The sequence below is a fragment of the Panthera pardus genome, unplaced genomic scaffold (genome assembly GCF_024362965.1).
Source record: "Panthera pardus isolate Hobbes unplaced genomic scaffold, ASM2436296v1 HiC_scaffold_22, whole genome shotgun sequence".
In the NCBI taxonomy this organism is placed as follows: domain Eukaryota; kingdom Metazoa; phylum Chordata; class Mammalia; order Carnivora; family Felidae; genus Panthera; species Panthera pardus.
The window spans coordinates 73,078,334-73,222,512 of record NW_026526788.1 but is presented as its reverse complement, the minus strand read 5'-3'; the positions used below and the strand labels follow the sequence as shown (position 1 = coordinate 73,222,512).

The following is a 144,179-nucleotide window of genomic DNA, read 5'->3' as shown; positions in this document are numbered from 1 at the left end:
TTCTACTTTTATGTATGTTTGACTACTTTTATAAAAAAAAAATAATCAAAATTAAAAAAAAAAATTAAACGTTAAAAACAACCCAAATATCTTGTCAAGTTCCTGGCCCTGCACCCAGTCCTAGGCAGCTTCCCCCTCTGACAATGACCCCACCAGAGCCACCCTACACCCTCCCTCTTGGGTGATCTGAGAATTACAAGTGTGTCATGTGCTGAGGCTGGCATCATCTGTGACCGTGCTTGACAAAATACACACCCCAAACTGGTTTTCTCTGCCCTTCAACCAAAACGAGGTAAAACGAATAGCCAGACAATACTGGGGATGCATATCTTTTCCAAGCCTCCGCTCAGGTGAACCCCTCTTCCCCGGTGTCTTCCTCCCGCAGAAGTTGAGCTCAAAGTAGCCCCAGTCACGGCAAGGCCAGCAGGGAAAGTCACCAAGGTCAAAGCCGGAGATGTGTAAATACCTTGTAAGACAAGCAGGAACCACTCTGGATCTAATTTCACTTTTGCAAGGTAAACATTTGCTGTGGCCAAGACAGAGGGAAAGAGTGAGGACAGGTGACCTTTGAAGTGCATCAGACACATCTCTTAAGAAAGCTTCCATCATTATGAGGGTGGTGGCTGCTTGTTCCCAAGGGCTGAACAGGAGGATAGACTGACCCTGACCCAAGGTCCACTGACCCAGGAGGATAGACGCTTGGGGGGTACTGTTCCCAGCTGCGTCGCTAGTAATGCATGTGACCTTCTGTGAGTCACCTCCTCCTTCATAGGCTTCCGTCCTCCCCACACAAATGAGGGTTTGAACCTAAGAAGCCCTTGGATACGTTCCAGCTTTGTGATGCTTTAAAACAAACATCGAACCTTCGGTGGAGAAGGACTCCGGGTCAGGGAACAAGCCTTGTAGGCTTCCAGGGCCCAGACTGGAGACAAGTAAGGTTGCAGCTGGGACAGAGACTTCAGGAAAGATACTGGGCATGGCCAGATCTCCCAAAGTTCTCAGAGAAGCTGAAAATGGAGATTTTTATGTCCTATCTCCCAATTTCAAGTGATAGTAATTAATTCAAATTTTTTTATAAATGCTCTGTAAGTCTTACAAAAATATTTATGAACAGAATGAAGTCCCTGGGCTGGCAGAATGCGCCTGTGGTGTAACATCATAATCTCCTGGCTGGGGGCTGGATCTCGGTCTCCCATCATTTCAACATTCCCTACTTTGGCTCCCCAAGTCTCAGAGATCACCTCCTTGAGGCTGATTCAGGTAAATGTTAAAGACAAATACTTCAAACACTTTTTCCCGTAACCTACAGTAAAATATCCATTTTACAGCCACCAGTGGTCATACATATGCATGTACACATGTACAATTGAAAGAAGAGATTCAGAAAATAAAGCTTGCCTCTGCTACAAGCAATGCTCTCTGATATTTTCCATTCCATCCTATTCTACCTCATTTTTTAAAATTTTGGCGGCCACCCGTTAAACTGATGTCCCAGGTCTTGCTGGGAAATCATCGCTTTAGGCTCTGCATTCATTAATTCTTATTTCATTCTCCTTCTCACCTTATAAGGTAGGAATCATTATTATGCCCATTTCACAGAACAGAAGAATGAACCTCGACCTTCGCACACCAGGTCGGATTATCTTTGTTCTATTCTTTTAATCAACAAAGGCAAGAATGAGACGAATTAGAAGTCTCCAAAGGGCAAGGTCAGAAAAGAAAAGTCTAGATGCGGCAAAGCAATCCAGGAGGACCATGGGGAGAAATGAAAACTAAAGCAGGTGGATTAAGGCTCTATGTGGTAGGGCATGCAATTTAAAGGCTCCCCTTGGTCTACCCTATGGAATCTGCAGGAAAATAGGCATGGCTCCTTGCGTCATGATGGGTGAGTGGCTTCTACAAGGGGAAGCCAGGTTTGTCAACCAGGTGGCTCCTGCGGTCCCAAAAGGGGTTGACAAGGTTGCTAATAGGTCACAATTATTAACTTGGAGTTCCAGCTCCAGACTTGTAGGGGTGGGTGATTGGTGGTTGCAGTGGGAGAGAGAATGGGTAGGGTTCAAATCAAGATCCATTTGACCATCAAGGCTGGCCTGAGAAAGCTCACCACTCAACTCTACTATGAATTACCGACAAAAGTTCTATGTTTCTTCCATAGGTGATGGTCAGAGAGGACAAGAAACAGAAGTGTAGCCTAGGGATGTCAGTGGAGATTTAGTTTTTTAAGATGGATGTACTTGACTGTTCATTGGACCAGTCAGCTGGCCTAATACTACTTTTTCTATTCAAGCTTGGCAGCAACCTGGGCTGGGAAAGGGAGCCTAGCATCACCCTGCACACCCCAGCCCGGCCCAGCATGGCTCTGCAGAGCCTGGCCTTCGTTGGAGGCACGTCTGGGCCGTTGAGCCTAGTGGCTGAGTCTACCCCCCATCTCTTTGTCTCTCTCCTCCGTGTTCTCTACCTCCAGATTCCTCAAGAGAACCAGTGGAGGTGAGTGGCTTGTTTATAAAGTCCAGAGGCAATAATTTCAGACATTTGCCCTGGGTGGCTTTCTGCTTTGTCCAAGTGTGTGAGGCCAGCACGATTGCTGGGTAGTGTTTAAAGCCGACGAGTCTCAGATTAGCATCTCAGAAGTCAATTAAGAAGGCAATTTCTTCCCTTGGTTTGTATTTGTATATTATTAATGAACTGCAAGGCCTCCTTGTGTGGTAAATTAACCTAGGTAACTGGGGAGCAGAGTACAAATATTTTTTCCCCTTAATGGCCCCGAACATTTATCTCATACGGAGAAAACGATATACAAGCACAGGGAGGGCTCCCTGCTCTGGCAGCTGAGGAAGCACACTGGCACGGCTCTGATAAATATTGATGTTTGTTTATCCAAATGTCACAGACCATCCTGGCAAGCTGCCACCCTCTCCCACCCTACGCAGCCTTAACTGACAGCGCTTATTATGCAAGGAGGAGATCTAGGAGCCCCAACTGCCTCTGTTGAATGACCTGTGGACTTGGTTTCCCGAACACGCACACGCACACGCACTCACGAGCGCTCACGCATGTAGAGGAACCAGTTGTCCTGACCTACGAGTGTTAGGAACGGGACCAAAAAAACCTACGTCCCACCTTTAATCGAAGGACAGAAGTATATACCCCTGTGTACGAGAGAATGGCCATCGGACGATCTCTGCCCTCACTGAAATAACTAGCTTGGGGACGTGTGAGTGCTACCCTCACGTGCTGCTGTGGTACGAAATCAACGCCATGAAGAAAGTAACTATGCTACGTGTTAAGTACCGGAGCCGTAACGTGGAGATTTTTACAACCACCTGTCCGGGGAGTCACCACTGAGCTCCTGAGCACCTACCAAGTCCAAGGCAGTGTGAACAACACCCCTCACTGAACTGCCTTCTCAGCAACATGGTTCAGCCTCAAAATGTTTGGGGACTAGAGCGGAGGGCACACGAACACAGTCCGTGTATTCGTGACTTGACTATTTACTGAGTGCTCAGCGTGCAAATGCCAGGTGCTAGACACAGAATAAAAACTGAAGAAGACGCAGTCCCTCGAGGAGGCCAGCAGCCAGTGGGGGGACACACAGGTAGGCAAAGCACCAGAAAGCCGGCCGGGAGAGAAGAGCACCCCAGGCAACTGGCACCCACAGGAAGGAGTGGTCCGTGAGGAGTGGCCAAGAAAGTGTCCTGGGGCGAAGCCAAGGGCACCCGGCTCATGGCCTCTGCTTTCCCCCCCCCCCCGCATGATTCCTGCTCCTGGAGTGATAAACTTCCTCCTCCAGGTGGCCTTCTCGGGCAGACTGGCAGGCGTCAGGTGGGTAAATCCCAGGGAGGCATGTCCCGGGATTTCCATCTTCTCTCTCTAGAGACAATATCAAAGAAAGCAAAATAGCTCCCTTTTCATAACTTCCTTTCTTACAAAATCTCCTGTGCTCCGCCTGTCTAGGCTCCTTTAGACTGAGAGCTCCTTGACACCCTCTAGATGATGCCCTGAGGGAACTCAAGGTCGCCAGGGAGGCCGGAGTCTCTGATGACCCTCTAGGGAGATCTGCGCGGGCTCAGAGACCTGGTGGGAAACCTCACGCAGCCTCTCACACCTGCCAATGCACGACTAGAGCATAACCGCCTGATGGTCTCCTTCCTCACAAGGCTGCGGGTCTGCGGGTGTACACGGACCTCTAATTTACATTTTATGGGTTTCTCCCTGGATGGCATAATGAATATCTGCGCGCTTGCCTGGAATATCCCCCGCCTCCCCAGCCCCGTCACCTTCATCTCGTTCACCACCTACTCGCCCTTCAGATCTCAGGAAATGTGCCTCCCCCGCAGAAGCCTTCCCCAACCCCTCAGGCTAATAGCCAGAGTTATTCACTCTCATGTGGCAGGTGACCTTTGACAGTTTGCAATTATGCATTGATTGCACCATTTTCTTTTATCTCTGTCTGTCTCTCCCATGGCCGTAGGCTCCACGTGAGAAGCAAAATGTCCAGTTTATTCCCCTCTGTGATCCTGGCTCTGGCTCAATGCCCGGCACTTAGTAGGCACTCAACCAATTCCCTTTGATCAGTGAATGAAGTTTCAGGAACGGGACTCTGCCCAGAACCCGTCTCTCCTGTTGGGCCGCCCTCCTGCCTGGCTTGGATTTCCATTTGGTTTGAAGCTTTGCTTTGGTGATCAAAAAAAGCATTATAGGCAAAGTCCTTCAACCTCCAGATAACTCCTGTGCCACTCGGCCTAAAGGAGCCCTTTGAAGGCAGCATGAGAAAAACAATAATAAACAGGAATTTTAAAAAATTGAGATCTGAGTCGAAACCAAGCCAAATATTTTATCGATATTAGCACCCATTTGTTGTTTCAGGAGAAGGCTATAATAGATGAAAATCAATAATGTCTTTGTTCCAATAGATTAACTTCATGGGTAGATCAGGAAGAGAATCTAATGGACAGCTTTTCTCCTGCTGTTCCCCTCTCGGTAAAATGATGCCGTTAGGCCAGAGAGAGGGGTTGGAGGAGAGAGAAGGTTAGAAGGCTAAGAACATTGTCTACTGCAGGAACAAAGATCTGGAAATAAGGTCAGATTCGCCCTGACTTATCAAGTTGGTGGATAGATGGAGGTTGTCTGCCCTTCAAACTATCTTTGGCATTCAAATAAAAACCTTCAAAGATATCTGCCAGCAGCCCCCTTACCCTCAGACGAAGGCCCCCAGACATAGGATCTCACCCCTGGACAAGAGTTGATTGGAACCAGGCTGAGAGATTCTGTCCCCTGGAATTTAGTTAGGATCAAGCCACCTGTTGGTCTGTTAGGCACTTCGAACATGATGTGAAGGCAGGTTGGGTTAACGGTGCCTGTTTTGGCCACAGGCACAAAGAACCAGAGAGAGCCAGCCTTCAGGCAGAGAAAAGAAGAATGACAGGAGAGGAGAGGCCAAGTATCACAAACAAGAGAACCACCTTACTCCCAACTTTCTAGGTTCTGGTCCTTGTTCTTTATGAAGCCAGCCCGAACTTCCTGTCCTTGGAACCCACGATAGCCCCGGTGTAGTCCTGGAAAATGCCCTCTCTCCACGTTTCCTGTTGCCAAAGTTAGTCCGAATGCATTTCTGCATTTCTGCATTTCTGTTCCCTGTGCGTTAGTTTTCTGTGGCTGCTGCAACAAATTACCACAAAGTGGGTGGCTTAGCACAACAGAAATCTATTCTCACGGGCCTGGGAGCCGCCAGAAGGCCGAAATCAAGGTATCAGCAGGGCCGCGTTCTCACCAAGCGTCTAGAGAGGAATCTTTGCTTCTCCCAGCTTCCGGTGCCTCCTCGGCTTGTGGCTGCAGGCCTCCAACCTCTTCCTCCACCTTCCCATGGCCTTCTCCCCTTCTCCCTGTGTCTTCTCCTCTTCTGTTTCTCTTAAGGACAGTTGTCATTGGATTTAGGGCACACCTGTTTATTCCAGGATGAACTCATCCCAAGATCCTTAATTATATCTGCAAAGACCCTTTTTCCCAAATGTGGCCATATTTGTAGGCCCCTGGGGTTAGGGCTTGGACCTATCTTTCAGGAGGGCCACCATTCACCTCACTATACCTTGTAGCCCCCTGAGCCCTAAGGTGAGTTTACCAGACATTCCTGATGAGACTTGCAGAGTGTTAGTGACCAGCTGACACGTGGCCCACAACACAAACTATTTGTAGGGGGTTATCGAGTGTTTATTAACTATTACAGAGGACAGATGCATGAAGGAAAAGCCATTTACTTTTTGCATGTGTAAAAAGTGTTTCATGGCATTTTGGTTTCTAATATTCTGGGATGGAGTTAAGCCTTCGTCCGTCACATCTGAAGTCACTGTCTTCTCTAGCCTCTTTTGGACTTTTCTCAACGATGATAGAATTAAATGGTTACTATAATGTATTGAGCACTCGTTAGGCACCAGGCCCGGTCCTTGGCTCTTTATGGGGGAATCACATTGAATCTTAACAACAGTGTTCTGAGGGTAGAATTATTATCCCCAGGACTCATACCCAAGTTGGTCTGGCCCCGGGTCGATGTCTTTTCACCATTAGGATGACATTTTTGATGATCTGGCACATTGGAGGGCTGCAGACACCAGAAAGAGAGGATGAGCATCTACTCTGTGCCAAGCAGCATGTCTGGTGCTTCGCATTTGTTATCTTATTCGATCTTTCTAGCTCCTCTGTGAGAGACGTGGTGCAGAAATTAGCAGAAGGTCGCTCGCACTGGCCAGGGTTTCCCATGGACGTAACCTGCCGAGTCAGTGGGACAAGATGTTCCCTGATGTTCCTACTTGTCGGGGCCAAGGGGGATCAGGCCCACTCATAATAACTTCAGGACATATGACACAGGTAGACACCAGGAGGGCAGGTGTAAACATAAGGTCAAAAAGTACCTCCTGAATTAGAATCTCTTCTTGCTCGCAAAGCAGCTTAACATCACTTCCCAGGCCCTGGGCCTGGATGGGAACTTGCCCTCCAAGGGCAAGACCCAAAGACGAGGCTTCTCTTGGCCCACGTTTTGTCTTTGTAATTTCCCACCCCAACCCCAGGAAAGGATTTCCCTTCCAAAGCCTCACCCTAGTCTCCTAATTTCCCTCTTCCTCCTTACTGTCCATGGCTTCTTTCCTTTCTCTACCCCTCAGAGTTGAGGACACGCAGCTCAGATAAAGATCACAACCAACCTTCCCCCAATTACTACTCTTCAATCCGTTCCACCCACATAGTCACCCAAGGCGGCCACCATGATGTCATCTGCAGCTACTTGAAGAGAGCCACCAGAGCCACCAGCCACTGAGTCCTGTCTGCCTTTCTACACCCTCCATGACTTCCTGTCTCCCCTAACCATCACTGCCCTGGATCAGGTCCCCAGCATCTCCTTCCTGGGCTCAGGCAGGTCCCCCTGCCTCCCATCAGCTCTTGATTTGATCTTGCCACTCTTTTGCTTCCGACTCTGCGACAGTCCCCCATTAACACACAGTAATGGTTTTCCAAATGTGTTTGGAGGAACCCCAGGTTGATGGGTCTTGGTGGAGTTTTAGTGAGCCCGGTAAATGAAATTCTGCCAGGGTTTTGAACAGATTTACAGGTACAGGATTCCAACAGATGGAAATGAAACGATCACCTTTATTACCAGTAAAGCTACGTTGAAGGATATGGCTTAGCTCTGGGCCAAATAGCATGGCAACACTTCCCTGAATTAAACCTCAGATGCCCTGAGCAGCACAAACATCTCTCCTTCTTGAGAAGTGATTTTTCTTTGAGAAGAGCGTTCTCTCGCACAGGGACAAGGGAGTATGAATTAATGTGCCGACCCCGAATTACACTCTTGTAAAAATTGTCAGGGAGCATTTCCCTAAGTGTGCCCATGGAACACTAATCTTGAAAAGAGATGATCTGGAAAGAAAGCATTCCATGGTCAAATGCCTTTAGAGAAATCTTCTTGTTCTCCATTGAGAATCAAGTCCACATGAGCATATTAGAGGTTTCCAGATCTGCAGTGAGGAAATCAGACTGATTTGGCTCATCAGAGGTTAGCCTACTGTTCCCGAAATTATCTGATGAAAAACCCCTTTAAGAGTGGTGACTCTTTTTATATTTCCATGTGAAAGAAACTCCAACAGAGTAAGACTGCTGGCCTCTCCCCCTTGGGAGGAGAAAGAGGTGACTTTCTGATTAAAGAATGGAGGGGGAGGGAGTGTAACTCAGGCCTTTCTCCCCTCTCTCCAAGTAGGGTTTTCCTAAGTGAACCTTTTTGTTCATTTTTGTGGCTTCTATCAGATTGTGGCTCTAAAGTCTCTTCTGAAACTTTGTGGTTTTGATAGTAGAATGAGCAGGTAGGAATGTTTCATTAAAAAGTTTATGGCAGAAGTAGAGGGCATGAGAATTCTCAACTTCACAAACTGAGTGCAGTTTGTTCAAGCTTTATGTATGACCTCCGAACTTGGAAACAAAGAGGGCAATGTAAGGCCATTTGGAATGGCTTTGCGGCTAAAAGAAATATGAAATCCTTGGAAGGGTCCTTTGCAAAGTAGAGATGTGTGGCACAGTTTCAAAGTAGAAGATTCCTAACCTCCATGTTACTTTGGAAATAAGTGCTGGTTTTGTTCATTAGAATACATGAATGGAGAATGAAATGTTGTGGCAGGAAACTGTTCTTGGTCAAAGACAAATTGGCTTCTCTTCTTTAAGAAGGGGATCTACCCTGGGCCCCCACCCCCATAAACCTTTGAGATAACCAAAGAACATGGGAGAAGAAAGATCTGCCTAGCTAAGCGATTTTGTGGGAAGAGCCAGGCACTCATCAGTCTAGAGTCTTAATTACTCTCACTCTGATGGGAATAACTATAAAAAAAGCACGTGATCTATACTGGGCAGGATTGATGTTCTCAGCCAGCTCATGAATTGTCTTCAGTCCAAAGATATTTTGGTCTGAGACAGGAAATGAGACAGTAAGGGTAAAAACATCTGAAACACATGAAGATCTTCAACCTATTGATCCGAAGGTATTAGAGGGTGTAATGAACCCAAGTGTGGTTTGAAGAAAGTAGCTTTAGCACAAATAAGAACAGAATTTCCTGGGGTTTGAATGAGCGTCTAGATCAATTCCTACAGAGTTCCAGGAAAAGAGGAGTTTTGACAACCATTGGTTTATTTGATCAATACATTCAGGCTCTCAAATGGATTTCTTTTAAATTTGCGTGTATAAACTTGACAAGGCTGTTAATAAACCAATACTTGTCAATGAAACCAATAATTGTCAAAGCTCCTCTTTAGTTTGTATAAGAAAAACATGCCCACATATGTACCTTTCAGGATTAATGGTTGTAAAATTGGAGGCCACCCTTTTACCCATAAGAGTTCACATATGCTAAATGTATGCAAATCATTCATTCAACACACTTTGAATTCCTGTGTCTGGAGTCATAAAGACAGATAAGATAGAGTCCCTGCCCTCAAGAAGTACAGACTAGTTGGAATGACCAGTGTATCAGCAAATTAAAGGACTCTGTGGAATGACAGAGCCAAGAACAGAAGTATGTACTAAAAACAGTGAGGCCCAAAGGAAGGGGTGTCAGAATGCCTGGGGAGGAGATAGAGAGTCTTTAAGAATAAGGGGGGAGTCTGGCAGGAAGGCAAGGGCATTCCATTATGAGAGAATGGCTTATGCAAAGGCCCTGAGGTATAAAGTCTTAGTATTCAGGGAACTGCCTGCCAATGGTTAGACATGATGAGTATAGGAACAGACAGGGAAGATAAAGAACATGAAGGTGAAGAAATACAGGGAGTGCTCAGATCATTCACTCATTGATTCAGATAATATTACTGAGTACCTATTGTTTATCTGGTAGATGCTGTTTGTTACAACAATGAACGAGACAGAGATAGTTCTTGCATTCTAGTGGAAAACACAGAGAATAGATAAGTTAATAAACCACCTCAGAAAGTGATGAGTGTTTATGAAGGAAACAATCAGGGAGATTAGACAGAGTGATGGGGTCAGGGTCTTTGCAGCTTGGAAAGCATGGTCTTTCTTGGAAGACCATTTAGAGACAATGGCTTTTAAAGATTTAAAGGATGTAAAGTACTCACAGAGGTGAGTACTGAGGACCAAATCTGGAGGTCCCTATAATTTAGAGGACAGAGAGAGGAAGAGGGGGCTGCAAAGAAAACCAAGAATAAAGATTTAAGACATAAGTTGGGAGGCAAGTGAAATGAAATCCAAGGAGAAAAAGGAGTATTAAGAGACGATAATGTCCCACTACATTTATTCACTTTTCACTTGGTATTTTTAAAGCTTATTTATTTATTTTGAAAGAGAGGGAGATAGGGAGGGGGAGGAGAGAGAGAGAGAGAGGGAGGAAGAGAGAGAGAGAGAGAGAGAGAGAGAGAGAGACTGGAGGTATCGTCCTTGGAAAGAGTGGAAAACAACAGAGGGTAGGAGTGCTGGAGTAAAAACATGAAACATCAACAAATGTATACAAACCGGTTTATGAGATTCCTCCTGATTTCTACCCTCATTCAGCTCCCAGAACCCTGACATTCTGGTCTTACCTTCAAGGCAAGAGAATCAAAGGGCATTCTCTGAGGAATTTGACGTGTCCAAGAGGAAATGTCTAAAGAAACAACATAAGCAATTGCCCTAAGAATGGTTGACTCAGATCACCCTACAGCAAAGTTCAAATTCTAGGAGCCCACCAACATACTCAAAGGTCCCATCAGCTTTTTTGCCCGCTTCTCTTAAACATGTGCAGACAACCAAGGATTACCTGACTGCTGAGAAAAAGCTTCAACATAAAGCTAGAGCCTAAAACCAACTGTAAAAACACAACCTAGAGGAAACTATGAAGACAGAAGACAACTTCAAAAATGACCCTAACTCAGAGAGTGAGAAGATATTGCATCCGTGATACAAAAGCTGGATTCTGTTAAAATGGAGGAGGGGAAGCATTCAGAGGACACTGGAAAAAAATCTCTGAGAAATTAAAAGCATCGAGTCAGAAATTTAAAACTCAGCAAAAGGATGGAAGATAAAGTTGAGAGACATTCCTAGGGAGAAGAAGTGAAAAGAATTGAAAAGTTACAGAGAAAGGGGGAGAAAATTAGTCGACCAAACAAGGAGCTCCCATCTCTGAATAACTCGGGTTCCAGGAAGAGACAACCAAGAAACTTAAAGGAAGGAAGCCATCATCTGAAGGATATGCTTTTGGTTGAAAGCATATGAGTACTGAGCACAAAGGTGAAATACACTCTTACTGAGACACATCAGTGTAACATTTGAGAACTCCAGGAACAAAGAGAAGATCCTATGGGCTCTCAGGGGGCAAAAACAGGTCCCATGCAAAGAAACAGAATAAAGATAGCCTCAGACTTCACAACACCATAAGGCAGGGGAACAGTCTTCCAAATTCTGAAGAAAAAAATTATTTATCTACCCAGTCAAAATAGTAATCAAGTATAAGGACAAAATAGAGACATTTTCATATGTGGAAGTTCTCAAAATTTTATCTCCCACACAGTTACCATGGAAGGGCCTAGAGAATGCATTTCATCAAAATGAGGGAGGAAAGAGAAAGACATGAAAGATGAGAAAAAGAAGATCCAAAGTAGGAGAGAGGTGGAGGGAGTCCAAGAAGGGGATCAAGGGAAGATCCTGGGTGACATGACTGCATGTAGAGGATGCGTTCAGATCAGAGCCCATCAGAAGGCTCTGGGGGGGATACTTTCAAGATGATGTGAATGAAAGTACTGAGAGGCAGTGGAGAGAACTGGCAGAGAGATAACGGTTGAATTAGTATCACACTTAGAAGACTAAGGATATGGTAAAAACAGTTGCCTCCAATGCATATAAAAAGTTACACAAGGGGTGCCTGGGTGGCACAGTCGGTTGAGCGTCCGACTTCAGCTCAGGTCACGATCTCGCAGTTGACGAGTTCGAGCCCCGCGTCGGGCTTTGCGCTGACAGCTCAGAATGTGGAGCCTGCTTCTGATTCCGTGTCTCCCTCTCTCTCTCTGCCCCTCGCCCACTCATGCTCTGTCTTTCTCTGTCTCAAAAATAAAGATAAACATTAAAAAAAATTTTTTTAAGTTACACGAGAAAAGGAAAAATACTTATATTACTACATGAGTCAACTACAAACAATTGTAGATGATCATAATAATATTAAAGCTGACTATTGACCTAACCAAAGTGGATTGTAATTTTAATGTGTGAATAGGACTGTGGGAGACAAGAAGAGTGAAATCTTCTTCTTCTACATGAAGACCCTAACAGATAGTGCCTAAAACTGAAAAAAAAAAAAAAAAAAAAAAACACATAAAGTAGCAGTGCAACCACATTCTTAGAGAGATGGGAGTAAATATTAAAAGTATCAACACGCTAAGAATAGAAAAGAACTTCATTAGTCTGATAAAGGATGTCTACCAAAGACCCACAACTAATATCATACTTAATGAGGAAAGACTAAATGCTTTCCCCCTACAGTCAGGAAGAAGAAAAAGGTGTCTGCTCTTGCCAGGCCTATTCAACACTGTCCTAGATATTTCAGCCTAGCCAATTAGGTAACAAAAAGAAATAAAAGAAATTGAGATTAGAAAGTAAAAAGTAAAACTGTGTCTACAGATGACATGATTGTGTACATAGAAAATAAGGAATCCACTAAAAAAAAAAAAACATTTGAATTAATGAACAAGTTCAGCAACTTGGATATAAGATCAATATACAGAACTTAGTTGTATCTCTATACGCTAGCAATGAATGACTTAAAAACGAGGTAGAGAAAACAATCTCGTTTATAACAACACCAAAAGAATAAGATACTTAGGGGATAAACTGAACAAAAAAGTACAAGACAGCAACACTGAAAAGTACAAAGCTTTATTGAAAGAAATCAAAGAAAATCCAAATAAATGGGAAGACAAGCCATAAGAGACTCTTAAAAACAGACTAAACTGAGGGTTGATGGCGGATGGGAGGGAGGGGAGGGTGGGTGATGGGCACTGAAGAGGGCACCTGTTGGGATGAGCACTGGGTGTTGTATGGAAACCAATCTGACAATAAATTTCATATTAAAAATAAATAAATAAATAAATAAATAAATAAATGGGAAGACAGCCCATCTCCATGGAACAATAGTTTCAACATTTTTAAGGTGGCAATTCTCCCAAAATTGATCTACAAACTCAATGCAATCCCTACCAAAATCCCAGTTGCTTTTGGGCAGAAAATTGACAAGTTGATCCTAGCATTCATATGAAAATGCAAGGGACGTGGAATGGCCAAAATGATCTTGAAAGAGATCAGTTGGAGAACTCGTATCTTCTGATTTCAAAATCAGGAAAACTACAATCAAGACAGTGTGGTACTTGCATAAGGATAGACATATAGATCAATGGAATAGAACTGAGTGTCCAGAAATAAACTCCCACGTTTATGGTCAACTGACTTTTTTAAAAAGAATATGAGACAATTCAGTGGGCAAAGAACAGTCTTTTCAAAAAATAGTCTGGGACAACTGGATATCTGCATGCAAAAGAATGAAGTTGCACCTTATGCAACTCACATCTTATGCAAAAATCAATTCAAGATGGATTATAGACCTAAATATAAGAGCTAAAACTATAAAATTCCTAGAAGAAAACATAGAAGTAAATCTTCATAACCGTGGGTGAGGCAGTGATTTTTTCGATATGACACCAAAAGCACAAGCAGCAAAGAAAACATGGATAAATACGACTTCATCAGAATTTAAAACTTCTGTGCTTCAAAGGACACCATCAAGAAAGTAAAAAGACGGGTGCCTAGGTGGCTCAGTCGGTTGAGTGTCTAACTTCGACTCAGGTCATGATCTCACAGTTCGTGAGTTCAAGCCCTATGTTGGGCTCTGTGGTGACAGCTCAGAGCCTGGAACCTGCTTCAGATTCAGAGTTTCCCTCTCTCTCTCTGCCCCTCTCCCGCCTGTGCTCCCTCTCAAAAGTAAATAAACATTAAAGAAAAAAAATTTTAAGTGAAAAGAATACTCATGGAATGAGAGAAAATATTTGCAAATTTCCCAGATACATGTATCTGGGAAAAGACTGGTATCCAGAATATATATATATATATATATATATATATATATATATATAGAACTCCTATAACTTAATAAAAAAAAAAAGACAAGTAGCCCAATTTAAAAATAGGCAAAAAAAATTGTATTGACATTTCTCCAAAGAAGATCATCATTATACATTAAGGAAATGCACATAAAAACCATAATGAGATACTACGTTACACCCATTAAAAGGGCTGAAATCAAGACGAGTAATAGTGAACAGGTAGAGAAATTGGAACCCTCATACACTGCTGTTGGGAATGTACAAATGGAACAACTTCCTTCAAAGAGTCTAGCACTTCCTCAAAAGGTTAAACATAGAGCTACTATATGACCCAGCTATTGGACTCATAGGCATGTATCTAAGAGAAATGAAAACATATGTTCACACAAATGTTCGTAGCAGCATTATTCATCATACCCAAAAGTGGAAATGATCTAAATGTCTAACAGCTGAACAATGCATTAAACAGACTGTATATCCATACAATGGAATGTTATTTGGCCATAAAAAAGAATGAAATACTGATACATGCTATAACTTAGATGAACCTTGAAGACATTATGCCAAATGCAGGAAGCCAGTAACAAAAAAAAAAAAAAAAAAAAAAAACACACACACACACATTTTACATGAAATGCTCAGGTTAAGCAAACAGAGACCGGAAGGGCTGAGTGGTTGCCTGGGGCAAAGGTGGGAGGAAATGGAGAGTGATTGCTAGTGGGTATGGGGTTTCTTTTCAGGATATTGAAATGTCCCAAAATTATATTATTGCTATGGTAACACAACTCTGAATACATTAAAAACTCATCAGCCGTACACTTTCAACAGGTGAATCTTAGAGTATGTGAAAAACATCGCAATAAAGCCATTAAAAACCCATTAAAGATATTGACAAAACATAAACATACTGTAAATATCTTCACAGCACTACAACATGTTTCCCCATCTCACTACTCAAGGCTCTGTTAGTACATTTTCAACTTGCAGTGACCTTGTACATTTCACTGGTCTTCAACAGTGAGATAAAATAAGTCAACATTCTGTAATCTGAGGGAAGACGTACTCCAGAGTTCAGTGGTCAGGTTTTACCTAATAGGAGAGGGTAGGTCAGCAAGGTTCACATCTTAACAACCTAACACTTTAACACGTGCTTAACTGCATCGTCACAACAAGACTTGTCTTTGTGGGGAAACTGAAGAGTAAGCAGATGTTTAGCCAGGGGTCCTACTGAAGTTTCTTCTGCTAAGGTTGATTATTTGATTCTTCTGGATGTGAGGTGAAAGGGAGCAGAGAGCCAATATGCCATGGTGGTCACCAGATCAGAATCTGGACATAGATGAACCTGGCTTGGAATACCGTCCCTGCCACTTAGTAGCTGTGCGACCTTATGCAAGACGCTTAGCCTCTCTGTGCCTCCGTTTCCTCCCTTATAAAATGGGAGTTCTGTATTTACCTCTGTTTTTATTTGAAGGCTTATCCTATTGTAAGGTACCCAGTAACAGTACCATTATTTTATTGTATTGTATTCATTTTATTTATTTATTTTTAAGTTTATTTTCTTAATGTTTATTTATTTTCAAGAGACAGAGTATGAGTGGGGCAGGGGCAGAGAGTGAGAGAGATAGAGACAGACAGAATCGGAAGCAGGCTCCAGGCTCTGAGCTGTCAGCACAGAGCCCAACGCAGGGTTCAAACTCACAAGCTGTGAGATCATGACCTAAGCCACAGTCAGACACTCAACCGTCAGAGGCATCCAGGCACCCCTTTAAGTTTAATTTCTGAGTGAGAGAAAGAGAGAGAGAGAGAGAGAGAGAGAGAGAGAGAGAGAGAGAGAACGTGTGCAAGCATAGAATGCGCAGACAGGGGGAGAGAGAGAATGTCAACCAGGTTCTACGCTATCAGCACAGAGCCTGATGTGGGGTTTGATCCCCCGGAACCATGAGATCATGACCTGAGCTGAAACCAAGAGTTGAATGCTTAACAAACTGAGCCACCCAGGCATCCCTTAGTACCTTTATTTTAAAAAGCTCTTAGGAGGCACTTATGAGCAATACTTCTTGGCAATTTTTTCCTGAATAATAAAAAAAAAAGTGTCACTTTTTTTGTAGATCAGCATCTTATCCATTCATTAGTTCTGTTTTATTCTGATGTGTTTATTATTATTTAGGCAAGAAAAAATTCTTCCTCTACCCTTCAAGGTCTTCTTGCTGAACTGAGAATTAAATTTACATGAAACATTAACAGGAGAAAAAAAAACAGTTTTATTACAAGGGCACAGAAGTCCAATAATGAAATTGAAACATAAAGAAATGACTAAGACAGGCAGTTTTTCTGTTTTTTAGACAAAGAGATAATATATCTGTGAGAAATTGACAGGGCAAAAAAAAAAACACAACTTTGGGAGCTTCAGTTAGTAAGGAACTTTAAGCAGAATTTGGGCTGAGGTAGTAAATTAGTAAAAAGTAACAAGGTTTGTTTCTACACCCTTCTCAGCTATTCCCTATCACTATTCCCTATTCCCTATCCCTGTTCCCTAGTCCCTATTCCCTATTCCCTATCCCTGTTCCCTAGTCCCTATTCCCTATTCCCTATCCCGTATCACCTTGTATGGGGAGGGTAACTTTCACATGAGAGATTTATTTCCCACTTTCAGAGGGACAGATGTGGGTCCGAGAGTCTTTCTTGCACAGACTGCCTCTTAATTTTTATTTAAAACAGTCAGCATGCCAAAGTGGCACATTTTGCGTCAGTCTGCCCTTGACTCCTCTAGTTACTTGTAAAAGCATTTGCCTGAAACTCAACTATCAATCAGGAAATAAAGAACTAAACCATTTGATTTCTAAGTATTTTGTTACTCAACTGTTAAGGCTGCACTACTACTTAGCAAGAGCATATAGAGTGCAGAGTCAGACTCATGCCTGACTAAGAACCCCATTCTTCTCACGTGTGGCAGGTAGTAAAGGGTCAGTGTAGGCAAGAGGTACTATACCTGTCCTTGGCTCAAAATTGCCTTCTAAGGCACCATTCATCCCAGGGATTCTTTGGTGGTTAAGCAAAGTCTTTGTTACAATGCAAATACCCCCCAAATGACCTATCAGTCAACCATCCAGGGAATTCCTTTCCATACTGCTCTTAGATCTGGACAGGAGAAGAAAGGTCCCCGACCTAGAAGACCCCACATTATCACACACACACACACACACACACACACACACACACACACACACACACACTTAAAGAGCATACTTGTGCCTCTATCACTTGGAATCTGGTGCTCAACACAAGCCTATCACTACCTCTAATTCTAAATATCTACTCTTGGGACAAACACTGCTCAGGTCCCAGGGAAAAATTTTTTACATTTTTTGCCTTTGTCCTCAAAACAAAAGCTACTGGGTCTGAATGCCACAAAGGTCTGTAAGTGGCTGCTGCCGGCTTTAGAAATGGACACCGCTTCAGCATGTGGACAGGATTAAAATGGTATGAGCCTTCAGTAATAGAAAAGGCAAATTAATGAATTTGTCAATTTCTTCCTCTCAGCATGAATTAAGTAGATTTTTATATAGCACAGTGTCATTCCTCTTGATGGTGGGCATCTCTTTTTCTTTTGTTTGTGTCTTGTTTGCTGTCCCTAAACTACTCATGAATTAGCATAATCACAACAAAAGCACACATGGGCAGCTGAGAAACATACTATAATATTAATTTATATGACTCCTAATTTTTTTTTAATGTTTATTTTTGAGAGAGACCGAGAGACAGAGCACGACCAGGGAAGAGGCAAGAGAGGGAGACACAGAATCCAAAGCAGGCTCCAGGCTCTGAGCTGTCAGCACAGAAGCTGATGCAGGGCCTGAACCCACAAACCGTGAGATCATGACCTGAGCCAAAATCGGACGCTTAACTGACTGAGCCACCCAGGCGCCCCTAATTTATATTAGTCTTAAATATATTTCTAAGTCTAGGCATAACATGAAAGAAGTGTGATAATGATTACTTACATCAGCAACTAAATTAGGAGAATAAATATTAGAATTGTGAATAGTTTTATTTTTGTAAAAATATTTATTAAGATTTTATTCCATTTTTGAAATTTCAAATAAAAACTGCAACTTTATTTAAACAATTTTATTTATAATTCTTTGTTATTATAATTTCTACCTTGCCTTTTAATGTTATTATTTTTGTGTTTTAAGAAATAAATTTTCTTGGGGCACCTGGGTGGCTCAGTCAGTGAAGTGTCCAACTCTCGGTTTCAGCACAGGTCATGATCTCACGGTTGGTGAGTTTGAGCCCCACGTCAAGCTCTCAGCTGACAGCGTGGAGCCTGCTTGGGATTCTCTCTTGCCCTCTCTCTCTCTGCCCCTCCCTCACGTACTCTGTCTCCCTCTCAAAATAAATAAACAAACAAACTTCAAAAAAAAAAAAAAAAGAAAGAAATTTTCTTTTACAATATGCAATTCTGGGGTGCCTGGGAGGCTCGGTCAGTTAAGCGTCTGACTTTGGCCCGGGTCATGATCACGTGCAGTTTGTGAGTTTGAGCCCCACGTCGTGCTCTGTACTGACGACTCCGTGTGGAGCCTGCTTTTGATTCTGTGTCTCCCTCTCTCTCTGCCCCTCCCCCACTTGTGCTGTGCATTTCTCTCTCTCTCTCTCTCTCTCTCTCTCTCTCTCAAAAATAAATAAACGGTAAAAAATTTTTTAAATAAAAAATGATTCAATTCTTATTTTTACATTTATTTTCATTTACATTTTTAATGGAAATATATCCAAGTTTGATACTCTTGGAAAATAATGACGTGTTCTTTTTAATCCTTTAGATTATTATTGTCAATGGCATATGAACTATGTGTATATTTTGATACAATTATTTATGTAACTAGTGATTTCTTTCTGTCATGAAAACACAAAAATAGGTTTTACGGAATGTACGATAATCCATAAAATAGGGCTTTATTTTATCACACATCCAGATGTTTCTGGGCCTTCAAATAGCACCTGAACAATATAATAAAATTCAGTTATCTTGATATTTTGCCAACTTTTAGTCATACAAAAGTTTTCCATTTTTTCCTATAGTTTTCCAATTTAAAAACAAATTGCCATTATGAGGCTCTATTTCTCCAGCAAGAGAAAGAAGAGAAATTCTATTTGACAGCACGATTTATAATCTTTAAACATGTAGACCATTTGTACTCTAGCCCCGACCCCCAATATTTTAAGCTCCGGCAGCACTCGAATTCAGGACTCATCATCCCAAGCACCGCCTCTCCGTTTCCTTCTCTCCTGTGCTCGGTTATACGAACAACTCTTCTCTACCGGCCAACCCCACATTCACCTTCCTCCAAGGTTAGCCACCCCAACAGGAAAAAAGAATCTACTTTCTACAGTCTGTATATTCTTTGGAATTGGGCTCTATGGGCCCTGCTTAAATTCATGTCCACCCTTTCTAGAACAATCACTGTTGTCAAAGGGATTGGATGCTACTAATTGGCCAGGCGTGGGTCATGGGCCTGTTCTCGAGGCCAGAGGTTAGGAAGTGAGAACTCCAGGAAAAGAAACTAAAAGTGGGAGTTCCCCAAAGACAGGAGTGCTGGGCAGACAAAAACAAAACCCCAAACAACATAATTGGCCTGTTATATCTGCCTGGGTGGTGCCCACAAGCTTTGTAGGGGAAGCTGCATCGCTCTCGCAGTCAGAGCTGCCTAGACCAGACATCAGTCCCACAGCAGCCTGCACACAGGGAGCCTTATCAGCTCTGAGGTGACTCAGCACAGCTGGCCAGCGGGGGCCCTTCACTCGGTGGCTGCAATGCGAAACAGTCAAACTTTCTCGCTTAGAAATACACATGCAAAAAAAGAAGGCCGTTTTGCACTCAGACTGAGATTGCCAATAACACTTAACAATTCGTCCAGGTTTCCATCTAGCTCATCCTACATCCCTGGGTATAAACAGGACTCCACACAGTGAACCGAGTTGGCTGGAGGAAAGCCAGGCCTGTCTTTCTGTCCTAAGAAATTTGCCCGCATTGATCTGTACGATCTGATGGCCCGGACCTTTCTTCCTCCGCCTTTTAAAGGGAAATTTTTCTGTCACTGAATTTCACACAGCGAAAAATGAGCCACTCTTCTGGCAAGGAACAATATGGCCAACATAAAGCTTCCCTCGTTGGAAGGGAATTTTAAACACTTTGGTAGGTGGCCAGGGGAGATTTAACCACAAGACTTTCTTGGGGGGAGAGGAAGCCAAAGTGAAAGCTCACACGCCTGCTGGTAGTCGGGCAGGCGTCTGGGTTCAAGTCCCTGCTGGGGTGCCGTGGCCAAGCTCCTCTCCACTTCCTTCTGGAAAGTGAAAAATTTCAAAATCATTCATTCATTCTACAAAGCTGTGTGACTGGAGCCAGAGGGAAGTGTGGCTGAAGAGTGAGTCAGGTAGAAAGTAGAAGATGAGGGCTGGCAGGTAACAGGTCATTTGGAACCTTGGACTTTGGCTTTTACCTCGCACAAGGGAGGGAACTGTATTAGTTTCTTATGGCTGCTATAACAAATTTCCATGGATTTATGTATCAAAACAGCACACATTTCTGAGTTCTGGAGGTCAAAACCTGACTTCCAGATGATCTCATTGGCCTGAAATTAAGCTATTGGCAGGGCTGTGCTTCTTTCTGGAAACTCTAGGGGAGAACCTTTTTTTTTTTTTTTTTTTGGCTTTTCCAGCTTCTAGAGGCTGTCCACATTCCTTGCTCCTATTCCCCCTCCGCCTTCCAAGCCAGTAATGGTGGTGGGGTCTTTCTCATATCACATGCCTTCAATTTCCCTTCTGCTTCCCTCTTCCCCTTTGAAAAACTCTCGAGATTACGCTGGGCACAACTGGATAATCCAGAATAATCTCCCTATTTGAAGGTCAGCTGCTCAGCGATCTTAATTTCAGCTGCAACATGACTGCCTCTTTGCTACGTAATGCAACATACTCACAGGTTCTGGGGATTAGGACATGGACGTCTCGGGCGGGGGGCGTTATTCTGCCACCCCTGGAACCACCCGTGGTTTTGAGCAGATGAGTTGCATGATCAGGCTTGGGCTTTACCACAGTCACTTTGGCGTCGTTGTTTGCAGAGACAGTGGGTTGGCAAGGGCAGAAGCAGACAGGCCAGTTAAGAGATCACTCCAGGGGCACCTGGGTGGCTCCGTCGGTTAAGCGTCCGACTTCGGCTCAGGTCCTGATCTCACAGTTCGTGGGTTCGAGCCTCGCGTCGGACTCTGTGCTGACAGCTCAGAGCCTGGAGCCTGTTTCAGATTCTGTGTCTCCCTCTCTCTCTCTCTCTCTACCCCTCCCCTATTCATGCTCTGTCTCTGTCTCAAAAATAAAAAATGAACAGTAAAATAAATAAATAAATAAATAAAACAGAGATCACTCCAATAATCCAGGCCCCAGATGGTGCTTGAACCAGGATGGCAAATGTGGTAAGAAGTGGCTAAATTCCAGGTATATTTTGAAAGCAGAACGAACGGATTTTGTTAGCACATGTATATGCAAGAGAAGGAAAGGTGTTGAGGATGACATAGGGCTTTTGGCCTGACCCACTGGAGGAACGGAGGTGCCATCAGGGAAGACGGGGAGGACCGTCCAAGGAACCAGTGTGGAGTGGACATCGGCTCAGTTTTATAGACAGTGAGTCGTGCCACACCCGAGTGGAGATCTCTGCTAAGCTGTCGGATATGTGGGTTTCCTGAAGGAGTTTGATGAGGAGGTCCGGATTGAATCAATACATCTGGAGGCATGACCATATGGATAATATTTAAAGCTGTGGGGCTCGTGAAATCACCTAAGGGATGAATGTAAACAGAAGGGAAGAGGGGAGGGTGCCCTGGGGCCCCAGCAGTCACAATGGTCTCCAAACACTGAATCTGGATCTACTGGCAGATCTCAAGGTCTTACCATCTTTGAACCTCTTGCGGCTGCAACCTGTGTATTTTCTCCCATGGTTACCTTTTCCTGTTTTGGCAGAGAAGCAAGGCCAGCAGCTCTCATTTGCAAGGCTGGTTGGGCAATGTCATGTTTTTAAGCTGAACAACTTGCTGCTCTCAGACTCTTCATTTTGCTTCTTGGTATTTATTTAAGTAATCTCTACACCCAGCATGGGGTTCAAACTCATGACCCTGAGATCAAGAGTTGCATGCTTGGGGTGCATGGGAGGCCCAGTCGGTTGAGCATCCAACTCTTGATTTCGGCTCAGGTCATGATCTCAGGATTGTGAGATCAAGCCCCATGCCAGGCTGTATGCTGGGTGTGGAGCCTGCTTGAGATTCCCTCTCTTGTTCTCCCTCAGCCCCCCTCTCTCTCTCTCTCTCTAAAAAAAAAAGAAGAAGAAGAAATGCTCTGACTTAGCCAGCCAGGTGCCCCTCAAATTCTTCTTTGAAATGAAAGGAGGAATGAATGGATATTAGAGGGGCAGCTAGCAGTGTCTGTTCCAAGGATCAGCATAAGGCAAGAACGGGGTGTTGTGTGAGCAGACAGCAGGGGGCCAAATCTAGGCTAGAAAGAGGCAGAGAAACTCTCCTCGGAGGCATGTTTAAGTCTAGACTTGAGAGGCAGTGGTGGTCTGCAAAGAGAAGAGGGAGAGAGCTTCAGGTGGAAGAAATGGCATGTGCAAAGGCCGGGAGACAAGAGTCGTAGTAAGGCTCAAGGAGGAATCACAAGAAGTGCAGAAAGCCTGGCACACAGCCATGAGCAGGGAGACTGTTAGGGATGGAGTGGAATCTCAAAGCAAGGACTAAATCGAGACAGTCTTGAGGGACTGCACTCGGGAATTTAGCACTTTATCCAGAAGCCTATGGAGAGCTGTTGGAAAAATTTTAAGCAGGGAGGAGCTTAACTTGGCTTGGCTGCAGAGGGGTGAATGAAATGAGAGGAAAGTTGAAGGTGGGTAGACCAATTAGGAGGCAGTGGCAGGAATTTAGGTGAGAGATGACAGGGGTCCAGAGTGGAGAAGCATCAGGTGATAGAGAGAAGTGGAATGGCTTAGAGAACAATTCATGGGGGATATAAATGCTGATTAAGGCCTCATTTATCTCCTAAGAATCTGATTATAAGTGATCTCTCCATTCTCTGGGTCAATGAGCTTGAGTAGCCTATAGTTTGCTTCTCCTGTATTTCCTGTCTATTCATGGAACCCCCCCATATTCCACTCACTCAACTGTATAACCTCAGTTGTTTTCGAGTACTTCCCCATTTACATAATTTCCAACCAAATTCCATTTACTCTTCCTCTAAAATGTCTCTTAAAACAAACCTACTATGATTGCCTTAGTCTAGTCCCTGATCAACTCTTGCTTGGATTCAGACCAAAGGTCCTCATAAGTCTTGCTCTCCTTCAATACAAACCCTCTTGCAGTCTCTTAGCAGTTATGTCTTAAAAAGGACCATATTCACTCATCCATTATTCTATCCCTCCATCCCTCCATCCATCCTTCCATCCACCCCTCCCTCCCTCCATCCATCCATCCTATGAACATACTCCCTCATAGGTGCTTTGGGGGCCGCGGATACAGAAACAAAAAAGCTATGGTCTTTGCCCTTGAGAAGCTCACAAGTCGACTTCAATTCGGAGCAAATAACAGGGAATCTCAGAACATGGTGAGAAATGCTGTTTCCATGGTGACATCCAAGTGCACTGAGGGCAATGGAGGAGCTCCTAACCAGATTTAGACAAGGTCAGGAGGGAAGGGGTATGAACAGCCAGGGAAAGGTTCCTGGTAGAGGTGACACTCCAGTCTAAAAACAGTCCACGTAAGAGTTATTCAGGCAATGGGCAGGTGGACCAAAGGGTGTCAAGGTCAGAAGGAAAAGCACTCACTTACATATCCACAAATATTTACTGAGTAACTACTATGTGCGAGGCAAGAATGACAAAAATAAAGGAGCCCACAAATGGGATTTCATGTGGTTAATGAGCAGGGCCACAATTAGGGTGAGATGAGCAAGGCACTCCCCTGGGGCACAAAATATAAGGAGGTGCCAAAAAACCCAATCATGGAGATAAATAACATTTAATACAACATCTAAAAGGTAAAAATTAACACAAAATCTACAATAAGCAAAATATCAAGATTTTAAATAAAGACAGGTTCTGACCGCGCCACCCCAAGAAATATTGGAGCCTAAGACAAAAGGAAAAATGTGAATCCCTATATGTACATCTGTATGTATGTCGAATGGCTAATTTATCCTAGAACACTTAGTAGTTGAAGATAGGTTGAAAGTTTGGAAAGTAGGTACGTTAAAGTTCACATGACGTCCAAATATTTCGTACCCCAAACAGAGTTTATCAAAATGTTACTTCCTGGGATTTAATGGCACCAAATTTATCAATAATATCTTTGAAATCTACTTCTGGAGTAGTGAGGAAAAAGCTGAAGTGTAAGCAAAGGCCAGATCACAACGACCGTGGTTTGCCTTCGTAATGAGTTTGGAGGGTCTCCTAAAGGAACGCGGCCCTAAAACGCAAGGTGGTGGGTTAGACAGCTTGTCCAAATCTCTGCTCCTCCACTTACGAAGTTAGCGACCTTTGGCACGTTGTTTATCTGCAATTCAGTGTCTGTTTTCTCACCCTTAAACTGGAGATGCCAGTACCTACCCCAAAGGACAATTGAGAGAATGTAAATGCTTCTAAAGTGTTTAGCACAAGGCTTCCCATTTACAATGCTCTTGATGTATGAGAGACATTAGTATAAATATGGCTGTGGGGAGCCATTGAAGAAATTTTAGCAATGAAGTGACAGGATCAGATGTGCACTGGAAAAGATCACGCTAGCAACAGCGTGAAGAATGGATATAGGAGGCAAGACAGGCAAAGTGACTAGGGAGGAGGTAACTGAAGAAGTCAAGTCATTGCAAGTGGAAGAGGGTCTGAAATAGACTCTGGTGATAGGGAGAGAGAAGTGGGGACACATTCGAGATACAGTAAGGAGTACAAAGAATGTGGGGGAGTGAGGGGGGCGAGCAAAGTTTGGATAGGTGGGTGGGGAACACAAAGGAAGAGCTGGCTTGAGAAGACTGGTTGTAAGGTGAAACAATTAGGATCAGACTCAACTAAATACAACAGAAAATCCAGGCTGCTATGGTAGCTCCAAGAAGCCATCAAGGATCCAGGCATCAAGCTGCTTGTCATCTTTAGCATATGGCTTCCATCATCAAGGTTACCTCAAGGTCCAAAATAACTGCTGGAGCTCCAAAAAATCTTGACAGCTGGAAGAAGGAACAAGAGGGGAGAGCAAAATGGTGTAGCTTACAGCTGAATCAATTCCCTTTGAGAGACTTTGGGAAGGTCCTACACAATCGTTCATACAGATCAGAAACCAGTCATGTGGACACACTAATTCAAGGGAGATAAGAGTCTTTTATAGGTGTATTGCCATTTGTGATAAAATGGGAGTTCTTTTGTTGAGGAAGAAGGGGAGAATGGACAGCGGGCAGGCCACCAGCAGTGTCTACCAGAAGGGGGACGTTCAGTTTGGGTCAAGTTTAGTTGAAGATGTCTTGAGAATAGGCAGGAGAGAAGTGTAGCTAGAGAGGTGTGGGTTGAAGGCTTTGGATCCAGGTCATCATCCAAGTAAAGGATGTGGAATAAAAAAAGAAGAGGGCCAACTAGAGAATTGTGGAATCACTCAGAATTGCATGGGCGAGAGGAGGAGCCATAAAAACCAAAGCCGAACAAACAGAAACAGAGAAAGGGACGCACAAGAAGTCATTTTAGTACTGTTGAGTTACTTGGGGTCCAACATGATGTAGCGATTTTTAGAGGTCAACCAGTAACACCCCTCTTCCCTACCTGAGTTCTGAATCGACTAAGAATGAGCATTGGTAACAAGTAGATACCCGCGAGGGTGATGGAGAAAAATGCCCAGTTGCTTTGAGGGCCCAAACGAGAACAAAGACCATGAATTTATAGACGCGGAGGGGAGGAAGTAGATGGCTGAACTGGCTTGGGTTTTGCAGGTAGAGATAATGGAAGGAAAGGGGAAGTGGTCTTGGCTTAAAAACCTTTGGAGACTTTACACACTGCAAAACAGAATCTAAACTTGCCTTGACATTCAAACCCTCCCTAATTCAGCTCAAGCCCACTTTACCACCTTATCTCCATTTCTCCTCCGGCCTCCTCGAGCCGAAGCTGGTCTCGACTTCCCTAAATGGTTGGATTTCCGACTTCTGAGCTTTGGCCTCCTTCTAATTGAATGCCCTTCTAATCATTAAAATCCAACAAAAATTCCATTTTCCCCAAGAAGTCCCTCACCTTCCTCAGCCAACATTAAGTTTTCGTCCCCTATTGGATTAGAATCATCCATCTATGCTCATTCTCAACCCTTTCCCCCATCCTTGGCCAAGTTGCTCCATACATCAGCAACCAGAAGAAGCAAGCTCCTTGGGCATAAATGATTAGGTTAGTCGAGCCCATCCTGGGTTTCTCTCCCGGCAATTGAAATTGAAACCGTGGGTCACATTAGGCATCAGGAACATAGGACCCTCTGGACTTGTGTGCAGAGTTGGTGCCTTCCAAAGCTGCCCATGGCCTCAGCTGAACGTCTTGCAGCTGAGTCCCTGGAGATGACCCAGTATCTTTAACATGAATCTAATTTCGGTTCAGTTAGCTTGAAGCAGTTTCTGTTCCTTGCGATCTACTGTCCCTATCCCTGAACCAGTAAAGCTCTCTTCCCATAGTACGTCGGGTACTATCTCGTAACATCAGTTATGTAGGTGTGTGTCTGCCTCGCCCGGGCCTGGCAGCCCTGAGGGCAGGAACTCTGTCCTATTCCTGCCTGCAACGCACTGGATGCTGAACAAGTCATTGAACTTGAATTCTGACAGGGCACAAAATCCTGTGATGTATTATCTGCTGGACGATCATTCTAAATTCCTTCATGCTTTCCCCCCTTTTGTGATCCTTGTGTTATTTTAGACCATTTTTATCAAACTGGTTTTCATGCCACTCACAACTCTCCATATTCGCATGCTTTGCTTTTCTCATCCTATTTAGTGGTCAGCAGAAAGGATTCAGACTTTAACAGCAAAAGTGGCTATGCCTCTCTCTAGTTGGGGAGAACGCTGGTCTTATCAGCACCCCACCTTGCCGCAATCCACTGCCTTTACCCATGAAATGGATACTTCCCTTAAAGGCTGTTGGGGCAGTTTAATTTCAATGATGTCATTTGAAACTCATTAAAAGGTCAGCAGGCAGGCTAAATGCAACTTCTTCCTTTGCAAATCATAGGTTTTCAGAGCTGGGGCCAAAGGTTCTTAGACTTTTTGAGTTTCTATGAACTAGGATTGATTTTTTTTTTTTTTAAGGTTGCTGCATTTACATTCTTCTAAGGAAGGCCATTACAAATAATAAGCTTCTATTAACGCAACATCACCTCCTGCAAAGCAGGTACCTTAACAAAGAACCTTCTAGCTTCAAATGGCAATAGTGCAGAGGTTAAGAAACCTTGTGTTGGCTGAATGACTTAGTGAAAGGCAAAAGAAACAAAGGTCCCAAGTTGGTGAACATTTGCAGGTTGCAACATGGAGTGGGGTGGCCAGGTGGGTTGTAATGGGGTCCGCCAGTCAGGGGTTGGACACATTACCCCACAGGCCTGGATGGGATGGAGGGACAGAGCCTACACTTACAGACAGTTTGATTTTTTTTAATTAACACACTGTTTTAGAGAGAAAGAGAGTGCGGGTGTGGGAGAGGGGCAAAGGGAGGGAGAGAGAATCTCAAGCAGGTTCCATGCTCAGTGTGGAGCTCTACCCGGGGCTTGATCCCACCACCCTGGGATCATGACCTGAGTCAAAATCAAAAGTCAGATGCTCAACCGACTGAGTCACCCAGGTGCCCCGGACATTTTTATTATTTTTTTATATTAAATATAATTTATTGTCAAATTGGTTTCCATACAACACCCAGTGCTCATCCCAACAGGTGTCCTCCTCAATGCCCAGACATTTTGATTTTTAAATGGAATAAGGCACATAAGATGTTTAACACTGTGCCTGGCACAGTCAGTTGTCTAAAAATATTATTATTTATGATAATATAATGATGAAAAATTATTATAAGTGTTCAATAAATGTTAGCCATATTTATTTGTTTATTTTTGAGAGAGAGAGAGAACACAAGGGCCAGAGAAAGGGAGAGAGAGAAAATCCCACAGGAGGCAGGGAGAGTGTGGAGCCTGAAGCGGTTCAAGCTCACCCTACGTGGGGCTCCAACTCATAAACCATGAGATCATGACCTGAGCCGAAGTCAGATGCTTCACCCACCGAGCCACCCAGGCGCCCCAAATGTTAGCCATTTTTAAAGGGGAGAAGCTCATCTCCCCAAAAGGTGTGCTGAGCTCACTCCTTCGTGGGTTTGGAGCGTACCCCTCAGGGGACAAGTTTTGCTGGGGAACCCAGTGACTCTGTGATGGTTTGAGAAGGTTCAGGATTCCCAGAGGTAATCTAAGGAGCGAGGAGGAGGTAGGAGGAGGGGAGAAGAGGGAGGAGCCGGTGCGATGGAGTGCGACACTGTAGACTCACTCACTCCTAGAAGGATCACCGACTCCTCTTGGTGGAGGCGGCCAAGGAATACTTTAAGATGCAGAATGGGTCACGACACAGTTGGAGAATTCTGGATCTCAGTTAACGTATATGAGCTACTCCTTTGCTCCAACCCCACCGCCAGCTTCTGTGACGTTCTTACAACAGGGCATGGGTTCTGAATAGGGTTTTTAGTTGAAACTGAGGAAGGGCCCACACTTGCCATTTGAGTTGAAACCATGCAGAACTGAGACGGCAGTGCAGAAGCAGAGGCCAGGAGTCAAAGGTGACCACGAGAAAAAAGTCGCCCGAGTTCCCAGAAATCCTGGCAGGGCTTCGGACTTCCATAGGATGTGGAATATGGGGTTTAAGCCTGGCTTCAACCAGCAGCACCTGTCTTCCATTCTCCCAGTAAAAGAGCCCTGCTGGTCTCACACCTGGGCATGACTAAGTAAGCTAGGCCTGGAGTTCGGTAGCTGCTCTGGCTGGGTCAAGATGGGGTGCAACTCTGGTTTTGTTCTAGAATCACCCAGATCCAAGACAGTCACTAGGCTGGAGATCTTCCAGGGCTAGAGAGAGGCTGTGCTCTGGCCCTTAGGGCCACCCAGAGTCTTCCTGACTTTCAGGTATGGCATATCTGACCCCTGTAGGACTAGGGGGTAGAACTGTTGTGGTATCCACGTGGCTGGAGCCACAGAAGCATTTACAATGTAAGGACCAAGCAGCCAGAGGACATAGGGAGTGATACTGTTCCGGGTCACCTGGCTTCATTAACTCTACGGCTTTGGTCAAGGTGCTACCTTGTGCAAAATTCCAAGTCTTTCCTGCCCCTCCTCCCCACCTCCCCCTTTCTGTGCACCAGGGAACCAGCAAACCCCCTTAACAACTCTAGTAGCAATTTGGTGGTCACGGTGACCGGGGGGTTAGGAATTAATTTTAGGCAAACAGCCTCTACTGCGTGACCCTAGGCAACTTTCTTTGCCTCTCTGTGCCAGTGTTTGCGTCTGTAAAATGGATGGGGGCTAACAATAACTTCCTCTTGGAAGGGCTAAATGCGGTAAAACGCACTAGGGCTTAACACACTGCAAGAGTTTGACAGTGAGCCACTATTCGTCTTCCGATCATCCGGCAAACTCCTCTCATTCATCATCCCTGCTCGTCCCGGCTCTTTTACTTCGTTCTCATTTGAATCTCGAACATCCACCTTGCCGGCAAAGTTAGTTTGCATCTTACGCCGTTTTTTCTCCGTCCCTCCTTCCCAGGCCCACCCTTCGCAGACGCAGAGCGTCCGCTGGTCGCATTGACGGTCAGCGACGGCGGGCTCTGAAGCAGTTCAGTCTTCTGCTCGGCTCGGGAGGTCTCCGAACGGCCAGCTCAGATCCTCTGCGGCGCTGCCCTGCAGGGAAAGCCGCCGCCAGCCCATCTCTCAGGGGCGCGAGTGGAAGAACCACACTGCAGCAGAGGTAACAGGCAGGGACCGCGGCCAAAGAGCGGGGGAGGGGCTCATCGGGAGGACGGAGATCAAGAACACGCCACGCCACCTACGCCCGGCCTCCTCATCCTTCAACGGGTGGCCCCAGGCATCCCCCCCGGATCCCGTCCGCGGCTCCAGAAGTGACAGCCACGTGGCTCGAGGAGGAATGGAATGTTGGCGTGGGGGGCGGGGCTGGAAGGGCGCCCGGGAGGTGAAGAGGGACCCGAGCACGCGCGCCCGGGCGCCGGCTGCCAGGCGACACCGCCGGGAGCGAGCACGCTCCTGACGACACGCGCCGTTCGGCCAATGAGCGCGGGCCGGAGGGAGTGCCGCGCCGCCCCCTCCGTCCCGCCGCCGCCGCGGCCGCCGCCGCCGCCACAGCAGCCGCCTCCGGGAGCGTTTGAGGAGTCGCGGGCCGCCGCAGGCTCGGGCGCCGCACCGCGCCGACCGGAGCCGCCGGACGAGGCCCGGGGAGCCGCTCGCGCCGACCCCGCCGCCCGATGTCCTCAAGATGGAGGCAGCGGGGGCGGCGACGTGAAGAGAGCGGCGCTGTGGGCGCGGGAGCGGGGGCCCGGGCGGCCCGGGCGGAGGCGGTGCCGGGATGGGGCTGCTGCTCATGATTCTGGCGTCGGCCGTGCTGGGCTCCTTCCTCACGCTCCTCACCCAGTTCTTGCTGCTGTACCGCAAGCAGCCCGAGCCGCCGCCGGACGAGGCGGCCCGCGCGGGCGACGGCTTCCGCTACATCAAGCCGGTGCCGGGCCTGTCCCTGAGGGAGTACCTTTATGGCGGCGGCGGCGGGGCCGAGGAGCCCTCCGGCGGGCCCCCCGAGGGCGGCGCGACCCCGGCCCCCGAGACCCCCGCCCCGCCGACGCGGGAGACCTGCTACTTCCTCAACGCCACCATCCTGTTCCTGTTCCGGGAGCTGCGGGACACCGCGCTGGCCCGCCGCTGGGTCACCAAGAAGATCAAGGTGGAGTTCGAGGAGCTGCTGCAGACCAAGACGGCCGGGCGCCTGCTGGAGGGGCTGAGCCTGCGGGACGTGTTCCTGGGCGAGACCGTGCCCTTCATCAAGACCATCCGGCTCCTCCGGCCGGTGGTGCCCTCGGCCGGCGGAGAGCCGGACGGCCCCGAGGGGGAGGCGCTGCCCGCCACCTCCCCGGAGGAGCTGGCCTTCGAGGCGGAGGTGGAGTACAACGGCGGCTTCCACCTGGCCATCGACGTGGACTTGGTCTTCGGCAAGTCGGCCTACCTGTTCGTCAAGCTGTCCCGGGTGGTGGGGAGGCTGCGCTTCGTCTTCACTCGCGTGCCCTTCACCCACTGGTTCTTCTCCTTCGTGGAGGACCCGCTGATCGACTTCGAGGTGCGCTCCCAGTTTGAAGGGCGGCCCATGCCCCAGCTCACCTCCATCATCGTCAACCAGCTCAAGAAGATCATCAAGCGCAAGCACACTCTGCCGAGTTACAAGATCAGGTGGGAGGGAGGGGGTGGGGGAAGGACGCCCCGCAGGCACGTGGGGGGGGGGGGGGTAGGGGGGGATGCCTGGCTGCCGGGAATCCGGGCCTGGGCGGGAGGCTGCCGCCTGCGTGGGAAGGGCAAGGGCAAGGGCTCATCCCCAGCTCCTGCTTTTCCGGGGAGCTCCCCGAGCCTGGCAGGACGGGACCCTAGAGGAAGGCGAGTAGGGTGCGCCTCGCTTGCTCCCAGAGTGCAGGAATGTGAGCCAGAACCCTTTCCGCGTGTCCGTGGGAGCTCGGGGTGCTGACGGCGTGGGCAGAAGCAGCGTATTGAAAGTGGAAGGGCAGCCCCCCTGATCCCCAGGAGGCGGCTTTGGGACTGTGGAGAAGCTGTTCCTTTTGTGGCTGCTGCATCGAGGCAGTTTTGCAGCATCACCTTGGCCACGTTGAGAAACTGTTCCTGGACACAAAGTACAGGCAAGAGAAGCGTGCCGATAGCCGGAGGCTGTCACATTTGGCAACTGCAGGCCACTTTTGCAATGGCGCTTTGGCAACTTTCAGGGCAGAGGTGTGGTATCTGCTGTAAAGGATTACTTTTCCCGCAGCGACTCGAAAGCCAGTTGGGACCCAGTACGTAGCGTGATTCGCCGCAGATGTGGTGTTAATGCCTTCTGCCCCTTTGCGGTGGGTTCCCTAACGCAGACCTAGACCCTGCGCCTCTTACGGCAATTCCGGGTGCAAGTTTCTCAAACAGTACCCAGATCACCCTGCAAAAGGAATTTTAGTGATAGTGATTTTAACTTTTTGAAACTCTCCTGCATCTGGTGGCTTAATTGTACGTAGTATCCTGTTCTGATTAAATGGGCAAGGCGTTTTGTAGGGACAGGGGATTCATCTACTTGGGTCTAGTTTGTTGGAGCGGAAAGGGTCATACATGGCAATTCTGAATCAGCTGAATTTTTTTTATCTCACTTTCTGTCCTCTGCTTTTCTGTTCATTAAAATGTTTGACTCTTGGATTTTGTCCTTTCTTATAAAACTATGTCCATCTGGTACTTGCCTTACCTAGGGCCTTTTAGTGGAAGTTGCATATTTCTGGTTCACTGATTTTCTTCCACGATGTCAAGTAACAGCGACCCAGGGAATCCAGAGATATTTTATGTTTCAGTTTGATACGGATTACTGACTTGTGTATGTGGCAGATACACCTCACTAATTATGTTTTGTTTAGGCTTGTGGCACAGAGTGACAGCTTAAAACTGTTGACTGGCAGGAGAAATTTACTTTGTAATGGAAGTATTTCCATAGATTTGCAGAGGGTGGCGAACTGGATGTTCACTGTGTTTGATTTCCTATTCTGTGAAGTAGAACATACTTTATGAAACCGACTCTTTAACTCTGGAATGTAAGTGACTAAATTATAAATGAGTTCTAGTGTTTAGCCAGTGAGATGTTTATTTATAGCAGTGTGTTGCTAAGAAAGTCTTAAGAAAAAGTCACAGATTTTGGTATTCTGTCTCAACTTCAACTCTGATGGTTTTGGGGTAACTTTCCGATAATAAAATTTGGCTCAGTTATAATTTGGGGTTGTGTGCAGATTAGCCAGTGGCAATAAGGTTGGATATCATTTTGAGGTTTTGATTTTTGTTTTTTTTTTAATGTAGACTTGGAATGCAGTTAAATCTCAGGGAAATTATGAATAGCATTATGGAGACATTAGTAGGGTTATTGCTTTAGAAGACACTTTATCATCTGTATCATTGAATAGAATCACCATCTAAGGTACAGCGAAATTGCTTTCATTTACTGTATCTTACGGGATTTTTTAAAAACATAGCATGTGTTTGGTTATATATGACAGTTCCAGTTTTAAACCTTACACATTAAATGATCACCTCTAGAAATGTACACGTTTGTGCTCTTTATATCAGAAGGCATTTCAGTGGTCAATCAGTAACTACTGCACAGAACAAATCTCGCACTGCAAATATTCGTCGTACACCTACTATGTGCTTATTATTGTTTAGTGTCAGGGCTTCAATACTGAGCAGCCTCAACCCTGGTGGAGCTTAAAGTTTAATGAGAACTGAATTAGCCGTACGTACTATGACTTAACTAGAATGTGATCGGTGGGGGCTGGGGTTTGAAGTAACAAGGCAGCTGATTTTAGTTTAGTAAAAGAAAATAATAGAAGTGTGAGGATGAAAAGGGCTGCTTCAGAAAGTGTTAAGTTCTCTTGTCTGTGTAGCTCTTCTGCCAGAAGTATTTTAAACTACTGAGGTTGTGGAACGGATTCAAATTTCAGTTAAGAGAATGAATTAAAACACATTTAAGATGTATCACAATTCTCATAACGAGAATTAAAGTAGCTAGTGTTTACCCTTTTATATGGATGAGGGAGTGGTGCTCAAAGTAGTTAAACTTGCTTAAGGTCACACCGCTGTCCTGTAGGGAAATCCAGCCCTGATAAAGCCAGAGCTGCCTTTTTTCCTTCAACTCTGTCATCTTGTTCTCAAGGTTTTGTGTTTTGTGTTTTTTTAAGTGTGCTATCAATATGACATGTGGAAGTACATTTACAAATTAACTGAGAACTCTGAGAAGAGTGTAACTACAGAGTTTTTTTCTTAAATTGGAATTTTTTTTGTAAGTTTACTTTTGAGAGAGAGAGAGAGAGAGAGAGAGAGAGAGAGAGAGACAATGCGTGCACATGCTGGTGGGGCAAACAAAGAGGGACAGTGAGAATCCCAAGCAGGCTCCTGGTGATCATGACCTGGGCCGAAATCAAGAGTCAGACGCTGACTGAGCCACCCAGGCACCCCTCTTAAATTGGACATTTGAGAGCAGATCCTTGAAAGTTTAAATCTTTGGGTGCTACCATACATAGTATTTCTATTTTAATCCATTTAAATGTTTAATCTATTTTGTTTCCAAATAGAAGGTCTATTTTATCCTTTAGAGCCGTCTAATCTACTTAGAGCTAAAGCGGTAAAGAAAATTGTATGGGTCTTAGGATCCTTTGGCAGTTATATAATATTCATCCTTGACGATTAACATTATAGTCACTTCTCCCCTCCTTTATTTGTTTTTCCATTTCATGTTGCTGAAGTGAAGGTGGCCCATCAGGGATGCCAGTTCCTGACGTCTCAATCTAGAGATTCAAAGTTCAAATGGTTGCTTTCTAAGGATTGCTATGATTAACACTTCATTTTACCCAACTAACACAGTTTGTTAAACATTATAACACTTTTTAAGAAATGAGTTGTAACGTGTATACAGTTTCTACATATTATAATTCTAGTTTTACTGATACAATTCTAAATTCATTTCCCTCAAATGTTCATTTTTTCCTAAAATGTACACTTTAAAATAGTAAATTAAAGTAGTACTTTTTAAAAAATTAGTCCAAAAATTAGTCTTCAGGAGAGAAAGATTACCACTAATATTTTTGACTACATGGAGAATCCACCTTCAGTGTGCAATCTGAGTAATAGTCTGGGGGAGTTTAGAATTTGGGAGTCACATGCTTGAAATTCTTCACGATGTTTTTGTTCCTAGAGTGTTATTGCTGTGTCTTAGCACTGGTTGCATGTAGAAAGGCCAGATTCAGGTTGCAGGTACTTTTTATTCGACCTCACTGTATTTTTTTGTTTCTTAATTGCCAGTATCTAAAAACGGGAGATCTTGGGGGCACCTGGGTGGCTCCGTTGGTTAAGCTTCCAACTTTGGCCCAAGTCATGAGTTCGAGCCCCATGTTGGGCTCTCTGCTGCCAGCACAGCCAGCTTCGGATCCTCTGACTCCCTCTCTCTCCCTCTCTCTGTCCCTCCCCGCTCTCAAAAATAAATAAACATTGAATCAAAATCAAAATAAAAATGGAATTCTGGCTTCTCTTAGGAAACGTTGGAAGGAATGGCCTGCATTCCTTCTAGCAATAACAGGATGGAGAGGGAGGTCTAGTAGCAGCTGCAGGAAGTTCTTAGGCTTAGGTTTTAGTCCCCGCCTACTTGCTAATGGTACTTGTCTGGCCCGGCATTGTATGCATTTGAGACCGTCCCTAAAGGGAGCAGTGCTGTTCATAATCAGTGAAAATGGGCAGAGTTAATAGCTCGATAGTAAAAGTTGATGATTTTTACCCTTCTTTAAGCATTATTATCTTTCAAGGGCCTTGCATTAAGCAATTTTATTTTACAAAAAGTATTGATATGTTGAATTAAAAAAATCATTCTACCAGAAATTTTTTAAAAATCCCATGAAACATTTTCCGTTTCTGCAGTACAGTGATAGTAAGTACATAGTGGCTGCTTTTCACTTAAGTTTGGTGGCTTTTTGCTTTATTGTGAAATAAGTCGTTAACTATGTCAGCATATACTTCTCTGATTGACAAATAAGGGGATATCTACTTAATGAGATTTGAATTCAACGAATGCATATGGAACAGTTATTTGGGAGAAAACTTCACTCTTCAAGTTCATAGAATATCTTCTGAACCTGACTGTTTTTGTCCTAACTGTTCTGTTCTTTTACTCCTGAAAAGCATTCTGCTCTGTATTTGTGGAAATTTTTCAAATATTCCTATAGACTAGAGACCAAAAGACCGGGTGTGTTTAGTTAGGTAGAGCTTTTTAGCATGTTGATATTTACCTATATCTTCTCTAAATATACCATTAATTTCAGAGGACTAAATTAGGCTTGGTCTGAAAAGCCTCATACTCTGTAATGTGGTTTGTAATTGAATTCCTTTCTCTTTTGTCTTCTGAGATGATGAAGAAAAACATTTACTCTGATTGTTAATTATAGCATTTTCATTTTACTGATTATTTGAAGTAAACATGGCTTTCAGTTATGTCTTAAAATTTTTCAAAGTAAATTCACTGAAAGCTGTCAAAATCATTTGTAAGGTGTAATGTCCTATATTTATTCGCTTTCTCTTTCATACTCTTTCTATATATGGACAACTTTTAAAAGGTGTCTTAGGCTAGAAAATACTTGAAAATAGCCTCTAAAATCCTTAGTGATTATAGGAATCATAGTTTTACTTAATAACAATTAGCAGGAATACAGCCTTTGATTCTTGGGGAAAGTACAGACAAGGACATTATTGTATCACTCTAGCTGTTCTGGAATAATGATGTAGTAGCTAATTTTTTAATTGTTGTGCTTTTTCTTTTATTGCTGCTCAGATGAATATTTTTATATAAATAGAATTGAAGGACTATTGTCTTAGATAAATAAAATCATTTCTAAAATACTTATTTTCAGGGATGCCTGCTCAGTAGGTTGCTCAGTAGGTTAAGTGTGTGACTTCAGCTCAGGTCATGATCTCGTGGTCCATGAGTTCGAGCCCTGCGTGGTGCTCTGTGCTGACAGCTCAGAGCCTGGAGTCAGCTTTGGATTCTGTGTCTCCCTCCCTCTCTGCCCCTCCCTCCCTCCCTCCCCCTCCCCCCCAAAAAAAATAAATAAATAAACACTGGGGCGCCCGGGTGGCTCAGTTGGTTAAGCATCCGACTTTGGCTCAGGTCATGATCTCATGGTTCGTGGGTTCAAGCCCCGCGTCAGGCTCTGTGCTGACAGCTTGGAGCCTGCTCTGGATTCTGTCTCCCTCTCTCTCTGCCCCACCCCCACTTGTGCTCTCTCAAAAATGAATAAACATTAAAAAACTTTTTTTTAACTATATAAACATTAAAAAAATTAAAATACTTATTTTCAATAACTGTTTCCTGAAGACTGTCATACCTAGCTAGTGTTGTGATAGGTATGGTGAAGGATAAAAATGGTTATAACATAGTTAGCTGGTTAGTCTTTCTGGAGAAAACAAAGAGCAATGGAAGCTCAACATAATGGCATTTTGGATGTATTTGAAACCTTCAGTTTTGTGAGGAAGAGGAAGAGGAGATCAGTATCTCTGCTGATGACTTGGGGCTGTGCAGTATTTTGTAACCTTAGGGTCCCTGGTACACCTAAATACACTTCAGCTAATGCTGGTTTTACTTCTTGCAAGTTGGGTTTTCTTAAGCTTCTTTGAATTATTATTATCTGGGCATTTATAACTATTTAGATGGAAAATAATGTATCGATAAATCTTTGCTCTAGAAATTTGATTCACACATTGAAGGGAGAAGAGTAATGATGAGGAGACTGTTAGATTCTCATCAGTAACGTGCAGGTTTGCTGGTTGTCCAGGAAAACTCCAGTTTGTTCCTGGAAATAGCCAAAACAGATCATTATAAAGTAGATTGTATGGGAGGAGCATGCCTGCTGATCAGCACTTCATGTTGACTTACAAGTACTACTAATGATTATCATATGAGGCAGGGGCAAGAATCATAAAATCAGTTTCCTAAACTATATGCCAGGCATTGTGTGGGCGGTTCGACATACTTGCTGCCTCACTTAATATTTAAAACTACTTTACGGGAGAGTTGAGTGTCTCATTTTTAAAGATGTGGAAACTTGAGACTTAAGAGGGGGTTAGTGACTTTCTTGAAATCCTCAGGAAAAAGAAGAAAAAAGAAAAAAAAGTCTGGACTCCCAAAGCCCGTGCTGTGTTGTTTCGGCAGAGATCTCTAAAACAAGCTGGTATTAGGCCCATGAGTTAAGAATGGTTTTTACATTCTAAACTTTACATTTAAAGTTGTTCAGAGAACAACATGAAACAGACCATATGCACCCTCAGATTCTAGAATATAAACTATCTGGCTCTTTATAAAAAAAAAAGTTTGCTCTAAACTCTTAAAAAAAAAAGAAACTAAAAAACAGGACAAAAGCTATGCTTTAAATGTCTACAGAAAAGGAGCAGATGTACATATATGTTGAAAAGTACTTTTAAGCCTTTTTTTGAGGGTTTTATCTTTTTGGAAAGCTAATAAGAACTGTGGGTCTCTGCAGAAAAATGTATACACAGATTTTTGTTTAATTTCATGAAATTTATAGTCCCCTCCAAACCTGCCTGGAGGCCTTAGACTCCAGGTTGAGTAGTAAGTACAGACAGACGGGTACAACTGTACAACTTTGTTGCTGTAAGTATAACTAAAACTAATGTGCTTAAATATTAAGCACTTTAATAATTTTGTTGGCCTTCTTAGAAGGTATACAGGATTCATATGGCTCAGACATTCCTAAAAAACCTCTATTCAAGAAAGTGTAACCAGTCTCTTTTTTTTTTTTCTCCTCTTAGTAAAATTCCATACAGCAGGCTGAGCCTTTTTGAGTCAGTTGTTCAGTTAGAATATCTGACATTTCAAGTTAGAGTTTCTACCACTCAATACCATGTTTAGAAGTTAAATATTGCCCTTACATTTCTTCCTATCGTATTCTCCATTTTCTCAGAACAATGTCACCAGGAAACAAGTGCAGTTAAATCCCTTTGTTCTGTTTCTGGAGTCCTAGGACCTACGAGCACTTTTGGCATGGCATCAGAGCACATCATACTTCACTGGAGAGTCATAAAGCAACTACCTAGTTATTAGTAGAAGTTTTACAGAAGTTTAGTTTGAAAATGTTTTCTTGCCAAACTGCTAAGACTCGGATAAAACCACATACTTATTGTAGTTGTAGTAGGGAAGAAGGAGGTATAGGTGTTAATTACTTACCTTCAGATGAGTAGAAATGCAGGTGCTAAGTAGAGACTGCCACTACTATGGAATTATTTTATTCTTTTGGGTTGAGGCCATAGAGAAGTACTTAGTTGTCTGTTTCAGTCCATAGAGCTTTGGGGATAATATGTACCTGACTTCACTCTCCCAAGCAAGAACCCTTGAACAAAGGGCTTTCTCTTCCCTGGTTTCAGTTTTCATATCTGTAAAATGGAAACAAATAGTATCTATCTAATTGGAGATACTAAATGTCACATATAGGACACCTGCTGAATAAACTTCCGTATCTTTGGTTTAGTAACTAAGTGAATACACGTTTATTGATTATCCTATATCTGTCAGACATTTTACTAGAGATATGTCAGATATTTGCTAGGTGACACATTAAACAAGTTTCCCCTTTCAAAGGTATGTGTGGGTCTAACTCATTCACCGCTTTACTTCACTCCTGGCCATGTCTCCAGCTCTGACCTTATCTTCTATAACTCTTCTTTCCCTTAGTCTGTGCTGGCCTCCTGGCTGTCCTCACACTCCAAGCATGCGCCCATCACAAGGGCCTTCCTGGTTTTTCTTCAGGAATGTTTTTCCCACAGACAGCCGAAGAGCTCGCAACATCATGTTTCTTGTCCCTGCCTAAATATCGTCTTTTCACCATCCTATAGAAAAAAGCACGTTAGCCCTTTAAATGCAGAACTTTTTTGTGTGTGTACGAACTTACTGACGTGTGTGTGTGTGTGTGTGTGTGTGTGTGTGTAGATAGAAATTGCCCAGATCCTGAGAGTATGCTTGATAGATTTTCACAAAGTGACCTCAGCTATGTAACTGAAGTGCTGGAGTTTTGAGTTCAGTCTAAAGAATTCTGTATCCTTTGAATTTCATAAACAGATGTACAAAACATTTTAACCTTTTTTTAAAAAATGGTGTAAGGTTGTCATTATAAACACAGTTAGACTGCTAGTTTGTAACCTAAATTCTGATTGTAAACTCAGTATCGAAGAGGAGCACCTCCTCCCTTTGCGCGCGCGCGCACGCACACACACACACACACACACACACACACACACACACCATACTACATCACACAACACATACACACAAATAATGCTGATGAAAATCTCCAGCGGTTCACAGTTCTGAGTTAAGGTCTGTTGGGCACCTTATGGGCATCAGCTCTATTTCCACAAGCAAACAAAAACAAAACCTGCATGTGTTTGCAACCTTCTCTGACCCTCCAGAAGCTGTGGCTTTCAATTTCATATTCTTAGGAAAGGTCAGTATAGATAAACTGTAGATGGTCCTTTCCTTGGACTGATAAAGAAAAACAACTGATTTTCGCTGGTCTGGTGCATAATTTTTTCATGAAACCAGCAGACTGCTTTAGAACATGTATTTCTTTCTTCTTTAATCAGTACATTGGGTATTTATGCCCATGAATTCTTCGTGTATTGTCTGGAGAATGGAGGTGATGATATGGTGAGTAGAGTATTGAGATGTCTGTGCTTTGGTTTGCATATCTTTGAGAAAAGGGCTAGAAAATGGCCCACTGCCCCGCATAATTAGTTCTTGTTGGCATGCACTTAAAAACAAGAATACTATGATTAGCACAATAAAAATGTTTTGATTGGGTATTTTCCTTTGTATTAAGTACCTATATGCGTACTTGGTTCACTGGCAAGGTACATGCCAGTGAAACAGGTATTTGTGACCTCAGATGTTTAGAAGCCATTTCTCATAGGATCAGCTCCCACATCCTTCCTGTATAATCTGCAATTGTAAGCGATTTTTGCTGTAAAATCTTAAATAGTGATAATGACATACTTTTATTTAGTAGCTGGCTATAAGAATCTATATTTGAAAAATAACTGTGCTCTGTTCTTAGATACGGCTATTTCATTTAGGCATCAATATCTACTAAATAGTGCCTCTGGTGTTTGTGTTATGTGCTTACTCTCCTTTTCACGCAATAGTCTTTCACGAGTACTGGATTATGCTCATACTCATCACTAAGGATGATTGTGGTTGCTGACTACACAGTCTCTGCTACCTTAGTTATTTGGTCAAGCAAGTAAATAATTCAGAGCTTTTAGTTCTGTGAAACTTGCTGTGGCTGAAGTAAGAGCCATTCTATTATAGCCAATTTCACTGTATGATAATCATTTTTATAATGCACTAAAAGCCTTATTTTGTTCTTACCATTAAGTATAATCTGTAAGATTTAGGACAGGTGATGTTTGGTCTATTCTAATATTTGGAAAGGTTATTAGTTCTCAGTATTTAACTTTGGGTTTTAGTCAGGACTCAATTGGAAACTTTTGACATAGGAAGAATTGAAATGTTTGTAGCAAACTATGTGTCCTTCATTTACTGATACTGGAGTGGCAGATAGTACAGATTGAATTTAGTTCCGGTATTTTGAAATTAGTGAGGTATAAGGAGAAAATTCCTGACAGTGTTAGTCTGTAATAAAGCCCATGAATACAATTTATCTAAACTTTAAGCCATTTTTTAGTAAACTATTTATTTAAAATATTTGAGTAAGTTATTCAAAATGTTTGGAATTCTTGATGCTATCAATTTAGGATTTGGACTCCATTATTCTGAGAATCATGCTAGTCAACAGCATTTATTAGACCAGAGTCTGTGCTGTTAACGGTTGAAGTGTCTTGGGGATACTCTGTGCTCTTACGGTTTCTCCGGAAAGTAGCTTAGCCTCTTTGCCCTGAAACAGTAGGATTAGATGACTGGGAATTACTTTTGTATTTCTGAAATTACTGTTGATTTGTTGATTTAGTGTATCCTTGGGTAAGTCTTGCAACTTGTTATTTTTAAGACTGAATGAAAATTAAAGTTTTTAAAATTTTTAGAAAAAATTATGTAATTATGAGGTGGCGTTATTATTCACTTATCTGTTATTTCTGCAGAGGCCTCATGTTTGGATTTCTCTCAAATATACAGGTACAAATCTTCTTAAAAATATTTACTAAGTTAAAGAAATATTTAATAAGTTCCAACCTCAGGTAAGAGAAGCAGAGATACAGATAATATTAAAACCATTTATACTTCAGAATATGCTTTGCTACTTTTATTTGGATAGAGAAAACTTAGGAGAAAGGTGGACAGTTATAACCTTAAAGCATTAACTTTCTCCTCGTTTCTCGTTTAGATCTTTTCCTCCATGTCTTGAATGGAGTTTTTGTCTGTTTGATGCATCTAACTGGCTTAAGAAGATCTGACCTCTGTATTATATACTTCATTTTTCATGTCTTTATCATAGTAGGGAGGTGATAATTTTGCTTTAAGATGTTTTCTCTTCCTCTATCCACTGGAGTTTAGAAGAGATTCAATTTACCCCATAAACGTTTGGTGCCATCTCTGTCCAGGGCACTATACATTGCAAAGAGAATTAGTGGTAGGAGGGAATAAATAAAACACTCCTTCCGTAAATTTTTTTTTTTTAATCCAGTAGTGAGAAACAGTGTACTTAAAGTAAGATAACAGGTTAGAACTTAGAATTGAAGAAGAATTGCCATGATAGCTGTTAACTTTTTCTGTTAACTTTTTAACTCTGTAGTTTTCTTTTTTCTTTTCTTTTCTTAAGTGCATTTCTTTATTTGAGAGAGAGATGAGAGCATGAGCTGGTGAGGGGCAGAAAGAAAGGGAGAGAGAGTGAATCCCAAGCAAGCTCTGAGCTGACAGTGAAGGAGCCCAACATGGGTTTGAGCTCACGAACCGTGAGATCATGAGCTGAGCTGAAACCAAGAGTTGGACTCATAACTGACTGAGCCACCCAGGCGCCCCACTCAGTGAGTGGTTTTCAAAGTGTGGTTTGAGGACCGCTTTGGATCTCCACGACCCTTACAGAAGGGGTCTCCTGTCAAAACGATTCTCATGGTAATACAGAAATGCTGTTTGCCTTTTTCAGTGCCATTCTCTTACAAGGTACAGTGGTGTTTTCCAAGAGTCATATGATGTGTGAGGACATCATCAGCCAGACAGTTGATGGAATGTGAGCTTGTGTATTCTTATGTTTAAAAGTGTTATTTTTAATTGCTAACGTGGTAGATGTCTATATAACCCACATAAACAATGGGTCTTTGGAGTCCTTAATAATTTTTAAAATGTGTAGGAGTCCTGTGAACCAGGTATTTGAGAACTGCTGATATAATCTCAAATGTGTTTATTTTTACCGTTTATAAAGGAGGAACCTCTGTTGCCTCGCTTCCTGAGTCAGCTTTAATGAACATTTCAAACATACATTTTCATTTGATCTATAGTATTTACATCTTGGTGTCGTAAGGAGCACAGATTTGAGTGGATCTGTTGCAGTTATGATTGTACCATTGTGATCACCGACCGATCACAGAAAGCCACTTGAACTTCCTCATCCTTAATTTCTTCATCTATAAACTAAGATTTACAATGCCGTATGTTGTTATGAATCATGAGAATCACAGATGTATGTGAAGGCATTATATAATTTATAGGCATGCTAGAAACCAACAAAATAGTAATTTTTATATTTTCTTACTCTAAAGTGTGTGTTGGGGGAGCTGGCAGAGAGGAGTGGGGATTTGAATTTGAGGACAGTTCTTCTCATGGTTCTGCCTTTTTTTTTTTCCCCCCAGCTTTGTGAAAGCTGAGGATTTCAATTTTATTCATCACAGGCTGTGGTAAGGGACCCTCACTTTGTGAGTTGTGATGAACACAAAAACATACGAGATTTATCAAGACGTGGTCAAGAGGATTACTTTGGTTCGCTGAGCGACTCCTCTCATTTGATACTTTGTCTCTCTGGTGCATAGGATATCGGTTAACACTGACTCATCTTTGAGTCACCACCTATTGAGTTCTCTTGTGAGGGACCTGTGGCCTCTGTTACCACGCTCTTTGTTCGGTGTATATGTAAAACTACATCAGAGAGTTGTGAAGCATTTTAGATCTTGATTCTTCTATGCAGAATTAGGAGTTTGTATGAAGTTGAGGGTATATAGATCGTCGGGGGGAAGTTTTGATAACTGGGTTTGTTGTCCTTGTTAGTTTCATAACTGTTCACCACTACTTTTTTCTCCTTGGGAGTACAGGAATTGAAATCCTTTTCCAAAGTGTAGATTTGTCAGTGTGGTGCCCATGCAGGAATTCCATAAATGGAACAATTCTCCATAGGTTTCCTTAAGTCGGTGTCTGACTATATTCAGTTTTCATATATGCTTTAGTTATGTAAGTTATGAAGCTTAATGATGCAGAGGTAGAAAGGGAACACCTAGGGTAGGGAGGCCCTACTGGCTATTGTTAATTTGTTTCCCTGCACTTGCAAGTTGATATCCTCTCAAAGAGCACAATTTTTAAAAAACCAACTGGTATCACGACTGAAGTCATGGCCATGTGGAATCTAGAATCCAAGGAAGACAAACAGCTGTGACTTTGAACATCCGACTTGGTGAACGCAGACCCCCGAAATGGTTCTTCGTGGAAGGGAAGGAGTTGGCCCTGTGTTAAGTCTCTAGGAGATCAGCCTTAAAATAGATAAATAGAAAACTTGATAGGAAGTATTTCTAGAGCCCCTCACTGTGCCTACTGCTTTATGTGAACTTTCTCATCTCCTCCTTTAAATAACCTTATTAAGATAGGTAATAATTATTATCTTACTTTTACAGATGAAGAAACTGAGGCTTTGAGAGTTGAAGTAGCTTGTCCAAGGTCTTAAAGCTAGTAAATGTAAGAACCAAAATTCAAAACCAAGCACCGGCTCTAAAACCTGTGTGCCTAACACTGCTTTAAACTGCCTCGTCAAAAAGAAGCTGAGGAGTGGGGGACGAACAATGCTTTTTATTATTTCACGTAGTCCTTGTAACAGCTCTGAGGTAGGTATAATTATTATCCTTTTTCATATGAGGAAACTGAGGCTTAAAGTCACACTGTGCTCAAGGTTATATTACTGGGAAGTGGCAGAACAGAATCCCAAGCCAAGCTGTTCAAGCTCCAGAGTCTGCTCCTGACCCTGTTCTCCAATAGCTGTCGCGTCTGTTTCTTTCCTTCAGGCAGCTGGCGATTTAGTTGGGAGGAGGGGGTGGTGTGAGGGAGAACCAGAGAGAAACAGACATGTAAACAGGGTGATTAGGGGCATAATAGAAGCCTGTAGAAAGTGCTTTTGGAACACAGGCGAGGAAGCAACAGCAGGTGGAGCCTGCCCTTTACAGAGAGGAGGTGAGTGGTGGAAAGGGGCTCACCACGCAGGACTACCTCGGGAATCACAGCGCTTAGCAGGCAGTCTCTCGGGAGAAATGATGGGGCAGTCCTGACCTCGGTAAGCTTGGGGGAGCTCGGTGTGCGAATGGCCTGTGATGTAGTATCGATTGAATTGTCCAAGTAAAATTGGAACTTTGAAATGTAGGTATAGAAAAGTAAGAGTATTTTGAGCCACACGTGCTTTGTTTTCCCTCTAGCTTACATGGAGTTTTGTGTTAGTGTGCCATAGTTTGCACAATAATGCGCACCAGGGAAGTTACGGGCAGCTGAGGTTTTGTGATACTTAAATAGTCATTTTTTAAAGGAATGCTGTGCTACCTCTGAAGAAGGGTAAGTAGAGAAACGTTTTGAAGATGATCACCCCTGCTTTATCTAGTTTATGTATTTGGTTTAGGAGAATTTAAAGCACACTTAGGTTTTCTAGTTCCTAATGCGAGAGAGCCAAGACTGTCAGACTGAAAGGCAAAAATCACACAATTCCCAGTTGCCTCTTGAGAACTGCTCGTTCTACTCTCTTCCTTAGGCAGGATGTAGTGTTGTTTATATTCCCAAGCCTGAAACAAGACTGGTCTTTTGAGTCTGTAAGCACATTGGTGGAAAGGGATGAGATGACGTTTGGGCTGACCAGTAAAGGATAGTTTATCTTTAGACACGGGGTGATGGGATGGAGGTATGGTTTGGTGGAAGAAATAGCAGAAGGAACTGAATCAGGACATTGGATGGTATCTTTAAGGATTCCCTGAGGAAGCCAGTTTGATGAGACTTGAGCATGGAGAAGGAAGAAAACCAGGCTTTGTGTGCCTATTACATGTTGGGAGCCCCACTATTTCACGTGTGAACTCTCTAAGTCTTTGTAATTGTCCTATGAAGTAGCTTTTTACTTAAAGAAGCAGAAGGCTTTTGTTTTGGATTTAAAAATACTTTTTTTAAAGAAGAGGAAACCTGACTTCAGGTAAGTCACTAGTGAAAACCCGAACCAGGCCAATGGGGAACACCGAACAAGAGTGGAAGAGACATCTCACCAGTACGTAGAAGGGAATGGAGGTGGAACGGATGGGTTGCGAGAAGGGAAAGAGTAAAAGGTAACTTCAGGTTTCCAAGTGTCTATGAAGTCGGTGGTGCCAGTAAGAGAAAACAGGAGAGAAGGAGCCAGTTTCAAGAAAAGGTGTCTAGTTTACTTTTAGGCATCAATATATAGAACTTGTAGAAGCAGTGAGAACAAATGATGTTGCTAAAGAAAGTGTAGAAGAGAAAGGAGAAAGAAGAGAGAACTGAAAATGTTTTAGTATACTGAACAGACCTCTTCTAATTCTTCATTAGGGAAGATTTAAAACTTATTCAGAAGTTAAGAGAGTAGTTCCGTAAGCCCCCATAGTTTGTAGCAGACAGTCATTAACTTATGGCCACTTTGGGGCATTACTGCTCTCCCCTGATTATTTTGAAAAAAATCTCTTGGAGTTGGCCTTGCATGATTCTTATTTTTGTGTTTCTTTTCATGACACCTTCCCTCCTTGACAAAGCCTCGTCCAACCTCTACCTGAGTATTTCTAGAGATAGAAGGTATGCAGTGCATTGAGATAGCTGTGCCTTTTTTTTTTTTTTTTTTTTTTTACTAGCTCTAATTGTTAGGAAGTTTTCCCTTTTATTGAGTTGAAGACTTGAGCAGATTTATTACTTTGGCAAAGACACAGAGCCCATGCTGAAGTCAAGAGTAGATTTAGACCTCAGACTATTTTTATATTGGGTTTGTAGTAAACCCTTTTTCTCTAAAGATCACAGTGTTTGCAAACAGTTTTATTGCTGCCATGTGACAGAGATGTCACCAGCTGGCATTCAGGGTGCTTATAGAGCATTCTTGAAGAAACATCTTAGAGAAAAAACATATTTTAGACATTAAAAAAGATTCGGATCCACATATGAGAAGAAGGCTTGGCTTCTCTTGTAGGTGTAAAATTTAAATACTGTATATTTTTAAAATGCTACCAAAGTAATGTACATTTTTAAATTAAACATGTTTTTTTTAACTTTTACTAAAATACAACTCACCACTTAAAATGTGCACTATTATAAAATTCATTTCAATGCATTTTTACAAAGGGAACAGAACAGCATTCAGAACAAGCGATAGAATATTACCAGCAACCAGGAAGTCCCTTGACTGCCACCCAGTCACTACCCTCCCCTCTCTCAGCGTAGCTCTCTTGACTTCTGTCACCGTTGCTTTTGGGTTGGTTTTCTTTCTTTCTTTTTTTTTTTTTAAATCTGTTTTTGAACTTTATATAAATTGAGCCATGCTGGGTGCACTCATCGTTTTTCTGGCTTCTTTATTTAGCTCAACAGTATGTTTGTGAAAGTAATCCATGTTACCGTGCACGGATGTAGTTTGTTCATTTTATTTGCTGTGGTGTATTCCACTGTGTGATTGTACTCAGTTTATCCCTTCTACTCGTGATGGACCATTGGGTAGCCCTGTTATGAATATTCTTATACATGTCTCGTGGTGACCGTTTGTGCACATTTCTATTTGGATGTATCTCAGAGTAGGTTTGCCGGGTCGTGGGTTATGCATCTGTTCGGGTTTAGTAAATATTGCCACAGAGTTTTCAAAGTAGTTACGATAGTCTACACTAGCAGTTTCACATCTTCAACATTTGGTATTGTCTTTTCATTTTAGTTAAATGAGAGACATTTAAAAGAGAGACAGAACATAAGCAGGGGAGAGGCAGAGAGAGAGGGAGACACAGAATCCGAAGCAGGCTCCAGGCTCCGAGCTGTCAGCACAGAGCCCGACGCGGGGCTCGAGCCCACAAACCAGGAGATCATGACCTGAGCCGAAGTCGGACGCTTAACCGACAGAGCCACCCAGGCGCCCCAAGTTTATGTACATAATTTAAAAATCAAATTAAAAAATCACATATGACAGGACTTCGTATGAAAGTCAGCAGTCACTTCCCTAAATCCTCTACTTTCCTAACAGAAGTCATACTCTTCAGAATCAACCATTTGTAACTGTTTCTTTAGCAGCTTTTAAGAGGTGCTGATTAATAACACAGATTTGGGAGCCTGACTGCTTTGATTCTTATCTTGATTCTTCCTGCTTACTAGCTGTATAACTTCTGTGTCTCCGTTTCCTCATCTACAAAATGAGAATTCATTACATCTCATAGAATTATTAAGAATTAATCATTGTAATGCTTGTTATACAGTAAGTACTTGGTAACGTTAGCTATGCTAATTAATCATGGTGTTACCTCTTTATTGCTCAGCAATGTCCCGTTGCTGTTCTTGATTTAACAACGTCAGACACTGTTGATTACGTCATTCTGAGGTAGGTGAGGATTTAGCTAGGTGACGGCCTCTTGCATCTTCCCTCCTGCCTTTTCCTGATCTAGCTCTATCACTGTTTGCAGTTCATGCATTGAACTGCATCCTTCTTTGTACATAATCAATAACATTTATGTTCTGTTCAGAGTTCCCTTCCTTGACCGGTCTATGTATTTACGTTGTTACTACGTCTGCATAATTTTCCTTTATTGTACAGCTACCTAATATGCAGCTTTATGTTTCCTTCTCTGTGTTCCAATTTCAAACTCTTGGTGCCACATTCAAAACAATGTCCCCACAGTCAAGTTTGAATTTTTTTAACTGAAAAATTAACCTCTCCCTTCTCGTTCCTTCTGCCTATCTTATTCATTCCCCTCATTTCCTAGAGATCTCCTCAGAGCCTTCATCACCCATTTCAAACCAGGCTTGTCTCTTGGCTTGCCACACACCTGTCATCTGGGTTTAGGAGATCATTGCTTTCTGGACTTGGATCGACTCTTTTCCGGATCGCTTCTTTCTTGGTTTATGCCCTCATTTTGCTGGCATTTATTTTCATGTAACTTTTTAATAAAGGATGCAGTCTCCAGCAGTCTCTTTGTTTTCTTCTGTACCTGTTTCCTTATCTGTGTGAAATGCAGAAGTGATTTGCAGACTGTGCTTCCCCGTGTTACTTTGTGGATCAAGCACAGTAATATACGTGAAACCGTGAGCGTCCTTGCCGGGTACCTTCAGGCCAGGTTTAGTGTGTTATTCCAGCAGAAAACTGGGTGGAATCAGATCAACCTCAGGGACCACAGACCAGGCTCTGGAGTTAACATTTGCATTCTGTTGTGGACTGAATTGTTTTCCCCAGAATTGGTATGTGGAAGCCCTAACCTACTCAGCGCAACGGTGTTTGAGGTGGGGCCCTTAGGGAGGTAATTAAGGTCCTTAAGTGAGGTCATAAGGATGGAACTCTAATCCAGTAGGACCAGTGTCTTTATAAGAAAAGGAATGAACATCAGGAGTGGGTGTGCAGACAGAAAAGCCATGAGAGATTACAGCAAGAAGGTGCCTGTCTGCAAGCCAAGGAGAGAGGCTCACTAGAAACCAAACCTCCTGTCGCCTTAGTGGTGGACTTCAGCCTCCAGAACTAGGAGAAAATACATTTCTGTTTTTAAGCCACCCAGTGTGTGGTATTCTGTTTTGGCAGCCCTAGCAGGCTAATGCCGGTTTTGCCTTCAGTGTGTAGGATTTATGAGGCCTCTACGACTGTTGCTTTATGTACAGTGTGCTAATGCCTTGTTTGGGGGCTGTCGTAAGTATTAGGTGAGCCAATAAATGCTTTGAGTCAGTACCTGATATAGTAACTATTTAATAAATCTTTGTTTTTCGTAAGCCTTAAAAGTGGCTGTAAGGTTTTTTAACAGAGGTGTGTCGTTTATGGTTTTATTTCTTATTTAAACACCAAACATTTACATATCAAAGCAATGACAAAAGAAATTATTTCTGGGTAAACTGGGTTGGGATTTTTCTTTTTTCTTTTTTTAATTTTTTGTTTTATGTTTGTTCAGTTTTGAAAGACAGAGACAGAGCACAAGCAGGGGTGGGGCGGAGAGAGAGGGGGACACAGAATCTGAAGCAGGCTCCGAGCTGTCAGCACAGAGCCTGACACGGGGCTCGAACTCACAAACCACGAGATCATGACCTGAGCCGAAGTCGGACATTCAACCGACTGAGCCACCCAGGCGCCTCCTGGGTTGGGATTTTTCTTAACAGCTTTATTCAGATATAATTCATATTCCATAAACTTACGTTTTTAAAGCTTACATTCCAGTGACTTTTAGTATATTCACAGATATGTATGACCATCACCACAGTCCATTTTAGAAGTTTTATCACCACAAAAAAGAAAACCCCGTACCCTTCAGCTATCCTTCTCCTAACCCCCCTACCACCCCAACCCTAAATATGAATGTACTTTCTGCCTCTATAGATTTCCCTATTTTGGATTTTTATATGAATGGAATCATATAATTTGTGGCTTTGGGGCTTACTGGCTGCCTCTGTTCTTTCTTTGGTTTTTCCATTCCCCTCTTTCTTTCCTCCTCTCTTCTCTCTCTCCCTTCCTTTGGCACTCCCATTATGTGTGTTGGTGTGCTTAATGGTCTCCTAGATTTCTCTAAGACTCAGTTCATTGTTTGTTGTTATTTTTCCTGGCTGTTCTTTGGCTTGTGTAACTTCTGTTGCTCTATCTTCAAATTCATTAAGTCTTTTCTTCTGTCGGTTCATATTTATGGTTGAGAACCCTTTTGGTGGTGTGCTCTCTTTTTCTTTTTCTTTCTTTTCTTTCTTTTCCTTTTTTTTTTTTTTTTTTCTCTTTTATCTTTTAGTGAGAGAGCAAGAATCTCAAGCAGGCTCCATGCTGTAGGGTTCCATCCCACAGCCCTTGGTTGGGATCATGACCAGAGCCAAAATCAAGAGTCAGATGCTCGACCCACTAGGCCACCCGGGTTTAGTGCATTATTCCCGCAGAAAACTGGGTGGTAATCAAATCAACCTCAGGGACTACAGACCAGGCTCTGCAGTTACATTTCAGGTGCCCTGAAATTTTTTATTTCCATTTTTAGTTTTCAACCCCAGAATTCCCACTTGGTTCTTTTTTTAATGTAACTCCTGTATTTTTTATTGATAGTCTCTATTTGATGTGACATTGTCATAATACCTCCCTTTACTGCTTTAATCATGCTGTTAAAAATGTTTTGTGAACATATTTCTCATGGCTCTTTTGAAGTCTTTCTCTGTTCAGTCCAGCACCTGGTCATTCTTCCTGGCGGTTTGTGTTGCCTGTTCTGCTTCAGGGGTCATGCTTTCTCGATTCTTTGCAAGCTTCACAATTTTGGTTGGAAATCAGATATTTAGATAATCTATTGTAGCAGCTTTGAGCACCGGTCCCCCTCTCCCAGGGCTTATTATTTATCTGTTTTTTAGTGATTGCCTGGGTTCTTTTAGTGCCATCTACCCCTCACCCTATCGTTTTCAACAGTGCCCTGGGGGCGTATATTGTTCCACCAACGAATCCAGTCAAATTGTGGCTTCTTTCAAGGAATAATTTTTGAGGTCAGCGTTTGGTACTTGTTGTGACCTCAGGAGAGATCCTCCCCCGTCTTATTTCCTGTGACCAGGGCAGCCTTTATTTAGGCTGCATCTTCGTTAAATCCATGAATCTCCCGGCTGCCTTTCGTCACCACCTCCCTCGTTCTTGAGAGCACACGTAGGGTTTGGGCTTCTCCATATTCTTTGGTGTATGAAGTTAGCGCCTCGGGAAGAGGTTAGGAGCTTTTTTAAAGCCCGCCTTTCCCTTTCCTACCCCTTAGCAAAATCTTTTGAGCCAGGGCTCTGGAGCTGGGGACAACGGCCGGCTTCTCCGTGAGTGAGTGCCACTCCCACTCCAGAAGCTGGGTGCGAGGGGGCTCAGGGGTGGCAGCAGCCTGGCCCCTCTGGGCACAGAACCGTTGGGTCCTGGGGCAGAGCGAGGACGATGAGGGCTCCGGTGCGCTCCGTGCCCAGGGTGAAGTCTCCGGCCCACAGATCGGGGCCTTTCAAGGAAGGGAGCTCCCATCTCTCCACTGGCCTGGCGCTTAGCCTCAGTGCTGGGCAGCGGGGGGCTGGATGAGAAACACTGCCGCCCTCCTCTGTCTCTCTCTCTCTCTCTCCCCCCCCCCCCCCCCCGCCCCGGGAGAAAGGCCTCGGGAGTGGAGGTGAGACCGCCATGTGCCCGGCTGCAAGCGGTCTGGAGGTCTGGAGACGAATCTCTTCCTTGCTCAGCCTGCTGGGGTGGGGGTGGGGGGCCCGTCTTGGTTTAGACACCACACACTCTCACTTTTCTTAACCAAATTTTCTAGTCAAGAAAATTGATGAATAGAAGTTCTTCCCTTTGCTGTTTACCATTAGGGCCATTTCCGAGGCTTGAAGTGTTTTGTTTCTGTGTCTATGTTAATGACTTGCATCAGTTTTATTGCAGAGTGGGTCAGTGGATCTCTTTTGCTATCATTTTATTTTTTAAATTTAATTAATTTAATGTAATGTTTGAGAGAGAGCGTGTGTGTGCACACAAGCAGGGAAGGGGCAGAAGGAGAGGGAGGGAGAATCTTAAGCAGGCTCTGGTGGGGGGTGGGGTGGGGGGTGGGCTTGATCTCATGACTGACGCTGAGTGAGATCACCACCTGACCGGAAATCAAGAGGCCAGTGCTTAACCGACTGAGCCACCCAGGCACCACCACCCCCATCCCCCCCCCCCCCCCCCCCCCCCGTGCTGTCATTTTAGAAGTTGATCTTTCTGGGTTGGTTTTTTAAGGCTTCTACAGGAGGAAGTACAGGTAGCTTGTTCAGGGAACTTGAGTGAGAAAACAGTGACATGTTTGATGGGCTAACACAAGAAAGGCTAATGAATCCTGAGGAAGGATAGTGCGGTCGGATGGGAAGATAAAACTAAGGGGTAGAAGTAGCCTGCTTTGCTGTTTGGATTTCTTTATTGGTTTGAGATACTTAAAGGCTTAGACTTCAAATTTTTGAAAACAGTGTCCTTAGAGAATGCAAATGTGTGGATTCTGTTTATTAGCTTGGTGAACAAATAGCTTTATCCCAGTGTTTAGTGTATTATTTTTAAATGGAATACATTTTTTCTGATTTTAATGTCCTTTTGTGCATAAACACTTTTAGCAAATGCTGCTAGAAGCATTAATAAACCAAATTAGATTTTATTCCATAGAACATTGAAGTCACACACCTGTGGGAAAATATTCTTGATGAATTGTAAGTTTATACATGACAAGAAAAGTTGATTCATAGAGCAGCTTTGATTTAGCTGCGTTATTATATTCAAAGTTGGTTGTGTATATAGCATAGTGATCTTTGTAATGTTTCACAGAGTGACAGTCACATGTTCTACAGGAGCCATGAGGCGTGTATGTTAAAAGCACTCCGCTACAACATTGCATTAGCATGATGAATTTAGTTCCTAATTTTTTTTTCCTATCAAAAATTTGGTGCGAGTTTGAACCAAATGACTTCAAATGCAAATTGAGGAGCTGAAGAGGACTTTCTGTTTCCCATCTAGTTCAGAAGCAGGAGAAAAGCTCAGGACATTGTTTGTGTATCTATCTGTCCCTAAAAAGATTTTCCTTTAATCCTGTTCACGGGGAAGCCATAAAACAGTGTTTCTCCCCCTATGTCAATATCTTCCCGTATGAACTATAGTAGGCTATTATTTTCTAAATGTTTATTTCATTTTTAGCATTGGATTTTTATAAATAAGCTCAACACATATTTGAGTCCTGATGGTGTGCATGAAGGGTACAAACAGTCGTGAGCGTGTCACATTTGAGATTTCAAAGCATAAATGCACAGCAATTTAAGTGACTGCAAAATAAAGAGTGAAAGCAGTGTGTGTGCTCTGCTGTGATCTAGGACCTAAAGCCGATTATGGAAAGTGTTTAGGATTTGTCTAGGCTTGCAGAAGTAGGGAAAACATCCAGTTGGTTCGAAAGACCTGAGAGCTGGAATATGCATGGTATCTTCTGGGTACTTGAGGTGACTACACTTCCTAGAAAAGAAGGTTTCTAATAGCGAAAAATGCCACTGGGAAAATAAATTGTGGTGGACCCTGCATGTGAGAAACCAAGGACTTTTGACTGTCTTTTTTGTGTGGGGTTAGTGAGAAGCACTGAAGTTTGAAGCAGACAAATGCTGGGTCCAGTAACAGTATATAAGGGGAATTGAAAACTATACGCTCCCGAGCCCAGTTTTCTCTCATTTTCTTTGTCCTTTGCTTTAATGGAGGAGTATGAATTGTGTTTCAAATTAAAGATTTTAAAGGCTACAGTTCATAACTCAGCACAAGCTTCTCCGTGAAAACCAAAGTGTTAAACAATAAGCACATAGGACAAGCCTGAATTATTCATAGGTAACCGAAGTGTTATGTAATTTGGGCTTTGATGGAATCATACTAGCTTGAATCCTGGTACTGCCACCCACCATGTGACATTGAACAAATCCTTTAACCTGTGAGGCTCGCTGTTCTCATCTGGGGAGGGAAGCGAGTCTATCAGCCCTCTCAGTATTGTGAGCTTGGAAAGCTTTAGCACACTGTCTGGCAAATAGTAAACGATTCTGATGCTATCCTTGCCGTCACTGATTGTTGTTGATGTCGTTGTGATGAGTAATCGTTATCATGTGCTAATTACTATCAATTGTATTCTTTCCATGAAAAATGCATTCTGAATTTTGATCTTGTACTGTAGGGACACTCTTCCATCTAGTCCAGAAAGAATCGCTCTCCTGCCCCACCCAAGTTTCAGGGCCTAATGGGGATCTTCAGATTTTCTTGTTCTTTTTTCTAAGTGTCCTGCCTTGTCACCGAGAGCATGCCAAAAACCCAGGGGGGTCTGGGTGCCACAGAGAAGGTATCATCTGCTGCCAGTTGAGTGTGATAAGCTTTGGATTTATGGGGCACGTGCAGTTTAGGTTTTTGTTTTGTGTTGTTTTCCTACAGATAGGTTTTGTTATTATGCGTTAAGCTGTGGTGTTTCTTGTTCAAAAATTTAGACTTATCTTTACTTTTCTCAGGTTTAAGCCGTTTTTTCCATTCCAAACCTTGCAAGGATTTGAAGAAGATGAAGAAGAACATATCCATATACAACAGTGGGCACTTACCGAAGGCCGTCTCAAAGTTACATTGTTAGAATGTAGCAGGTATGTTCTTTGTTCCCTCATTGCTACATTATGGGAAAGTGTGGTGAAAATTTATGCAAGCACATTTGTGTTTGTTCCCCCATTGTGTTCATTTATGTATGAACTGTAATTCTTTGACCATGAATTTCATAAAACTAGTGCTTTCCGGCTTGCAAAAAATTTAAACCATATTTTAGAAAGTATTCTAATGGAGAGGATCATTTATTCTTCAGTAAACTTTAGATGCTTGATGCTCTGTTGGCATATTTCTAACTTCCTATTGGAGAGTTGTTATATGTATCACATATATAGTAAATGTTACATAGTATAACATTTCTGAGATTTGTTTGTGATCATTGGAAATACCCTGAAAAGTTGCAAAACCAGACTTAGAAACCCCTGTGATTCTTAAAATTTTAGAGCTGAAAGGCATCTCAGAAATAATCTTGCCCAGCTTCCTTTTTTTACTTTCCCAGCCCCATAAGTCTTAGCTATGTTCATATCCTGCTTAAACTACTTACTACGCTAACATCCTTACTTTTTTCCTCATGCCGGTTACCTGTGTCACCACCAGAATGAGCTTTTTTTTTTTTTTTAATTTTTTTTTTTTTTAACGTTTATTTATTTTTGAGACAGAGAGAGACGGAGCATGAACAGGGGAGGGGCAGAGAGAGAGAGAGACACAGAATCTGAAACGGGCTCCAGGCTCTGAGCTGTCAGCACAGAGCCTGATGCGGGGCTCGAACTCACGGACCGCGAGATCATGACCTGAGCCGAAGTCGGACGCTTAACCCACTGAGCCACCCAGGCGCCCCTAGAATGAGCTTTTTAAAATGCAAATCTTCCTGTCACTTTTCTACTTAAAATTCTTTAAGGGCTTCCCTGTTACTCTTAGAATATAGACGCATATCCTCGCTATGGCCCACATGCCCCTCTTGCCTCTCTAGCTTCTTTTTCCTCCCAGCCCCTCACTCCTAGTGCCTCAGCCACACAGGCCTTTCTCAGGAAAGAGTTTGGCAAACGTTTTCTCTCAAGGGCCACATAGTAAATAGTTTAGGCTTTATGATTCACATGGTCTGTGTGGCATCTACTCAGCTCGGCCTTGTAATATGAAAGCAATCATAGATAACAGGTAAACGGATGGACGTGGTATGGCTGTGTCTCCATAAAGGTCTACAGAGGAATTTCATAATTTTCATGTATCATGACCTACTCCTCTTTTGATTTTTTTTTTTTTCCAATCATTTAAAAATGTAAAAACCGTTGGTAGTTTATAGGCAACACGAAAACAAGCAGGGGGCTGGATTTGGCCCATGGATCATAGTTCACTATTCCCTGCCATAGATATTTTAAAGAACCAAGCTTCTTGTGTTCACAGCCCACTCTATTCCAGGCCGATGGCCTTACCCCATGTTCTGCTCCCGGAAACCAGTCTTCCTTGCTGCATTTCTGTGACACTTGTTTGTACCACTTATTGGGTACTTATCACTTCTATTTTTATTTCCAGCCCATAATAAAAACAAGTGCCTGAGTACACAGTTCTGTTTTGTACCCAGTGTATTTGTGTCCTTGCTGATAGGTTAATTTTTAATATACTGGTAATATGCTAAACTTTGTTTTGTTTTACCTTGGAGTGATTCAGTATTGTACGTCTTATGTCAGAAAGTCTGGTTGCAGAGGATTTTTTTTAATCATAGAAGGACTAAATATGCTGTAGATTTTATAAAAGGGACTGCATCGTGTGGTAAAATGACACGTACATAAAAACACAGCTCTGCACAAGTCTGAGTTTTAAGTGGCTAAACTAATATGGTATAGTAAGCGTGAATATTAAATACCTAATTAAGATTTGGGCTTCTTCTACTAACGTCTGGAAGGACATTTTTCAAGTGGTCTGTGTCTAAGGAAGTTTTGGCCTGATGTTCCTTGTTTTCTTTCAGTGAATTTTCTTGTACATTTACATTTCTTATAGATTCAGAATCATAACATTGGATTACTTTTTCCAAAATAATCATAGCAACTTTCAAACATTTGAAGAGCAGTTTTGGACAAAATTTCGTGCTTCTCCTGTATCTACCTACTCATCTACCCATCCCCAGACCTGCAAAGATAGCCTTGAAGAAGATTTATTATTCATTTATTCAACATACATTTGTTTAATATGATGTAGAGGAGGTGTAATAAAGAGATACTGTGCTAGGAATTTTTACATATATATTTATTTTTAAAGTTTATTTGTTTTGAGAGAGACAGTGCAAGCCAAGGAGGGGCAGACAGAGTCCTGTAAATTCACTTTTTTAATGTTTTTATTGTTGAGAGAGAGAGAGGGCACGTGCCTGCGTGCGGGGGGTGGGCAGAAAGAAACGGAGAGAGAGAATCCCTGACACGGGATTCGAACTCCCAAACCAGGAGATTAAGACCTGAGCTGAAATCAGGAGCCTGATACTTAACTGACTGAGCCACCCCGGCACCCCTGAATTTTATTACTTTAAAAGTTTTAGGTCTCACACTGTAAAGGGAAGTTCTTTTCAGATTATCTGAAATATAGTTTTGAATTTCCCAGGTAAAACGTTGGCGGCAGAAACACAACTTTGTAAAAATTGGTTCTAACACTTTTTGTCAGAGTTTAAAAAAAACAGTCATTCTGAATTTTTTTTGCACTAACGCTGACTTTCAAACCACAGATGAACTAAATTGCTGTATTCGTGGCACTATTAGAAGACTAAATTATTTCCACTTAGTGTTGCAGTCATATTACGATTTTTTTAGGTTTATAATTTATTTTATAAATTCCATCTTAAAGGATTTGAGATACTTTGCAAACAAAATATAGGCCCATGTGCATTTAAATAGAAGATAAATTATATCTAAAACAACCGTATAGAGAAGAAAAGCTCAGGTTTCCGGCAGCAAAGGAAACTTGATGGACTACTTAGCTCTTATTTCGTGGTATACTGTGCGTGCTTTTCGGGGGAAGAGAAATTCTGGCACTCAAGTCTAGAGGGATTTGTCATATACATCTTTGTGTTAAGACAATGATGTAATGGATACATTTTCTTTTCTTTGGCTGGTTTTATCAACCAGTTAGTCACATTTTAAACAAACTAAGATTATAGTTGGTGAAGGCAAAACTAGGAAGTTTTGTTGTGTGAGAGCTCTGTACTCCAAAGTAGTATATTTAGGATAACCTGTCCCTAATTATAGATCGAAGGAGATTCTAATTAAGGTCAGTTCTTCCCTGAGTCACACTGTTCTAAAGTCTGTGTTTTGTCAGCAGCTTCTAAAGTGTTGTTTTGGTTTACTGGCTTCCAAAAATACATCATTTAACATTTTTTCAAGTGTTAACACAAAGACAGAAAACCACAGCAGTTGACATTCTGCTCTATACCAAGAGTCTTCCCTTATTTCCCAATTAACTATTACCAGCATGGATTCATGGATTCCTATTTCTTTCTTTACTGTCCTTCATTATTTTGGTGCTTAAATTGTCCTCTGTGGCCTCTAGGAGCCCCTCAGACTGACTGCTGTATGCTGCCTATGACATAATCCTGTCTTTTTTCTTCTTCCTCTTCTTTTTTTTTAAGGCCTTTATCACTTTGTGGTATAACAGCTCTTCTAGGTTCATTTTCTTTCTTCTCTGTCACAGTCCTGGAATCAGCTGTTTTTCCAAAGAGCCCTAGTTTCTTTTAGTAGAAAATGATAACGAAAAAATCAAGATCTGGGTGTTGGATGTATTCATTGCTACTCATATATAACCAGAAGCCCGTTTAGCAGACAGTTAGGAAATACATATGTGTGCAGACACTTACACGTATAGAATACGTACAACACATACATAATTTAGAAATCATGAATTCACCCAATTCTAGTACTTCCAATTCCGGTTCATTCTCACAGGGCTTTCCTTGTATTAGTTCTTACCCCTTTCGTATTTTTGTCCCTTGAGCCCTGGCTCCCAATAACATCAACAATTTACTCATTTGCTTAATTCTTTAATACATCTCAGATAGTTTCAGAATTGCTTTGTCCATACAAATAGAGAAAACATACTTACGAAAAAGAATTCAGCATTTATTTGCAGTTCTCCCCTACTTTACCCAAGATTAAGGGCATCTGGTCGAGTACTGTATTCATAAATTAGGTTAGTTTTCCCCCTTCAATGTGTTATGTTATTCATTTGAAATATGGTTGGGCTTATTTTGTTGTTGTTGTTTGCTTTCGGTTTCAGTCTCCCTCCCTCACACCGCTGCCTTTCCATCCTTATTGATTCTTATTTTAATATGTATAGCATTCACATGCTTCCAAAATTCAAAACTATACAAAAACATATACAGATAGTCCTTACTCAGCATGGAACTGTGTTAACCAAAACCTTGCATATCAGAACAGTGGAAAGTGGGGACACTGTTCTCACATGCAGTAACTCAAAGTAAGGACTGCCTGTATGTATAGTCATTCAGATCTTCTGTATCTTTCCTGATTTTTTTGGTCTAGTTCTATCAATTACTGAGTGAAAAGTGTATTTAAATTTTCAACCATGACTATGAATTTCTCTCTTTTTTGTAGTTTCATTATTACATGCATATGTCTTCTTGATATATGGACCCTTTTACCATTGTGAAGGGCCCCTTTTTGTCTCACAGTATTTCTTGTCTTGATACTTACTTTGTTTAGTATTGATAAAGCTGCTACAGTTTTCTTATGTTTATTGTTTGCATGGTTTCTATGTTTTTTTCAATAACCTTTTACTTTAAGTCTTTCTGTGTCTTTATATTTAAATATATATTACAAACGGTTCTTTTATGTGTAGTCTGACCATCTCTGCCTTTTCTTTGGAGTATTTAGTTCATTTATGCTTAACGTAATTATTAAGTTGTATTTCGGTCTGTCATTTTGTCCTTTAGTTTTTCTCTCATCTGTTGGTTTGGTTTGTTTCTTTTGGCTTTTTGTTTTTTGGCTTTTTGTGCTCCTCTGCCCCTTCTTTCTATTTTTCCTGTTTTATGAATCACATATTTTTAGAATTTAGACTTGACGCAGACCTTCAATTGTCAAAAAACACAGTATCTATAGAAAGCACAATAAAGTGAAGCATTATTATGAAAGGAGATATGCTTGTATTAGGGGAGGCAGCTTCAAGGTGACATTTTGATGTCCATGTTGTATAGTAAAATGTTTAGTTCTTCTGTAGAGAAGGCTGTTAACATTATGGAATTTGAAATTCAGTCTGTTTGAGAAGTTACAACCACAAAGTATTTCTAGCTTGCATTGATTGTCAACCTTTTCATTTAGGTTAGTATTGTTTGATTCTGTTCACTTGGTTATTTTTCACTCTAGTGTTAACTGGTTTTTGTTTGTTTTAATTTTTTAATATTTATTTATATTTGAGAGAGAAAGAGCATGTGAGTGGGGAAGGGGCAGAGAGACAGAGACAAAATCTGAAGTAGGCTCCAGGGTCTGAACTGCCAGCTGTCAGCACAGAGCCTGATGTGAGGCTCGAACTCATGAGCAGTGAGATCATGACCTGAGCCACCCAGGTACGCCAAGTGTTAAAACTGTTTTTTGTTTTTTGGTTTTTTTAAATCTTTCTAGGGCGGCTGGGTGGCTTAGTCAGTTAAGCTTCCGACCTTGGCTCAGGTCATGATCTCATGGTTTGTGGATTCGAGCCTCGTGTCAGGCTCTGTGCTGACAGCTCAGAGTCTGGAGCCTGCTTTGGATTCTGTCTGTCTGTCTGTCTCTCTCTCTCTCTCTTTCTCTCAAAATAAAGATTGTCTCTTAAAAAATCTTTCTGAAACAAATAAGGCTAAGTATTAACTTTTTATTTCCTGAGTAGTTGATAAATGGGTGTTGTTATATTATCTGCATTTACTTGTTTGACATTTTATCTCTTTTAAAAAGGGAAAATGTGTAGCTAAATTTGAAGATACTTTTTGGAACATGACTCTGCAAATACTTATATTATTAATAGTATTTATTATGTGTAATATATAATATATAGTAGGCACTTTGCATTCATTATTTCCAACCCTCGGATATCTTTACAGGATTACTATTATTCTATCTACTTTCTAGATGATTAAGATCTATAGGTTACTTGCCCATCACATCCTGGCTAGAATTGGAATCTAAGTTTGTCTGACTCCAAAATCCCTCATTCTTTCTATTTTCTTTGTAACTTAAAAAAAAAAAAAATCTTACCAAGGAAAACTGGTTCTGAAATTCTTCATGTTATGTTAGAAGTATACAAAGTTTGGATTTGAGGGCAAGTCATTATTTTTTAAATGTTACCTTTTCAAGAAGATGTTGGGACAGAATTGTGTACTAATAATGAAGTATCATTTAGATGAAGGCTGAAATCTTTTCCTTCATGGGAGGAGAGATCAGAAGAAATTAGCTCAAATATGAGAACTTAAATTTGTGTAAGTGGCTGTTGAAAAATGGAAAGAATTTCTTGGAACTGTCGCTGAATATGATTCCTAGAGGTCTTTAAAGCTGTATATGTCTATAACTATAAAGGTCTGTGAATTTGACATAACCCCACCAAATGAATCCGATTCCTACAGAGATCTTGAGACTATCCCTGTATTTATTAGCTGCTAAAGTTCCTCTAGGGGGAAAAGAAAAAAAATCTTTTCTTAGTTTCTGTACATTTCTCTAGGGTAGAGTTAAATAATCCTCCCTGTAATTAGGTTGCTTTTAACTAGAAGCAGACTTTCCAGAAGATTCCAGATTTGGAATTTATCTTTGAGATAAATTCCTGTGTTTCTTTTCTTCCCCCACCTCCTCTTCCCTAAAGTTATTGTGTCAGAAAATAGTACCGTTTCTTTTGTAACTGTATATATTTGCTGCTGTTTCATACAGCAAACATAGCTATTTTATTTCCTCTGATGTCTGAATTATAAAGGAATTTAAGAAAATTAAATAGGAACTAGCTGACCTAAAACCAAAACTCTGGTTTAAAAGGCCAAACTCCAGAATGTTTTAAATGTGATGCTGGGTATGCTCTTTACTTATATATGATACCGTCAACAAAACTGAAGTGAACTGTAAAATGAACTGTGGTCAGAAAATAGAATTCAAAAGAAGATCATGAATTTGATTGAATTTTCCCTCTCTTTGTACCATTATGCCATAACTGTCAATCACTGCTTCTAGTGTTTTTTTATTTATAGAAAAATATTTTCCCCCTTTTTTCTGTCAAAATTTCTTGAATTCATTAATCTCACATTTATGTGGCCCAGACTTTCATTCACTCGCTGTGTGATCTCGGGTAAATTACCCAACTTCTCTGTGCCTCAGTTTTTTAATCTGTAAATTAGGGTAATAATAGTGCCTGTTTCATAGAGTAATTGTGAAAACTGAGTGAAATAATAAACGTAGAAGCTTTTAGCCCTGCCCTACGGTAATCGTAGCTGCCACCACCGCTCCCAGTCCTTCTGTCGCTGCTGCCTTCACTTTGTGTCCACACTGGGGTGAATACAGAAAAGTGGCAAGTCCAGTGCCCGAACTCTTGAAACTTGAAATGCAGGTGGGGCTAACAGACAAATACATAAACAAGCCAACTGCACAAGGCTGTCTTACTTGAAAGGAGGCTTAGCGAATAAGTACTATAGAGATTTAGTGCAAGGAGAAAGTATTTTGGAGCTGAAAGTGCTATGGAAAACTTCGTGGATAAGAGGTGTGTCTTCCAAGATGGGCAGACAGACCGGTGGTAGATTTGAGTAACAGCCAATATGATAATGTAGGCAGTTAGAAAAAGAGCCAATAAGACAAAAGTGAGAATTTGTAAAGTATTTTCAGGACCTGTCTGGGTGAAATACAGATGTTTACATGAAAAATCAGAGCCAGGTTCGCTAGCAAAGTAAGTCCAAGGTAGTTATCCTTTAATCAGAGGGCAGTTACGGAAGGTGTCTGAAAGTGACATTAAGAAGTGCTGTGTTGAGAAGATTGCTGTTTATGAGGCAGATTGCAGAGAGAAAGAGGGAGGTTGAAGCCCCAGAGACTACGTAGTGTTCTAGGTCAAAGGTGATGAGGTACACACTTGAAAGGTCTGTATCTGTAGGGACAGAAAGAAAAGCACGAATAGAATAACTGGGACAGGGTTTCTTGAGTGGCCGAATATGTGGATTCGGGCGGGGGAGGCAAAGGACTGTTAGGATTATGGTATCATTGACTTTGATTTGGTCATCAAGTATTGATTATTTTTTGGACATCGGAGGTTATGAACAACAAGACATAGCTTCTGCCTTTCAGGACAAGTGGGAGTAATCGATGTGTTTGTTTCAGAGGGTAATGAATGCGACTTTATAGACCTTTAGCAGTAGGGCATGGTTAGATTTCCCTGTAGAAAAGTGTCCTGTAAACTTGGGGTTGTAGAAGCAAAACGGGAGAAGAACAAGGACTAGACATTAGATTTGGAAGTCTTTGTCACAGACAGGAGAGTTGAGTTCTAAGTAGGATGGTTTTGTGGGGAAGTGAGGAGGTAGTAAAGGCAGGTAAGCACATATAGGAGGAGGTCAGCTAAGTTTGATTCTTTTCGCAACCTGTGAGTTGATATTTGACTCCCTATCAGTGCAAGACTCTTTTCAAATTAAACTTAATCATTTAAAAAAAAAATTGGGGGGGGGGTGCCTGGGTGGCTCAGTCAGTTAAGCGTCTGACTTCAGCTCAGGTCATGATCTCATGGTTTATGAGTTCGAGCCCCACATCAGGCTCTGTGCTGACAGCTCAGAGCCTGGAGCCTGCTGCAGATCCTCTGTCTCCCTCGCTCTCTGCCCCTCCCCCGCTCACGCTCTGTCTGTCTCTCTCTCTCTCTCTCTCTCTCTCTCTCTCTCAAAACTGAATAAACGGTAAAAAAAAAAAAAAAAATTAAAAAAAAATTTTTGTTTTTCACTTTTGCTGTAAAAATGAGGTTCTTATAGAAGGGCACATTAGGAATTACTTTTCTTTTGGTCTTGAGTGCTGTAAATTCTCTTTTTTGATAGGTGGTGTTTGTGTTTATATTTAAAAATTTTTTTTTAACGTTTATTTATTTTTGAGACAGAGAGGGACAGAGCAAGAACGGGGGAGGGTCAGAGAGAGGGAGACACAGAATCTGAAACAGGCTCCAGGTTCTGAGCCATCAGCCCAGAGCCCGACGCGGGGCTCGAACTCACGGACCGCGAGATCGTGACCTGAGGTGAAGTCGGACGCTTAACCGACTGAGCCACCCAGGCGCCCCATGTGTTTACATTTAACATGAGGTTGCAGTATACCTTTGCCTTTAAAAAAAATAAACATTTTGAACTTGGAAAGAGCTTTCATAGAGCTAATAATAGTTCTTTCAGGGGACAGAGGGTTCTAAAGGCAGTTTCCTTTGCCATTTTGTTCAGCAATATGGACTCTTCCTTCCCCCTTTCCAAGTAGTATAGTAAAAAGTTTTTGTACCATTTATTCCTTATTCAGCATCTATTGAGTGTTCATTTGACTCAAAATATGTATTAGCCAGTGATTGTTACTACTTGTCTCTGGTGATTATATAATTTGAATGGAAAGCCTTTGTTTAACTCAAGATTGAATTGTGTATGCATAGGCATGTAGAATGAAAATTGTTTTAGTGTTTTTTAAATGTTCTGCTTAAACGAAAGCGAATGCTTTCTGCGTTCACCTAACTTGGCTGGTACTTGTGTTTCCAGTAATTTCCAGGAAAATTTCCAGGATTTCTAGGAAATCCTTCCTGGCATTGCTCCAGAAATTTACAAGTTTTTCCAAATCTCAAGAGATACCAGTCAAGAAGTCAGGAAAATGGGGGAAAACGTTAAGCTTAACATTCAACATAGAGTCATTACAGACTGAAGGAATCCAGATTACACATCACAAGCAGGCAAAGGCAACACTGACGTAGGAACTGTGTCCTGGGGACCAGATGTGGAGCTTTAGGGAGGAAGCATCATGGTCTAAGCAGGCGGTCTTGGGTGTGGCTTTTGCCTTGTCTTGTAACTGGGAGTGTTCTTGCAAACAAATATTAATAAATTTGTGTACATACTATACTTTATACAAACTAAGAAATAATATCTTTTTTGGTTCAAGAAATAACAAGTTTTCTAAACAAAATAAATCCTTAAATTGACAGTATGACATGTGTTCTGTTAACTTTTCTGGGAGAAACTAAAGTTACTTTGTTAGAGTACTTATGTTTGCTGGCTTTTTCCAATATTTGAATATTGACCATAGGCTACAGTTCTTTGTAAAGTGCTTTAATGGAATAAGACGTGAATGTAGGATGTTCTGACACAGAATCAGAAATTGATCTAAAATCAGGATTAATAAAAGCCGTATCCATTTCAATGGCAAAACCAGATTCTGGGCAATCAAAATATTTCCATTATTAAAAAGAGAAAGTTATCTGAAGCAAAATGTACCCTAACATCCAACCTGCAAGTGTTTTTGGAAATACTTTTAACAGTTGGACCAGTTGACAGCAATGCAAAATGGAAGTTTTCTGTGCCTGGAATATTTGTCACAAAACAAAGATCAAGGTCATCAGGGCGATTTGGGTGCCTGAGTGGCTCAGTCAGCTAAGCATCCAGTTCTTGATCTCAGCTCAGGGTGTGATCTGGCAGTTTGTGAGTTCGAGCCTCACAGCAGGCTCTGCACTGACAGCATGGCTGGAGCCTGCCTCCTGCTTTCTCTTTCCTTCTCTCTCCCTCAAAATAAGTGAATGAATGAATGAATGAATACCTTTAAAAAAAAACATTGTCAGGGCAGTTAATGCTTTGTGTACCTTCAAATGTCATTGTTAAGAAAAACTATTAAATGTTAAATATTTGTGGTACCTCAGTATTTGGAACGATTTTCATGTGGAATATATTTTGTTTCAAGGTACGCTTTTAATATTTTCTGTTCTTGAATATCAGGTAAAAATCATGCTTACATTTTATTGAAATACGTAATCTTGTCACAACATATTGACGCATAGTAATGATAAACCAAGTATTTATTACATCTTTTTGAAACAAATGTGTAAAACTTTTAGTGTAACCCTACCGATTTGCTATCGTTATGATCACACATTATTCTTTTTTTCTTTAATCAGTTTTATTAAGACATAATTCACATGCCATACGATCCATCCATGCAGGGTGTACGATTTGTTGTGTTCTAGTACATTCACAGGGTTGTGCAACCGTCATCGTGATCCATGATCCGATTTTAGAATATTTTTGTCCCTCCTACAGAAACCCCATACACAGTAGGAGCCAGTCCCCGTTCCCCACTAGTCCTCCTCCCCCAGCCCCAAGTAACCACTGATTTACTTTGTCTCTTCATTTGCCTACTCCAAACATTCCATATAAATGTGGAATCATACAGTATATGGTCTTTTGTGACTGGCTTCGTTCACGTAGCATCTTTTCAAGGTTCATGCGAATCGGAGCATGTATCATTACTTAATTTCCTCTTATTGCCAAATAATATTTCATTGTGTGTATATGCCACGTTTTATTTACCTCTCCTTAGTTGATGGGCCTGAAGGGTTGTTTTCATGGTTTGATTATTATGAATGATGCTGCTGTGAACATACATGTTAAGTTTTTGTGTGAATGTCTGATTTCATTTCCCAGGAGTGGAATTATTGGGTCATATGTTAACTTTTTAAGGAGCTGACGAACTGTTTTTCAAAGTGGCTGCACCATTTTACATTCCCTCCAGCAAAGTATAAAGATTCATTTCTCCACATCCTCACCAGTACTCGTTGTCTCCTTTTTTTACTAGCCATCTAGTGAGTGCGAAGTGGCATTTCTCCGTGGCTGTGATTTGCATTTCCCTGGTGGCTAATGCTGTCGAGCCTATTTTCATGTGCTTATTGGCTCTTTGCATATCTTGTTTGGAGAAATGTCAATTTTAAATTGGGTTATACTAGACCCATATGAGACACACAGTTTGCAGATATTTTCTCCCATTCTGTGAACTGTCTTCTCACTTACTTGGTCATGTCCTTTGAAGTACAAAAATTTTAATTTCATTGAAGTCCGATTTATCTTTTTTTTTTTTTTTTTCGGTACTTGTGCTTTTGCTGTCCCATCTTAAGAAACCGTTGTCCAAATCAAGGTCACAAAGATTTGTTTTTATGTTTTCTTCTCTTACATTTAAGTCCGTAACTCATTTTGAATTAATACGTTTTGTGTTATTTTTTTTTAATGTTAAAAAGGTGTTATGAAAAATACAAAAATAGGAAAAAAGTTCCGTGCTTTCAGGGATGGATTCTGAGAATTGCTTTATCGTTCCCGAATCCTGAAGACTAGTATCTTTTGGGAATTTGGGAGCATTGGCTGGTGCATAAGCCTTCTCTGCGTGACCAGAAAGGCCCGTAGGTAGTTTGCTCTTTTGAACAGATGGTGGCAGCAGAGCTGCTTTTTGTAAACTCCGTGTTTTATAATTATGAATCTTCGTGATGTTTTTGGCAGTAGGTTGTCAAGCACCATTAAATATCCATTTAAGGTTAAAAACTATTCAAGTGTAGAGATTTCTTTTCCCACGAGTGTATTCGGACTTTTTAGTTTATGAAGCCGGTTTGTGAGGTATGGACATGATTTGCTCAAAGTCTCCAGCCTTAGGACACAATTTTCTCCTATTACTCTAATGTGAGTTTTTTGTAAGTTAATTGAAAAAAAATTTTTTAATCTTATTTTTGACACACACACACACACACACACAGAATCCGAATCAGGCTCTAGGCTCTGAGTTGTCAGCACAGAGCCCAACACGGGGCTCGAACTCACAAGCTGTGAGATCATGACCTGAGCCGGAATCAAGAGTCAGACACTCAACCAACCGAGTGCCCATCTAATGTGTTTTATCTACTTTTAAAAATGATTATCTCATTTCTACCCCCATGATCTTTGTGTAGACATAAAGTAACAGAGTAGCAGTCAAATGTTGATTAATTCTAAAGCTGTTCTGAAGCTTACTCCTGAAACACATTGGCAGACTTATGTTCTGCCTTAGAAGATAGGTAATATGGAAGCTAGACATCTGGGTAATATTTTTTTCCTTTAGTGGTAAAACTGCTTTATGTCATCTCAAGATTGGACCTGAGATTTCCTTTTTAGATCTGAATATTAAACAGTAAAATTAGGCGATTCACTTATTCCTTGACAATTATTTTCAAGTTAATAGAAATAGCAAACACTTCATCGAACACTTACTGTTTGCTAGGTGCTGTACTGAATGCTTTGGCACGCGTTGTCTTCTTCTGTTCTCACGACAGCTCTAAGTGGTATTATTTTTGCCCTGAATTTTTCAGAGAAAGAGACGGGTTTTGAGAAGGTGAATAATTTGCCTAAAGTCATGTTAGTAGACAGAGAAGTGTGTGGGTATGTTCATAAGCAACTATGTTGTACTATTTTATGTGTGTGTAATTTTTACAGAGGTGGTATCGTACTATATGAGTCACTCCCTAACTTGTTTTTTAAATTCAACGGTCAGATTTGAAGGTCTGTAGCTTCTGCTACTATGTATAGATGTCTGGTCAGTTTGTTCACCTCGTGAATATCTGCGATTTTTCTGTCTGATCTAGCTGCTGAGAAAAGCTTGTCCTGAATTTCACCTAGTTTTAGCTTTACTTCCCTTTTCCACTAGAGGGTGTGCTAAGTGTTTGACTTAATTTTTTTTTCTGTTACCAAAATTATAAGTAGTAATGGAGTAACTTGCTACTTCTTGGTATAATCAGAAAGAAACTTTTATCTCATAGAACTGGTGTAATAGTCTCCTTGTTTTATTTTTATCCTGCAGGTTACTCATTTTTGGATCCTATGACAGAGAGGCAAATATTCACTGTACGCTTGAGTTGAGCAGTGGTGTCTGGGAAGAAAAACAGAGGAGTTCTATTAAGACGGTAAAGTGCATTTGCATAGTTTTACATCTTCATAAAGTTTGTGTTTTCTAAGTATGCTTTTAATAATGTTTCTCTGTCCCTAGACTTATTTTTGGTTATGTGCAAATAAGTATGAACAGCTCATATTTGTCTCGTTGCAGTACACATCGGTGATAAAATGAATCACATAAAACTGTAGTACTCAGATCACTTGCTCGCATAAGAAACCTAGGCTCATTTTACTTCTAGAACTTTCAAACTGTTTCACAGGGGTGGAATTAGAATCATTCTAAGCCTCTTAGCAGTAAACTTAGAGCATTCTTTCATTCAATAGATGCTCTATGAACGCTTACTTTCTACTAGGCACTGTGTGCTGAGGAAACAGTTCAAATTAAGAAAAGACCCTGTTTTGTGGTGCTAATATGGGGTAGAGGTTTGGCAGGATGGTTAGAAGAGGGGAGAGGTGAACTACGTGTTTAGGATGGAGGTAGAAATGACAATAAATGGGTAGGCCGAAGACATGAACAAGGTAATTTCCAGAGATGGACAGATACTATGAAGAAAATGGGGTTGTGACAAAGGAGATTCTTTAGGGAAAACCTCTAAAAAGATGACACTGACACAGGATGTTCATTCAGACAGAATTTCAGATAAGCAGTGAATAATTTTTTGTTGTTGTTAAAAGTATTCCCCCGGTTTTTATATGCTAAATCTGACAACCCGACACTGGAGATGGGGCCCGAATCATGAAGAGGAGCAAGCCACGTGGAGTTTGGGGGTTGAGGGAGTGGAAGGCATTTCCAGCAAAGGGAACAGCCAGCGTGTGAAGGCAGGTGGCACACGCTTGGTGTGTGTGAGGACAGAAGCCAGTGTCTCTGGAGCGTGGTACGTGAGGTAGAGTCATGCGTCATCTTGTAAGGAGTTTGAATTTCATTATTTGTGGTGGGAGAGTTTTCAGAGGACAAGTGACGTGATCTTGTGTACATTTTGTACAAAATGTTCCGCTTGTGTAGACCAAGGATTGGAGGAGGATAAGAGTGCACCTAAAGAGAGATCCGTTAGGAGGTGTTTAGGGAAGTGATGTTTACTTTAACCAGGTGGTAGCTGAGGAGATAGAAAAGAATGGATTTGATAGACTTTTGGTGTATGAAGGACTTAGAGTTCTGGTCTCTTTTTTTATTTAAAAAAAAAGTTACCTAAATTGCAAGACTGAAAAGGCTTTTAAAATATTTTAAATGTTAGAATTAAAGATAAACAAAAATAGTGCTTTACTCTCAACATGTTTTAATTGGACGTGTTAGATTCTTTGGGTTCTTAAATGAATAAAAATTGTCACTAGTTATCGGTTAATTTGTTTCTAAAATGAGTTGGTATTTTCTGATATTCTGAATAGCAGTTTTAATAGCAATTATTATGTGCTGCTTGCAATTTGCATAAATCTAGTCTATTAAAGATTTAGAGCATTTATCAAAATGTTGTCTACAGAATTTCTTTATTAAGCCCCTGAAGTTACACAATGGAAACAGAATTCCAGAATGTTATGGCTGTAATCGGGGCAGGGTTGTTGGGGCGGGCGAGTCTCTTCCCTAAGGGAACCACAGCCTTTATTTATTTATTTTTTTTAAGCAGTTTATTTAATTTACTAAGCATATATTGAAATATTATGGGCTTGGTAATAATAAAATTCCAAGAGTGCTGCTTGAAACCCCAAACCTCTCTGGAATTACTTTTAGTGTTTTGAAAACCAAGATCCATTTAGCACATCAATAGTTTTTTGCAGGAATAAATTATAGTTCTGTTCTTTAAAGGTGTGCTTATATATTTAGTTGTTTCTATTAAATTTAACTCTTGGTGGCAATATAGACAATCCTGTGATTATTTTTTGTAGCCAGTATTTGGGAAAACTGTTTCTCTACTACGTCTTCATTATGGTGAAGAAATACTTTTGAACTCTGCTACCTAACTTTTATAATAGTAGTAATGGGTTTTGGTTTTCCTAGAATAATGTTATTCTTTGTAGCATTTTAAAAAATAGTCACAGTTCTCAATTTTTTAAATAGATCTATAAGCATATTTTCATGCTCTTGAAGAATGTGACTTTTAGTGGTAATGTGATATTCTTTGGACGTTCTTTTGACCTTAAATTGTTTCTCATTTCTTTCTGTAATAACTGTCGTGAATGTCCTTACATAAAAATTGAGTAGTATGAAATCCTTTTGGAATAACTAGAGTGATTTTGGTCAGGGTGGGAAAATAGGGAGGAGTAAATCGGGAAGAGGAGGATGGGCCACAGAGGGTGAATTTATGAAAGTGGTAGGGAGCTATTGAAGATTCTGAGCCTGGGAATTACATGGTCAAAATAGTGGTTTTGAAGAAAGTCTCCCATTTCTTTGATGGTTGTTCATACCCTAGCTTTTCTTCTAAGTTACATCTCAAACAATGTGAAGCAACTCCTCAGAGGAATAAAATAACCAGTTCTGAATTACATGAATACATGGAAAAGCATTATTGTTTTATACAGGTATGAAATGGTCATAATTTGCCATTGCTGTTGGCATTTTCAGTTTCCTTTATTATATTTGCAAAGATACGAGATTAGACATCTTTAATATTTTACAGCAAAGGTTAGTGAGACTTTAATCTTGAGTTATAATTTTAGGGCTTTATATATGTCATAGGTAGTTTTGGAGAAAGAATTCCAGGTTCTAATTACATCTGGTGTTGAAAGTGTCAGCAGCAGTTAAGTGTCTCCAGGCATTAAATTACATATGTCTGAATTTAATAACTCTGGGGAGGAGAATTTATTGTGTTCTTCATAAAACATTGCAGAATAGGATTAGATAATTGGCAATATATTGCAAATTGGGATAGAAAAAAGAATATCAGTAAAAAATAAGTATGTGAAAGTATTTGATGAGTTTGGAAGCTATTTTTGTATAAATACAGTTTTCAGGTTTAAATTAGTTAAAAAACATTTTTTTTTAACATTTATTCATTATTTTTGAGAGACAGAGACAACGAGAGCAAGGGAAGGACGGAGAGAGAGGGAGACACAAAATCCCCAGCAGGCTCCAGGCTCCGAGCCGTCAGCACAGAGCCTGACTCGGAGCTTGAACTCAACGAACCGAACCGTGAGGTCATGACCTGAGCCGAAGTCAGACGCTTAACCAGCTGAGCCACCCACGTACCCCTAAATTCGTTTTTTAAATGTTGAAATGGGTTCAGTGAAGTGATCCACTAGTTTGAGTGAAAATGTAGAAAGAAAGAAAAACTAATTCTTTCCATATTTTAAACGTGTCTGTGAGTCTTTAAAGCATTATATGTACCTTATCATGTTGCTGATAGTGGCAGATCATTAATAATAATGCTACACGAATTCTTTAGATTTGTAGGGTTTGCACAAGTGTTGGGAGGTACAGATGAACAGTTTTAATGTATTAGCTGCAAGTATTCGCGAAAGCAAATGAATAGTGGCTTAAGCAAGAACAAGACTTGCCTCGTGTGCCAGGCTGTAAGAACAGAGCCCAGCTCTTACCTGGCTTCCTCCCCCATCAGGCTTAGCGTGGGATTTTTGTCCTCATGGCTGTAAGATGTCTAGTGCACCCTAGGGATCCACCCTTCAAGGAAAAGGGTGAGGCCTGAAGCCTGCCGAAGGTACATATCAGCCACGTTTTGTCCTTTTTAAATGCTTTCCTGGAAGCTCCTCCCAAGGACTTCCACTTAAATCTCATTGCTAGAACTGAGTCACGTGTTGTCCCCAGCAGCAGGGAAGTATGGCCAATCATTGTTTTTTAGCCTTTTAGAAGTAGAAGTCCAGGGTAAAGGGTTATGAATGTATTTTATGTGCCCAGTCCATAGTCTGACCATAAAAAAATGTTCACATCTGTCTGAGGACTTTTTTTTTAAGGGACTTTTTCTTATATTGGGATAGAAGTGCATAATTAAAAAGAATATGGGTTTCTTCCTGTTTTGATAGGGGCAGGGAGTTAGAAAAGAATCTTCTGGGTCCCTGAAGGTACAATAGGATGGACAGAAGAGAGATATTGGAATGGTCACGTGTTCAGCATAAATAGAAGCACTTCATGCCTTACATGGCGCAATATGCAGGTAACAGGGAACTGTGGTTGAAGACATTAGGAGATGTCATGCTATTTTAGATCTGCCTGAAAAATAAGAAGTAATAAGTCCCTAAAGAGCTTTCAGCTAACAGTTGGGGAGAATCTGTAAATGATCATTTGGAACTCTTAATCACAATGAGTATGTTCCCTTCGGAGCAACATGGTGTCAACGGGCAGCTTGTATTCGGTGGCTGCTGTGAGGAAGGCCTTAGATCGGGTCAGCCACACCCCAGGTTATGAAAGAGGATTTCGCCTCCTAGACTCTAGGCTTTATCTCTCCGTTTGACTTGGGTGGTACCTTTCCTCCTCTCCACTGCTACTTCCCAATCAAAACCTCATTTTTTTAAAGGATCTGATTTTGAAAGATCGGTTATATCAGGTCCCCTCAATTTTCTTTTTAAACACACCCTTATAATTAAAGAGACATTTGAGGAAATGATTCTTGCTTTCAAAAAACTGTCAGTGTAAGAAAGGAGGCATAGGAACCAAATATGTAACATGAGTCTATGAAATACTTTTCTCATACACAAAGAGCCAAAGCGTTTTGCCTGTAGGATCTATACTTGTTACGTTAAATCCCACTGCCCCTAACAAGAACTGAACTGAGTGGTAGTCTAATAACTAGAAGACAGTTTGGGAGTGGCGGTAGTGGAATCAGTTTAGAACAGAGAAGGAGAGCTCTGAAACTGTAGGGAGATGGGATTTGAATGAAAGGACTTTCCTAATAAGATCAGCCATGCTTAGTTGCTGCCTAAGAACTGAACCTGACTCAGAGGCAATCTCTTTTAGAGCCCAGTGAGTCTCCTTATACTTCCAGAGTAAAGGTTAGGGCAACTGAATACAAGAAACACATGGTGGAAGGCAGGTAATCAGTCGGAAGAAAGTGTGATAATATACAAGGAACTCATTCCCTAGAGATAGGGATTAGATTAGAGTCTAATATTACAATGCTAAACAAGCATATAGAAGAAATGGAAACAGTAAATGCATTTCAACTTTCAGAATGAATTTATTTATTTATTTATTTATTTATTTATTTATTTATGTATGTATGTATGTATGTTGAGAGAGACAGCACAAGTGAGGGAGGGGCGGAGAGAGAGAGAGAAGAAGAAGGAGGAGGAGGAAGAAGAGGAGGAGAGAGAGAATCCCAAGCAGGCTCCATGCTGCCAGTGCAGAGCCCGATGCAGGGCTTGAACACAGGAACCGTGAGATCCTGACCTGAGCCAAAACCAAGAGTCGGACGTGTAACTAACCAACTGAGCCACCCAGGGGACGCTTCAGAATTTTTTTGATGAAGAGCCATACAGAAGGTTCCCGTATAATTTTATTAGTAGGAGAATATTTTGTCACAGAGCTGCCTTGTGAGTAGGGATGACCAGGTGTAATACCCTGAATGGTTGAGTCCAGAACTTTGGTCAGTTTTCACCAATGATCTGAAACCACGCTGTCCAAGAGAAATGTACGCCATTTAGGTGATTTTAAATTTTCTTATAGCCACGTTTTAAAAAGTAAATATAGGGGCACCTGGGTGGCTCAGTCGGTTAAGTGTCCAACTTCAACTCAGGTCATGATTTCATGGTTTGTGAGTTCAAGCCCTGCATTGGGCCCTACGCTGACAGTGCAGAGCCTACTTGGGATATTCTCTCTCTCTCTCTCTCTCTCTCTCTCTCTCTCTCTCTCTCTCTCTCCCCCCCTCTCCCTCCCCTGTCTCTCTCTGCCCCTCCCCCATTTGCATGCACGCTTTCTCTCTAAATAAATAAATAAACGTGAACTTAATTTTAGTAATGTTTTATTTGATCCCATGTCCCCAAAATATTATTTCAACATATGATCAACATAAAAAAAATGAGGGTTTTTTTGTTTTAATTTAAAAGTATTTGAAATCTGGTGCATATTTTATAATTACAGCACATCACAATTCAGCCTAACCACACTTCAAGTGCCCAGTAGCCACGGATAGCTAGTGTCTACCACATGGGACAGCACAGACCAAGAAGAAGGACGTACGATGTAATACTGAGATTTGCATATGGCACTAGACTTTTCTAAGATGCTCCAAGCTAAGAGGAACAAAGTGAAGAAAAAGCTCTTAGGACAATTACATAAGAAAGAATTCCAAACTATGCCTAAAATATATGAGATCTAGGATCCTTAAAGAAATACGTATGTCTTTGTGCCTCCAAAACAAATTCAGCCTTTCATAAGACTGGGTGTCACGAAATCAGGACACTTATTTAAAAACCATGAAATTCTCATAGAATTAATTATTTGCACATTTCTGGTTTCTATAAGAAATCTATGAGAGCTAGATAATGTGGGGCGAAAGAAGCAAAATTAATACGGCAGAGCCACAGATAAATGAATGGGAAAAAGTGTTCTTCAGCTGAAAATACAAAGGTGGGTAAACAATTCATAGAAGCATGTAAATACAAACAGTAAGCAGTAGGATGATTGACAGATATACTGAGTAAGGAACTAGGTCTGTGGGGCAGTGAAGATAAATCTGTGTCCCTGATGATGATCAGGTGATACAAATGCTAAAAGAAAGATACTTAAAAGGTCTTTGACAGTTCTGCGCACCACACTTGCCGGTAGACTTCACAGGGACGCACAGATGCTGTATTCTTTTTATGCTGTGTGTACTGCACGTAGTTGAATCCCTGGTATGTTCCAGTTGTTCAGTTCCTAGGAGGGCGAGGGTAGGGTAAGTGACCGTTCTGAAATACACATCTGATCCTTCAGTTGCCTCCTCGATGTGCCCCCCAAAATACTCTCTGGTCTGGCCTCTATCTCCAGTCTTCCCTTCTCCTCTCCGTCCAGCTCTAGCCGTGCTGCCCACCTTTCACTCCTTCACACGTGCCGTTCTCCGTCTACCGCACAGCCTTTGAACACGTGCGCGCTTCCGCCAACACCTTTTCCACGTGTACACCTGTGCCTGTCCCCATTCTTCAGATCTCTGTGGCAGCCCTTAGCTTATTGGGGCCTTTCCCTACACCGCGTCGTGACAGGGCTGACCGCTGCTGGCAGTATTTCGAAGGCCTTAGTGTCCATTGACTCTCAGCTGGGTTTGACCAATGGGAAGCTCTGATGGGAGATGGGAGTAGACTGGGGAAGCCACGGTATTCCTCCTCTTCCCGTCTGCCTTGGACAACAGACATGTATGGCAAGCTGCTGTCTCTCCTCCAGGGCTCCGTGCTCCTCCTAGGACAGCACCGTTATGTTTCCTGCTTATGTGGGGGGTCCTAGCTGCTGGCGTCTACTAATACCACTTCCTCCCTCTGTCCTTCCAGCCAACGGTCGGTAGTGACTTGTGACTTTTGCTAGTATCGGAGTCCCTTGACTGTCTCCTGTTTGGCTTTTGGTTCTGTCACTGAGTAGCCATTGCCCTATTGTGAAGTCCCTCTGTTTCGAATACTTAGGTGTTTTCTGTTTCCTTATCAGACCCTGACTGATCTATCAGTCAGTCGTCATTCCTCAGGAAAGAAACGTAGCCTAATGAGCCTGAAAGTCCTTGGGAATATTTCTCATAGTTGGGAACTGATACTTATATTGTATGATAATTTGATTGGTGTTATCTCTGCCAGGATCTTTACAGCAGACAGCATGATTGTTTTTGCTTACAGCATTGGCATTCAGTGGGGTATTCAGTAAATCTTTCTGCGAATACTGAAGATGACTGACTAGCCATGAGAGCCTCCATTTACCCTCAACCCTTTCTCTTCTAGATTCTAGGTTTCAGCATGACTTAGTCACAAATGAGGTTTACTGCTCAACATTCCTTCTGAGAAAAGCCTGGTTTTTACAGTGAGCGTTTTAGTTTACAAATATGGTACATAATGGTATAACGGTATTATTTAAAACATTAAAAGAACCTCTTACTCTGTGTATACAGTTCAGTGTAGCAGAGATAAAATGACTATGTGATCTAAAATTTTACTTGCCTTACTTCCCTTTTGGTTTTGGAGAGCTTCAGAAGTCTTGCTGAATGATAGCTATCCAGATCTATCCACAATTCGTTGAATATATATAGAAAAAGTAAAAAATGAGTTCCGTAAAGAAGTGATTTCAAGTAAGAATATCTGAGACAGACAAATTTGTAAACACATTAGGCTAGAAGCTTCAGAGTTGGCATTTTGGTGTGTTTGCTTAAGGCCAGATGCCTTGCAGATAGCAATTTGGTGTTCCTATTTAACCATTTGCCATTTACAATCTTAATCTTATCAAAAGGAAGAAAAAGATTAAAGCAAATAAAGCTTTTTCGAAAATGCCAGTTTTTATGAAAACTCTGGTTTAGTTCAGTTTGATAACATTTATGAATACAGTAGGGACTCCGTGGAATTTTAACCATATGTAATGTTCTATAATTTGGCTTCTTAAGTAAACTACCAGCCTTTTAAGCTTTAGTAGTAAATCCTATGTGGCATTTCCACTCTTAAAGTTCATCTCGGTTAAAAATGAGGGGTGCGGTTCCCTGTCTCATATTTTCTTAGTGTGTTTAATATGATTGTGAAATGGTGTGAAAAGAGTAGGAATTGGGTTGAAATATAGAAATATCAACTCTCCAAATGAATGCAAGGCACTGTGTGAATATGAAAAAGAAGCTGAATATGAGGTGTAAGCAGTGAGAGTATGGTCTTTTCCTTCAAGGAAGATAAGCAGTGAGGAAATGAGACAACGTTTGGTGAGCATGAGTATTACTATTAGCATTTGAGTGCTCTGAGGGCGTTTCAGAGCAAAATACTAGGAGGTTCCACTGGAGGGGAGATAGCGTTCTTCTAGGAAAACCAAGAAACAATTGGAGGTGACATTTGAGCCAAGCGTCCCAGGTATATGTAGTATCTCAAGACGGTAGGGAGGGCGTTTCAAGGCGGAGGACATGGGGTAGACCCAGACAGAGAATACGTGTTGCCCAGGTTGACTAAAGAATATGGTAGTGTAGGTGGATGATACAAGACAGTAGAAGGGTTGGACCGTATTACAGAAGTGCTTTAAATACCAGACTAAGAAGTTTGGTCCTTACTGTGTAAGACAGTAGGAGTTATGGAAGCTTTTAGAACGAAAGTGGTCTCATCAGAATCTTGCTTTAAGGCAGTCTTGGCTCTGAATTTGAGTCTTAGTTGGGTCACTTATTGGCAGCATGATCTTAGTCAAAGTCCCGAAACCCATCTCATCCACAAGTACTTTTTTCCTCTATAAAAGGGACTGAAAGTGCTTCACACGGTTGTAGGAGGGGTAAAGGAAATTCTCCGTAGTAAGATGTCTAGTTTAGTATCTGGCATAGAGTATAGAGTAAATAATTGCTTTACTAAATCTGGCAGCAAATGGGTAAGTCCAGGATGATCTGACAAAAAAAGATGAGAAATAGTAGAGATGAGGGGTAATGAAAGTCCGACCAGAATAGTGGCAATAAAAATGGAAAAGAGAATCAGTGTGGCTTGGAGACCACCGGAAGCAAGGGGTTTTTGGAGAGGGAGGGAGGAAGCCATAAAGACTGGAGCCTTGAGGAGGAGAGAGAAGATCTCATTGAAGTCCAGGGTTTATCAAAGGTCAGTCTCGAGATGGAATTTTTGTCATGTGCCACTTTGATCTACTGTTTGTTCTTTTTATATTTTCAGTGCGGTCACTTAAGGTTTTAACATCTAGTAAGTTGAACACTTTATTTGGAATTGTTTTTAGAGGTCTCTCTTTTTCTTTTTCTTTCTCTTTCTTTTCTTTGTTTTTTGTGTTTTTTCTGTGTTTTTTTGTGTGTGGTTTTTTGGGTTTTTTTTTTTTGAGAGAGTGAGTGTGAGCAGGGGAGGGGCAAAGGGAGAGGGAGAGAGAGAATCTTAAGCAGGCTTCATGGCCAGCACAGAGGCTGACGCAGGGCTTGATCTCACAACTATAAGATCTTGACCTGAGCTGAAATCGAGAGTTGGACCCTTAACGGACTAAACCACCCAGGCGCCCCTGGATCTCTTTTTCAAATAGGATAAAGAGAACCAGAATCATTTCACACAAAAAATAGTATGAATCTAAATATATTTTTTGGAATAGGTTTTGAGAACAAGTTAAGAAAATAATAAAACTGAAGCATTGTTTTTGAAGTCTATTCCTAGGGACCCTCCAGTTTACTGTGATCCAAATAAAACTGATTGATTCAGTCCATACCTTGTCATGAACTAAAGCATCCTGTTCAAGGCACAGTAGCACCTCCCCATAGAAACCCACTTAGCCAACTAGCTCATTTCCTGACTCATATACCCAGATACGGGATGCAGAACAAAGAAATAAACAATTAGGAAAGTGTTGGGTGTTAACAGAGATCCTGCATAGTATACATTTCCCTGCCCACACACGTTCAGTCTGGTGGTAGTTAAGAGCAGTAGCAAGAGCTGAGCCATTTCTCGTGTCAGTCATTTTAAGACCCTATATGCAAAAGCATTTAATTCTCATAGCCACTCCATGAGAATAGGCACCATCGTCTCCATTTCGTATATGAGGAAACACAGAGAAAGTAGCTTACTGAGATCCCCCAGTTTGCAAGTGGTAAAGATAGTGTGCAGACCCAGGCACTGTGACCCCAGAACTGCTGCTCTTAATTACTGCGTCATCCCCGCCAGTGGCGGGTGCAGATCGGAGTTCTTTTCACTCTAGTTCTGTGCCTGTGGAACAAGTTCATTCATCTCTAAAAGAGGTAATAGTAACAGTATAAGGGTAAAATACCTGTAAAACACTTGGCACATAATAACTATAATAGCAACTGTTATTGAATTTGACCTAAATGCCACCTGCTTTGCTGCTATAATTTTAGTGCTGATATTTTCTATATCCTTTTAAATCCTTCATGTAATGAGGACATAGCTCATGAGGGATGAGGGAATAGCTTCTTCAGTCATGGCGTAGCGTCTGTTTGTTTAAGACTTAAGGGCCCAGTAGTGATTTTTTAAGAATATCAGCCAGTTGAGGGCGACAGGGTGGCTCAGTCGGTTAAGCTTCTGATTCTTGGTTTCATCTCGGGTCTTGATCTCGAGGTGTGTGAGTATGAGCCCCATATTGGGCTCTGGCTGACGGCACAGAGCCTGCTTGGGATTCTCTCTCCCTCTCTCTTGCCCTCCACTGCTTGTGTTCTGTCTCTCTCTGTCTCTCAAAAATAAACAAACATCAGGGGCACCTGGGTGGCTCAGTCGGTTAAGCATCCAACTTCAACTCAGGTCATGATCTTGCAGTTTGTGGGTTTAAGCCCCGTATCAGGCTCTGCGGACAGCTCAGAGCCTAGAGCCTGCTTCAGATTCTGTCTCCCTCTCTCTCCGCCCCTTCCCCACTCGTTCTCTCTCCTCTCTCTCTCTCTCTCTCAAAAATAAATAAATGTTAAAAAAAAAAAAGTTTTTTAGGGGGCGTCTGGGTGGCTCAGTCGGTTAAGCATCTAACTTCGGCTCAGGTCATGATCTCACAGTTTGTGAGTTTGAGCCCTGCGTCGGGCTCTGTGCTGACAGCTCAGAGCCTGGAGCCTGCTTTGGATTCTGTGTCTCCCTCTCTCTCTGCCCCTCCCCCCCTGTGCTCTGTCTCTATCAAAAATAAATGTAAAAAAAAATTAAAAACGTTTTTTAATAAAAATATTAAAAAAAAAAAAGAACTTCTTAGGACTAAAGAGTGTGAATGTCATAGCATAGAAAAAAGCCTAGATAGTCTGTAATTAATAAATAGTTTTAGAACATTTAAGGAGTAGTAGTGTAGGGGACTAAACTGAGATCTCTAGCACTCACTTTTGTATTTTACTATAAATGTGAAGTTCTGTCATTTACTAATTGAAGATACTTTAAAAATGTATAGGCTGAAAGTAAAACTAGGTTGAAGTTTTTATCTTACACGGGCCCAGGGGAAAGGACAGCAATGACCACACTTAACTCCTATGTCCTATGAAGTCAGTCTTTTTAATATTTCCATAAGGTGCTGTGTATTTCTCCGCATAAATACTGAACATGACTGGTTCAAAGTGGCTTTGGGACAGCTGTGTTTCTCATTTGTAAGCATGTTAATTTACACTGATATTGAATCATACTAGACAAATAGGTGGTTATATTTGAAAGTTGCTTATATATAAACAGTATGCTCTATACTAGAAGAGATAAGAATGTTTTATTAATCATTGTAAATAAGACTACTTCTGGGTAATTCATTATATTTCTCTAAAGGTTATCAAGTGACTCGTAGCATATGGACAGATGGCTCATTTTCTAAATGAATGATGTGTGAATGATCTTCCATTCATATATAGTATAAACTGATCAACACTGAGAATGTCACATAAGCCTAAGTGGGAAACTGTGGAGCATAAGGAAGTGTAGGTGTCATGAAGTAGAATTTTAATTTCTGTGTGATACACTCATTTGTGAAATTTGAGGAAATGCATATTTAACAATAAAGTCAGCAGTTTCCATAAGATAAAAGTGGTATGTTTGGAAATTGGTAGGAGCTATATATTTTTGCCCCTATAAGAAAACATTCAGAAAGCTATAAAGAAAACTGCAAAAATCAACCATAATCCCACTACCTAGGGAGACTGCTGTTAACTTTTTAGGAGAACTTTATCGAGGCTCATGGGTGGCTCAGCCGGTTGAATGGCCAGTTTTGGCTCAGGTCATGATCTCCCATTTCGTGAGTTTGAGCCCCACATGGGGCTCACCGCTGTCAGCGCAGAGCCCGCTTCCACATCCTCTGTCCCCCTCTCTGCCCCTCCCTCTTGCTCTCTCTCTCAAAAATAAGTAAACATTAAGGAAAAAAAAAACCTTTATAAACACAAACACACTGTATTCACAGGTTATGTCTGTGGTTTTTCTTTTTTAAGAATAAAAGGAGATCATGTGTTTTATAACCTGCCTTCTTTTCTACTTGACAGTATACTGAGAGCCAATTTTTATTTCCATATACGTGTGTTACTGTTTTTATTTCTGCATGATACTGCACTGTGTGCCAAAATTTATTTAACCAATTGCTTATTGATGAACATGTAGATTTTTCCAGTTTTTTTATGTTGTAAAGAAGTCTATAATGTCTCTGCAAGTATATTCACACACACCCATTCTTTTAAGTTTATTTATTTTTGAGAGAGAGAGAGAGTGCAGGCCGGAAGGGGGCAGGGAGAGAGAGAGACAGAATCCCGAGTAGGCTCCATGCTATCAGCACAGAGCCCAACATGGGGCTCCAGCTCAAACCCTGAGATCATGACCTGAGCCGAGATCAAGAGTTAGACCCTTAACCAACTGAGCCACCCAGCACCCCTCCAGTAAAACCTCTTTAAAAACAGTCCACAGAACTGGAGAGTGTGATGCTAAGTGAAATAAGCCATACAGAGAAAGACAGATACCATATGTTTTCACTCTTATGTGGATCCTGAGAAACTTAACAGAAACCCATGGGGGAGGGGAAGGAAAAAAAAAACACAAAAAGAGGTTAGAGTAGGAGAGAGCCAAAGCATAAGAGACTCTTAAAAACTGAGAACAAACTGAGGGTTGATGGGGGGTGGGAGGGAGGGGAGGGTGGGTGATGGGTATTGAGGAGGGCACCTTTTGGGATGAGCACTGGGTGTTGTATGGAAACCAATTTGACAATAAATTTCATATAAAAAAAAACAAACAGTCCACAGGTTGCAGTTTGCTGAACCCTAATCTAAATAATTCTTTGGTCAGAGACTGCAAAAATAAAAGGCTAGTGGCACATACTTCAAAAATTGCATTCCAGCTAGAATAAAGTCCTTAGATTAGATAATATTTTATCAATGTTAATTTTCTGACTTTGGTAATCATGCTGTGGTTTTAATAAAATGTGCTTATTAGGAAATACACACATTTAGGGAGTAAAGGAGGCACTATGTGTGCAACTTACTTTCAGATGGTTCAAAAAAAATATGCAGAGAGAGGGAGAACCAAATGTGGCAAAATGTTAACAGTTGGGAAGTCTGGATTCAGGATAAAATGGAAACCCTTTGTCCTATTTTTGCATCTTGACCATAAGTTTGAAATTTCAAGATAAAAGGGTAAAAAAAAAAATGTCTCTGAGACTCTAATACTCCCTTAGTAAGATGTAAATTCCACCCCCCACCCCCACCCCCCTTGCAGAAGTACAGTGATAGCTTATGAAGCTGAGGTTTGACTTGGTGATTCAGAATCAGAGCTATTTGGCAAAGAAAGTTAAAAGGGCAACAGTGTTCCATTCTGTTGCTTCCATAATAACCTCAGACTTTTCAGAGGTTTTTATTTTGCTGGAGTGGTTGTATAAAATTTAAATTAGTTTTGAATCAAAACATTCGTTAATGGAGACTTCAGTCAGATTTAAAAGAGAAAAGAAACCTAAGTGTTTTGCAAGGTAGTCATTTGGATGTTATTACTTTCCTAACAGCCTTTGAACGTAGGCAGAAGATCATTTTTAATTTTTGTTCCTTAGATCTCTTTGGTCAGTTGTATTTGTATGATGGACTTTACTTTTTCAGCGTATTTCTAGATCTTTGTTGTCTTTTAGATGAGATGACCAAAGGATGCCGTCCCGATTTATCATCTCGTTGCTTTAGAGACCAGGTTATCAGAGAGGTGGCCAAGCTGGCTTTCTGTTTTGAAGATTGAGGGGCCTCACTTGCAGTTTTGCTGCAGAAAAGAGTCTTCCTCTTCCACCTGAGGACAGATCATGGAAGTGCCTGGATTGTGCTAGTCCTTTATTCCTGTAGTTTCATTTAATTTTGACCACAGCCGGTGTGGTAGATACTGGTATCCCCTTTATGCCCTTGAGACCCACCGAGGCTAAATCAGTTGTCTGAGCTCACAGAACTAGTAGACGTTAGAGCCCGAGTTCAAACCCAGGGCTGAATACAAGCCATCCAGACACTGCAGCTTTTCTTCGACGAAGAATTTCGCCTCTGTCCCAGCGCTGGGGAGGCGCTGACTCCAATGCTGTTTTGTTTTGTTTTGTTTTGTTGACTACCATTACGGGCTGGTTACTGAGAGTTGAGGCATTCTACTGATCGACTGTTTACATGTCAAAATCCAAGCGAGAGAATTTAGGATTTATTTGCCGTACTATTCAAATATGCCCCTTTAAGAACTTTTTAAAAAAATAATCGTTGTCATCATCTGGGACAGGGAGCACGAAAACTTACTTCTGCACCAGTACTTCTCTTTACCTGACAGATTCTTGTTCATTTACCTGGCTGATGAGTTTAAAAACTGTTCTAATTTAAACATTTATGAAGTAGTTAGACTTTAACAACGGGTCTTGGTAAAGTTCTTTGAGGGAGGATTGTAATTTTAATGCCAAGAGATAAAAAGCAAGGTATTTGCCATATTTCTGTCTCCTTCTTACACCTCCTGTGAAAAAGACAGTACGATTATGTACAAATTGTGAATCCTCTTTGCTCAGACAAGACAGTTTCAGAAAAGACAGCTGGTAAATATGGTATCTCCTCGTTTCTGTTAGATGGTGGCAGACCCGAAAAGAAGGTGACTGAGAATTCAGTTGGGTCTTTGGAAGCATCACACACAGTTATCCAGTAGTTGAGGGTCCCCTGGAATATTTCAGTTTGCATCTTCTTGTGTTGTCAAAACTGCCTGTCCTTAAAAGTAGGTTGGGTTGGGGCACCTGGGTGCATCAGTCGGTTAAGCGTCCGACTTCGGCTCAGGTCACGATCTCGCGGTCCGTGGGTTCGAGCTCCGCATCGGGCTCTGTGTTGACAGCTCAGAGCCTGGAGCCTGTTTCAGATTCTGTGTCTCCCTCTCTCTGCCCCACCCCCGCTCATGTTCTGTCTCTCTCTCATTCAAAAATAAACATTAAAAAAAAATAAATTAAAAAAAAAGTACGTTGGATTGATACAGAATGACCCTTCAGAGAGTCAGTATTGTCTCCTCTTTTCCCCATGTTTCCATTTTCATTCTAGAATCTGGAAGTTGTTTTATTAACTTCTCAGAATTCTAACTTACGGAAATGTGCTTAATAAATAGAAATTGAGTAATAGTACTCTAGCTCTAACTCAGTCACTTCAGAATTGAGCCAGATGTTACTTGTGTTACTTTACGCTCGGGTGTGTTTGTGTGTTGAGGGAAGAGAAGGGAAAGGAAGAGAGGCGGAGGAGGAGGGAGAATGCCTGTGACGTGAGCAGATGCTTCTCCACGTGATAGGATCGTCAGCTATGTCGGCGGTGTTTTAAAGTGATGGATGGTGAAAATATAAAATCCGGCCCTCGATCTTCAATAGCCTTGTTGCTGCTTCCGGTTGAGACAGATGGGTGAGCTGTTGGTCCCCAGCCGTGTCAGTCATTCGTGCCCTGTAACCGTGAGCGAACCAACCTGACCTCTGGTGTTCAGGGAAGCCACCAGACTGTCACACCTCTGCCACATTCTGTGCTGAGCATGTTGTACAGAAGTTGCCCTCGCAAACAGCTCAGTGACTTAATATAGAAGTTGTTCTGGTTTTAAAAATCTTGACCTTTCGATTGTAATTCAGAGTTTAGGGATAAATCTTCAATAATCCTAACCGTCTGGGTCCCTGAAACGCAGAATTCAATTGCCAAGCCCCCAGAGCAAGCCACGTAAGAGTAATCTATACAATGGCCCGTCAAAAATGGGGATTTTTAGTCACCCTCTGAGAATCTTAGCATGGAGAGCTGGGGCTACTCTGACCAAAGCATCTGTAGTATAGTCTCAAACACGGTGACTTTAAATTTTGTAAACTCCAGTGGCTTTCTGACAGAAATTATTGCTGCATTAGTAGAAGCGTTTCTGACGACAATTTTTTAAAATTTAAATAATCCCGGAATATCCAGGGTATTCAGTTGGCGTAAACAAATAATTCTACTTTCAGGCATGTAATTTCAAAACTCAGTGTATAAGCTAATTGTTTTTAGCATCTCTGTACTTGTTATTCTAATTCTGTCCCTGCTTGGGATGTGTACCCAAGAGGGTACACGAGGGCCCTTCAAGAAGAATCGTGCGCTTTCTGGGGTAATAGGAATGAGGAAGCCGGGCCAAACCGTACGCGGTGGCGGGAGAAAGCAGGTCAAATCTCCGTAACCTGTGAGGAAGCGGGGGAAGCCAGAGAGCTGGCCTGGTGCAGAAAAGGTGTAGACAGAGGAAGACAGGGTAGGGGTGTTGACAGAAATGTGGAGTATCCCACGTAAGCTGTGCTGTGGAAGCCCTGGGCCAGTCTGCGGAAACTCACAGTCGAAAGAGTGTATGTTTTCCATTTTTAAAAACTGTGGGCAGCAAAACCACTGCCGATCAACGCAGCAGCAGCGGAGTGCGGCAGTGAGGAGAAAATGCCCTTCCAAAGAGCGTTTCATGATGGGAACCGCACCGTGTAGACGGCTCCTTCTTCAAAGGCTTCCTCTTGTAGAGTCAGATGCCCTTTGTCCCCTAGCTGTCTCCCATCGCCATGCCTCTCAAAAAAGAAGGCTCCTGCAGGAAGCTCTTCTGTTGTTTCAGACCATCGCCGCCCGAAGCGGGCCGCTTCTGCTCTGGCCGCCTGAACAGAGCCGTATTGAGTCGAGTGGCCCTTCTTTGTTAGACCCTGTGGTCCTGGGTCCTCGGTGGACCTTACCCACTGCACGGGAAGGGGAAGGAAGGGAGACTCGGGCAGTGAGTTTCAGCCTGCCGGGATAGGTGGGGAGGAAGTAGTCCACGGAGCTTTCCCGCCGGGTCGTGGCCCTGCAGCCGGGCGAGCAGCACCGCCAGGCTGAGCCGGCCTGGAGACTCGCGGCTAACACTTGTGTCGCCCGCCTCAGACCTGTTTCTGTCCTTCTCACCACGTTGTCCGTCATACGTGGGCATCCTCTTTCACAGCCACCCGTCACGGTGCCAGTCGCTCACCTCCACGGCAGATTTCTCTGAGAAAAGCGAGAACCGTGTGATTTCATTTTTAGAGCCTCAGTCTTCGTTTAGCAACTTGCGAAGTGCATCTTTCTCCGCGTTCACGTTTTGGTTCGGTAAATGAAACGTATCCTTGGGAGAATTCCATTTTCAGACTCCTTCAGACTCTGTCGGCCATTTTGTGGCCTTGGGTTTTAGGTTCAGAGTACTTGAGCTTCGGAAATTTGGATCATCTACATCAGTGACCTGTAAAAAGGCAGAGCACTTACTGAATGGTTTACAAATATATGATCTTTATGAAACTTTTTTTGTGAATGGTCTGTCTTACAGCAAATAAACGTTGAAGCAATTTGAAACATTTTTAAACATTTGACTTTGTAGATTTTTTTTTTTTTTTTTTTTTTTACAGGAAAAAACCTTCCTCTTTGGGCCGGTATTCGTGAAACTGGGTGTTTTTTTAAGGGGTTTGAGTGGATCAGTGTGGATTAAATATTATTCATATTCAAGACTGCAGTCACATTATAGTATTAAGTAGTTCATCCAAATGCTCCTTAAACCATAGTTTCCGTTTGTTGACTTTGAGTACCTTGGGCATAAAATTGGTGGTCGAACTGATATTATGCCTCTTTCTTTTGAAAGGTCTTTCAGTTGAGTGAACCAAGATTCCTTCCCTCTTTACATAGACTGAACTTGTCAAAGAATTGGAATAGTAAACTTTCGTTTCTTCAAATATGCTTGCTGGCTTGCACCTCCTCCCTTCAGACCCGCCGCCCTCCTTGTTACATACATTCATTGCCTCCAGTCCTGACCCGGCCTGATAAACTACTAATCCTGCAAGTGTCAACTTAAATTTTCTAGGAGTGCCTTCCTTGCTCTCTGAATGTTAGTTAAGTGCTTCCTGTTAAATCACACATGTATTATGGTAATTATTTGTTCATACCTACCTATTCTGTCTCCTTGAGGCCAGGGAAGCTCATCTGTGTTGTTCAGGGCTGTACGTCTAGGCCAGGTGCCTAAGCATTTGAATGAGTACGTGAATCAGTCGGTACGTTTCTTCCCATTACCTTTCTTTCTCAGTAGCTTTGCTATAGGTTTTGTTAAATGTGGGGGTTTTTTTAGGTCAACATCGATTTTCCTGGAAATGTTACTTGCGTTTCATCTTGCAAAGAGGAGTTACAGAATACACCAATGTGAAGACCATTAGCATCTTTTAAAATTGTAATATGAGAAGAATTCTGATAGGAAAGGTATTGGTTACATTATGGACCAGGAAGACTGAGAATGGTCATTTGCATTTAAAAGCCTGCTGACAGAAGTTTCATTACGTACTGCCATTGTGTCCATATGTGTGCACATTGTCGTGTCATTTCTCCCACCCCTGCCCCGCTTGCTACTCTACTAAAAGAGCTGGGAAATAGTTCCTACGATGTCTTTTTCGGAAATTTATTTGCTGAAAGAATACCCAAAAATATACCTGGTCACAGTAAATTAGGGTCTTTCACTTAGAGATCCTCTTTCTTGTGCTTCTGTTTTTGGGGTTTTGTTTTGTTTTGTTTGGGTTTTTTGCTCAATGTTGAAAGCTTGTGTAGGAGAGAACAGTTTGTAAACGAGCTATATTGATATGTTATTAAAATATATCTTTTTCTTAGCTATTGTATGAAATTATGTGCATGTTAGGAAGGGATTAAAAAATCAATATGTTGTTATCCCCTCAGGTGAAAATACAGCATCCCAGTTGGGTCCAAGGAAGGCTAGAAGGATGTCAGAGTATGAGAGCTCTTCAAGGCTATCTTGGTGTTTTTACTAAATGGCTCTCCACAAGATAGATGCACACACAGCTAGCATTTTTTAACCTGTGTCTTGACATTATTGGTAAAGTTAAATGCAGGCTGTCTGCAATCTCGTGTGTATTGACTTGTGATTCAGCTCATGTAATTGCTCTTTGGTTAGTATGCATCGGCAGTTCTTGACAGTTGATACACTTATTTTTGTATATAATTCAAAAAATATGAGAAATAATATCTCTACTCCAGATGAAATCTACTTTTTTGGTTTTAACAAAATTCAGGCCTATTGACACAGGCTAAGCCACAGAGAAAACACTATTTCCTACTTTTATGATGTATTTGTAGCTTTCCAGGTTAACAGATACAGCACTTTGAGTTTAATGAGATATTGTCTATGATTGTCTCTAACACAGTGCCTGGTAAGCTAGAACTGGTTTGGAACCGATGCCTACTACAACTAGCTGAAAGCAAAAAAGAGGTGCTCGGTCTGGGGATACCGTGGTGTTGCATGGGTGCCACAGGCAGGTGTGAGGGCCACTGTTCGTGGTTTTGTGGGTTAAGCCCTGCTTAGATTTTAGCAGGAGAGCAGCTCTGCCTTAGAGACAACTCGGAACCAGGAATTAAACCACTGTCAGACTTCTCTCTCCCTCTCCCTCCCTCCCTCCCTCTCTCTCTCTCTCCCTCTCCCTCCCCCCCCTCTCAAAATAAATAAACATTAAAAAATCTTAAAAAAAGAAAAACTTCCCTTCAACTGAGCATTAAATAATTTGTAAACAAACGGATAGATGAATCTAAGAGCGAATCATAGAAGCCATACTTAACATAAATTCTACATTTAAAGTGAAAGCGGTGTTGTTGAAAGAAAAAAAAACCCAGGTAAAAAGTCTATACAAGACAGAAAATGGGATAATGCTCAGCATTACAATAAACAATATTTATATTGTGATAATAATTGTAAATACCACTAATTTTTAGCTTTTACAATCAAACTTGATAGCTTAATTATAGTTTGAAAATTAATATAATAGCTATTCAATGTTGATGGTAGAGTTTTAGAAGGTAGAAGGTGTAAAGAGGAGAGGTGAGGAGAAAGATAGAAGTCTTAATGTCAGAAAGATGAAATAAATAGAAGTATATTGATTAAAATTATAAAGAGGTTACATAGAACTAAAAATGATATAACACTACTATAATTTGGGGAAAGGAATATGGGGCTGCATCCTTGTCTGTTACAGGAAGAAGTCAGCAGATTGTCTAAAATTTGATACATTAGGAAATAATGATGTATTATCTAGAGAACAAAAAGTAATCCCTAAACAACTAAAAGAGTTGGAAGGTGGTTGCTGTGGTGTGGGAGTGAGGGGCTTGGAAAGAGAGGACTGTTGCATTTTGGTAGAAGTTATTTTGTGTATTTGATTTTTTTAACCATATGCATGTATTTGATAAAAATTAAAAGTTTATTCATATTCTTTTTTGATATAACAGTACATAAAACTAAAATTTGGGTTACTTTTTTTTTTTTAATGTTTATTTTTGAGAGAGAGAGAGAGAGAGAGAGACCATGAGTGGGGAAGGGGCAGAGAGAGAGAGGGAGACACAGAATCTGAAGCAGGCTCCAGGCTCTGAGCTGTCAGCACAGAACCTGACTCAGGGCTTGAACTCATCATGACCTGAGCCGAAGTTGGACGCTTAACCAACTGAGCCACCCAGGCGCCCCGAGTTACATTTTTAAGTGTTTTTTTTTTCCAGACACATTTTGTTCTTGCTTCTTACATTTATGTCTGGTTTAATCTTGTATCTAGAATGTAGTATTTCCAGCTATCTGTACTTAAGAGTCAGTATTCATTTGATTGACGTAAGTTAAATGGAAAAACTATCTAAATGTTGCTCTCCTTCCTGATTGACTTTAGGACCATCTATATTCATCCCAAGTTGTTCTTATTAAATTAAGTAAATTGGAAAACTAAGGGCTATCCGAATGAATTATCAGTAATCTAATAATATATTTAAAAAGACATATAAGTATCTTAAGACAAAAATGGTATATTGGTTTTATTCGTTTCTGCTTTATTTTTAACAGCTTTATTAAGGTGTACTTTAAATGCAGTAAATTCACCAGGTATACAGTTGGTGAATTTTGGTCATTGTATGCAGTCATATAACCTCCACCCTAATCAAGATGTAGAATATCCCCATTACCTTGAAAATTTTATTTGTGCTACTGTAGGCCTTCAGTCTGCAGTCTCCAGTCCCCAGTCCTTGACAAGTACTAACCTGCTTTCTGTCACTATACTTTTGCCTTCCCTAGAATTTCATACAAATTGAATCATAAGAGCATATGGTTTTTTTGGGGTTTGACTCCTTTCACTCCACATCTTTGAGATTTATCTATGTCATGTGTGCTGTATGTAGTAAGCCTTGAAATCAGAGAGTGTACAACCTACGTCCTTGTTCTATTTAAGGATGGGTTTGGTTAATTTAGGTCCTTTACCTCTCTTTGACTTTGCCTTTCCAAAGGCCTGTAGAGATTTCCATTTGAATCTGTAGATAAATTTGGGAAGAATTGGCATCTTAACACTAATGAGTTTTCCAGTTTGTGAATGTGGTATCTTTCTCCATTTATTTTGGTCTTCTTTCATTTTCCTTTGCAATGTTTTATAGTTTTTAGTATACAAGTCCTGCACACCTTTCATTAAATTTAACCCTAAATATTTTTTATGCTATTGTAAACAAATTTGGCCTATTTTTTTTATTTTCTAATTGTTTGTTACTAATAGACACTCATTTGTCTTTTCTATATTGACATTGTAGTCTGTGACCTAATTTCACTTATTAGTTCTAATAGTTGTTTTGTAGATTTCTTGGGATTACTCATGTATAAGATCATGTTATCTGCAAATAAAGACCATTTCTTTCTTCTTTCCAATCTTTATGCCTTTCCTTATGTTACCACCTTGCCTGTATCCTCTGGTATAATACGAGCAGAAATCCTTCTTTGTTCCTGATCTCAGGTAGAAAACCTTCAGTATTACGTTACTTGCAGATTTTTTTGTAGGTGCCCACAATCAGGTTTAAGAGTTCCCTTGCTTTTCTAGTTCAAGACTTTTATCATGAGTGGATGTTGGGGGGTTTTTTTTTTTTGGTTTTGTTTGTTTGTTTGTTTTATTATTTATAAATAATCCTGTTGAATTATTTATATGGTTTTCTCCTTTGTTTTCTTAATATGTTAAATTATATTGGTTGATTCCTGGCTGTTTAAATCAACCTTAAGTTCCATGTTAAGAACAAAGAGTAAATCACAAAAAAAAAAAAAAAAAACCAAACCATTCCAAGTGATAGTTTTTAAAATTTACAGTTCTCAGACTCATACAATTTAGTTTCTTGCCCATTTGGTACTGTTAACTTTCTGATATTAGAAAAAAAAATTACATTATAAGTTTTAGTTTTGGCACTCTGTATATTAAGAATATATGTATGTTTGTGGATTTGAAAGAATGCATTCTTAAGGGCTTAAGTGAAAAAACACTATTAACATTATAAGGTAATTATTTACTATATCATAAGGCAAAAATTGGTTGGACAAATGTTTTTTGGAGATTCTAATACATATGTTTTTTGGAAGGGTTGTTTTTTGTAAACCTTTAGATAATCAAAAACTTGACTTCATTTCCCAGTTCTTGAGGATAATGTGATTAAGATTCTCCTTAATCTAAAAGCAACTCTGCAAAATCTGTTAACATCCATATTAAAAAACAATTTCCAGGGACGCCTGGGTGGCTCACTTGGTTAAGCGTCCAGCTTCGGCTCAGGTCAGGATCTCGCGGTTCATGAGTTTCAGGAGTTCAAGCCGTGCAGAGGGCTGTCCACGGTTAGCACAGAGCCTGCCCCGGATCCTCTATCCTCCTCTGTCTCTGCCCCTCCTCTGCTTGCACTCACTCTCTCAAAAATAAACAAACAAACCAAAAAACCCAAACAGTTCCAGTAAGGTCTCTCTTATTGGCCAACACCGTTAGGTAGGAGAATTAAATTTCTAGCTTTTAAGTGGAATTTATTTATTAAAGCAATACAGACCGTGTTATATTTGGATATCAGCAGGTTCTTTGGCAAAGACCCTCATGAGATATCTTGAAGACCAGAACTGAGAAACACAGGCTAAATGACAATACAATTAGACTGATTTGTAATTTAATAAACACAGATTGAATTCTTGTCATCTTGAAAGGATGCGGCGTTCAATTTTTTTTTTTAATCAGTAATTTGAATGAGGATAGATAACATGTGGTGCTGTCTTTTTAGTTCACAGATAATGTGAATCTGGGACACGCTGAGAAATTGGGTGACCTTTGTTTAGAAAACAAAATGACCTTGATGAGTTAGAAAAGGATATCTCATTAATAAGATACCTCTTAATAAAACAAATGTAAACTCTTTTCTTTTGCCCTCCCAAAGATAATTTAACAATACATCATAAAAACATCTAATGACATGGAAGATATTTCCCATTATGTTTCACAACAAGATTTAGAGGCGCCTGGCTGGCTCAGTTGGTGGAGCATATGACTCTTGATCTCAGGGTCATCAGTTCGAGCCCCACACTGGGTATGGAGCCTACTTTAAAAAAATTCTTAAAAACACAAGATTTAGAGTTACATTCACAACGGGATCTCAATTTTTTATTAAGATTAAGTACAACATAGGTAGCAGTTCTGGATGGTATCGTTAGGCGTGGGTTAATGTTTTCTCACTCCCCTTCCATGAGCTCATTGACTGTTTTCATTTTTTTCTCTTTATCAAAGGTTGAATTAATAAAGGGGAATTTACAGAGTGTCGGACTTACGCTTCGTCTTGTCCAGTCAACTGACGGGTATGCTGGGCATGTCATAATTGAGACTGTGGCCCCAAACTCACCTGCTGCACTCGCGGACCTTCAACGGGGAGACCGACTCATTGCTATTGGAGGTAACTGTGCTGATATGCAACACACTTTACATTCATAGAGAAATTAGCAAATGTGGGAGGTTTCCCTACCTTCATTCTATGAGCCTGTTACTTTTATATTGGAAAGAGAAGGACTTTATTCATAAAAATCTGAAGGGAGCACATACGACATTTTAGTCGTAATTATACATTTTAGTCCTAGTGTATAAATCTTTAAAAGACTTCATCTTTAGACCACTCATCTGTAAACTTCTCTAATTTTCCTTTCTTTCCCACCTTCTACTCCTCTAACGTTTATTGAATATGAAAGAAAGGGCAGGTCAACAATTACTTCTGTATCATTTCCACCTTAACTACTGTAGGGCTAAGACTGACAGTATTAGCACTATAACCCTCATCATTAGGACTAGATAATGAACAGGAGAGAGACTAATATTCCTTGTCCAAGAGGGCACACTTGAACTATCCTATGGCCCCATATTGATGGCTCTATTTTGTCCCTGATGGGCCAGCCATGGCCAGCCATTTGTTAATGTGCTGCATTAGAGTACAGCCTAAATCACTATTGCTGGGGGAAGAATGTGTCACCTGCATGCCTTCTTGTCAGTTGGACTGGTCACTGCATAAACTCTGTTGATAGGCAGATTATTTGGCTATTTATATAATACATATATAATACACATTTATGAATAAGTAGTAGGATTCACTGTACAGACCAACGGGGAAAAAGTCCAAACCTTTTCCGACCTTTGTAGTACCTCTCCCCTACCGCCGCCCCATTCTAGGCTTGTCAAGAGATTTCTTAAACACGTGGTTGGTCACAGCTGAGCTTCTAAAGACAATGTGGTATCTTTCTCTGACAGCTAAGATAATAAACAAGGTAGATCAGTTCCTAAAGCAAGTTTTTCTTAGTTACATGTCAACGCAACTCTGCCTTTGATTCAAATCCATCATGACAGTAAAATAATGAAAATCATTTAGTTGCACACCTAGAAGCCCAACTAAGTCAGTGTTTTCACATGGAGATCCTCTGATCATGTCATAAACAGCACTTCTCAACCTTCTTGTGTATTCCAGTCACCCAGACATGGTTTTAAAATACGGATTCTGCTTCAGTGGACCTGGAGGGGGCCCCAGGATTCTGCATTTCTAACAAGTCCCCAGATGCCACTGCTGGGTCATCGGCACTTAGGATAGCAAAGCCATAAAACAGGCCTCCTCTGTTAAATAGTTGTTTAACAGAAACATAGCAGCTTATTCTCCCTCAGCTAAAAACTATAATTCAGTAGAATTTTTTTATATCCACACATACTTGTTCTGGTTTTACCTACAGGATGTATATTTTTTTCCTCTATGTCCTTTTATGAAAGGTTTTCAGTTATATACGTAGTAAATATTATCAAAAATAAATAAATCCAAGCAATATAAATGTATACAGAGTGAAAAATAGAGGTCAGCCTTTATAGCTAACATTTGTAAAAACAAAATATTTACTGAGGTAAGGGGCAGGTATAATACACATTTATGGTTTATAGTGATACTTTGCTTATATGGGTATATAATTTTTTTAAATATTTAGTAATGGGATTGGCGTAGCTGAAATAAGATTGGCAAAATGCTTATTATATTTGAAGTATGATGATGGAGTTCATTTTTCTTGTTTCTCTGTTTTTCTTTTTTCTCTGCTTTTGTGTATATTTGAAACATAGCAAAAGAAAAGGAATCCAGATTTGGCCAATTAGTCCTGGAGGAACAGTGGTTGTCTCCACAAAGGTCCCGGTGGTTGGGGCAGAGATGAGGGCAGGTGTTAAGTCACAAAGAACAAGTTTAGATTGAAGTTTTCCCTACTGCAGTTCACCAGGTGGACCTGTATTTCATTTCCGACTACAATTTGGCTGGAACTTAGTGTGGTTAGAGGGAAAGAGCAGCCTGGATGAATCATGAAGAGCCACATTAGAAAGCTTTGGGTTTCAGTGGATGAGTTCATATGCTAAAGATTTTTGAGCCAAAGCTTTAGGAAAACTGGGGAGCACTGTGTTTGGTGATTAAGACAGGGAAGGTCTGTGGGGTGCAAAGTGGGTTAATGGGGAGGGTGGCAGGTTGATTCCCATAAGACAGGAGAATGAGAAGGTCATAGAGGGCTTTTAACTATGCTGCAGTTGTCATGTCGATCAACATCCAGGGGCTGATCTCCAGAAGTAGTGAGGGATGTAGGACTAGAGTGAAGAAGAGGGGAGAGCAACCCGAGAAACCACTGAGGTGAACGTGATCCAGGAAGACAGCGAGAAGGAAGGGAACTGTGTCAGACGAAACCATGAGGACGTTTGCGTACAAGGAGCAGATACAGGTGGAGAAAAAGAAAGCAGAGATGGTCAGAAGTGAATTGGGAAAACCAAGAAAAAGGTTTTATTTTTTTAACGTTTATTTTTGAGGGAGAGACGGAACACAAGTTGGGGGAGGAGCAGAGAGGGAGGGAGACACAGAACCCGAAGCAGGCTCCGGGCTCAGAGCTGTCAGCACAGAGCCCGACGCGGGGCTCGAACCCACGAGCCGTGAGATCATGACCTGAGCCACCCAGGCGCCCCAAAAAAAGTTTTAAAGGAAAAGGAAAAGAAAACCACAAGCCAGGATAGCTGCTGGAGCAAAGTTCTGAAGGAGATGGGGAGCAGGGTCCAGAGTGCAAGTCTGATCCGTCCTCACAGATGGGTTCTTAGTAGAAATGGGAGCGAGAAAACGTGGCTGCTTGTTGATCTCTTCAGGAAATAAGGACAGGCCACCTACCAAATAAAAGATCTTGGCGGGGGGCTCGGGGGGGCTGGCTGGTGCTAGGGAGATGGAGCTGGCAAGCTGGCTCAGAACACCAGGTGACAGAAGAGGAAAGGGGCAGGGCCAAAGAATCCGAAATCTTGACGTGAACCTCAGTGAACTCTTGAGACTAGTACCGGGGAGAAAAGCTGGTCTCCTGGTGTCAGGAGACCAGCTGAATCAGGAGAGCAAAGGAGAAATGACTGGGCCTGGAAAGCACCTCAAAACATTCAGTTAGCAGACAGGATTGCAAGAGGTGGGAAAGAGGAGATTGTGGGTAGGGACTAACTGCAAGTCAAAGACCGCTGTGTGGAAAATTCCAAGCGATAACCAGGTCTAAAGCATGGTCTTGCCTGGGCAGCTGATGTAGGAGAGGATCTAGGTTGAGGAACTCTGTGGTCAGGTTGTTAGATGGGGTGATGTTACTCTGATGTATTTAGGGTGGCCCTAAGACCTTTGGAAAGCAAGGACCCCTTCTCCCCTTTTCTAAGTCCTACAGAAAGGGGTAGCTTGGGTAATAAGTACTGTTTGGGGCAGGGTGGGAAGAGGGCGGGAAACAGAGAGCCTTAAAGATGACCTAGATGAGAAGACTAGAGAAGCTACTAGCTTTGATGGTCTCAGGGATGGGACAGTATGGTTGCAAAATCGAGGCAAAAGGGAGATTTTTCACTCTAAGTCTTTCTGTACCTTTTGAATTCCAAACTGTTAATGTGGCACCTATTAGAACCCAATAAAAGGAAAATTTAAGCTGATACTATTGATGCAGATGGTAACCAGCTTGTTTAACTTTAAAGCAATTTGTGCCTTCCCTGTTCTTTCTGGTCCTGACAAAAAGCTTAGTTTGATGGGTAGGGTTAATAAAAATATGTGAAAGGGCCCGCTTTTTCATGATAAAGTATTTTTGCTAAATTTACTTCAAGCGTTGGTCTCAGAATTTGATCGTGCGGCACAGTTACGTATTGCTTTTCCAGAATCCTGAACTGATGGCAGTTCGCTTCAGCAGAGTTAGGTGATTTTCCTTGCAGTGATTTACATATTTTCCCTTTTAAAATCTTTCAACAGGTGTGAAAATCACTTCTACCCTGCAAGTGTTGAAGCTGATCAAGCAGGCCGGCGACCGGGTCCTGGTGTATTACGAAAGGCCCGTCGGCCAGAGCGGCCAGGGCGCGGCCCTGCAGGATCATTTCGGACAGCTGGAGGAACACTTCCTGTCGGCCTCATGCCCACCGAACTATGAGGAGGAGACACCTGCCTTGGCAGCGGATGCTGAGAACAGAGATTTGGACTCTGAATTTGAAGACCTGGCAGGTGATGTCCGAGCACAAACTGAGCTCAAAGATGAGGCACCGTCATTAAGTCACAGTCCCAAACGTACTCCAACAACACTTTCTGTTAAACCCCTTGGAACGATATCACCGGTTTTAAACCGTAAACTAGCTGTAGGAAGTCACCCACCCCCACCAAAACCTCCATGCAAAGAAGGAAATAAACCCTCAGCCCTAAAAGCTCCTGAGGTAACAGACCCGACGCAAGTGTCAAAACCCACCCAAGGATCCACTTTCAAACCACCCGTCCCACCGCGACCACAGGTGAAAGTCCCTTTGCCTTCTGCCGACGCCCCGAGTCAGACAGAACCAGATGTGCCCGCTGAAAAGCCAGAAAAGGTGCTGCCGCCTCCTCCTGCAGATAAACCTGCTGAGAAGCAAGCAAAAACTACAGATCACACGGAAGACGCGGCTGCATCGAAGCAGTTTTTAGCAAAGCAGGACGTGGTGAGAGATTTTCCGTCAGAAAGTTCCTGCCCTCCCAAGGACAGTGCAGATGACCCCCGGACATGGGAATCGTCAGAAATCCCTTACCGAAATAAGCTAGGAAAATGGACCAGAAGCAGAGCGACCTGTCTCTTTGACATAGAAGCCTGCCACAGGTACTTGAACGTTGCCCTGTGGTGCAGGGATCCCTTCAAGTTAGGGGGTCTTATCTGTCTGGGGCACGTTAGCTTGAAACTCGAAGACGTGGCTCTAGGATGCCTGGCGACATCAAACATGGAATACTTTTCAAAGTTCCGACTGGAAGCCCCCTCACCTAAGGCGATGGTCACGAGAACCGCCCTGCGCAGTCTGAGTGTGCAGAAGGGATTCAATGACAAGTTTTGCTTTGGCGACGTTACTATTCACTTCAAATACTTGAAAGAAGGCGAGCCAGACCACCCTGTAGTCCCTACCTTAGAGAAAGAGAAAGACCTCCATTTGATCGAAGAGGTTCCCGCCCTACCCAAAGAGGAGCATCTCGTTGGACAGATGGGCTTGACAGAAAACAAACACAGTTTCCAGGATACTCAGTTCCAGAACCCAACTTGGTGTGATTACTGTAAGAAAAAAGTGTGGACTAAAGCCGCCTCCCAGTGTATGTTCTGTGCTTACGTCTGCCATAAAAAATGTCAGGAAAAGTGTCTAGCCGAGACTCCTCTCTGCGGAGCAGCTGATAGGCGGATAGACCGGACCCTGAAAAACCTGAGGCTGGAAGGACAGGAAGGCTTCTTAGGCCTGCCTCCTCGTGTCGATGCTGAAGCTAGCAAGTCAGTCAACAAAACGACAGGTTTGACAAGACATATTATCAACACGAGCTCCCGTTTGCTAAATCTGCGCCAGGTCTCTAAAACTCGCCTTTCCGAACCGGGAACTGAGCTGGTGGAGCCTTCACCAAAACACACACCCAACACCTCAGACAACGAAGGCAGCGACACAGAGGTGTGTGGTCCGAACAGTCCTTCTAAACGGGGAAACAACACAGGAATCAAGTTGGTGAGAAAGGAGGGTGGTCTGGACGACAGCGTTTTCATTGCAGTTAAAGAAATCGGCCGCGATCTGTACAGGGGTTTGCCTACAGAGGAGAGGATCCAGAAACTCGAGTTCATGCTGGATAAACTGCAGAATGAAATTGACCAGGAGCTGGAACACAATAATTCCCTTGTTAGAGAAGAAAAGGAAACAACCGATACAAGGAAAAAATCACTTCTTTCTGCCGCTCTGGCGAAATCAGGTGAAAGACTGCAAGCCCTGACACTTCTCATGATCCACTACAGAGCAGGCATTGAAGATCTGGAATCTTTAGAAAGTCTGTCTTTAGACCAGCCCTCCAAAAAAATAAGCAAGTACACAGATGATACAGAAGAAGATCTTGACAATGAAATAACCCAGCTGATCGACTCCCAGCCATTCAGCAGCCTATCAGAGGGCTTGTTTGGCCCATCCGAGTCTGTTTAACAGACAGCCTGCTTAAATACTCTCAAGCGATTGGGGAAAAGTCGCATCTAAAGTACCACAGATAAACCACGTTTCAAACCCTCTTACAAAGCACTTCGGCCCGCTGCTCCACAGTCATTTGCTTGCGTAGGAACAAGAGTGAAAAAGGTGGTTTTCCAGCGAAAACATGACCAGCTCACTAAAATGGTTGTTTCGGATTGCATTTATAGCTATGCTTTTTTGGGTTTATACTGGGAATTTATTTTTACTAATTTATTTTTAACTTTTTCTAATTATGTAAGCTAACTTTTCATGTTTATGTATGTGTGATGTCTCGTGTTATTTTTCTTCATCTTAGTTTCTGAATTAGTGTTATGTAGGATACTGTCCAAATTCTTGAACTGTTTTCATTTCCATCACGGTTCTAACGAGTTTGCTGCCCAGATTGACAACGGCAATCACTGAGGGAACAGGTTTTGAATCTTTGTGTTAGGAAGTTTATCATCTCCACTTGCTCGAGATTTTTGTTGTTTTGGGGCTTGGTGGGGGGGGGGGGGGGTTGTTTTTGCCAAATGTAACAAAAGCCGATGCTGTGGCTTTAGTCAGTTACACTGATTTAGTATTAAAAAAAGAAAAAAAATTACATATATTGCTTGCTTTCTATTCTGTGAATTTTTTTCTAGTTTTTGTGCAGTTTTAGTGAGAATATAGTTATTAATTTGAAGAGGTTGCATTGCAAAACAAAACGTAATAGGGAATAAAGAATGCAGTTGGGCAAGAATTTTTTAGACAAGATCACTAAAAAACAGTAACTGGTAGGATTTTGAAGTCTAATCTTTTAAATGGAAGTTCTGAACATTTATGATTTTTTTTTTTCCATCTTTAGTTCTCCCATGGGAAATAAAGCATGTCAAGGATGAAGTTTCAGAGGCCTGTTCTTAAAATGACCGTGTTGATAACGGACTTTGGCTGTTTTGTTTTAGAAACCTTTTCGTGCGGGAGGATGTTGTGAAGGAGAGGAATCACGCAAGATCGATTGATTTATCGCTTCTCTGACCTGCTGCAGGTTAAAGGAGTAGTGATTCCTCGGGGTGCTTCTGCAGTGCTATCTTCATTCGTTTAAAAAATGAAAACAAAAATTAACAGTACAGTACATAGGACTTGGGGTCAGTTCTCTGATGACAAGGATCTATTTGGATACTCGGTCCGTCGTGTAGACCCCACTAACGCGTGGCCACTATTGGTTATACCATAGAAGTTCTGGCCTTTTATAGGTCTATTCTCCTTCCGTAGGGAACTACTCTGATAATTGATCCATAGTAGAAACTGACATGATAATTTTGAATCCAGATGGGACAGTTTCGTTGGCATAGTAAATCAGTAAGGGTTCTGGTCCAGGTCTCCAGCCTAGGACTCCAGATGAAAGTTTAAGTTCAAACTCTTCCACTGGCCACGAGTGAACTAAGCACAAGAGTGTTCTGTGCCAGTCTCCCCCGCTCCGAAGTAGGAACAGACGATACTTTAACTACCTCACAGGATCATCGTGAGGAGAACAGAACGGCAAAAGTGCTCCGAACAGTATAGAGCTATTCAAAAAGAGTACGACTCTTACGGAGCACAGAAACATGTTTGAGGGTAGAAAAGTTATTCCACTTTTAGAATCAATGGCCAGTTCTCCTTCTTGCTGTTTTTTATGAAGTGAAATATTAGGAAATACGTTTATTGGCCAAGTTTATAGAACAAAAGTCTGTGTATCCCGTTTTGTTTAGTTAAGCATGCTTGCATTTTAAATGAACGCTGCTGTAGAAGTCTTTATACACCAACTTCTCTGAAAGCTAAAAATGGTTCTGTAACATATGCTTGAAACAGTGTGCCCAACGTAATAACCAACTTTTATAAAGAAATAACTTACCGGTGATAACCTGGAAGGTCAGTGTCTGTAAGTGGCTGGTGTTGATGGACGGATGACACCACAGAAGCTTTAGTGACAGCCAGGCATGCTGCTGAAGCTGGTGCGTTTGAAAAGAGCTGCAGGAATAATGCAAAGTCTTGGTTTCCTAAAAATCTCCTGTTTCAAAAGTATTTAACTCTGTAGAACCACAATTACGAAAAGCTCGGTAATGCTGCTGATTATATTTGTAAAATCTACCTTTAATGTAGTGCAATATTTTTATATCTACTGAGGTAGTGGCATCACGGCTGTACTTGAGTGCAGGGGAGGGGGGTCACTACAAGCAGCCTAGGGGTAGTGAGGGGTAAGGCTTCTGAAATAATTGTATTCTATTACATTCCTGATGTAATCTTGCTGCCATGCTATGTTATCAATAGCTAAAAAATAATAAAAAGAACTACCACAGAAAACAAGAATATCTTCATTTGCTAACCTCTGAACGAGGGGATTGGCTACATCTCTGGAATCATCGCCGGGTAGAATTCGGCCACGCAAACAAGGTCTTCACAAAGTCCTCTCTTGCTGAACAAAATTGCTAGTTTGAAATCAGCCTAAAAGCATTAAATTCCGGTGGTTTTTTTTTTTTTCTTAACCCTATTAGGAATTAGACTGTTTTCTGCATTTCTGATATTTAGATAGAGGATTAGGTTAGACAAGCTGAACAACGTGTTAGCATTATTTGGGAATCAGAATTATGCTGTGAATTATCACTATGCAAAAGAGCTGCGTGATATATTTACTTTCATCAGATGTACTTGTTCACAGCAGTCAGGAAAACAATCTAACCTTAGAAATGCAGGGATAACTTACTGGGCTTTTCCACAATGATATTATGTGACTGGTTACAGATTTCAGTTGAAAGCAAATTTTGTTTCCAGAGCCAAAAAGTAGGGTTTCAGACTAACCTGGAGTGAATTTTACCTGATGCCTGTAAGCAGAGAAGAATAGTTCTTAATTAGGTATTCACAGTCAAGACAATACCTTAAAATGTATTTTATTCCAGCGATAATGTCTGGTTTATAAAGAAACACACACAGGCACAGTAGTGTTCAGAAGATTTATTAAGGAAACGAGCTAAAACAGGCACATACACTTAGCAGTCGAAAGAACTGAGTATTCTTTGCTACCTCATTAGTGGTTTTGTATCTGTTTGCCAGGTACAAACATAACCCACCTCTGCTCAAAAAAATAAAACGTTCAGGGAGCTGTATGTTCTTTGTTCCGATACACACATTAAAAGAAGAAAAAAAAAGCGTCACTTCATAGTCTTGCTAACCCCAGGATATCAGTCCTATAAAAGACCTTGCAATTTTACCCCCTCAGATATAATGGATACCTTTGCTGCTAAAACGGTTTTGAAAAACTCCCGTATCTTTTGTCTTCTCTCTGGAGATCCAACAGTGGGCATGCCTCTGCCAGTCATTCTTGAAGAGACTGAAGCCTTAGAGGCAAGAATAAAATTGGAATAAAGCATTGTGGTCAGGGAGAGCCACAAACCCTCTAAGAGAATCAACCGGTAGCACGTTCCCCAAGGGGGTCTCCCCTGTGGGAGAAAACAATCCTGCGGTTTTAGGTTAGCCGTAGGACAGCGCTTCCCCATCCATCTTTACAGAGTCACAGATTTGTTTTAAGTTGCCCAAGGCAAGTATGTGAAGTTCATTTGCTTCCATCTCTGCCCTTGAAAACCAGATTTCAAATCATTCAAAACCCCACAGAAAAGCTTCCTAAAGCAAATGGAAACCGGATTAGCTACTTCTAGAGAATTACAAGGTTGAGGTTGAGGAGTCCTCGTTCTCAAGTTCTTGGCTCCTTGTCCAAGTTAACAGAAACACAGTATTAGCTTAACAAAGAACAGACATTAGGTAATTTCTGGTTACAGAGCTACAGAGTTCACAAGTATTTGCGACATTCTACACTATCTGCGCACTCCAATCACATCTACAAAACCTGATGTCAACTGACGATACTATTAACACAGTATTTGCTGTTGAAAAGGCACATCAATGTTGTCATGCTTAGAAAAACCACGTTGCACAACACTAGATACGAGAATACATACGCCTTTCTAGATGTTTGGGGTTTTTCTGTCTTTGAAAGGGGATGTGTCCTGACCACTTTTTTTTTTTTTTTTAACCTGTTTTCCCTAATGTGATTCAAGATTTCTTTCCTCCATCTTCCTTTAAAATTTGTCGATTTGAACAACTTTCAGAAGTCTAAAAAATAATAGTTACAGTTGAAAATTTAACAGATACCTAGAAAACACTTGGATGGCCTCTTAGCAGGTCAAAGGTACATGGTCTGATTTTTTCACATCATAGCAGCGATTAGCCTTTTAAATGTCTAAAACTTGAACGAGACGTTAATATAGCTATCCTGCTTAATCTTGTCTGTATAAGGGATCTCTACCCTCACTTTTCTTTCATCCAGTAAGACAATCCAGTATATATCTTAAAGGGAAAGCTAGTTCTACAACTATACTTTGGGTGCTTTTCTCCGCTTTTGGACTATTTTCTAGTTTTCTCCTTCTGGCTCTAGTGCCTGCTGCCAGCCACGTGACTTGTAAACATGTAATTTGAAACCATCTGTTTCCAGGTAGATGGTTACACAGAAAACTAACGCCAGCTACGATTTATGGGTAAGTCCATAAAATGACGGACTCAAGTTCCTGTCCTCTGCATTTGAGATAACTAGCTTTTAACTCATAAATATGTTGATAGTAATTACAAGTTAACCACACGCAGCGTCACTACGTAATATGCTGTCTTATTTGATTCTGTTTTTCAGACTTCCTTCTGGTTTCTCAGTGTTGGAAGTGTCTCGGAGATAATGTGTGCTTTAATTTTAAACACCCATTACCAATATTCAGAAAAAATATACGATTCTTTTGCCCAAGTGTTTATGAATGTAAGTTTTTTAAAAATTATATTTGATTTGGATTCAAATATTTATAGATTTACACTATATTTCGTCAAAATATATTGTATAATATTGAATAAAATCAAATACATAAAATAAAGTTTTCAACACTATTTATACAAACCCCTAGAAAAGCTGCTTTTTCTTTATAAGGCTGTTGGCAATTGATCACAACCACGGAGAAGAATGAATAACCTTTGGTTGTTTGGCTTTCGCCAGGGGCGATGGTGCGACTAAGTTCTGGAGAAGTCATTTCACTGGTAACACTGTTTTGTACAAATAAATACTTTGACGACTTTTGAGGATCTCAGTCACTTTCGGATTCTTCATCCTCACCTATCGGATACGACTGGATGTTATTCTGGGTGTACATCTTTGTCTTAATGGGGCAGTTGTGATCCATGAGAATAGCCTGAAAGACAGCAGAGTGCACATACGGTGATCTTGTTTCACAAAGACAAGACGGTTTTCACCTACCATTTTTGACCATCACTAGTTTGAAGGCTGTAGATGGCACCACCCCGTGGGAACCAGTCCTTAGGGGCAACTGCCAGGTTGCCTGGCCCGGAAGCTGCGGGGTTGGACGCTCCAGGAGGATCCCAGGCAACAGGAGAGACTGCAGAAGTGGTTTCTGCCTGGGCCACGGGCACCCTAAAGCCATGCAGCAAGGGCTTGTGCGGGTTACGTTTAGGAAGAGTTCTTTTTTTGTTTGTTTGTTTTGTTTCTTTTTCAGAGAAAGAGACATCATGAGTGGGGGAGGGGCTGAGAAAGAGGGAGACACGGAATCCAGAGCAGGTTCCAGGCCCTCAGCTGTCAGCACAGAGCCCGAGGCGGGGCTCGAACTCCTAGACCGCAAGATCATGACCTGAGCCGAAGCTCTACGCTTAACCGACGGAGCCACCCGGTCGCCCCCGTTTAGGAATTCTGTTTGGAATCTCGGAATTGGGGGGATGCTGGAGTCACACGGCGCCAACTGTTCACTGTGGCAACACCCTTAATCGGCACGCTCTGTCCCTAACGAGGCAAACTCCCACGCTGGAAATGTACCTCCACTGTGTATGTATGTGGATCTGGTTCTGATCGCAGCCATCTTCGCAGGCTGCCCTTGTGGTATTTTCAGACCACAGCCACGGTCCCTTAGATTTCCCTGCACTAGACATCACAGGGCCCGTACGTTTTCATAAATGGCATTTCCAGAGCACCTCTCCTCCAAATCCTAGAGGTCTTCCTCTTGTCCAAATAAATGTAGGATTTAAAAAAAAAAAAAAAAATCCTCTGATGCCCATAAAAATCTTATGCCTTCTCACTGTCACTAAAAATGTAAAAACAGCCCATTGATCCTCAATCGATAAACCCATGCAGTCATTATTCTCTTGAAAGTGTGCAGACCAAGCATGTAGTCTGAGAAGACAGCCGTCCCTTATGGGACCCGGACCACGCTGAGCATTCCTGCCACAGCACCGCAGCTTCACGAGAGCCCCACCTGGTAGGTGGGTAACTCTGTGCGGGCACAGAGATCAAAGAACGTGACCAGGGATGCACCGCTGGGAGGGGACAGATGCGTGCCAGGCAGCCTTCTGCCGCGGTCTACTCTCGCAGGGCTCCGGGGCGGAGGCAGAAAAGGGCCAGAGCACGGCAAGGGGACGCTGCGTGCAACTGAAGGAGATGCTCCCATCAGGTGTGTTTTCTGGACTTTTCTTCCAAGTAAATAATTCCCCCAAGACCTTGTTGTGAGGTGTGAAAATCTACATGGAAACATTTCTCTGTTGATACGAGCCCACTGAAACCTATCTTTGTGTTTGTCCACTACTCCCCGCCACCAGCCCCCCCCCCCCCCGCCCCAGGTCCCGCTCTACACATTTGAGACCTTCTGTAACTCCCCTCAGTGCTAACCCACGTATCATTTCCTGAGAGAATCTACAGTGATCTGCCTGGGTGACATGTTAAGATAAAGGACTTCCGTGACCCTGTAAGTCAGGCCGCCAGCTCAAACTGTCAGCTGCAAAATTTAACACTGTTTTTATACTTTTTGCCAAGTGAATCGATACGTGCATTTAATAAGGAGCTCGATGTCTAAAACTAAGTAACTGAGGCAACAGACATGGTACCCCAGGACCATTCTCCCAGCGTTTAACCCCCAAAGAGCACATCTCATCTCCCCAGGTTAGTGATCCTCAAAGAAATCTCGCGAATCACCAGGGGGCGAGGGGAAGGGAGAGTTAAACATGAAATTCCAGTCGGCTCCCTAACCCTTCATGACGATGGTGTCCACACGCTAGGAGAAGCACCGTCTCAGCGATGAGGCATCATGTAGAACTACAGAGGGCCCTACGGCTGACGACAGCTCGCTGGGCACCTGCTTGCATGCCCCCGAGGTCCTGTACCAGCAGGTCAGTGACCTTACTGCATAGGAAGGGCAAGTCCCACAGCGCTCACAGGGGAAACGCTTGCTGTGGATGAAGTGCTCAGGGAAAGCTGTACAAGAGACAGGATACCAGCTGAACCTCGAAGGGCGGAAAGGGCGTGCACAGCGAAGGAGCTGGACGTGAGCACGGCATAGCTCATCTACTAAATGAGACACTATGTAAAACAGGGACACTAAGTAAGCCGGCCTGGCCACCACAGAGGTCTGATGATGAGGTACACACGGCGAGATGGTAATTAGAAAGCCCACCCGGCACCAGACTGCAGGGCCTTGAATGCCAGGCAAGGGACCTTGACCTCTGGCCCACAGGCAGTAAGACAGCCTTGGGACGGATGGCCATCGTTCGACCCTCTTCATAACCACCTTCTCTCACTTGGTTCAACCATCATTAGACCTGACTCTGCATATATGCAGACTTAAGGACCCCCGAAACCTAACGCTGGGCACGACTGTATGGCAGTTCTATTTTTATAATAATGTCTACGTGACTAAAGAGGCCAGGCAGCATATGTAGTATTCCCAAAGGGCCAGGAAAAGAGAGGCGTGAACAGGATGCAGCTGGTAAATCAAGTGCATGGGGGGCCACGAGGGCCGCCAGGTAATTTAAGCCGGCTCTCCGTGCCACTGCTGGGCAACAGAGGCGTGTCTGACTCCGGACTGAAAAGAGAAAGGAGGAAGCTCTTTGAACTCAGAGCAGAGCCCAGTCACTGAGAGCTGAACCCCAGCCCCTGCCAGATGCCTGGTTTCTTATCAGACACAGAGTGAGGATCTCCAAAGCGGTAAAAGCCTTGTTGGACTAAATGAAGTATATAAATGAAGCAAATACACAGCTGGAACATTGAGACAATAAAAACTGAACAGTAAGCCCTCCAGGCTTCGAGATTTTGAGAGCTACCAGGCCTGAATGCTAGAAAGTTTTATTTACTGTATCTTTAAAAAAAAAAAAAAAAAAAAAATGGTGAGGGTTTTGCACATCAACTACATGAATGCCCCACAGAGGGACCCATTTCTATAAATAGATGATAATATTCAGGTCCTTGCCTGGCCCCTGCATTCAGAAAACAGGGTGGCTGGAAGGACCCTGGAACAATGAGGAGAAAGGCCAGAGCCACCCAGGAAAAAGCAAGCTGCAATCCCAAACCCCTACTTTCCTGTCTGGGCCACCACTAGAAACTTCAAGAGTGGGCCACCACTAGAAACTTCAAGAGTAAGTTGTAAGAAATGTGCCCCATCTTTAAAAATAATTCTTGGGGCGCCTGGGTGGCTCAGTCGGTTAAGCGTCCGACTTCAGCTCAGGTCACCATCTCGCGGTCCGTGAGTTCGAGCCCCGCGTCAGGCTCTGGGCTGATGGCTCAGAGCCTGGAGCCTGCTTCCGATTCTGTGTCTCCCTCTCTCTCTGCCCCTCCCCCGTTCATGCTCTCTCTCTGTCTCAAAAATAAATAAACGTTTCAAAAAAAAATTTTTTTTTTAAATAATTCTTTAACCTGGAAAAAATATCCATTCCAGCACACAGCCATCCTCAACTGGGTATTCTGAGAATCACGGGCTGCACGTCACTGTCGTAGAACACAGTTGTCCTCAAATGGCAGAGTGGAATTTCTTACGCTTGCAGAGGAACAACAACAAACAAAAAACAAAACAAAAAAAGCCAGAGGTCGAGGATACCAAACAGAAGAAAAACTCAAGCGCTCTCACGCTAGTTCATGATTGTGTGATTTGGGACCCATGAAAACAGCTTTAGATCTTTCAATATAAAATAGCTAAAGGCTATTCAGAAGGCCGCCTAATGAAAGAATGATTTGCTCAGGCTTACATGCCTTATTCTGGCTGCCCGCCTGCCTTTGGTAACTGCTGATCCTGAACGCCCGCACTTGTCGGTATTGGATTCTCTCAAGTGGGCAGTAATCAATTCTGTCTCCTCCCTGGCACACTGCTGTCCCGGCCTCACTCCCCCTTATCATTAGGTGTCTTCCTGCCCCGCTTGCTCAGGGAATAGGCAGCTGCTGTTGGCCACCCTCAAATGTTGCCATTACGCGAGTCAAATGGAATCCAATCTGATGCCTTCAATTATGGGCATCAGTGACGGGCAGCGAGATGCACATTTTCTCAGGTTTTTAATGATTCATCTTGCTAGGCACTTATTACGGATTTTTGACATTTTGCAGCGAAAGTGCCTTTCGGGAAGCCTACAATTTTTGCTGCCTTGCCTTTCAAGATTGTCTCTTCCACTCCCTTCGGCATTTCGCTTTTTAAATGAACAAAAGTGCCGATTTAACACGAGGGAAGAGAAGGGGTGCTGAGGTCGGCCTTCTGCCAGTCATCACGTGGACTCCAGGGCAGCAGCTGGCCCGGGGGGTTGTCCCCCTCTACCCCCCATCCCCTGACCTCACTTATTTCTTCCAACACCTCAGATAAGCCACCACGCTGACGCCGACACACGGCACAGCGGCCACTAACGTCTGCTGCTTGGCTAAGGAAGCCCATTCAGCAGTTCGGAGGTCTCAGGAGCAAAAGGAAGCTTTCGCCTCACAGGAGGGAGAAAGGGAGGACACCAGGGGGCCTCTGGACCGACAGTAAATCAGGGCGTTAGGTAGAAGCAGGAAAGCAGCATGAGGTAGTGCTGGAAATAGTAATGCACTTATCGAGCATCCACTGTAGTAAGCACAGGGCTAAGCACTCTGGGATTCCTAGCTGAATCCTTACGACAACCCAGTAAGGGAGATGCTATCCTGTCCCCACATGACAGTGTGGCTCCAAGGCCACCACTAGCCCTTCATTACTTCCCAAGAATCTTATTAAACAGTCTCCTGGGTGAAAGAACTTGTAGGCGATTTTTGTCTTTGTGTTTTTTGGTCCAAAAAGGGTTGGGAGTAACCCCCTTTTCCGACCCCGATTTGGGCAAGCTACCATGCGGGGTTCAGGCGAGGAGACGGGTAGGATGAACAGTAAAGTGCTACGGTTGCTCAGAAGTGGGGCCATGTAAGCAAGAGGAAGGAAAGAAGAGGTGATTTCCGTCGGAATATTTCCACACCTTCCCCTCCTCTTCTTTCAAACAGGTCATGAGTAATACCAAATTATCCAGTTAAATCCTATATAATAAAGGGCACACGATAGAGTGATCAGTGTTGAATATACTTTTTCTGAAAATATTTTCAAAATATATTGAACAAATTAATGAATACAAAGAACGCCCCAGACAAATAAAGGCTGCACGTAACCTAACTTCAGAGTCTGTGTCTGTTTTTAGACCCACTCTTTGGGGAAAATCGTAACAGGGAAGTTCAAGAAATGCCAAAGCGTCAGACCCATTTCCGTTCACCCGTCAGAAAGAACTTCTGGTGTGCCCCCAAGAGAGCATCACAAGTGAACCTCATATCCACTCCTCATCACAAAAACACCATCTCCCCTCGCCTCCGTTATCTCCTTCATTCTTAACTTAAGTCTCCACTCTCATCCTGCTAGACGAGGGTCTGCCACCACAGGAGGTTTTAAAACCCAGCAACACCATCACCAGGGATGAACGCTCATCAGGTTAAAACGACTAATGCATTCTGAAATTCAAGTTTAGAACCAGTAAGTTCTAAACACTTTATCCTCGATACCATATCATTTAGTTTGATTCTGGTTATGAAACTGTGAATTTAAAGGTTGCACATGCTCACGTGTGCCCAAAGGTACATATACGATAGTTTCCCAAAATACTCTGTTATCTACACCAAAACCATCTCCAGAATCCTACGCAGTAAGAACGAAAACACTATTACTGAAAGCCGTAAGGCTTAGGAGAAAAGCAAACGGCACCCAAAATGGCTCATCTCAGGACTCGGTGCAGGAAGCAAAAAAAGTTCTATTCAAGATTTTTGAGAACTAAAGGCAATTACATTTAACTACTCCATGTCTGGTTGACAAAAGAGCTATACAGACTGCTAATCTATGTACCAAAACATCACCTCACTCTTCACATTTATAAACATAATGTTTGATACAGTAAAAGAGGTATGGCCTATGCGGTATAAACGCCAAAGGAACTCTGACCCTTTATGTTTGGGGAGTTCTGCCCCAAAGGAGCAGAAATATATTTTCTAACTATGCCATGAAGGAACCATCCAGAAGACCATGCCAACACGATCAAGAAACACTAGAGTTGCGTCCTAAAATTCTCTTACCATTTTTTCTTCCTTGGCAGGTGGACTTCGAAGGAAAAAGCAGAGAGGAGCAAAAAGAATATCAATTATTCCAATGATCGTCATGAGCCACGGAAATCCGATCGCCTTTGCGATAGCCCCACCAGCCGAGGGACCTTTCGGGAAACAGAGAAGGAAGATAAAGCTCTCTCCAGATGCCTCACAGACGGAAAGACACCAAAGTTTAAACAGTTTCTGGTCGGCATTATCACGCATCGAGGTGAAAGCTTGTTTTGAAAGGTCAGTGTCCTTCCTTACCTATAGCATATCCCATACAGAAGGCCACGTCCGCAATGGCATAGACGCTCCCGTAGACAGACACGTGCCGCAGGTCTACCAGGTAGCCCATGATGGGCATCATTGAGGAGTCCACCATTCCTGTGGACGGGCAGGGAACACGGTCTATAGAAAACCGACGCAGCCCGAAAACGCGGCGAGCGTCAGTGTCCTGACCCCCCACCCCGCCAGCGCCTCCCCTTCTGTCATCGCCCCCTGTGAGTCTCAAGGCAGGCTCCCCAAGGCACACCCTTCACTGAAGACAGGCTGCAGGCCACTGGGGCTGGGACTGGAACCCAGGCCACCTGTGCCTGTTCTCCCGCTGGCCCCGCCTGGCCCCCACCGTCTGAAGGGCCCCACCTTCCAGCAGAGGGCACCCCGTCCTCTGGTGACTCACAGACCAGGCTTCACATCCAGTGGGGCGCTGGCTACTGGCTGTGTGGCCCCTCGCCTTCCTCCAGCCGGTGCTTTCCAGATTAACTCTCTCCGGGTTCCACAGCCCCTCACGTTCCCCCAGGGGGCACACCTACAAGCCTCACACACTCCCCTCCCCATCTACACCTCGGCCTCACACTCGGACTATGAGAATAAGTTGGAAAGTATCAGGGAAGATGGGAAGGAATCAGAACACGAGGGCGTCTGAGGGGTCACCGTGCCCTGCTCAGAGAACAGACTGAAAGAGGTCTGCCAACCCCGGGGGCTTAAACAAACAATCACCACCACTAAGGCGGGGATCAGAATCTCCTAGCTGGTGAACAGTCAGGGACAGGCAGAATAAACAAAGAGCAAAGGAAAAGCATGTGTGTTCAGAGTCCTGGGCTCACGTCCCCGGCGGGATGGGCACAGCCATTCCTCACCTAGCTGAACACTGGTTTCCCCATCCATAAAATGGGGCTGATAACAATCAGCTAAAATGAGACCCCCATCTGTGGACACCACCAGCAGACCAGTCAAACGTCCATTCCCTCACCTCCACCTACTACTAGAGGCTGGAAGAGGAGGGACGTTCCTTCATCCAATCGGTATTTGTTGATCACCTAATATGTGCCGCGTGCTGGGGACGGGGACGGGGTGAACAAACTGGACAGAAGAGGTGGACGGGCCCCCGAGAGCTCAAAAATGAATTCCAGTTGTCACTGAAGCCATGAGGTGCTGTGGGAGGGCAAACCTAACCCGCCGGGGGAGCCCCCAAAGGCTCCCTTCTGTCTTTTCCACTGCACCACTCAAAGCTTCAGTTCTTGCCTTTAGCAACTGTGACAGATTTAGCCCTTACTTTTATGACGACCAATCTGTATATTATAAATGAGAAACAAAGGTATCCTATTCATGCAAAACATTAACAAGATTGTTTCCAGCATACATGGTTCTTCACATCCAAAGACCCCGTCCCCTTTGCCGGTGAAAATTCCCACAGCACGGGTGGCCGTCGATACACCAGGCCACCTTTTCTGTACTAGACCTTGTAAAAAATATACGTGAAGTCTCTGTCCCCCGGGTTCTCTTCTGTGCACAGATCTGAGCCCAAACAAAGGTGCTCTGAGTGAGGGGGTTCTCTTGTTTGCCCAAGGGCAGCAACAGAGTATCCGTTTGCTTCTGTAAATAGCAGGGTTTCTATAAATACTGGCTTTCAGAAAATAAATGACTAGTATGTGAAAGCAGGTATCTATCTGTAGACAACTGACAGGCGGTACTTGAGTTTGGCAGCCCACAGCCTCCTCCCGAGCTCTAGAAATTTTAGGTTGATGGGGCACCTGGGTGGCTCAGTCGGTTGAGCGTCCGACTTCAGCTCAGGTCATGATCTCGCGGTCCATGAGTTCAAGCCCCGCGTCGGGCTCTGTGCTGACAGCTCAGAGCCTGGAGCCTGTTTCAGATTCTGTGTCTCCCTCTCTCTCTGACCCTCCCCCGTTCATGCTCTGTCTCTGTCTCAAAAATAAATAAACGTTTAAAAAAAAAAAGAAAGAAATTTTAGGTTGAGGAACGATAGATAGTCTGCCCCAATAAGAGGAAATCTTTCTGACTAATGGGGAAAAGAAAGCTCTACAGGTGACTTACCAATTGCAAAACCGACTCCAAAGTTGGGAGCTATGAGTCCGTAAATGTTTTTTGCGAAAGGAATCTGTAAGAGGAAATACCCGTCACGCTAAAATCATGACATCCAATGTAAAGCTTCTGGGAAAAGCCTAAAGATGGGTCTTCTCTGGCCTGGTTTGCGTGTTCCCTTCTGAAGTGGGAACTAGGGGGAAGGAGGAGGATGGGGTCTGGGGAGAACTGGGTCCTCCAAGATCTCAGAAGTTGAACCTGAAATGGGTTTTGTGACCACCAAGAACAGCCTCGTCAACTGCTGTAGTTAAGACCAGCCCGGACCACGCTCCATTTCTGACAAGGGCCAGAAGGCCTCACTTGGGGGTAGATACCGGCTGTTGGTAGAAGATGTGTTGTTCTAGAAAAAAAAATCTTGCTACTGTTTCAGGCTAGTCGGCTCAAAGTGTTTAAAGACGCTGTAATATTGACCATGAGGGGGGGTTGGGGAAGTGAAATATAACTATGCAACCAACCGTCCTAAATAACCTGCAGCTGACCTAGAATGTAAATGTATCCCTTGGAGAACCTTGTCCAATGTGTTTAAGAGGATAAAAAATTGGAGGAAAATTGAAAGTGTAATAAAACCAAATATCGGGGCGCCCGGGTGGCTCAGTCGGTTACGCGTCCGGCTCTGCATTTCGGCTCAGGTCATGATCTCCCCGGGGGTTCGAGCTCCACGTCAGGCTCTGCGCTGGCAGTGTGGAGCCTGCTTGGGATTCTCTCTCTCTCTCTCTCTCTCTCTTCCTCTCTCTCTCTCCACCCCTCCCCCTGCTTAGGTGCACTTTTTCCCTCAAAACAAAAAACATAAAAATAAAAATAAAAAACAGACAACAAACTTCACTCTGCTCTGAAATGCTTCCTGGTGATTCTTGCCCAAAGCGAAAGTTTTCTTTCGAGACCACTTGTCAAGGAAGGTCTTTTACTCACACATAAAATGCTGATTCCGACAATTATCATTCCCAGAAGAGCACAAAGCCACCTGTCAAAAGAACAAAAAAGCACCTTCCATAAACGACCGCTCCCATTCCCACCCCTGCCAAATTTTCAACAGAAATCAGGACAATTACTTATGAAAACTCGGGTAGAAACAGCCAGAATTGGCTTAACAGAACGACATCATACTGATGAAAACTCAGGTCGCAACACCCAGAACTGGCTTCACAGAACGACATTATTCCGACAGAGTGAGAGCAAGCGGTACTCGTCTTACCTCCCCATTTTGTGTGCGAGCATCCCAAAAATATTGGTTCCGAGGAGATAAGAGACACTAGCCGGCAAGAAAGCAATGCCTGTAAATTTATGGAAAGGACACCTTATCAGCACTGATATCAGCCAAGTGTTGGAAAAAGTAATAACTGTCAGACATCACAATGGCGATCAGAGCGGATGAAAGAAGGCCTGAGGCCTGCACCCCGGCAGCTAATATCCGGCGGCTGACGGAGCCAGACGGGACCCCACGCGGCTCCTCCGTCCTCACAAAGCCGCCAGACGCTCCAGAAACGAGATGCGTCCCTCTATCAACGGCTTCATCTCGCCTCCGTGCCTGCCTGGTGGCGGCCTCACCCACGGACGCACGCGGGCAGCTTCCGCCGCGGGAGCCCGGCCACTGTGCTGCCGCACGTGCGGTGAGCGGCGGTGGCACCGCCCCCGTCCTCACCCCTTCGTCACTTTGCCACAGGAGACACGGGCATTGAGAAAGACCAGGGAACGTGAAGAGAAGGACAAAGAAAAAGTTACAGTCACCCCAAAGTCCATCGCTCAGGTACTGAGCACGGTGATTCCCGCTCTGTAGTCTTACACACACGAGTTTACACGCACACAGAGGCACGGGTGCGTGCAGGATTCGGGTTTTTTAAGAACAAAACAAGACGTGGGATTATACTCTTGTGCTGCAGCTACATCCTTTTTTATTTTATTTTTTTAATGTTTATTTATGCATTTTGAGAGAGCGCGAGCACGAGCAGAGGAGGGGCAGAGAGAGAGAATCCCTAGCAGGCTCTGCACTGTCAGCACAGAGCCCAAGGTGGGGCTCGAACTCACGAACCTAAGAGATCGTGACCTGAACAGAAACCAAGAGTCGGATGCTTAACCGATCGAGCTACCCAGGCGCCCCTCCATCCTGCTTCTTTCAATTAGCTTTATGAACATCTTGCCAGGCCTAAAAAAAAAAAATGAACGTCTACGCGGTCATTTTTTGTGTGTGGCCAAGTCACGTGACTGACGTTTTCATGTCTAAGGTTCAACGCTCTCCCGGGGACTTGGCGGCCCCTGCCAAGCCTGTGCCAATATCCGGCTGCTGGTGGCAGTGGTTGCTTTGGAAGTAGTCTCTGTGTTGAACAGAAAGCCCGACGCGAGTCAGACCAGCCTGGCCGCTAGGGATCTGTCCATACCAGCTCCGTGTGGTCCCCATCTGTTATCAGGACAATGGGATGGTCTCCTCCCAAAGATGGCGTTTTTCCTGAACTCAGTTACACCAGATTTGATTCTAAGCCTCGCCCACAAATGGCGAAGGCCGCTTCGTTCTCAGTCACACAGCCACACACGAGCTAGACGTGCCCAGAAGGTTAAACGCGTCAGCTGGGATGCACTGTGCTCAAGATGCACGGGGCCCAGGGCCTTTCTCGGCCCCACGGCTCAGCAGCACGCACACGTGCACGCACGCACGCACACGCGTGACCTTGCCTCTTCAGGGATGCAGTGGCCCTTCCCTGCACCTCCATAAGCACTAATGCAAGCCACCAAACTCTCCAGAGAGGCTGAGCCTTCCAGCACAGTAGCGACTTCAAAATGATTAGGTCCAGGAGCTAAATCCAAAACCAAGCCACTCCAGGCTTGGTGATCTGGGAAACAGTAACAAAGAGCAATCTCATTTCATGTTCCAGGAAACCATTTCTGTCACGCTTGGCAACATCGGCGGCCAAATAATCGCGGGATGTAATTGGATTCAGCGAACGTTACTGATAGCGCGGGTCTGGCTCAGGGCGAAGACAGTGACCACAGTGTGGCTCTGGCCACCACGAGAGCCTCAAAGGAAGGAGCCAGACGATGTCTGAGCTGGAACGCGGCTACGCCGGGGACGGAACAAAGGTACGTATGCCGTGCTCTGGGGACCCAGAAGCTCCCCAAAGCAGCTGGCGATTAAGCCTAACCTTGCACGCCAGGTAGTAGGCTTAGTGTGGAGACGTTAAGAAGCCACGAGGGCCGTTGTGTCAGGATGAGTACGTATGGGGTTCAGGGACGGGTAAATGAACGAAGAAAGCAAAGGAAAAGGTAAATAACAGCACGGGCACCATGATGAAGAGACACCAACATCGGGCCTCCGTGTCGGGGAAACAGAAGGGAAGTGGCGGGGGAGGGCCCAGACCCCATCTAAAGAGGCGACTGCTGCTCTGGAAGACTGAGGTCCCAGACTGGAAGATCCAATTTTTCCAGGAGAGATTGAACTCTAGATTCTTACAGGAAGTCTCTTGAGCTTTTCAAATGCTGGCAACTAATTTTTACGAACATAAAGCGCTCGCATAAACCAAAACCTACCTACACGCGGAACTCAGTCAGTCCACAGACTGAGGGCCACCTGCTGTAAACCGGGGCCAAGGAAGTGGACTGTGAACAACCCAGCCGGGGGCCCCATTTCGGGTAAATCCTGACGCCGGGAGCAAGGCACGGGATGATGCATCTCTGAAGGCACAGCTTCAAAGCAGGGTCGCCAACATGCTCCGGGGGGGGGGGGGGGGGGGGGGGGGGGAGCCACAGATGAGCTCCATCTTCCTGACCCACGAGGGGGATGCGGAGCTCACGCGTGAGACCTGGGAGTGGGTGCACCCCCCACCCCCATTTTCCATAGATGGCAAAACAGCCTCAGGCCGCAAACTCCAGTTTCAAGATCCTCAAGCAAAAAGCACTGGGGGTAAGCCATGAAACAAGAGGTTCATTTCAGCTCGAAACACACCAGCTGAGGCTCCAGGGGGTCCCCGTGACCTCACGGGGCCCAAAAGGCAGCGCATCTCACAGGAAGGCTCTGAGGAGCAGACGGCAAATAGCCCTCCCTGTCCGATCCCTGGGCCCTGTCCTCCGCGAGAGCTCCACCTTCCTTGTACCTGACCCTGACCGGCCGGCCTTCCCCACATCGGTGAGCTCCTGGTGGGCAGGGACCCCTTCATCTGTTTCCACAGCCCAGCTCCGTGGCGGCCCAGGGGAGGCGCTCAGAACATGGCCGACCGCTTAGAGGAGAGGGTCCCGTGCGAGGACATTCGCTTCCCACGACCGACAGTCTCGAGGGAGGCTGCCGTCCCTTGAAGGCAGGCACCGTGTGTCCAGCCGCCGGCCTCCCGGGGGTAAAAGCCTGCACTGCGGTCTGGAGCCGGAGTCCTGCTTTCTGGAGCTTCCAAACTGGGGGCAGGGCCACGTGCTCTTTGGACCTCCGGCTCTAAGCTCCCGATCGCCGTTGCGACACGGCTTCAGCATCCCCCGCACCGCCGGGGCCCCCGTCGCATCACTCAACCCACAGAACCAGCTCTGGGAACTCGGCCCTCGGTGCGCCCCTCACGGCACCCCGCCTGGCGACTCAACAGGAGACCGTCTAGCTGTGCTCAGGGACCCGGGCTGGGAGCCCAGTGCCCTCCCAGACAGCTCTTTAAAGATGGCTCCAACTAGGGGCGAGTGTCCTAACGCCAGGCCCTGAGCTTCCCATCACTTCCACCCACTGGTCCTGGGGTGCATCCTGGAGCCAAGAGAAACTGCCTTCGACCTCCACCCCCCGGCCGGCCACCACAGCAAGAAAATGCAGCCGACCCACTCCTTGGCTTCCCCAGTGAAACCCCACAGGGGCTCCGGTGGCTCCCAGGGACTGGCCATCTCCTGCCACTTCTCCGTCCAAGTTCAAGCCACTTCTCCACCTTGAAACACGGTGCACAGAATCGCCCCGGCCCAGCTCCGTGCCGGTGCACAGCACCTGAGCACTCGCGGCTCCAGGAAGGGAAGAGGGACCGAGTGCATCACGGGGCCGGCCCCTGCTCTGCACCCTGAGAGCCCCAGCTCACACAGCCCTCACAGGGCTCGTAGTGCACCGACCTGTGCCCCCACCAGGGCCCTGCCTCGTCTCCACGGGCGTCTTCAACCCTACGGCCCGACCCCACATTCTCACCAGAGGGATTCCTTCATGTCCCTTCAGAACTTCGTTGGTACCTGTGGGGGGGGATCTTTTTGAGCTGTCACCAACTGGGCAACTTTGTCCCTCCAAAGCCTGTATCACCTGCAAAGGCAACAAGAAGTCTGTGTCGGCCCTTTCCTGACTCAAAGAGAGAAGTGTGGACGGGCCGGCCCGCACACAGTGCCTGGGGCCACACGTGTGAGTGAGCCTGTCCTTCTGCTGGGCCGCTGCTCTCCCTGCGGGGTGCCTGCACCCCCCTCAGTCACCTCTGCACGTACCACAAAGCTCACCCACGGGGGTCGTCTGCCCACCCCCGCGCTTTCATGGTAAGCCTGGCTTTGACCACGGGCTCGACGGGCTCGGGAGGGAGAGGCTCAAACCACAACGGAGCCTACAAGGAGCCAATGCTGGACCTGCAGCCCCAGAAGTGACTGTAGGAAGGAGTCCTCGGACTTCTCCCGAGCCCTTCCTGATGTCTCCAAGGGCTCCGTCTGGAACCAGGATGGGGCAACAGTCCCAGTTTGCCCTATGCCAAGGGAGGCTCAGGAGGCTGAAGTCCTCACATCCTGGAGCCACAGCATGCCGGCAATCATCCTGTCCTTGAGTACCCAGCCAGGCTGGCACAGGACGTGCCCCAAGGTCATGGCTGCCTGGGAGCAGAGCGGGTCCCCGGCCGAGCACGAGAGTATCCTAGCCTCCATCCCACACTGCACCACCACGTCTCCTTAAAGAGCCAGGAGAAAGAGTTTGGCTCCACTCTTCTCTGGGGCCCATTCCTTAGAGCTTAAGTTTCCCCTTGGGGTCGGTAGGCCTCACCAGGAACAGGTGCACCTCCGGGTGCTGGGGCAGGGCGCGGGGGGTGTCATTTGACCCAGACTTGACGTAAAGGGAGACGCCACGAAATGATTCTCTTTCCACCGACCCAAACTCAGGGCCACCCCCAAATGGCAGCACAAGGGGCCGGGGGGATGGGCTCACACGGCCACCCTCTGGAACACGGGTGGGCTCCCATCTACCTCCTCTAAAAATCACGGCCATTCACGCAGCGTTCAACAAGAGCAATCATGGGCCACCCACGAGGCTGCTTAAGACTGTTTTGCCTTGGCTTCAAATCTTACGGTCTTTCTCCAGAAATGACGAGGGAAGCAGAAGGGCAGGAGGGAGCCCACACAGGACCCTACAGCACAGCAGGGGCCCGAGCTGCCCCGGGGCCTCCTCTGGAGGACGGCCGTGCCCCGTGCTGGCGCTGGGTCCTCACTTCCACCCTAGGTCCTCACACCCCGTCGCCCACGGCGCCCTCCTCACGAGGCTCAGGGGGGCCTGCGGGGCTCCGGGGAGGTGGGCCCCAAGCTGCAGAGCTCATACGGGAGCGGTGCTCCCTTCACACGTGCTGTGCTCCCCTCACACTGGGGGCGATACGGCAAAGCAGGTACAGATACGGGACTCTCTTGACGAGACGCGAGCCCATCTCTGAGACCGGAAGGAAATGACCTCACGGTGGACAGGTGCAGCGAGCCGAGGGGCTGGTGACCATCTGGCCTGGGAGATAAGCCGCACAGAGGATCCTGACGAAATCTAGAAGGCCCGCAGCCTGCTATCTAACCCGGAAGGCCCAGGCCGCTGAGGGCCTTTCAGGACTTTATAAAGAAAGCCTCAGGCTGTGTCTGGAGAGGGAGCGGGCAGGTGAGCGGAGGTGCCCTGCACACGGCCAAGGACGCATTCAGTCGGGAAGATAAGTCAGTCAGGCGGGAAAGAGCACTTGTAAAGGGACGCAGGAGCTCCACGGACTCGGTGCCCCAGGGCCACGGGCGCCTCCCGAAGACACACAGGAGGCCCAAAGCACCGCAGAGGAAGGCATCATGATGCTAACAGCAGCAGCAAGACCTGAGGAGCGTCTCCCCATCTTTTGCAAAACTGCGATTAACTCGGGGTCGGGAGAGGGCCTTCGCTCTGTGAAGTGGGGTGCCCGCTCTGGGAGTTTGGAGTCCTTGCATTGTCTCCACTGCCAGGAGGTTCAGAGCCGAGTTTCTGCTTAACGACTAGCCTTTCAGTTTTGCGCCCACGCTTTTTCCTCCTTCACCGAAGGACTCTTGTTGCTTGGGGCTTGGTTTTGGTTTGGTGACGTCATTTATGTACCATAACGTCCCCCCCTTTTGAAGCACACAGTTCAGTGGCTTATACTAGAGTCCCAGGGTGGTACAACCGTGGGCATTATCGGATTCCAAAACACTTTCTTCACCCCAGAGAGGAAACCCCACACCCATTATCAGTCCCTCCCCATCTTGCCCCGCCCCAAGCAATTTGGGACTTTTTACTGAAGGATCATTTGATGAAAGAACACGGATCAGTGGCGAATCCGCGCAGAGCCCATAAGGACTGGGGTAGGGACAAGTCTGAACCAGGAAGCAGCATGTGACAGGACCCCTGCTGCAGAGGGAAGAGAAGGTTGCCTAAGGGAAGGTTTTAGGCACTAAAAATGGCAGCTTCATTCAGAAGGGAGAGTCTCCACCCAAAGTGGCAATTTGTAAGCTGAAAGAACTCTGCAAAGAAAATAAATCCCCAGGAAGGAGAATCAATAAACTCTTTCTTTAAGAGATGTGCGTGCAGGGACTAGCCTTGCAGATATTAAAAATGTTCTAAAGCTCCAGTAATCAAATAGGAGGGTATCGGCACGGGAATTCGTGCCGACAAGTGGAACAGAAGGAAGAATCCAGAAACAGACTCAAGAACACACAGCGGTTTCAAGTATGACAAAGGTGGGAAAATTCAGGCAGACTCCTAGGGGCAACTGGCCGGTCATACGGCAAACAGTAACACCAGACCTGTATCACACACCGTATACCTAAACTAAGTCTGTGTAAATCCAAGTTTCATGTGAAAAACAAATCATAACTTAGGGGAAAACATGCATCAAAAAATAATAGCATGGGAAAGGTCTCATCTGAGCTTCAGATGAAATGACAAGGACATGAAGGGTCAAGGGGCTAACCCTGACTAGTGGCATCTTAAATGATCTGAGTGGCGAAGAGAAGAGAAAGAGAAAAGAGAAAAGAGAAAAGAGAAAAAAGAGAAGAAGGAAGGAAGGAAGGAAGGAAGGAAGGAAGGAAGGAAGGAGAAAGAAAGAAAGAAAAAGAAAGAAAGAAAGAAGAGAAAAAGAGAAAGAAAAACAAAAGTCCACCTATAAAGTCAAAAGACAATACAACAAAGGCAATGTTTGTGAAACATCTGATAAAGGAATAATGTCAATATACAAAGAATAATTAAAATCAATTAGAAGACAAACATCTCCACATAAAAAATGGGCAAAGTATGTTATTCATTGACTTCATAAGAAATCCACAGTAAAGGAAATAGACATGGCTAATATATGAAAAGATGCTCAATTGCGTTCAAAAAACTTGTAAAAATACATCAAAATGAGAGTCCCCCGCCCACCCCTTTCTCACATATGCAGCTGGGGAAAGACTGAGAATACTGATATTAGTGCAAGGTTACCAAACATCAAACACCCACTGGACTTTCAGGAATTTTCCCTACAGATACATTTCCGAACATGAACAGGAATACAGGTGAGAATACTCTGCTGCACTATGGTTTCTAATTGGCAAAAACTGGAACTCACCCAAATGCCCAACCAAAGGAACCGGTTGAAAATTTATGGCCTAACTTTACAATAGAAAAATCCAACCATTAACATGAACAATGGGCTTCCAGTTAACAGGGCAGAGTAAATCGATAGGTTTTCTTGTCCCATCTTCTGTCCCATTTGCCGTTCCCATCCCAAAGTCCGTTCAAATTTTAGTAAAGGAAGCCCCATGCTCTCTCCTCTATGCCCAAGGCCAGACAAAATGAGATAGGAGAAAATGCAGTCAGAGAGGGAAGCAGCAGCAGAGGGACAGCAGTGACGGACACGACAGAGAACACTGGAACCTTCCATCTGCACACAGAGCAGCCAAAAAGAAGCAACACCTTTTGTGCCTCAAAACACAGGACACTCCGGGACTGAAGGCTCCGGGTACGGTGAATGTAAGGCTGAGGCAGTCAACTGGAAAGAGGGTTGAAAGGTTGTTTCTAGAGCAGTTGGACCGACCCCCCCCACCCCAGGGCACCTGGGCGGCTCAGTCGGTTAAGCGTCATCGGCTCAGGCCTTGATCTCAAGGTTCCTGACATCTCACAGTTTGTGAATTCGAGTCCCACATCAGGTTCTCTGCTGTCAGTGCGGAGCCAGCTTCAGATCCTCTGACCCCGCCTCTCTCTGCCCCTCGCCTGCTTGTGCTCTTTCAAAAATAAATAAACATTAAAAAAAAAAAAAAAAAGACCAGTTGGACCCCCAGCCCTCTCTCTCACACACTCACCCTCTCAGGAGACAGTTTCTTTAGAGAAGGAAGACGAAAATGGCCCAGGAACCCCAGGCAACATGGAGATCAGGGATTACATAAGACGATGAAATGGGGAGTGAGTGGAAGTCTTCCTACTAAGTGGTAAGAGGTTGTAATTTCAACAACCTTTCCACACACACACAAAACCGCTCAGAGTGAATATGAAAGGGCTCTTGAAATTTAAAATATGATGACACCGATTATAACAATCCAATAGACAGTTTAGACAATGAAGATGAAGAAATCAATGGGAAGAAGAAAAGGCAAAGTAAGAAATTACAAGCATGAAACACCAAGGGTCCAATACTGAACCAATAAAAGTAACAGCAAAAGAGATAAAATGGAGTAGGAGAGGATTAATTAAAGAAATAATACAAAATGGTTTCCCAGAACTAAAAGAAACAGCTTCCCAGATGAACAGACTAACCAAGAAAGTTCCCAGTACAGAAGAAAACAGACCCCACTGCAAAAAACGTCACGGACACTCATAACCAGAGAGGAAGAGATCCTTCTAGCTCCTACAGAGGACGGGGAATGAGAAGGACACTGGCCTCCTCAATAGCAACCCTGGAGGCTAGAGCACAATGGGACAGTTGTCTCAAAACTGAAGAAAAGGGGCACCTGGGTGGCCCAGTCAGTTAAGTGTCCAACTTTGGTTCAGGGTTCATGGGTTCGAGCCCCACGCTGTCCTCTGTGCTGACAGCTTGGAGCGTGGAGCCTGCTTCGGATTCTGTGTCTCCCTCTCTCTGCTCCTCCCCCACTCATGCTCTCTCTCTCAAAAATAAGCACAAAAAACTGAAGGAAAATAATTTCCAACCAAGAATTATATACCCAAGTAGACTAAGTCAACCAAACATGAGAATAAAGATGTCTGCAGATATGTAGGATCTCAGAGAACTTTATCTGCCATGCACCAATTCTCAGGAAGAAGCTAGAGGATGTGTTCCATCATAATGATAGAGTAAACCAAGAGAAAGGAATATAGAAGGGAAGGATACAAGAAACAGTAGAGAAGCAAAGACGCCCAGATATTGGAAGAGGAAAGTCCTAGGATGACCTAGTGAACAAATCTAGAATAGAGCAAGACAGAGTAATATAGGACAAATACCCATAAACAAGCAAAAACACAAATAGGTTAGGTTTGCTGATGTACTTGGCCGTATTTACAGGGCCTCTGACTTTTGCCAGAGAGTTTGAGAATACATTCAGAAATGCTACATGGAAAGCTAAGAAAATGGAAAGAGATGGCAATGATTAACTCCAGGAAAAACAAAGTTTGTAAGAAGAAATAATCATAAAGCCCTATATAGTTCATCTTTGAACAATTTTTACATAGTCACAATAAAGCCAACACTGAGTGCCAAACTGACCAACAAATAAAACTGTTCTAGAAAAACAGAAATTGAGAAAACGGATAAGTTGGTTGTTTGATATTTTCAGGTGTAATAACAGCATTAAATCTTCATCTACTACGTTAGGGAGCTGGTAGTATCAGAAATGGGGGAATTTAAAAAACAGGAGTTACACATATTATTTAGAGACATAAATTAGCAGAAGAAACAACTCAAAGAATTGAAGTGATTAAATCTGAGAAAGGGGGTTAGAGATGGGGAGGCATGGGGCAAAGACTTCTGGCTTTTTCATTATAATTCTAATAATGCTATTTAACTTAAACATTAAGTACATGTGTAACTCTGAAAAAATCTAATTAATTTTGAAAATTAAATCTACCCATTCTGACATGGAAACATGGCCCAACAAGAGTTCACACAATGATATAAATGGCAATGTTCCATTCGGGTTGGGTTTTTAAGCATCGCGCACATGGTGATAAATGCAGAACCATCTGGAAAGAGACACAAAACTGTTAACAATGACTATTACAGGGGACTGGCCTGGAAGGAAAAAGATGAACATGAGATTTTAAAATTTACTTCTTTGATCTGTGTACTTTGGTTTTTTTTTTTTTTTAAATAATCAAGTATGTATTGCTTTCTAAGTCAAAAATATTTTTAAAAGAGTAATCCTCTTACGTACTGTTTGTTGTCAGCCTGTTTCACATACATCTTACTGCTACCCACGTACGTTTAATATAACTACTAACGTCTAGTTCAGAAACACGGGCAGACACTGAATGTATTTTGCGTCTTGTTTCTGCCCAGGTCTCATGCCTCTTTGCTAATTCTGATTTAAAAACCTGCAGCTGAAAAAGGCCCCAAAGCTCACAGCTACCCTAAGCACGGACCCCATTAAGCATCAAACAGAAACAATCACTTTATCATCCTGGCACCTGCAGCCTGTCAGGGCTACAGTGACAGGACCCACCCCGAGGACAAGAGTTCTAGAATCAGAAGCACCCACACCAGTCCTCACCCAGCTGCCACTTGCGGGAACACATGGTCTCCATCATCCAGATGGGCAGGGCTGGCTCCAGCATGGCAATCCCCATGTTTGCAAAGCAGATGGACCCTTTAAGGGAGGAAGAGGGTTAGTGGGCTTCTGTTTTGGGTCTTGGGTGTCCCCTACCTACTATTTCCAAACACACTTAAACGCCACATGCCCACAGCCAGAACAATCCACTGAGATACCCAGAACATCTACTTCTGTAAGGAAAAGATAAATAATTAAAAATAAATAAAAGATAAATAAGGAAAAGATAAAAAAAGGAACAGTGAGGAGGTTGGATTTATTACTGTCATCGTTATTTTTATTATGAAAGAATATTAAATAGATTAAATACTAATTAAAATTAAACATTAAGTTTAAACAAAGTATTAATTTTTCTTTTCAAAATAGCACCCCGGAGTCATAAAGGAATTGGAGGGAGACTCGGAGGTCATTAGGTTCACCGTCCCAACTTATTAATGAAGAAGGACTTCTAATTTATTAACGAAGGAACTTGCTTGAGGCCACCCAGCCACGTGGGCCACTTCCAGACCACACACAGACTCCAGCAACTGGAGGTTTCTGCACCTAAGTTTTACCATGCGAGGAATACATTTCTAAAGATGCCCTGGGATGCCCCCAAATCTGGTGCGTTCGGCACAGACGTGCCGTTGAGGGATTTTTTTAATCAACTATACACATATGCTATCTTTGCAGATACCCACTATCTGTTAACCAGAACCCTTTGTAGATGTAGAACCATCGGGGAAAAGATGCACAGAGCCGTTCCCCACCGTGCTGGGAGCTTCCTGTGCTGTGTCCCCATGAACCTCTAATTTGCTAGAATCCTGATTCAAAGAACACTGTGTAGTGTAATTAAGGTGCTCACGTAATGCAGAAAGGTTTTTTTTCCATGCTTTGGGACGTGACAGGTGGAACAGAGAGAGGATACTGAAATGGTCCCCTCACCCTCGCGCTGTTTTCCTGGATTCGCTGTTTCTCTCTTTCCCATCTATTAATTAGGGCCAAATTGGCGCGGTCGTTCTGTCTCCCCTACAACCCAGGGCCCATAACTCTGAACCCCTCCTTGTCTACCTCTCACACAGCAAACCGATACCCCTGCTCTAAATCCCGGCCAGCAGGGACAGCCTCCAGGCTTCAAAGCCCACCAACCCTAAGCTGTTTCCCCAGCCCTGCCCTTCACTTTCCCATGCAAACCCCACTAAAGGCTCTGGCCTAGGCCTTCCCCTGGCCCTTTTCTCCCCCACACCCCCCACAAAACCTGGCGCTTCCCTACATGGCCCTGATTGGCACGGTATGCCTCCTTTCCTCAGGAAAACGTAAGAAATACAATCTTCTTTCAACATCCCAGACCTCTGTCACCACTCGGTCATCCTCATAGGTTAAAATCCTGCCAGAACAAATAAGACACCGCCCGGCCCCCGGCTCCCCGAGTCGAGGCTGCTGGAAGTGTGGTAGCCTGTCATTCAATGCTGGGTATCTTTCCTCCCTGAGTCAGGGTGAGACAGTGAGGGTCAAAGAAAGCCTAAGGCAGGGGGCAGGGGGCGGTGGGCGGCAGAGAGCCCCGCTCTCCCCACACACCTCCTCACCCCGCCCCGGACAGCCCGGGCTCCATGGGCATCTGGGCTCTGGAACCATCCCTGCGTCTTGATGGGGGCACAGAGAGGTGCCCTGCATTAGGAGGGGTGCAGAGCCACGAGGTTAACCACCCTTTGGCCAGCAGGCATGATGATGGGGGCCTAGACCAGGGTTATACAGGCACCCCCCCACCCCAATCCAGCAGCAGAAGGTTTAAACAAAGCCAGCCTGGTGTTGAAAAAGGCTAACCTGGAATGCTCTTAGGTAGGGTATGCATCCTGTTCACCCAGACTCCCCCAGCCCTACCAGTGTCCATGACCACCGCTTAGACAAATAAACCCTAACTGGGTCTGATGCCACACTTCAGGGGTGCCGTCTCCTGGCCTGTCCCCAAGAGCCTCTGCTGACTGGTGTCTGGGCCCAGGCAATGTAAGGTTGGTCCCCTGTGAGGCAGCCCAAGGCCTGTGCCCCTGAGACAGACGGTCCTGGGTGAACAGTCTCTTGCATCAATGAGGCCCACTATCCTCCCGACCAGTCACAGGACCCCAGGGCTTCCTTTGAGCCCATCGAGGCCAAGAACCCAAACACGGGACCTTCTGTAGCCAAAGGGGGTTTCCCGACTGGCTTCTCTGCTGCACAGCATGCCCTCTCCGCAAGAAGGGACTTGTCCCCTGGGCCCTCTGGGGGCTCCGCTGTCAGCCTCTATTCATACCCGCTTGGTGAATCAGACTGCCCACCGACGGTGCCCACAGTGAGGCCAGAGACTCCTTCTGGAGGTTCAAGGCCAAACAGTGATGGCCGCTGACACAAACAAACCTCTGTGACGGGGCATCTCCGTGACCCAGACATCTTTGCCCCAAATGAAAACCAGCAAAGGAACTTGGCTGAGGGTCAGAAATTAACGATGGAAGAAAGCTATTCCTTGTGACGTGGATGTAACCTCTTTGCCTTTCACGTCACGACGTTTCCAGCAGCCAAGTGAACCCTGGTTCTCGCCATCCACCCCTCCCCACCACCCTTTGGCTGAGAAGAACCAGGGAGACTGGGGGGGAAGCCCCACCTGCGGCAATGAGGATGTAGGGGTCCTTCAGCAGGGTGGTCAGCGGCGTCCCCTTCTGGCTCTGTGAACAAAAATCAGGGGTTAACGAAGTTGATGTGACCATCGCAGCGCCCTCCTTCCCCGGGGGGCTTACCTCTGGCTGCACCCGGGACGGCTGGAGCACAAAAAGCTGAATAGCTACGACAGAGGGAGAAAAAAGATAAAAACGTGTGGCTCCAAGCACCTACTGACATGGGTCACCCGACACGGGTCACGACCAGCGAGATCACGGCAGAGGTGCCCGCGTGGACTCACCTCCATCCAAGAGCACCAAGGCGGCCAGCACCAGGAACGGAGCCGTCTTCCCCACAAACTCGTAGAGCACGCTCCCGAAGGGGGGGCCCACTGCAAGGAAGAGAAAGAGGGGCTGGTGGCAAGCCCCGCGACTGATATCCCCCCTCTACCCCCACCCTCCCGCTCCACCGTAACCATCCGTTTGTTTCTCGAGTTTGTACTTTGTTCCAACACCTACTTGGGGTGACCGCCCTACATTCTTTTCAGTAATTTCAAGTTGTCCTGGGGACTTCCTCCAAGCTGGTTTACACCCAAGACACGGGCAAGAGTGTAGTAGAAGGGTCACCCCCAAAGCAAAGACCAGAGAGAAGCCAGACCCAGGCCACACACGGCTGTGCTGCTTACGGAGCACAGGAACATGGGTCCACGGGGACTTGGCTCCTTATAAACCAGCACAGCGGAACTTTGGGCTCCCAAACGAAGGCCAGAAATGTGACCGAGAAGGGAGAGGACCCAAAGCTCCTCTCAGGGAGGATAGGTGTCCCCTGGCCGGGGGGAGTCAGCCAGGGCAGGTGAGGAAAGCAGACTTGGAAGGTGGGAAGTCCTCAGGTGGGACGGTAACTCAGAGGATGTGAGAGAGGAAGGATCTTGGCAGACCATCCCATTCCTTCGTTTTACATCTGGACCCAGGGTCACCCCAGCAGGTTGAGAGGCAGATGCAGAGGCAGGGAAGCCCACGTCCTCCTGGGTCAGGAAGGTCCCACCAGTTTTCCAAGGCTCCATGAAAGTAGGGAATGAAAAAGGGGACAGCGGGGGGAGTCTGTCAGCACGAGCAGACCCAGAGTGGACTCAGGGAGCACTGCGCCCTCCCATGCCCGCCAGCCCCTCCCCACAGGCTGCCTCCAGGTGCCCCCTGCCCACCTAGGACCCCCATGGCCAGGCCTCCCAGGGCGATGCCCATGGCGTTGCCTCTCTCTTCGTCATCCGTGTACACGCTGGCCAGCATGCCCATCCCTAAACAGGAAAAGAAACGTTCAATAGCGAAGCTCTCAAGGGAGCACAAAACAAGAATAACCTGTGACTCGCCTGCCCTCTCTGACCCAGACTTGTGATCTCCCAAACCCGTCAGATTCACAGAAAGGTAAGACCAAGCAGAACCCAAAGGAAAAAAGCAGTGCCCTTCCTAAGAACCCCTCCCCAGGCACCACGACTGGCACCTCGATTCCCCACATTATTCCAGCTAATTCTACAAGGGGCTGGCCAGCCAGGGCAAGGTTGGCGGCCTCCTCAACGGACTGACACCCCCCCCCAGGGAACGGCTGCCTCAGGTATTTGCACACCTACCAGCTACAGACGAGCAGGAGGACCCGATGCCCTGCAGCGACCTGGCGATCAGCAGGAAGGCGTAGCTGCTGGAGAAGGCGAACACTGCCGAGGGAGGGGCCCGGCCACGCATCAGTGCCAGCCTGGTGCCGTGGCCGCCCTGCTCACGTGGGCCCTTGGAAGCCATCCCTTACCCCGACGGGCATCTCCACGCTAACCACACTGTGCTTCGGTACCACCAACAGCTCTATCGCCCCCCCCACCCCCGGTCCTTCTGCAACCTTTACCAACGCACAAACCCCCCACCCCGGGGCTGTGTCCTCAATTCCCCATGTGTGGTCCTCAGAGCCCATCCCATGACCCCCAGGCCGAAGGCAAACATCAGACACTTACTAATGGTGGACACGAACATGATGCAGAATCCCGCAAACATTGGAATTGGGTAGCCAATTCTGCAAAACAGAACCACGGGGGGCATTTGGTGACGGCTTTGTATTTTTCTAAGGCTTTAGGCGGAGCCTCTCCTGCCTACCCTTTGGGGTCAGGCGGCTAAGGGTTTGGTAGACTTTTCTAAAAATTCATGGACTCGGTGCTTCCTGTGTGACCTTTTCGTGTTTGACTGTCTTGGAGCAACGTGAATCCATTCAAGCACTGCCACCCTGCACAGAGGTTTCTCTGGGATAAATGTTAACACAGTATTGGCAAGTAATCCAGAACACGTCTAAAATACACAGTCCCCGTTTCCATCATTTTTTTTTTTTTTTACATCTTTCATTACGGTCTTTGCTAGCGCTTCTCCCAAGGGACGAAGGCAATCAAATGATTCTAGTAAAAGGTCATCAAATGATTCAAATGGCGGCAGAGATGATGACACTGTCGGAGAGCATCCGGGTGCAAGGAAGTCTTCAAGTCTGTCTTCACTCTGACCCCAACGAGGCCAGCCTAGAAAAAGGGGCCTTGTGGCCAGCGCAAAAATTCAACGTTGCAACCACTCTGAAAGGACCACTGTGCGTACAGGGCTCTGCCATCAGGTGGACCGGGTTGGTGGGGAGACCCTGGCCTTCTGAGCGTCATACCCTGGGCCGGACACATAAGCCAAGCAAGCCTCCCTCAGCCCCATGGAGAGACCACTGGCCACCTCCCAGCACCGGAACAAGGAGATGTGGATGGTAAACTGCTACCAGGCACCTGGGACACAGAAGGTGCTTCAGAACCTGTTTCCTCCCTTCCCTCTGCTCTTCCTTCTTTCCTCTCCGTTCCCGCACAATAAGCGGGCTGCTTGGCTCCTGACGTACAGATGGGACAGGAGAGTGAAGGCAGCCTCCTGGCCCCTAGGACCCTGGGAGGGAGGGGGCTGGCGTGTCAACCCAGAGCAGCCCAGAGCCTCTCCAGGCTTCGTTTTCCTCCAGCCCTAGACCCTGTGGGTCACGGAAGGAACCAAACGAGGACCAAGGAAGTCTTGAGTCCCAGTCACTCAGCCTGGAAGGGCTCTTGTATTCCAGGCTCAGCTGAAAAATCACGGAGACAATCCCTTCTTTTAAAATCACACTGGGGGCGCCCGGGCGGCTCAGTTGGTTAAGCGTCCGACTCTTGGTTTCAGCTCAGGTCGTGATCTCAAGGTTCGTGAGATCAAGCCCCACATCAGGCTCTACACTGACAGCATGGAGCCTGCTTGGGATTCTCTCTCTTCCCTTCCCCTGCTCAGGCGCTCACACGCTCTCTCTCATAAAATAAACTTTAAAAATGTTTTTCAAAAAATAAAGTTACATTCAATTTTCCAAGTACTTACACCCTTCAGCTCAAGGATTTTGGTAAGGGCAGATGACCACCTCCCCACTTTACAGATGAGAAAACTGAGGCACAAAAAAGTGATTTGTCAAATGTCCTAGGGCTAATTTCACTTGCAGTCATCCTGTACAGTCCAGGGCTCTTTCCTACACACTTCACCACCCCTCCCCAGAAGGACAAATACGGCTTTAAATAGAACCTTTCTAAAAGATCCTAGTCCTACTCCCCACCCCTTTTTTAAACTGCTTCTTGCACTTCAGAAACTAAGTAGCAAAAACACAAGTAGCAAATGGAAATCATGCCAGATTCCCAGACAGCTCTCCCTTCACAATCCCATGCATAAATTCCCCCACAATGACCTGAGGTGAACTTGTAATTCACCAGTCGGGGCTCAGAGCCCATCAGGCAAACCAGGAAAGATACCAGGGTTGAACTGCAGTTCAGATCTCCTTCAAACGTAGCTTCTCTAATCTGGACTAACCTGCAGCCGACGGGTCTGTGCTCTTTATTCAGTCGGGCAAAAGAACCCCATTCACAACACCACGTTCTCCACAGCACTGCCGGAGGCTGAACAAAGAAACTTCCAGGTGACTCAGCGAGGAGAACCCACGAGCAGTTCATTCTTCTCCACAGCTCCTGCACATCTTGGGGGTGCGGGTGGGGGACTGGAATATGGCAATATTTGTAGCGGCCCTGGAATAAAAGGCTTCTCACCCCCTTTCAACATACTACTTGGAAAACAGTATTTTGTCAAAGCCGTGGGAATACCAGTGAAACTATGCTCAGTCTGCAGCCTGATCAACTGGCCAAGGTCATCTGGCAGGACACATCTGGAGTAGCTTCCTCTTACCAGGAGACTCTGGCATTCCCCAAGACCGTAAGTAGGGGGCTAGCGAGCGGGTCACTTGTGATTCCCACCGCAGCTCCGTGAGGTCGTGGCATTATCCCCATTTTTTGGATGGCTACAACGAGGGCTAGGAAACTTATGTAACGTGCCCCCAATTCAGGGTAATGGGCATATCTTGAGTGCCTAGGGTGTGCCGGCTCCTGCCAGCACACGCTTTGGTGGGGATGCCCGTTACAGGAGCACAGCTTCCGGGGGAGGCCCGTTACAGGAGCACAGGCTCCCCGCCCAGTGAGAATGGATGGTCCACGTTTCATTTAACACCAGCTGGCTCTGTACCCACAGAGACATGTGCTTACGTAGGATTCTTTCTACCAAGCCTAGGTGCTGTGTTTTCTTTAAAAACACCGCAGCTGGGGCGCCTGGGTGGCTCAGTCGGTGAAGCGTCCGACTTCGGCTCAGGTCATGATCTCGCGGTTCAGGAGTTCAAGCCCCACGTCAGGCTCTGTGCTGACCGCTCAGAGCCTGGAGCCTGTTTCCGATTCTGTGTCTCCCTCTCTCTCTGACCCTCCCCTGTTCATGCTTTGTCTCTGTCTCAAAAATAAACGTTAAAAAAATTTTTTTAATAAAATAAAAATAAAAATAAATAAAAACATCGCAGCTACTGTTGTGGGGGGGGGGGAGGAGGGATTTTAATAAAGCATGTATGGAATAACCAAATGGCAGACTCAAAGGCTGGCCAGTCCAAACCCTCATGCTGGGTGAGAAAGCAGAGGTTCAGCCACGGTCACAGCGCAAGCTGACCGCTGTGCATACCGCCAGAAGCACCTTTCCCCGGGGCTCAGCCTCAAGGCAAGAGGGTGCAACGGGCAGATCCCGGACTCCCCCACCCTCAAATTCTTCTGGCTCCCTGAACACCCACCTCTGAAGGGAAATTGTCTAATGCCCCAGGGTCCCTGAGAGATGGGCAGATCACCAGCGCCCTTTCTCTTTCCCCACGATGTCTCCTAAATGGACAGAGACTCAGCTGACATTAGTCATAAACATCTGAGTCAGCCTCTCGTCCCCGTGCTAAGCAGAGCTAGATCTGAGGCAGCAAACCTTTAACGAAATATCCCATTACTATCCCCTTATGCGTCATCCCAGCCCACGGTCATCCTCTATAGAGCATCAGGGAGCAGTTAATCTAATTGGAATAAGAAAGTCAGGTATCGAATCCCTAGACAAAAGTGCCAAGCGATCAAAGTTATGATCATTATATATACCTACACACCAGTGGAGAAACTCCATATTCCCTAAATCGTCACCGAAAATCAATACTTTTGTCTTTAATAATTAGTTTATCTTTGCCATAGAGCCTACTGCAAAGCTCCATTCTCAGGCCTGTTAGAACCCAGGCTCCCTCTGCCCTGGGAAAGGACAACAGCAAGGACACAAAGTGGGGGATCCAGAAGGGGCGAGAGGAGGCATCTCCCTTCTTGATCACCTTCTAAAAGGCGGTACAGCAGGTGAACGTTAGTACATGGAATGATTCATGTGCTGAGACGTACCAGGAAGCTGACTGTCGTTCGTAAGTAAAACAACATTCTTAGGTTTAGTCCTTAGGTCTGTCTTTTTCAGCTATTAGGTGCAGGCAGGGAGTTATGTGAGCCACGGACTTCTTACTTTCGTGGGTAGGACCCCTGTTCCCGGACACAGGGAACAAGTTGGGGGGGGGGGGGCGGCTCTGCTCCCGTTAGAAACACCTGATTCCACTGGCAGCTTCTCTGAGCTGGAGAAGCCAAGATATCCTAACAACACCATCCTAACAACATCTAGGATGGGAGAGCCCTTTCCAGAAGGGCTGGTTTCCCCGTCCACGGAGAAACTGAAAAGGTCACTGCTCATTCCCACAAAGCTCACTTCAGACCAACTGGCTGAGGCTAAAGAAAAAAAAAAAAAACCATTACACCGAACGTTCTGTAGAGACTTCATGCCCTGTGGCTTCCTTCTTGTCATTCAGATGTTAGCTAAGATTTGTGACGAGAAATAACGGGCTCTCAAATATACTAGGTAACTATGGAAATAAATTAAGCCACTGATGCTGGCTTGATAAAAAGCAGACCACTGGGACAATGACAGGCTAAGGAGGAAGCCGAGGGAGCTGTCCCCCAGCACCCGCGGTTAACTCTTTCCCCAGCCCCGGGGCCAGTGCGTCCAGAATAGCTTTTGGTTCTCAAAATGCAACTACTGTAGAAGCCCCATGTTAAACAAGTGAAGACCACAGGGCCACATTCTTAGGCAGGTTTACGGAGAGATACGTCAAGGTGCTTTTAATATCGTTTAGCTGCCTGAATCCCCGCCTAGGTCTGCATACCCCTGAAATCCACTCGCGGGGCAGACGGTAAGAGATCTCTTACACGCAGCGGCAATCGTGAAATGAGTAGACCAGAATTATAAAAGAAGTCACACGAGCCTCTAAATAAATTAATTCATTAAATAAAAATCAAGTCAACCAAGGCACCTGCAGGCTTTGCAAAGTGTGTTGTTGGATATGGGATCGCCATCCACTTGCCAAAATCAAGTTGGCTCCCTCTCTGGTCACGTGTTTTAGAGTAAAACCACGGTACCGGAGACCAAGTGAAATCAAGAATTGCCTGTGTCCATATGGGCAGCCCAATGAACGCTCAAAACATTTCTCACGAACTGTCATTTCTTACTTGCAGGGTTTGGAACGAGAGCTCTTACGCAGTATGTACAACAACAGACCGGCAGCTTGCTTCTTGCATCACCCACCCATAAAAGCCACTCATGCAACAGCCTCTTGACCACGAATAGGAGGGTCCGGGCTGGGACGCATGTGATGAGGGGGTCCCGCTTGCAGCACGAGGCTCTAGAGAGGAGTGGCCTTCAGCCGAGCCTCTCGGTAGCTCCCCCAGTCTTTGGGGATGTCTTTTCCCCTCTGTCAGAAGCGCTGCAGAGGGTGGCAAGCTGGGCCAGATCATACCAGGGGCTGGAAAAACATATTTTTCTGGGGCTGGAGACATGAGGGAGGGTCCATGTCCAAAAAACCAGGCTGGTCTGTTTCTAAACTCCCTGCCTGCTGATTCAAAGTAGCAATCAACAACTATTTGGGCTTTCACTAGCTCAGCCTGGTACAATCAGAGAGCCCAAATGGATACAAGAACAGATTTTTGACTTGCACTGTTGATTTTGAGTAGCTCCATGTCAAAACTACAACACTTAAGTAGGTGGAAAGAATAGGAAGGAAGGAAGTCACCCAGACAGAGAGAGTCTGGACACTGGCTTTAGTCCTGCCGTCTGTCGCCAGGGGCAGTCCCTTTCTCTTCCCATGCGGCAAACTCCTCCGCCTAGAAGGTGGCAGGACTGGCCCCAAAGCCCTCACGCAGCCCCCTCTTCAGGCTCTGATGCCCCGTCTTTTTAACTCCTCCTTCTTTAATCAGAAACACATCAACCAACTGTAGAGTGCTGTTTTAAAAACACTCGTTTGCAACGCCGAAAATGTGAGTCACACACATCTTGTTCGTCATTGAAGATGCGATTGGCACAAATTACATCAAAAGACTATTTGCCGCGGCTCGTAAGGGCAAGTTCTGTAAAGGAAAGTGGGATGTATCGCTCCCCTGAGCAGAGCTGCCGAGAGCCCAGACTGCTACAAGTCTCCTAAATCCAACTCTACTGGGCTTGGAAAATACACAAATCGTGACCGTTGTGGAGGAACAACAGAGTTCACGCTACAACACCAACGTGACAATCTGTCTGCATTTCCACACTACAAGGCAGTGCTACAGGAGGGATTTTAAATCTGCCGGGTAGCGGCGGGGAACCAGGTAGGGATTAAAATTTTGCTCTAGCTCAATTGCAAAGTAGATTACCCATCAGAAGAATAGAACTGGGGCGCCTGGGTGGCTCAGTCAGTTGACGGTCTGACTCCTGATTTTGGCTCAGGTCATGATCCCAGGGTCATGAGATAGAGCCCCACACTTGGGCTCCGCACTGAGCGTGGAACCTGCTTAAAATTCTCTCTCTCTCTCCGTCTCCCTCTGCTCCTCTCCCCATCTCATGCTCCGGGGCACCTGGGAGGCTCAGTCAGTTGAGTGTCCAACTCTGGCTTTCCTCTCAGGTCGGGATCTCACAGTCGTGTGATCAAGCTCCACATCGGGTCTGGCGCCTGCTTCAGATTCTGTCTCTCCATCTGCCCTCCCCTGCTCACAACATGCACGTTCTCTCTCCCCCCTGCTCTCTAAAATAAAATATGGGGCGCCTGGGTGGCTCAGTCGGTTGAGCGTCCAACTTCGGCTCGGGTCATGATCTCACGATTCCTGGGTTCGAGCCCCGCGTCGGGCTCTGAGCTGACGGCCCAGAGCCTGGAGCCTGCTTCTGATTCTGTGTCTCCTACTCCCTCTGCCCCTCCCCCGCTCACACTGTGTCTCGCTGTTTCTCAAAAATAAATAAATGTAAAAAAATTTTTTTAAAAGATTAAAAAAATAAAATAAAATAAAATAAAAAAGAATAGACTGAAATTCACAGATCACAAAACAAAATTAGGTTTCTCTTGGAATTCTTTTTTTTTTTTCTTTTAAGCCCGAAACAGGAGTCTTGGGTAGCTACAACATCAAAGCATTTGGAATATTTAATAAGCAAACGGTCTCACCGGCTTTAAACAAGCTTCTTCCCCATGGCATAAGCAAAGCATTAAGAACAAGAATAGGGTTTTTAAAAAAGCTTTTCACATTTGCATTTGGAAGACTGGAACACACCATTTCAGCTGAGTTTCTAAGTACTGCATTACACCGTACAGCTAAGAATATTCGTGCCCAAGTGATTGGCAAGACATTATGACAGTCATGTCCTCAATTTTCCTCATACAGGATTTGAGCTGTTTGCTCTCTCGGAATACAAAACCCGGAGACATTTTCTGTAATTACACCAGATGCAGGTTAAAGAAGCACTCTTAAGGGCTGAGGAAAGAAAGAAAAACAACCCCACGACTACCGAGGTCTGTTTGGTTTTCCTGCCGAAGAACAGAGGGAAACGGCACCTTGCGGACAGTGTTTCTGGGTGGGCTCGCAGAGCACCTGTCCTTGCGAGGCGATTTGCCTAGCGTATTTTACGTGGCAAATTCATACTATTGCTGGACACAGGAGGGCTGGACACAGCTTGGGACTGTTCATATTTATTCAATGGCACTACCCAGTCCAGAGAAACAAACTGCGGAAGCTTAAAATGTGCTTCCCTCCAAATGGCCGTGGGTATGTGACCAGCACCCTGTGTGTGTGTCCGAGGGCGGCCTGTGCCGGGGGGCGGCAGGTGGGGGCGGGGGAGATCAGAGCCGTCTAAGCCTCTGCACCACCGCTGACCTCCTCTGCCCCGCCCCAGAGCTGGCCCCTGCTCTCCCAAGGGCCCCGTGCTTGCTTTAATGCTCTGTTGTTACAATCTCGAAACGCTTTATATCTGAACAAAGAGCCCCGCAGATTGCGGAGCTGGGCCCGCACCCCCTAATCCAGGCCAAAGAAACGTAAGGATGGCCCTGATCCCAGCTTGCACAGGTTGACCTACTGAAAACTGTGCTTGCTTCACGGACTCCAACGTGGCTTTGGAACCTCTAGTGGCTCTCAAGTGCACCCCCACCCCACACACACACCAACAAAACCCCCTCCTCTCTCTGCCTGGCACTCAGGGCCTCTTATAGCCTTGCCCTGCCCCGTCCCCACTTGCCCTGCCTTCCTTATTCAGCCCTCCCTTCGACGTTCTCTTGTCCGGCTGTAATCTTGGTCTCTGCTCATGCGTCTGAGCCTGGTTCACAAGTAGGATTCCAGGCACTCCCCTCTCTACTGTGTTTTGGTTTGTTTGCATTTCTGCCTTTCAGGCTACAACGTTTATATGGCAGTCTGCCCCCACCACTCATATTGTACCAGCTCTTCGCAGCTGACACCTTCAGGCATTGCCCTTTCCCTTTCTCTGCAAGTGCCCTGCCCTGTGCTTTCCAGCCCCTGCCGTACCAGGCAGAGCTAGGCCAGCTGGGCTGCGGAAGGATACTTGCTGGACGGCCACCGACAGTGGAGACGGGAACAATTATTCAAGAGGAGGCGGGTCCCCCCCCAAAACATCCAGAGCATCCAGATTAAAATAAAGCTAGTTTGGGCGTTATCTGGGGGCATTGGCGGCTGGTTTGACTGATCCAGAAAACAGGCTCAATACGTTCCTCTTTGTGCGTGTGGACACAGCGGAGTAACCGGCAAGGGGGCTCATTACATGCCGTGGCCTCGGCGTGAGCTAAGGGGTCCATCTTTGCAGCAGGATTACTGGTCTTCCCCACTCTCTCCCTGGCCATCTTGACCCTTCACCACACCAGCACTAAAGCAAACCACCTTGGCTTTCTAGAAGGAAGCAGACGGCCAGAGGAAGAAGAAAACACAAAGGCAGGTGACACACAGAGCCCAACGATGATGCCACGGTGGCTGCAGAGTCAGTTCCTGCCGCCCAAGGGCAAGTCTGACAAATATACTAACGCGACACAGCCTTTGGACGGAATCAACGTGCTCCCACCTGGGGAGGGCCTCTTTATTCTGTTTTAGTACTTCCTTACTTTCTAAGCAAGGGAGGGGGCAACAAAAAAGGCTGAACACGTGGGAAATCACGATGAAGGAAAGAAACCCCAAAGAAGGAGATCGGGTTTCCCCAGCTCGCCCACCGCTGGTTTTCCGCACTCTTGATAAATGAAAGAGAAACAGAATCCCAAAGAGCAACGACCTGGGAAGGATGTAAATAGAAGCCTCCTTGGCCAAAATAACGGCACCTACCTGTTGGTCAACAGTCCTATGAAGGGGTTGGTGAGGAGCTGGATGGTGGCTTTAGAGGCAAACAGCAGGCCAACTTGAACGTTTTCATTCAGGAGGTCTTTGTTTTCGCTGGGACAGTCAGGAGGCGCGGCGGACGTGTTCGTCACCGTGTGCTGGGTGCTGGCCGCAGGCGGTGGCCCCCGCTGTAGCTCTTCAGTGCTATTCCCGGTGACCATGGTGGTGTTGTCGTAATAAGAGAAGATGCTCTGGAAGCGGCCTGAGGTAGACGCCGTGAGCACCGGCTTGGCGGTCTGGACTTCCGAGGCATTTTTCTCGTGATTAATGCTGTACAAGTAACTCGGGATGATAGGGACTGGGAACAAAAGCAGAACAAGAAGGTCACAGCTGCACGGAAACCACCTGTCATCAGGACAAACGACAGCAAAACTACAGTCGCATCAAATGCCAAACGAGGCCCAGAGGGGTCTGCCCCTGCGACGCCACCCCTGCCTGGACCCCGGGATAATCTCACAGAGCTGAGCTCTGGCCAGAGAGAGCAGAGCCCCGGGGAGGCTGGGAGTGCTGCGTCTGCCCTCAGGGCCGGTGACTGTGCAGAAGTGACCTGCCCGGGATTCTTGTCCTTTGTGGGGTTTCTCATTACAGGGCTCCCTTACAGGAATATTTTAGGAAAGGAAAATGTGGTCTGAATTCTGCTCAGGGCCGACCTGGGATCAACAAGAGCTCCTCAGGGAGGGACTCAGACCTTCAAACGAATGAATCGAGGAAACAGAAACCTAAATTTCATTGTGTCTTAGGGAAAAATAAACCCACAGGAGAAGGAACGATTTGGAGATTCTGCGACAGGCCCACTTCATCTTTCTGTTACCTGAGTGGGAGTCTGCGATTTTTCGGCCAACCCGGAAGATGTAGAAATTCCGGAGACTTCCACCCAGGAAAAGAAAAACAGATGTAAAAGCACCTGTGGGCACCTGCTGACAGAGCACTCAACACAAAGGAGAAGCAAGGCTGTTCTGAAGTCAGATGAGCCCTATCACTCTGATAATCCCGATAATCCCGCAGGTGGGAATCCATGAAAGGAGAGAAGGGAAATAACCCACCCGGAGAATACAAACTAAAAAAAGAATTACTCATTAAAACTGCGGGCATTTAATTTTTTTAACATTTATTCATTTATGAGAGGCAGAGAGCACAAGCAGGGTAGGGGCAGAGAGAGAGGGAGACACAGAATCCCAAGCAGGCTCCAGGCTCGAGCTGTCAGCACAGAGCCTGACGTGGGGGCTTGAACTCATAAACCATAAGATCATGACCTGAGCTGAAGTCAGATGTTTAACCGACTGAGCCACCCAGGCACCCCTAAAACTGTGGGCATTTTTAAGGAAAAGCATACCAAATGCTTTGCTGTTAAGAGGGCTAATTAAGAGACCTGGATTTTAATTCGCCTTTCAAAAATCCATTACAGGAAAAAGACTAAAACCAACACCCTTCAAACTGTTCTGGAAAAGGTCCTACAATGTTTCCATCTCGAGCCATGCACCGATACAATATATTTAAATGTCACTTCCTTTTTTCCGGGGAGAGAGGTTGACTTGCTCCTTTAAATGTTAAGCCAAACTGTCAGTTAGCCCACCTTGCTGGTTAACATAGTAACTGTTGTAACGTGATCTGGAACCCTGGGAATTGCCAGTTCGTAGTAGAAATCTTTTTCATCGCGGTCAAAGCAGGCGGGGGGCGGGAAGGAGGAAATTATCAGGAGGAAACACAAGTTCTGGGTCTTAACAGATGTCACATTTTTTGACCTGACCACCAGGAAAACGAAGCCACAAAAGGCGGCTGCGAGTCGCCCAGCGCGGCAGACTCGGGGGTGGAAGGGGATGCGTTTTTTTTTTTTGCAAAGCGTGTTCTGCAACTTTCGCGGGGGGCGCGCTCGGGTAGGTGGAGCCCCCAGGGAAGGGGCCCCCGGGGAGCGGGGCCGGCCGGTGCGAACGTACCCACGACCGTGAGCAGCATGTTGTCCAGCAGCAGCGCGAGGAACACGATGAACAGGATGAGCTTCCGTGAGTGGCGGCTCTCCAGCAGCCGGCGGAGCAGCGCCAGCTCGCTCAGGGCCATGGCTCCGAGGCCGGGCTGCGGGCGCGGCGCGCGGTGAGGGGCCGCGGCGGGTGCCGGGGGCTCCCGGCGCCCGCAACCCCCCGACCTCACCGGGGCGGAAGGAACGGTCCCGGGGCCGCGCGCACGGGCGTCCCAGCCTCGGTTCACCTGCGGCGGGCGCGTTCTCGGGGGCACCTGCGCTCCGGATCCTTGCCGCCCGCGAGCGGCGTCGGGGCCCCCCCAACCAGGGGCCGGCGGGGGGCGGTCCCGCTCTCCGCCGCCCTCGAGGTCCCACTCCTGCCACCGAGCGCTCGGAAGGCGCCGCGGGCCCCCGCGCCCCGTGCGTCCCGCGCCCCGGCGCCGCCCCCCCCCGCCCCGGCCGCCCCGGAGACGGAGACCCTCCCGCCCCTGGGGTTCTTCCCCGCCCTCCGCCGGGCCCCGCTGTCCCCGCGCCGGGTCCCGCGTTACCTCGGGGTCGCCTGCCCTGCGCCGTGGGCTCCGTCCGTCCGCGCGGCTCCGGGTAGCGGTCTCCACCCCAGCGCCCCGCGCCGCCGCCACTCGCTTTAGCCGGTCCGGCTCTGACGTCACGGCCGACGGGGGCGGGAGGGCGTCACCTTCCAGCCCCGGCCTCAGCCCCCCGCCCGGACCAGCGCTGGCCTACCCGGCTCTCCGCCCCCGACCGACGGCGCCCCATCCGGCTCCACCGACGGCGCCCCATCCGGAGCCGCCGGGGGTGGGGGGGGGGGGCGGGGGGAAGGGGGGGCGCCAAGGGAAGAAGTCAGGGCCCCCACAGCGGGACGTCAAGAGTCCTGGGGTTAAGGTCAGGGGCCAAGATGAGGAGTCGGGGATGAGTGCTTTCACCTGGTCCCAGGTAGGGGCTGGCTGCAGCTGCTCTTTGAGCCTCGTGCCCCTGAGCTTGGCCGTGAGGACCTGAAGGCCGATGGATGAGAGTGCCAGGGAAGGGGGTCAGAGGGTGTTGGGAGCCAGGGACAGATCTCTTTGGGAGGGAGGCCACTCAGCACCCCGCGGCTCCCGCGCTCGCCCACCCCTGGAGCAGGATGCAGGGTGTCACTGTGAGTCTTTGGGTACCCTCAAGTAGGAGATGTGGAAACAGGGAGAAAGGGGACACCTCTCAGTGTCACCGCTCCCCACCCCACCCCCCACTGGGAGGATGTGAAGACCCCAGGCCCTGGAGCCTAGGACTCAGGAAGTAGGAGCAGCAGGCCTGGGCCTCTGGGGCCACCAGGAGTAGGTCACCCTGGACAGAGGACACTAGAGACCAGGAAAGTGCGAGGCCTCTCAGTAAAAGGACTGAGGAGGCAGCTGGCCCAGACCTTGAGTGCTGTAGTCCTCTACTGTGCACGGTGCCCGCGGAGTCTGGTCAAGACAGGCACGGTGCCTGCTGGGGGGTGATGGGCAGCTGTAATCCTCACTTGCCAGGGGTAAGAACCCACCTTTGAGAAACAAACAGATGTCCCCCTGACGTAGCTGGACCTTTGGAGGTCCTTCGAGGGGGTGGAAGGAACCGTTTCCCTGGAAAGCCACTTCGAATCGATGTTACCCTGCTGCGGCCTCCTAGCACCGGAGCCCGGCCTTGTTTTATTCATGTTGGCTTCTTGTCAGCTGGAGGCTGCTCACAGCAGAGGGTGATGAGTGGTGCTCCCCGCCCTCTCCCCTCCTCCCTTCCGCGCACCCCCCCATGCTTCCCACTGCTGCCCCTGATGTGTGAGAAAGATGGTTGGATAAGTAAGTAGGTCAGTAACATGGGGACTCCGGGATGTCCCAGGATGTGTCACCTTAAATATTAAACAGAGAGAAGGAAAACCACTTAGGAGGAGAGAGCAGATGGCAGGGAGCCGCGGAGATGGCTGTGAAGGGTATCACGCTCATGGAGTATCACACTCAGGAAAGCGCCTGGAGTTTCAGAGCCCAGAGAATGCGAGGTGTCACGGTTAAGGGCTCTTACAAGGATGCCTGGCTCCCATCCTGCTACTTCCTTGATAGGTGACCTTGGGCAAGTTGTTTATCTTCTCTGTGCCTTGGTTTCCCCATCTTTAAAATGGGGACACTAACTGGGCCGGGTGCAGGGGTGTGGTGAAGATTAAATGGGAAATCCCTGAACGCAGGGCCCCGCACAAAGGGAGAGCTTGGTGCGTCTGCCATTCATGCATCCGATAAGTATTTATTGAGCACTTACTACGTGCCAGGCACTATGGTTGATGCTGGGGAGACAGTAATGGTGTAAGCGAGGAAAATCGCTGTTCTGGGGGTGCCTGTACCTTCCGCTGGCAGTGTTGTCCACACAGGCGAACACAGGAGGGCACACCCACTCCGGCCCAGCTGGCTGGAGGCATCTGGCACCGGGGAAAATGCTCCTGTCTGTGTTTCCTCCCTTTGATCTCGGCCACCACACCTGCAACACCAAGGCCCACAACAGGGTCTCCAAACTTTTGTGGATACCCACGAAAGAATCCTCTAAAAATATGTATGCCCCACCACATATCTGAGTTGGAATCTAAAATGTTTTTTTTTTTAATAAATTTAAATGGTTTGGGTTATATTGTATATATTGACCTTATAAACCGGCATAACTCTCATTTAAATGTACCAGATGGAAAGGGCG

The 144,179-nt window shown here is 44.4% G+C and overlaps 2 protein-coding genes across 2 annotated transcripts; one reads left to right on the top strand and one right to left on the bottom strand.

Moving 5' to 3' along the window:
- Positions 1–30,544: 30,544 nt before the first annotated feature.
- PDZD8 (PDZ domain containing 8) lies at positions 30,545–101,147 on the top strand. Its single transcript, XM_019459574.2, has 5 exons — positions 30,545–31,609; positions 55,356–55,481; positions 69,228–69,330; positions 93,840–94,002; positions 97,849–101,147. The coding sequence occupies exons 1-5, from the start codon at positions 30,741–30,743 to the stop codon at positions 100,050–100,052; spliced, it is 3,465 nt and encodes a 1,154-aa protein (XP_019315119.2). The 5' UTR covers positions 30,545–30,740; the 3' UTR covers positions 100,053–101,147.
- A 3,847-nt stretch (positions 101,148–104,994) lies between these two features.
- On the bottom strand, positions 104,995–142,159 carry SLC18A2 (solute carrier family 18 member A2). Its single transcript, XM_053909948.1, has 16 exons — positions 142,025–142,159; positions 141,457–141,592; positions 139,469–139,820; positions 130,427–130,485; positions 130,055–130,138; positions 129,632–129,724; positions 128,732–128,821; positions 128,571–128,614; positions 128,438–128,498; positions 125,767–125,862; positions 115,076–115,154; positions 114,793–114,844; positions 113,836–113,899; positions 111,766–111,885; positions 111,490–111,623; positions 104,995–105,310 (listed from the first exon to the last, which is right to left on the bottom strand). Exons 2-16 carry the CDS (start codon positions 141,575–141,577, stop codon positions 105,206–105,208), a joined length of 1,554 nt encoding a protein of 517 aa, XP_053765923.1. The 5' UTR covers positions 141,578–141,592; positions 142,025–142,159; the 3' UTR covers positions 104,995–105,205.
- Between the last annotated feature and the right edge of the window lie 2,020 nt (positions 142,160–144,179).

What these genes read in the sequence shown, in the direction of transcription:
- PDZD8 (XM_019459574.2), top strand. Translation starts at nt 30,741, where the DNA reads ATGGGGCTGCTGCTCATGATTCTGGCGTCGGCCGTGCTGGGCTCCTTC. An exon ending in CTGCCGAGTTACAAGATCAG is followed by an intron (nt 31,610 to 55,355) that starts GTGGGAGGGAGG and finishes TACTTTTCTCAG; the next exon opens with GTTTAAGCCGTTTTTTCCAT. An exon ending in AGAGGAGTTCTATTAAGACG is followed by an intron (nt 69,331 to 93,839) that starts GTAAAGTGCATT and finishes TCTTTATCAAAG; the next exon opens with GTTGAATTAATAAAGGGGAA.
- SLC18A2 (XM_053909948.1), bottom strand. Translation starts at nt 141,577, where the DNA reads ATGGCCCTGAGCGAGCTGGCGCTGCTCCGCCGGCTGCTGGAGAGCCGC. An exon ending in CATGTTCGTGTCCACCATTA is followed by an intron (nt 130,139 to 130,426) that starts GTAAGTGTCTGA and finishes CTCCCTCGGCAG; the next exon opens with TGTTCGCCTTCTCCAGCAGC. An exon ending in CTCCTGCTCGTCTGTAGCTG is followed by an intron (nt 129,725 to 130,054) that starts GTAGGTGTGCAA and finishes TTTCCTGTTTAG; the next exon opens with GGATGGGCATGCTGGCCAGC.